Genomic DNA, 118,744 nt, shown 5'->3' with positions numbered 1-118,744 from the left:
TGGCCAGATTTTGGCAGAATCCCGTCATTTTCTACATGGATATTGGAATTGTGCACCGGACATGCAGCAAATAAAGTTAAAAGTACTTTGGAAATTCTCCTTTAAACTTACAGAAGTTGCACTCTTGCAATATTAACATATACTACAATCTTCCCATGGCCAGATTTTGGCAGAATCCCGTCATTTTCTACATGGATATTTGGAATTGTGCACCGGACATGCAGCCAATAAAGTTAAAAGTACTTTGGAAATTCTCCTTTTAAATAACCGTCATGGTCAATAGCAAAGTGCAAAGGTTACAGTCATGAACGCAAATGAGATAGGTGATATACTGGACATTCACAAGGCTGTAACAGCCTCTTATGCTATTGTGACCTTTGTCAGTCAGAGAACAAATCACAGTGCACCTTTTGCTCTTGGTCTGTGGAAAAGCATACTCCATGGTACTTGCCACGGTGGCTGGGTCTGCATTTTAGGTAAAGAAGGCCCTGGAACCAGGAACTGTCAACAGTCTGGCTGTTGTCACCAATGGGTTAATCTATCGGCAAACACATCAGTGACATTATCTGAAAACATAGATTTGTGACAATAACATTTTGCCAGGCCATTGAATTTTATTCTCCTATATTTCCATAAAATGTTGATAGTATGTTTCCAACTATTCTCATTAGAACCCCTGAGAGAGAAACTGAATTCTTCAGTTGTAGGTCTCATCCTTTGTCCAGGCACTCTAAAATCCATACTCTGTATATTAAAAAACTTCTGAATGTTTATAATAATTGTCATAATGATTATAAAGTCAAAACAAACATCTGGGATCACCTTGGAATATTTGGGTATGGACCCACTTAAAAAATAATCTGATGTTGGGAAATCTTTGATATGGATCCCACAAAAGTTGTAAAACATTCCTTGGAAAGGTTACACAAGAGACCAAGATAAAACACCATGTTTGTTTTCTGTTCAAAGTAAAAATTTATTCAACTGCATAAAAGCTGAGCCATACAGATTCAAACTTTCTTTAGAGAGTCAATAACAGGGAAAGAAAACTCTCTGGAGGCTATATAACAAATAACAAATCAAAAAAATATTTAAAAAAAAAATGAACTGGATTGGTAGAATTCAAAATGACTTGATTATATATGAAATAAGCGCTGCATCAATCCAGTACTTGGAAATTGACACATTCTCATCAAGGAAATAAGCGACCACATCTGAATTGAAAGTGGTGACATTAACCGGTCAAACATAATTTAACGGAATAATACATTTGGTGTCCAATCTTGTAGGGGACAAAATCCTATGCTTTAATAATACATATTTGCATTCAATAAAACTCTTTGGACAATTGCCAATCTCTCTCACACAAAATTAAGTAGCTGACGAATGAAAAAATAATCACAAAATTGATAAGCTGAGCCGTGGAATTAAATGAGTTTGACTCTGATTTGACAAATGGTCCATATTACAGCCATTTTCTTTTTTTTTTTGAAAAATTTATTTGGAAAGTGATTTGGCATCTTCTGAGCACTGTGTATTTTTTACACTAATCACTGAAAGATTGAAAGCTTCATATCTTCTACAAATTGCTCTCAAATACTAGAAGACGGATGTAAACAACATTGAGTAAAGTTATTTCAAGGGAAGTTTCAAATTCTCATCATGAAAACTACAGATCATCGTCTACGATTTACTTTACAGGTGAAGTCTATACTTGAATTACAAGGTCATACTCTTCACCGGAAAAAACTCAAAAATGGAGATGCATTACGACAGACTTGTGACAGAAATCTGACAGACAATGATGAAGTTGTCATTTTACAAGTTAAAAGTTCTTCCATTGACTTAAACAGCCTGTAAGTTGCACCAGACTTTACCAAAGACTGTATTTTTGACAAAATACTGTGTACTGACAATTCAAATTGTTGACATTCAACTCATTTTATGATGGAGACTACAGTTTCTACAGAAAATCAAAATATGATAGGAATTACATCCCTTTATCACAGCTTTCATTTGCTCTGTTGCCAGATGACTGAGCTGTTCCGTATTGAAACACAAAATAACAGTATCAACCTTGTTGAAAACATTGTTATTTTAACAATTACATTTTGCATGATTTTTGTTAAACTTTGCAAACAGAAGTGGCGGCCATTTTGAGTAACCAGAATGACCTTTCAACTTGGAAGTTTGCATACATTACATTTCATATCTAGAGTGCATGTTATTTTCCTAAAGTAATTGTGACGTGGTAAAATTAAGAAAATCAAATCCCAATTTGAGGAAAGAAAAAAAATTATGTTAATGTTGAAAATGGAGACAGCAGAATTTTGCTTGGAAGACAATTGACCCATTTACAGAAAACTACTTTGGAAATAATTACCTCTTGCAAATGATGAGATAAATATCAGAGAATGCAGACATACTGTTACCATACACACCAAACATTGAACTTTCCCCTCTTGGAGCAACATAAACATCTGAAACACGAATTTTGCAACAGCTTTTTAAAAACTCAATTGGCATAGTGAAAAATTCAGATGCACTTGATACATGATTAGAGGTATTAAAATATGTTATTAGTTCTCCATATGAAGTAAACAGCCAATGAAGTTACAGAATGAAGCATTCTTGGGTCAATATCAAGTTATATTACATTACTCCTTGCTATCTCAACAAGAGCTGTAACAATAAAAATTGCTGGAGACAAAAAAATTCAAAAGTGTAAGAAGTAAAGCGCCCAACTTGGACAACACTGAGTTTCTGATTCCCCATTTCTTAAAATCCATGTGACCTGTGAGAAATCATCTGATGATCATTTGCATACAAATATTGACCCCCACCCATAGAGGGCAATAACACTATCGATATTGACCGCGGTGAGCACTTCCACATCTACGGCTGAAAATGTGACTCTAAACTGTACTTAAAGCATTTATGTTTCATGAACAGCTTTATAGAACTTGACAAAGAATGTATGTTTTCTTTTCTGACCAAAGGTCAACATGGGTATTATCGGACCTTTCTGGTCTTATGCTGATGAATAAGGCAACAAATAGATTTCTATCAGTAGAGTTGCATTCATACAGTTTAAAAAGAGAATCTGACAGTTTTCTTTCTGGTACATGCTTCTTACTGGATTCTTGAAAAGGACAGAGCTGAACAAATCTAAAACAGAGATCTGCACTGCCATCAAAATTAGAAGCAGAATCTAATCACAAACTCCATAAAATATACTACCTCTCTTAAAACAACTGTCAAATATCTTGACTTTTACCTTGTCGAATCACAAAATCCACAGACTGTAAGCTGACCCTCTGATTGGTTCATAATCCTTCAATTAAATCACAAGGCCGTCAACAGGACCAAAATTTGAACTCTGATTGGCTAATTTTCACAATTTAAATCCAATAGTGACCTCTAATTGGTCTAAATAACATCCATCAATTATTTCAAAGGCGCAGCACATCTTTGAAGTTTGAGCAATCATACTTCCTACATGTCATGGACAATACATTAAAATAAAAGACTGAAAACCATTGCCTCAGAGCTACTTCACCCAATTTCATCATTTCCACAAAAGAAACAAATAACATATTAAAAGGGGCATCAAAATAATTTTTTTTGCGAAAATATTTGATAGTGAATACTGAAACAAAATATTTAAACTTTAATATGTACTCAATTATGCATTTTACATATACTAGTAAAACAGAAAGAAGCTTTAACTTCGTCCTATGTACATAAATGTGACAAAACATAACTTTCATTATTTTATATTTAAAAAAAAGGGAAAGAAATACAAAGTAGCATACAACCACTTATGTGTACAATGATTTCAGGTACATGTTAGGGGGCGCTCTTCATGGCTCCCTAAGTACATTGTCTTGAGTGTTCTTCTCTCAGCTGACCTCGTGTCGGCATGGCGACGGGAGGCAGGAGTTATTGCAATTGTAAAAACTGTCTGCATCATAGCATCGTAACGTTTCGCAGAAATCCTGTTTCTAGCTTGTCAATGACTCTGCTTTGCATACAAAAAATAGAGGATTTCAAATCCCTACAAATCCTCTCCACCCAGCATTTATAAAATAAACCAAATTATATAAAAATTCAACTTCGGTAAGTAGTCACAGAGAAATACTTGATTTTGCAAGAAATCCAAGAATAAATATATATCGCCCAACACCTACTTATCCCCTTTTTTAATATACAACTATATGTCTTCTTATTTTCATTCTAAAACCCTGTCTGTAATACATTTTAACAGGCGATGTAAATATTTCCGGTTCTGAAATTTAAAGCACTTTTCGATCAGGAATACACCATGCTGAACACTTTCAACTTGTAAAACACTCTACACATAAGACAACATTTTGCTTTCTGACATTTGTACTTTGGTGAGGTGCCATAATCTTGGAGATTTTTTTATTTACAAAAAAATATATCTCATTCTTCTGTGAAGTCCTCTTACTTGGCCCCCCATTTTATGGTGTTGTTTCCTGGGTGACAGGTTTCCATGGTAATGCTGCTACCAACAAGACCCAGAAAAGCTTGTGGCATTGTTGTGGTGCTCGCTGGAATTAAGATCTGATGATGTGTTGACGATGAACGGTTTCTGTTGATTCTTTGTGAGATCTGCAGAATTGAAAGACGATACAATGATGTCATCAAAATGCCTCTTCTGCAAATATATGTCTTGAGACATCCTACTTCATCATTCCACATAAAAGTTACAGAAAATCTTGATAAAATTATTTGATAGGCTAAAAACCTCTCAAATTTTGATGCCACTTCATGTGCATTTTTGGGTATTTTTGTTCCATCTGTAAATACAGTGTCCAGTTTTACTCCCAAAATATGTTGAACAAGTCATCGTTGATGACACAGTCCCCACTTGTTAATGGGTACTTTGATTACAGGTCCTCAGAGAGGATAGAGTCCTCTTCATTAGGTCTGTGATAAAAATACTTTTGAATAGATTCATTTGATATATGTCTGAGTTGTAGTTCAGGACATGACAAAATCGTAATAAAATGGCCGCCTGGCGACCATATTGGATCGTATCACAAAACAAATTGAAGTGCATATGTATGACATAGGTCAATGTCCTTGTACCAACTTTGATTAAAACCGGTTGAGATATGCCTGAGTTATGGCTTTGTACATGAAAAAATCATAACAAAATAGCCGCACAGTAGCCATATTGGATCGTATAACAAAACAAATTAACGTGCATATGAATGACATTGGTCAATCTTTTTGTACCAACTTTGAATAAATTCGCTTGATACATGTCTGAGTTATGGTTCTGGACATGAAAAAACGTAATAAAATGGCCACACGGCGGCCATATTGGATCGTACCTTAAAACAAATCAATGTGCATGTGTATGACATAGGTCAATGTCCTTGTACCAAGTTTGAATAAAATCGGTTGAGATATGCCTGAGTTATGGCTCTGTACATGAAAAAAATCATAACAAAATGGCCGCCATATTGGATCGTATCACCCAAAACATTGAAGTGCATATCTATGACATTGGTCAATGTCCTTGTACCATCTTTGAATACAATCAGTTGAACCATGCCTGAGTTATGGCTCTGTACATGAAAAAATTGTAATAAAATGGCCGCCTGGCAGCCATATTGGATCATATCACAAAAACAAATCGACGTGCATCTGTATGACATATGAAGTAATCCTTGTACCAAGTTTGAATGAAATCGCTGCAGGCATCTCTGAGATATCTGCGTGAACGGACGCACGGATGGACGCACGCACGGACGCACGCACGCACGCACGCACGGACATGACCAAACCTATAAGTCCCCCCGGACGGTGTCCGTGGGGACTAAAAACATAATGCTCAACTTTTCTGGATATGTAATATCGTATGTTATTGTTGATGACTGAATTCTAGTTTTTATCCAGCTCACTGATTGGATAATTCTAGTTTCTATCTAGCTCACTGATTGGATAATTCTAGTTTCTATCCAGCTCACTGATTGGATAATTCTAGTTTTTATCCAGCTCACTGATTGAATAATGCTAGTTTTTATCCAGCTCACTGATTGGATAATTCTAGTTTTTATCCAGCTCACTGATTGGATAATTCTAGTTTCTATCCAGCTCACTGATTGGATAATGCTAGTTTTATCCAGCTCACTGATTGAATAATGCTAGTTTTTATCCAGCTCACTGATTGGATAATGCTAGTTTTTATCCAGCTCACTGATTGGATAATGCTAGTTTTTATCCAGCTCACTGATTGGATAATTCTAGTTTCTATCTAGCTCACTGATTGGATAATTCTTGTTTCTATATCCCTGACTGATTGGATTATTCTTGTTTCTATCCAGCTCACTGATTGGATAATTCTAGTTTCTATCCAGCTCACTGATTGGATAATTCTAGTTTCTATCTAGCTCACTGATTGGATAATTCTTGTTTCTACATAGCTCACTGATTGGATAATTCTAGTTTCTATCCAGCTCACTGATTGGATAATTCTAGTTTCTATCCAGCTCACTGATTGGATAATTCTAGTTTCTATCCAGCTCACTGATTGGATAATTCATACCTGAAATAGCCAATAGCATTTTCCGCCTTGCACCAAATGTTGTAATGCCCAGCTCCTTCAAATCTTGGTCACTCAGAGTCAGGAAGGTTTGCAGATCAATCTGGGAAAGCAAGACATGAAATAAATATGTGAGTCTTACAGATATAGAAATGGAACCTTAAATCATGATATGTATTCAAACGATTGTCAGGTCAAATGTGTATATAAATGTATTATGCTGAGGAGTCTAGGCCCGTTAACTTGACTCCTCTTTGCCGTTTGAACAACTTTTGATTCATACTTCATACTTACTTTTTTCATGTTTTTGATCAATTTTACAAATTTACTTATATTCTCTACATCTGATTGTTGTTGATCTTGTTTACAAAACATTTTGGTGGTTTTGAGCCGATTATCTGAAAACTAAATCCTTCAATTAGATTACATTTACAAACCTCTTGTTGTTGGAATACATCTGTGTATTTTCCGAGGCCTAATTTACTGAACAAATCTGGCAAGTCAGGTTTTGTGCTGGATGATGTCGACCACAGTCCCTTGGTTGCTGAGGGTAATGAGGTCCCATCAATGTAACTACTGGCGCTTAGTTCAGCTGAAAGTAGAGAAAAGTGAAGCGAAAACTTAGTGAACACATACATCAAGCTGCAAATCCCGCATAATTCTGGCAAGGAATTATTTCTTTGTGAATAACACTTGCTGCCTGACATACAAAGATTGAAAACTGGAGTCATCATATGCAACAGAGAATTTCTAGTAACTTATGGGTTCAATTGCTCATACATCTACTCTTGGGGAATCATAAGAATATATTGTAAATTCTCAGCCAATGAGATTTGACAGACCACAACAAAGACCCCCTAGTTTTGTGGACACTTGTACTTACGTCTTCTCCTCCTTGCTGGGTATTCTCCTGGAGCTGCTGAGGTTGGCATTTTGGAGGATTTATCAGGAGGCCAGCAACTGCTGGTTGTACCATTATGGTGAGTATCGCTATTTGTCATTGAAGTGTCTTCCTCTGGTAAACACTACAATGTTTACAGAAAGGAAAAAAAATTGTTCAGTATTTGAACACCAATTTGTAAAACAATTATTTAAATTTCTTCCTAACCATGCTAGTACATTGAAAAGTCAAGGCAAACAGAATTGCATTCATTTTGTTATGGTCTACGGTACATAGATGTTCATAAAATAGAATAACTTATCTTGTTATATAAACATTTTCAGAGGATGGTAAAAAAATTTCATACTGCAGACAGAAATTTCTGGTAGCTATCCAAAAACACATTTCTTGACTGTAAATAATATCTAACAATGAATATTCTGATTTCCAATATCATTGTTCATTAAGTTTGAAATTGTCACATTAAAAGTGTTGTATGTTTGAAGGTGTGATACTTTTTTGAGTTTCTCTCTGTAGTATCTGAGATTAAATTTGCTATTTTCTCATATAAAAGACAGTTCCTATAAGAAACCTGCAATTCCTATTGGATATCTTACCGCATGATCTAACCCTGTTCCGGTACCATACGGAAGAATGTTGTTATTCCTTTTCCTGGCTTCCCTGATAACAGCTTCCGGCATGGACCTGGAAAAGCCCAGACCGCTCCACATATCTGTTGGTGTTCTCACTTCTGACCCAAGAGGTCTCTTTTGCATAGCTGTGGGAAAAGGTGTCCATGAGTCATTGTCAGGTTACAATATGCATGGTTGATAAAATGGTGAATACTTTTTCTTCTGACTTTAAGACCAAAGATGTCTCTTTTGCACAACTGAGGCAATCAGTGTTTTCTTTGATAGTTTGACGCATGCTTAGAAATTTCATAAACACACTTTCTTTGCTTCAAAAACTTGATAAAGTACAAAGAAATTAAGAATAGATGTGGTCATGGCAGCCAACATTGTCCCATTGACAACCTGTATGGATCCTCCTGCCCATTTGACTGACATGTACAGGGTCAAGGGTCATTGCCTGGAGATGCCAGGGGTCAAAGGTATTGCATGGAGTAATGACCAGTTCAAAGTGTATTGCTTTGAAGAAATGAAAATTTTTTGATGCAAAATTAAAGCAGAAAAGACAGCGATGTGAAAAGGGATAAGAATGACTGACAGTACCTTTTGTGGCCATAAGTTTCTTATGTTCATAGTCCAGAGCAAATGGAGATTGCGTCGTTAGGGACATGTAGTGATGCTGTTGTTCCATCTGTCGTTGTTCTCGCTCACGTTCACTCCTCTCTGCTCCTGGTGCTCTCTTGTCAGAGCAGTCACTGTCACCAGATTCTGATGACCTCCGGTCATTTGTACTGGAAAAGGTCAAAGTTGAGAAGTTCATTGGCATTATCTCTTGGTTGATTCTAAAATACAACACATTTTACAAAGTGTCAAATTTAAAGACCAAAAGTAGATATTAACAAAGGAAATCTTGTGGTTCCATGTTGATTCATGGCACATTTTAATGTTACAAAATTTTCGTTGGACAGTTGACCATTTTTCTAAATAAAATTAATCTGCAAAAATAACAGATGCACCATCAGCAAAGAATTTGGCCCAAATTTCGACAAAAAATTTTGCTCTGGTTTAAGTTCAGTCAAACCATTGCTGTCTCCTTGTTAAAACTGTAAATGAAATTGATGACATATCTATCCATCTCAACTTATTTTGCTTTCCTGTTTTTGAATAGTTGAAAATATACAAATGACAATAGCAAAGTGATGTCAACAGTTGCCAGCTACAACATAATACCTAAATTTTTAGCAGATTAGTATAGAGTAAATCATATGTAAATGGTTGTAAATGGAACGTGCATGGAAGTAATTACTCACTGGAATGGGATATTCCTGATTCCGGATAGCAAGGTTACAGTCTGTTTCTTGGATGATGGCGGAGTGGTGTTGACCCCTAGGACGGAGTTCATGTGATCTGTCATTGAATTAGTAGTACTGCTTCCTGTCGTCGTTTGCATGGACTGTCGGGGCAGAACAACATCCACAAAGCCACGGCCAGACTTCAATGTGCATATATCAACTGAAACAGAGTTCAGGGTAAAATAACTGATGATAACTGTATGAAACTTAGAAGTGTGATGATTTTGATACAGTAATGACCTGAGCTTAGTGCTTTCACCTTTCAAATGTTACATTTACATTGGCTTGCATCATCAAAATTTGTCAGCTTCACTGTCAGAGTGAGGCCATTGCTATGACAATCAACCAACCATTCACCATATTTGGTAACCTTAAATTTGACAAACAGCATGAATTCTGAAATGGTTAGCACTAAATGAAATGCAAGGCCAAACTTACTGTCATTATTATTCATTGGAGAAGATAGAAGGAAATTAGTTGGACTTGAAGACGGACTTCCACTTGGGCTGCTACTACTGCTATGGTTACTGCTCATACCTGAAAAAGCATACAATTATGAGATAGATGTTTATCATTTGAAAAGTAGTTGTTGAAAATCATTCATGGCCCATCCTTTCATCTGTTAGCCCCCAATTCCCCGTAAAAAGGTCCATAATCACCATTGATAACAGAGGTTTTTGGCTGAATCATGGTTGTGAAAAGGTTAAAATAAGCTAGTTGCCAAGATCATGACAACTGGTTGCTAACTGAGTATCGGTTTGTGGGAGGCCGCATTTTGTATGCTTGTGATATACTGAAGTACCACTAACAAATATGCGATACTCTTTCGAATTATCGCCAACTTGAACTCTTCTTTGAAAGGGACTAAGAAATTAAGGAATGTTGAAAAAAATGGATACCTCTTTCTTGCGAAGGCGTAGGCACACGAACGAAGGCACTCTGTGAGTTGTAGAAGGACGAATCACCTGACGACGGATTGGAATGTTTTACAAAATCTGCCAGCTGGCCCAGGTGGTTAGTGTGACTGTCGAGGGGTGTGAGACCAGGGGGTGGAGAGGGGGTTGGGTATGAGGTGGGGCCGGGTGCCAACAGTACTGTGTTTAGAGGCTGTGTTACAAATATTGGGGTAACAGGATAACCTACAACAGAGCAGAACAGAATAGTAAGTCTAGCATGATAGTGACATTACAGTGACATCGAACTTGACAATGGTCAAAGTTTGATATAATTTGATGCATGACACCATTTCTTTTATCACTTTCAGTATAGATGTAATCCATCAAGCAATTTAGACAGCCACAGTTTTAATATGGTTGTGTTCACAAAATTTGACCATCGTAAAATATGACAGTGTACTTTATAAGAATACTCTGAAGAAAGTGCACCCTCTATTAAACCGTTTGAGTAAATTTACAAATTTCTTGAAACTTCTTTGAGTCAGACCCATACTTATACAAGTATTATGTAACGCTTTTTGAGCCAATGAGATTATTCTTGAGTCTGCAATGCATCGAATGGCTGCAGAAGATGGTCACGGATGCATTTTTAGTCTCTATCTTAAAATGGGCATATTATAGCATAATTTTCAGTATGCTATCCACTGCCGTGGAATGAACCATGCCGGACATTAGGGGTTGTCTCTCACCTGTGGGTCCTGTTGGTGATGATGGGGTCCATTGGTTTGGACTGGTTGTACCTGAGTTTTGTGGACTTTGCAATGGACTTATGTGCCCATTGACAGAAAGGATATTTGGTGTCGTGCTCACGCTCAATGCACTGCCCCCAAACAAACCTACAAAACAGAGGAAACAGAAATGATTTTTCTTATTCTGATTTCTGATTTTGGGGTCATATCATCTGGACTTGCACACTGCAGAAACAAAACAGCACTCAGAGATACCAAGGTCCGGTGGTCTTTTCTGTTTCTGTGCCACGATATATGTTCAAAACTTTGCTCAACATTTTTTGTGGACTTTGCAACAGACTTATGTGTTCAAGCTAAGCGAGGAAATTTTTTTCAGGCCTTTCAGAAATCAAGCATACTAGGACACGAGGTCTATTTCAGTACCAGTGTTTTGATGGAAGCTATCAAACTCCCCTATCAGTGTATCCACATATGATCTGCAGCAATAAACGTTCACATCAAACACACAAGATTTTCTGAAATTCATTCTGTAGAAGCTAATGGCAGGCATGGATTTCTACATTTAGTAAGATACCTACAATCGCATTCAGTGCTATTCCGCAAAACTTACCAAGACTGTTTAGACTGTTGAGTCCAAGTCCGTGCGATAAAAGACTGTCACTTATACTAATGGCCGGCGCTGTTGACGTTGATGACGTTGATGTCAGAGACAAGAGGCTCTCTGGATCCATGCCTAGAAGAATTTGCCTTGCTCTGTACATATTACCAGCATTTCTCTCCACACTTTTCACAATAACGGACTGAAAAAAAGACCAAAAATGCTGGATTTATGAATATTGTTGTTCATGATGCTTCAATTCATAAAACAGCAGATATTTTCTATGATAGTTTAGTTTGCAGTGTTATTAAAGAGGCACTCTCACTTGGTAACATTTTTAAAACACATTTTTTTAATGCCAACGGTCGATATTTGACTTGGCGACTGCGCGCGGATCGCCTCGTCAAATATCGACCGTTGGCATGAAAAAAATGTGCTTTAAAATTGTTACCAAATGTGAGTGCCACTTTAAAACAGATGATGAACACTACCTTCACCATTTCATAAATCAAATTGAATATTGTATTGAAAGGGTGTGTAACAACCTACATTACTGGCACACTTTCTCTGGTACAACCTAATATTTCATTAAGGCAGTATGCGTGTCCAATGTGAAAGACTTAACCTTTTGCTTGGATATTTCAAGTTTATGGCTCCAGTCTGCGGCTTACCTTGCTGGGTTGCTTGGGTTTTGGTTTGATGCTAATGAAGACATCCAGCTGCTCCATGAGGGTTGTCGTCCTGGGTTGATCCACCTCAATATCCTCTTTCATGTCGAACATCAAGACCAGAGGTAAACAACCCTGAAATGTCATCAAGATTTGGAACGTGAATGCACAACTTGAAGACAGAACAAAAATTTCAATGGGGGCAAAAGATACTCTTTCTCAGTTTCAGGAAACACAAAATAATATTTAAAGAACATAATATGAAAATTTTAGAAAATTTGACCCAGCTAGAGTGGAGTTATATTCTTTGGAAATCTTGAAATTGGAGAAAACAGAAGCCAGGAAATTGGGTGGTTTATATACATTTGCATTAATACTTCTTTATCACGCAACTTACGACTGCTTGACAAGCCAAAAGGTGAACCCAACCAATATTTTAATCTTGGGTCAACAAATTGATTAAAATTGAATGAATATTTGCAAAACAGTGATTTTGAGCAAAATACGCTGTGTTGGGTGCAGCGCCCCCATAAAGTTAACAACAACTCTATTATGTCAATGATTACAAACATGAAAGACAAACAGAATGAATATCAAATATGGGGCAAACTGTACTGCACACTAAGATTTGTGGAGTTTTATTAGCTCGATGGCATGTACAAGCCTTTTCATGCAGTAAAATCGATCATACAGAATGTTCTTATCAATTACACTGTGTCAAAACAGTCTGCATGTGGTTACACTTTCAGTAATCTACAGGGTTCATAAAAATTTACACACTGTGAACACAATATGTAACCTTGCCAGTGGTTACACTGTATGTCCATTGTGTAATCTTGTATCAGCACCATCGATTACTTGGTGTAACAACATGTAGACTTTCATGTTCACCAGAGTCCTTCTGACTGCTGTTCATATTCACACTTTTGCACAATTTTAATGAAAAGGGTTGTATTTCCGGTAGAATCCAAATATATCACGGCTTTTTTATATGTTTACTTGTAAACAGGATTAGCAATGTGTTTGGTCACACTTTTCAACAAAATTTATTATCTTGCTCCTGACTGAACGTTTATTTAAACTTTTTTGACATTTTTATATTTCTTCCAAACTTTGCTGCTTAGTGCATTTAAAGTCTCAAAATAGATTCTTATTTAACAGAAAAGATTTAAAAAAATGGACTTACTATGAGAAAGTCTCTAGCCAGAATTACGGAATCAATGCTTCCGGAAATGAAGACGGTACTCTTTCTCGGCGACGAGTTCGGATCAGGAAAGTGGACACTGGCACCTGTTTGTTGCATCAACTGTTTAATATTCATGCCACTTCTACCAATCATGAAAAGGTGATGTTGTGGGGCGATTTCCAGCTGCATACTGACAGGTACTGTTGTCTGTCATTAGAGAAAACAATATATAGATAAGGGTTTAATATCATATTACCATTCAGATTACAACTTTACAGGGTTTTTGTTATTAAAGGCTGGTACTCCGTTCAATTTGCCAGTTCCCCAGTCATGTAACAGGGGTTCCCCTCAGAATATCATTACCATTACACGAGAGAACAACAGAATTGGTGTGAAGGTTCCAACATCATTTACCTATCTTCCCAAACCTCAGCAAAAACACTGACTTCATAATCATGTACACCAAGTAACAGTACAGTAATGAAATTTTCTGATGCTAAATATTGAAGAAGAACAATTTTCCCACTGTGAGGTTTATGCCGCAACAATTTCAACTTGACCTTCACTAATCATATTCCTAGGCAGCAAAGCACATATATTTTGTACAAACTCTGCATTTTGAATTTTATAGATGTCGATCTATTTTTCTAGTTCTTTCAGGAACCCTTGTTGAAATTTAAATTACAGTTTTTAAATTAATGGATAAAATATTTTCAAATACCAGGGAAATGTAACTTAATAGAGGGTGCTTTCTCCATCAATGAACAATATCAACCAGAGGCATTTCCTGAAATTGATCATGTCTTTTCCATATGAACCTGGACGTAAGTGAGGAATATGAAGGCTGTCCTGGTTGAGGAATCTTACCCCTACAGTCCCTGTGAGATGTTCTATAAGCCTGGCTGTGGCTTCTTTCAATGCTGGTACGTTATTCACACACCCTCGGACTATGGCAGTTGTGATGTACATGCGAGGGCGCTGTTTGAATGACACAGACACGTTGTACGTCTGCACGATTTGTTGTATCGTCGGTGAGTTGATGTCCGGGACTGGTTGCAAGGCGCCCGTGATAGGCAATTCAAACATTATGGTTAATGGTAACAGTTCCTGAAAAGTAATGAAGAATTTATGTTATTGAGAAAACAAATTTAACTTTCAGTCTTGTTGGAAGGCCAAATGCATTGATTCTTGCACACTGAATTGGTTTTACGGGTCCCATATGACTAATACAAACGGTACAAGGTAGCAATGGGTTGATGGAAATATACAATAAAACATGTAAATTTTGAAGCAATGTTTTTGAGTTGCTTCAACGTAATATCCTGGAAGAACTTCATATTTAATGAAGAAATACGTAGTGCATGTTTAGACATGACAACTGGCACTAGCACAAATAAAAAGAGTTTCTCAAGTATTGATACAGGCATTTTTAAAGTAGAAAATATGAGCCTCAGGGACATACCAGACTCTCAAATTTTTACTGGTCTATCACTTGTGCGAGCTCATTTTAAAGCTCTCAGAGTAAGGGAAGCTTTCACCATCTCAATTTTGTAAAAATCTAAACTTGTTTTTTTCCCATAGAGTTAGCAGAGGGATGGTAACCATTTTGAATTTGAAAATTCAGTAAATGTTGAGTTATATGGTTTCTAGTAAACAAATTTGCATGGTGATGTCTGATTTCCATTCTTGATTTGAAAAGAGTATAGTTAAAAGTTTCCATAAGGAAAGTTTGTAAAAACGTTTTAGTCTTTCGGTTTTGAGGGGCAGAGTACCTGAGTTTGATCTTCTGATAATATGTTCTGAATCAAGAAAAAAGTACTGTTGAGGTTTTTTAAAAAAAGAAGTTATTTTTTAAGAAAGCTCACCCTGATTTTCCTCCTTGCTTGTTCAACTCCATCTGGCTGTCCAGCTATTGAAACCTGGTACAAGACAGAACCAAATATGCTCTTACTATTGTTCATTTTATTGAAGCATATTTTTAGAAACATAAATAAATGAATGTACAGGTGATATAACCTCTCCTGCCAAACTTTACTTGAAATGTTACTTTTAATGCAATATTAGTATTGTGAGGTGCTTAATTTCCATTAACTTTTGAGGAATATAAAAAAGAAAAAAATACTGTGGAGAGAAAGTTGCACATAAAGTCTGCTATGGCATACATGGGCATGAGATTGTTTTGCGATCTGATCCAATATGGCCAAACAGTTAGTGGCTATGGTACACCATCATCTTTCAATCCTAAATGACATCAGAACAAAATGGGCTTCAAACATGCAGGAAACCATGCAAACATCAGAAAGTTTCAATGATTGCTGACCAAAGTTTCGAAAAGAATCTCTGACAGGGTGTATGCAAAAGTGTTCTCACCTGATTGCTTTTTTCTGCTTGGTTTCCTCTATTGGAATCTGGAAAATGTATATGGCATCCCGTATCTTGCATTACTTTTTTAATGTTATTGCCACCTTTGCCGATCACATGTGAGTGATCTGTGTAGGACACATCCATTTTCAGTGTTAGCCTGTTACTCTACGGAAAGGAAAAGAAAAATGAATGTAAAGTTGACCGAGAAAACCTATTTCAAATGATTAAAGGACTTTATCCAACGGCAATTAATAAAAACAAAAGTATGCTTTTCCACAAACTAATGGGGGCGCTGCTCACCTATCAGATCATATACACTAGAACATCAGCCTTGTAGAAAACAAACAAGCTTCTGTATCTTAAGAGTCTTTGTCCCTAGATCTATTGCCAAATTATTTTTACCTACAGCTAATTTAAACACCATGATTGAAGTTTCTTTTCTCAAAAGGATTTCTTTCCATCTCTTTGAATCTGCCTGCATTCATCAACTAATTCCCACTCAACATCAGCTTAGCAGTAATTTTTCGGTCAAGCGAACTGGCAGTACGGATTGTGGACAACAGGTTGTTGTTTACTTTTGGGGTACGTCATTCTCTATAAACAGTAAGTTCTTTCGATCCCTGAATGGCTGACAATCAGTCATTCTTTATTGCTTTCTGTGTGTTTTCTTCTTCCCTCTTAAAAGTCTTTCGGTGAATTTTATCAGTTTCACGGCTACATTTCAGAATAACCTATTGTCTGTAATTGTCTCAAGGACTGTTTGGATATTGGCACAAACAACAGAAATCAGAGAGTATCCCCCCTTGTTGAGGATAATCTTTTTCTGATCCTTGGTTAAATGGAGCACATTTGAAAACAGCTATGTTTTAACACTTGAAAAACTTCAAGAGGAAAACCTGCTGTAAGCAATACTAGATGCCACATTGAGTGTTTTGGAAGTCTCAAAGTGCACTGTAAGGAAATCTTGCCAATCCCACACAAGATCATGCACTGATATTTACTTGACATCAACTGTAAAACACAATAATTCTAATATCTACTTAATTTCACTGATTGAAAAAAATAGAGAATGCTTTGAAGATTCCTTTGTAAGCTGACGCACTTCATTATTTGTGGCAGTATTTTTCTTCACCAGAATGGAAGTTGTATAATATAAGATTTTCATAATTTCTTTCATTCTTTTATGCCCAAAGTCTAAAAAGTTGTGCCACACTGCAAAGAGCTACTATCGTTTTTGTGGTAGTAACTCATATGAATATTCATAAGCATACTGCATATAGTCAAAGGTTCTCCTGATAATAAATAAATTCTAGCCGTTACTGCCCCAAGGCATTAAAAAGAACAGACACAACCTTATGATTCACGTCGTGCATGCGATATGTTCAACAAACATATGAGCGTGTTCTATCATAGTCTTGGCGCAAGACCAACAGCTATCTAAAACTGAACTGCTGTCCAATTCTCAGCCTGGTTATTTAATCTCTGGATACAGATAATAAGCAAGTGTAAAACATCGAATTGAGAACGCTGCATCTTTCAACTCATCGTACCTTTGTGTCTAACACCGCCATTATTTTTTCTTTGGCTGCTGCTACATTTGGTGCTTTTCCGATAACTTTGATATGTGGATCTGAAAGATAAAATCAAATTGTACTTTATACATGAAGCTACTAACCACACGATGTTGTGATGTTAGATGACTGAACCTTTGCCTCACTCTGATGTAAAGAAAATATTATTTTTGAAAATTTCTATCCCATGATTTTAAAATTGACATTATTACAGATGAAATTATATCATAATTAATTAAAAATCTGAAATATATTAGAGTCTTACAAATATGGAAATGGCTTTAGATTCAAAGTTTTGGGAATCTTTTTTCTATTTTGACATACACTTACAATGTTGTGTAAATGCACACTTGCAAGTGTATACATTTTGTCAATGTTACACTGATAGTTTCAAGATGTTTTTAATCATCCTAGTTGACTGAACTGCACAGTAGATCTGAGACAAAAAGACACTTCATTAGTTTTCAAGGGAGCATCCGTGTTCCACTTGCTCACTGACACGGTGAGTTGTTCAATGATTGGAACGGTCAACTGGCGGATAACATTCTGAAGATGAATACTAAACAAAAGTTGTGTCACAGTTTCTCTGGTCGTTTTAAGTGGATACAATACCAACAACACCGACGCAGGGATTTTTCTTTACCAGGGATGTGTGACAGAGGTCGGTATACTTTTCAAGGTTCATGAAAATCTGACTTCCAAACGACTTGTTTTCGTTAACTAACAGCAGGACAGAATATGTTTGGGTTTTGCGATGAACTTTCCCATAAAGTAGAGAGTTTAGCTAAGCAGACAGTGTTTTAACAAATCCACACAACGTGGACAAAAGTGCAGGCATTGACACTGTTGTTGCTTTCACAGAAAAGATACATCATCATTAAACTGTGATGGAAATTGATACGCCCCTAAAAAGCTACATGTATACCTTTTCTAAAGACTGCTAATGTCAACATTTTATCGTCTGAAAATGTGTGCCACAGTCAACAAATTACCAGCTCAAAAAAACAGCATAATTTGCTTTCTAAAAAGGCACTGATAGTTCTGTTCTGAGTTGGTGCATTTGACAATTTAGAGCAAGAGACATATTAATTACAATAACTAATTTTTTCTGAAATAAAATCAAACTACAATCAGCCACAGACAAATATACTGTTACAGCTGGAAACAGTCATTGGAGGGACTATTCTCAGTTTCAATCCAACATTTAAAATGAGTATTCTCAAAAGAATGAAATTTACACCACCAAGTGTGATCAGTTGCAATTACCGGTATTTACATTTTCTAGGACTATGAGGATTCACTTGATAATATAGTTCCCAGCATTCAATGAAATATGCAGTATTGCCATGGTTACAATATCAACTGTTGACATGGTTACAACATCATCAACTACACTGGAGTCTCATAGTCTGCGATGTGTAGCTATGCAGGGCATGATATTCGAGTGTGACAGAATTAGTCCAGGTACGGACATCCGGTAGATGTATCATCCATTTTCTCAATGACAGAAATTCAGTTTCATTTGAATTTTTTTTTAACAATAAGACAAAAACTTAATATGAATATTTGTTGTAAGGTGTCCTAAGGCTATTACGGAACATTTGCTGGCATTTGTATGATTTCAAATAGATAATTAACAAAATTTTCATAAAGGACAACAATATTGCTTCCAACTAATTTCCTTGTCTCTTTATTTCACTCATCACAATTCATAAGTTGCCTAATAGTTTGCCCAAAGCAGAGCAAACAGTTACCATGGATACAAGGCGATGTTGCATATGATGATGACTGACTGGATGAGGGACACCATGGTTGCCTGTCATCGCAAGACTTGTTGATGGCGTCAAAAGGACCAATTGCGATGAATTATCTTTATATTTTACCCATTGGTTGACTCTATATAACTTATGACAGTCATCACTCTGTTCTAGAAACCCCTAACAAACATGATACAAGGAGATATTTCCCTATTTGAAGGTCTGATACAAAACACAAGTGTACCACAAAGCTTAACAAAAATCATATCTGCAGCTGTGGCGCCAAATTTTACGGCCAATTCATCGCGAAATATCAAAATCCGGGCTCGTGTTTCTGATTGCATTTATACGACGGGGTCAAAGGTTACACATCCTGCCTTCAGTGGGGCTTTAGATCACACGGATCACTTCAATGCCGGTGGCTGGGTTTCAACAGACTTCAAGAGATCTAATATTATAAATATTTGTCAGACAGATCAGGGCTCTTTAGCTACAAGGAGGGGGATCCTAGCCATGGCCACATGCTGAGATCAGGAACTGTCTGACAGTCAGTTGTATCTTTTTTTTAAAACAAATCGTTTGGTAGGTCAGAACTCACAACTGAGTGATACTGCTAGGTCAAAGGTCACAATATAATGTACTTCACAAGATCAAAAAGCAAGAGTGTACTTGTAATCTTATCTGTGGCTCTTTCCTTGCAAAATTTAAAGCAGTAGTGTTAATTTAGCCAGAAGTTCTAAAATCTTCCTGTGAGGAAAATGTTAAAATAATACCAGAAGATCTTACAAATTAATATACAAATGAGTATGGAATCCAAAAATAGAAGAACTGGTGTTCATTTTGGCTGCGTGATTTGTAAAAGTTTGTTTTTGAGAACCAATGGTTTCATATGAAAGAGGGGATGACCATCAGATCTTAGGATGTAAAGGTAATAAATTAGAGAAAATATCCAGAAAAAAGCTTGTTCAGCAATACCGTAAAATGTAAACTGAAAAAGTGTGCAACTTGAGAGAAAATCACAATCACTCTTGGTAACACTGGAAAAATATCACATTTTTAGAATCCAAATAATTTTGTATATCATCTTTCTGACTCCCCTCTTCTTTCTGGTTCATCCCTTGATGAAAAGTAAATGGATCTTCAAAGATGATACTATGATATGAAAAGGCATTCAAACTTAAAATAGAAGCAACCCCGTGATTCCATGCTTTCAATCATCAATTCTGTTCATTTACTATCTATATCTACCTGTTCTGAAAACCTTTTTCCCTCACTCTTAAAATCTAAGACTGGCAAAGACAGCGTGGTGAATTCCTACAATCTGCTGTACCCAACATTTCAGACTCATATCTACCAATTGAATGCTGGAAATATTAAACATGATACTATTATATGAAATACTTATTAATCTTCTAAATGAGTGTGTTGGGAAATAAGTCAGTTGTTCTGTAAAATGTCAGCAAGTTCAATTATAATATTTTGTTATCTTGTCTATGGATATTGTTTATAGAAACTATATCTTTTTGATAACTGAGATAATTCACACAGTAGTCAGTGGATTTGCACTGAATTGATGTGAGAGTAGCTATAACTTTTTATAGTAATTTCATCATTTTTATTCCAGAAAACAACTTCATTTTCCGTTTTTGAGGTATGTAGAAATCTATAGTATCAGCCTTGTAAACAGAACAATTTGACTACACTATGCAATGCCATTGCTGACATCTGAACTCTAGTCCACACCAAAATTCATTTGTTGATAGTAACAGTGAATACTACACATGAACAGAATGTGTCAACAAGTTGAATACCTGGCATTTTGGCATTATTTTGGGGAGTTAAAAACAACAAAAATAAATGAAAAAAAATAGTGTCAATGACACTGTCCTCCCATTTTGCAGCGATACTAACTACTAGTACACACATGACATTGCATTCTTACAGGTTGACTAAGAAATTTCCGTTGCAAGTCCAAATTAATCTTATACCCCAGCAATATGAAATGCTCCATCTCATAATGACTTTTACACGTCTGACAGAAAACAACCCTAGGATCAAGACTATCATGTTTTACAGCAATCCAACAAATACTTTGGGAGAAAATGATTTTTTACAAAAAATGGGAAAAATTGCCCCCAAAATACAAATATGAAAATTTCACCACAATTTGAACAAATCTGACAAAGGTCAACCCTAGGATCATACATACAAGTTTTCAGGCAATGGGATGAGTGCTTTCAGAAAAGATTTTTTGACAAAAAACGGGAAAATCGCCCAAAAAATACAACTTTCAAAATTTCACCACAATTTGAAGAAATGTAACTTAAGTCACTATAAAGAGCCTGCATACCAAGTTTCAACCAAATCTGGCCAGTGGTTACAAAGTTTTAGCAATTTGCAGGATTTTTCCTTTTTTCCCCTTCATTTGCATATTTTTGACTTTGACATGTTTATTTCAACAAACATCTCCACCCCTCGATGCACCTGTCCACCAAATACTAAGATGGTAGGTGCTGCGATTTAGGAGTTTTTAATGTTGACAGACATACATCCGCACATAATAACTAACATACATACATACATACATACATACATACAGACAGACCATAGACCCTCCAAAAAATGCGGATCTACAGACAGACAGACAGACAAACAGATAGACTGCATACATTTATTTTTACAGCTTTTAACCTCCAACAGCCTACCAACTTGTCAATATTAGCTTGATCAACTTGATACTACTGCTTATAATAATATAAATGAGAGTTAATTACATTGTAATTAAAGTAAACAAGACTTGCTTATCAACATTTACGTCATAAAAAACAGCATATCTGTCAGGTTATAAAGAATCTTCAGCTGGTTATCTTTATCAGTATTTCATCCTATTAACCAAGCACATTTTAACTTTCAAATTAACATTGCAAGTAAGTTGAGACTCTAAGTACTCAGAGAAAGCACACTGAAGAGACAAATGTTTGCAACTTAAGAAGTTCAAGGTCATCAAAAGCATGATAAGGAATCATGTTACACTTTCATTGCACTGTTTACACAGATTGCATAATTGCTATAAATAGTACATGAGGAATCTTACAGTCCAGCTTTACCATAAAAACCCTATCACTTTGACCACTCTTTTAATTGATCAATTTATTTTTTCCTCAAAAAATAATTTTATTTTATCCTTACCAAGTCAACCATAAATGGAAATTGGAAATTTCTCTATCTCTATTTATTTGACCAACCTATCATGACAAACTATTATGAGCAATTTCTTTTAGATAACATACAGAGCATAATATATGATGGTTCACAATATGTCAAAGTTGGGATTCAGGAAAGTTGCCTTTACATGTTTTAATCCTCCAAGATGGTCAGCATTTCACCATGAACTGTCAAAAAAGTTGAACATTCTAATAATTCTACACTAAAATTATTTTGGTTTTGTTGATATCCTCATTAATTCAATTATTTAAATCATATTAATTATTTTTTGGGGGTGAATTGATAGGGTTTATACAGTACAAGAGTTACATACAATGTTAGTCAAATTCAGTCAAAACATCAATTACCGTCTAACATTGCATCATTCCTATAAATAGCACCTCAGCGTGGAACAGCACAATCATAATCTGCTCATTCACACAGGTAGTACTTGACTTTGAATGAATGACCTACTACATTTCACCTATGTACCAAATTTGAAAGCATGACAAAAAGTACCACAAAATTTGCAAATTTCAGCTTGAGTTCACAGAGTCATCTTCAGGTCACTCCTAGGAACCTGCACACCCAATTAGAAAGTAATGGCATACACAGTTTTCAAAGAAGATTTTTTTAACCAAATATGGCAAAAATTGCCCAAAAATACAAATATGCAAATTGTGCCATAATTTTGATGAATTCTATTTTGAGTGTCACAAGGTACCAGCACACCAAATTTAAAGCGATCCAACCATTGTTTAAGAGGAAAAGATTTTTTACTAAAATGCCAAAAAAAGAAAAAAAAAATCATTAAAAATAGAAAGCATCAAATATTGACATCAAATCTATATGTTTAAATGAGTTGGGCCCAAGGTACCTAAAACCCAAATATGACAATGATTAGATGAGTAGTTCCTGAGTTATTGATTTTTGACCATTTTTGCTTTTTTTTGTACCTCATTAGCATATCTATGGGCCTAAAAAGTTCATTTTAACAACGGCACATCTACATCATATATGGCATCACTACACCAAAAATCAGCTCAATACGTGCAGCGGTTTTTGAGTTTTTGCGTTGGACGGACAGACATCCATACATACATACATACATACATACATACAGACAGACATCTCACATACAGACTTTTTTCAACCATATAACCTCCCATTGCCATATATGTATGGCAAATGGGAGGTAAAAAACCATCAAAACACAACGAGAATACACCTAGTACAGCTTTAATGTCTTCAAACTAGCATATATCTGTAGGCTTGGAGGACGTCCGGGTATTGGGTAGATAGTCAAAAACTAACTTACTTTCTCATAATATCTGGTACAGTTCTCACCACTGGATTGAGTATTTTAGCACAGGGTGAAAGACTCTTTACACTGACCAAAGCTTTGTGAAATCTTGGTTATCAATGGACTTTTTGATATAAGATAATGGATATTTCCATGTTTCTGTGAAATCCATGTTCAATTTTCGTCTCAAGAATATAACTGGTCCTGGGACCTACTGTAAAGTAACCATTGCACTGACAACATTTTTTGCAAGAAAAAACCTGCACTGGTACAGTACAAAGTTTCAAAATAAGAAAATCTGCAACACGATAAAGTCCTGCACTTTTGTGAATTTGTAAAAACTTGCCATCCAGAAATCTATCTTTTACGTGCCTGAACTGAACAATTGGGCAACAGTGAACATGTATCACGCTGTTCAGGTTTTCAAACATTTGTTTCACTTTGCATCTCCTTGTTTATTTTCAGAATAAACTAACACGGCTATTAAAAGTTTTTCGCTGAGTTAACTGTATCAACCCCCCTGGGTATTATCGACATAGATACACACACTGAATTTGCGTACATCTGGACTGCTTTGTGGCCGATAGCTGCCCTGCAGACAACTCCACATTCTTGGTGAACTGCAAATTTCTCCGGTATCACCAAGCCGGCAATAGCCTTCCCTGGCTGCATTCCATGCTTTGAAGTCAATTCAGGACAAATGAAGTTCGGAATCCGAGTTATGCTGGGAAAATATCCACAGTCTCAAACGGGAACAGACAGCTCATTCAAATCATTACCCTAATTCAAGGGCAACAGTCAAGAATTTTACATTTTTTCTTGATTTTTTTTTATTACATTTTTGCCTCTGATATGGTTTGTAGCTCTGAACTGTCAACGACATTGCCATGAATAGCATGCACAACCAGTGTTAAGATGCAGAACTAAAAAACCTAAAGAGTTTGTACATGCATCAACTGAAATGTTTGATAGAATAGAAATTGAAATGCCATTCTAGGATGGTTGTCGAGCGGCTGCAAGCACTATTCCTTGACTCTCTGTTAATTACCTGAGCAGCTGTCACAATGTATGTTGATGACAGTATAGAGATACTGGGCCATAATTTTGCATGACCGACATGTCAAAACATAGCTAATACTTCAATGGCATACGAAAGCAAACTTTTTCAAACTAAAAGCTGTATGTACCACTCAAGTTTAAGAAAGTCTGTGACAAATGAGCCATACACAGCAAGTTAAACACATCCATTTGCGTGTACGTGTTGAAAGCCAGATTGCCAAATAATGACATCTGATATTTCATTGTGGAAAATGATAAACATCTGATCTGTTTTTATGATAATATTAACTGTTCAGAAAAGCAAACGCTTATGTAGAGACTGGACAGAGTTCTGTAAATTATTTTGAATGCCATTGGTACGTTGACATAACCTGTGACTTTATGAACAAATTGCACACAAAGCATAAATCAGACGAGTGGAAAAGTTTCATGCTGTCGTGTATAAAATTGCATATTTTTGCAATCAGATATATTTGCAAGAAAAACGACCTAATGATAAAGCACAGCATTCCTGTTTGTTTTTTACCCCAATCATAAATGGTATGGTCCATATGCTTCCTGTAGTGTAAAGAACATACCACTGTACTGAACATTCTGTGGGTGTGTAGCCTGAATGTCATGTATCAGGATAAGCTGAATTGAGTTACAGTTGCTAATATCTACGTACTATTAAAGCAAAGATAAGCTGATTTTTAAATGGTTGACCTGTAAACTTGTCATTTACGGTTTAATCTGACGGGGGATCATCAGCAGACTGAGATAGACTGACAGCTACCTGTTGATTGACACCTTGGAGAGGAACTCACAAATTCTTACGACAGCAACCGCCGGACCTAATTAACTATTGTACAATCCAGGAATTCCCACATCACCAGTCTTACAAGTGCCCAGTGGTTTCTTTCTCAATGGCCATTTCACAGAGGGGGGAACTTTTTTTCAACCAGCTAAGCTCTTCACAATGGATCTGACTCCTTTGTTTCAGCCACCTCCTGTCCACTGTTTTTCCCTTCAAAAAATTAACATAGCATGAAGGGAGGGCACAAAAGACTAGCTGTTCTCATAGCTGATCAGTTTAATTTTCTGAATTAGTAATCCCTTGGAAAGTCCATGATAGCTTTCTGCCGAGGGGCATGATTTCAAGTACTGAAGGATTTCTGCACACCCCGTGAAAGAAATTGTCTTGTGTCTTTTAGCACTGGACCCTGGACTGTTATAAGATACAAATGAACTAATTTTGGGCTGGAATAATCCTCTACACTAGGTGGGGAGAAAAAAACAACCATGGAAAAAAGAATTCTGCAAAGAAGTCGATCGATAGATCTTTTCTGAGACAACAACTTATCTAAACATCAAAAATGAGAAGATTTTCACAAAACTTCACTTACAATTGTGAAACATCAATGCTGTTTACAATAGCCTTAATGAAAGTTTTCATTTTGAAATACAGAATTCTAACAAAATTTGGAGGTAGACAATTTGTTTACAAATGCAATCACAAAATTTTTGGCTTGTTTTCAAGACCTTTGATGGGTATTTTTTCTGGGGCATATTTTGGGGAGTTTTGATTGGCTCACCGAGAAAAGAGAGAAGCCATCCCTGTGTGCAATGATTGCAGGGTGTAGCTTTGATGTTTGTGGATTTGTGTTGTTTACAGAACGGATGGCGAGGATGACCCTGAGCAAACAACTGTAAAAAAGGAAAGAATTTCGAGGCATTCACCTGGAATAAACATCCAGTTTCTTTTTTTAAAGCTGACACAAAACAAGCTGTGCCTATTCCATCCAAGCTCATATTTACAGGAACGTGTTGTTTTGACAAGAAAATATGTGCTGAACTAAAAAAATCTTAACAAGGATACTAGATGTTGTAGACTAGCTTAACAGGTTGCTTTGTAGAAAGAACACAGATAATTTGCTTAAATGTGAATGTAGCTGTGTACAATGGATGATTCTGACTGTTTTATTTTGAAACCAAAATAGCAAAGCAGTGGTCAGGTATGTGTGTTGAACGCGAGTGAAAACAAACTTGCAAAGAATAAATAAGCATACCGGTACATCTTGCTCACCGCTTTTTTCCTCAGATACGCCCAAAACAAGAGGAAAAACATTTATTCTTTCAGGACTGATTGGAAGAGACGTAGAAGAGCTACATCAACTTCAAAGAGATGTGGCTAATGTCCTTCCCCATCCTTACAATGGGATCTTTTTTATTGCTGTAAAATTTACAAGGTGATCAATGCCATCGAAAGCACACTATAAACTGACTTTTCTTTTCAACTCTGCAGACTACAAGTGCAACTCTTTTTTCTCTTTATCTTTTGAGTTCTTGGCTGATAAAGACAGTCTGACAGACTGTACACAAAGGGAACTTTTTGTTGCATTCAGAAACTTGATAGATATAGAGAGTCAACACGACAGGACCACCTCTGGTTTTGATGTTAACCTTTTCGAACATTGAAAAAAAAGGACAATAATGAGTGTTTTGAGGTGTACCGGTAATATAGGCCTGCATTCTTGTCAGGTTGTACAAGGCAACTTTTCTACATTCCAACGGGGACCACTTTAGTTGGCCACTTTACACTCGGTCAGAATGACCACTCGTTTGTTTGCTTGTTGCGTCTGTTTCTCTCAGAGAAGGGCCGACAGAATATGTAAACTTTGGTGAAAGGACGCGGTGACTGGTCATTTGTGCCAATGCAGTTAACGTGAAAAGTTTAACTCGATGTTCACCCATGTTACATCAAAACTTAATGGGCCTGCAACAAAAGACTGCATCGAGTTGACATGTAACGTGAGTCAGACGTGAAACGCTTAGGCTTTCCTGTCAACAGATGACGACGATTTCTTTGAATGTACCCTTTCTTAAATTTCAAACTTTGCATTTACGAGTTTCGACCTGTCGTGATGGCTGGGTCAGACCGTAAGCCATAAACGATATGGTGACAGATTGGTTTCAGTGCTCACTGCGTGACCAGCAGTGTAAAATCAACCATTAAAATGTGTGAAATTGTGTTTCAAGGTACACCCAAAACAAAATGACTCATACTGGTTACCTACAGAATGGACTCTCACAGACTGATTAACTATGATAGCCTGGTATTCAAGCCTGTCAGATTTCTCCTTTCTCAATTGTTTCACAAACTAGAACAACTTCTAAAGGATATCACTTATCTTTTAATTTTATAACGACAGTGATTGTTCAAAATCTTTCACTGAAAATCACCAAATCCAATTTCAAAACTCTCGAATATTTTTACAACCAATTGCAATACACTTCCTACATGTTTCAAGGTTATAACTGCAAAACACAGAAGTTGACTTGATACTTAATTTGTCTGAAAATGAGGATAATTTTCAGCGATTTTACTCTCTGTTGAAGCAAAACTAACAAAAGTGATGACTTCAACTTGACATTAATGATCTAAAATAGTTTTTATGTGATCTTGTTACGACTTTGTGATTGGAGGGAAGGGGTGAGATATAAACAAACATAGGATGGGGAGCATTTGTAATGATAAATGTTGGACAATTTCTCTCCCACACATGTACGGTAATAAACAAATGACATCAAATAAATCTTGTATATATTCCTCCTACTGTATCAATAAAGAGCAAGAACTTTGACGGAGACTGTCTGCTGACTAAACCATTAATCATCGTTAATGATCGTTAAATTAATTAATCTGTCTCTAATGGCTGCAGCAGTCATCTCGGTATTTACCTGTACTTTTTGGGGCTCCCCTGTCAGAGAATGCATCCTCCCAGCCTGAGCTGCAGTTGCTAGTCTTTGGTGCCCAAATATTACTTTCTTGAAGTAGAATCATATTTTCGTTCACACAGATATCGAAACATGTGAGGAGGAACAGACTTTGAACGGCTGATTCTGTCCGTGGCTTACTTGAAATGTCGTGTTTTAAGTGACCGGCAATCGACTCGTCATGACCAAGGAAGTACTGAGGTTAATAAACCTGGCATTATTCACAAGCATACTCACACAAACACACGTAGAACAATTTCGCTTTCCCTCAATAAGGGACCTCGAGTCGGCCCGTCTTCAGAGAATAAAAAAACTTTTCAATAAGCCCTCATAAGGAGTTATTACAAGAGGTCCGTCAAATTGGAACAATGTGCTAAGTTTTGCATATTAAAGGCGAGAGTGCGACAGGAAGTGGTAATAGGCTCCGACTGGACAATGGAGTACAATATTTGAGAAACAGACTGAATAAAAATGATGTGAGTTCATGATAAGGTACAATGGAAGTAGATTGATAATGTATGCAGCCACAGTGTCTAGAAGATTGCTGAGTACCGATACTATAAAGATGCCACTGTTTTGCCTGCAAAAACCTATATTAATACCATTCACTTGCTTTGACGATAGAAACGGACCTCATAAAAGGTTTTTTATTGATTAATTTTTGTCCTTTTTGTTCGCGGATTACAGCCCGGTAGGTAGTCTGGACACAGTGGGTTCATTGTCGGGTGTAGAGTGGTGCTGGTGGTTAGGTCACTGACCTCTCTACGTCATCAAGCAGTTGACAGGGAGGTCTTTTTGTGGGTAAAAGAGTGGGAACAGCAGGTAAGTTCAATAAAAGACTAGGCACGGCTCTGATGTCAGAACAAAAAAAAACTAGGTCAAAAACAAGCAAAAACAGGACGAGGAAACGTGGAAGAAAACTTTGAGGAATTTGCGGGCATCTTGATGTACAAATATGTAATGTTAGGAAGAGAAGGAATTTAAAACCCCCACTTAGTGGTTTGGAGTGGTTGGCAGGAAACCAGTAAAACTTGCTTACTGACTCCAACAGGTGGCCATTCCAACCTAATTTACTACCTTTTCAGTTTCAAGACTACCAATTTCTCACCGAGTGCCTTGCTTGTATTTCTGGCGACCATTTGCCTACATTTCTCAGCAAAGGAAAAACAAATCTCTCTTTTGAGACCTTTACATAATAGTCATTGTGTTGTCCTTAATGGAAACATCTGATGGGCAATAAAACTCTTACAAACCTGACCATGAGTGTGTGGGCGACAACTGAATATTTCACTCCAGGAAGAATTTTGGGCAAAAAACACTGATTTACAGACATAATAACTAAGTGAAAAGGATTTACTCACAGATATCATGATTTTTGTACATCTATACATGTACCTGGTACTTAGGTAGGTTGTTCCACAATATCATCAATATCAGCCATCAGTAGATAAATTTTGCTTGCCATTTTTTGCATAATATTAACATAATAATAAGTAATTTGCATAAACAAAGATGACACCACACTAATCTTATGATTCATCCTTGGTTTAAGAAAAACTTATGAAAACTTCATGAGAAATTTTTGATAGACTCCAATTTAGAGGTTGCTAAGCTACACAATATTTGTCCATTTTGTAAGAATTCAGTGCACTTCATGTTGTTTTTAATATGTGTAGAATTGAGGAGTAAGTCTTTATTGACGACACACACCTGATCCATTTGCAAACATTAACAAACTATGTTTTGAAAAATGTCATGATCTATTATGAAAATAATTTGAAAATTCAGACTTTGGAAAACATCCTTCCAGTTTTCCAACTACAAAGTACAACATGTAAACCGACCTTCGACAACTTGAAAATTAACATTGAGAACAATGACACTGAAATCAAAATTACCCTGAGGCTTAGAAAATTAATGTGTTTAACCATATACTTTGGCAGACAAGCAGAGCAAGTTTCAAGGGAAGTAGACCAATAGACTTCCTGGCGGCCCATGGCACAGTCATACAAAAGGGGGAATCTATAATCAAGTCTTTGTGCATCATTGCTTACAGTTTTATGAATAGCACTTTTATGTCAACAAACAATATGCAAATGAGACAGCTGAGGCACATGATATACGGTCTGTATTTTTATACCGGTATGGTGTGATGTCATGTTTTTCTGTTCAATTCCCAGTTTAACCTAACAATACAGAAATCTTATTGAAAAAGTTTTGATTTGTATGTGAATAGCTAACCCCTGTCACAATTAACTTTGGCTGCAGTATCATGCTAAAGTATCATGTTTTTGTCCAGTAAGGTTCAATTTAATTTTAACTTTCTTAGCTGGTGGACAATAATTCAATGGAGTATTTCTCAGAGCCAGCTCCAGATACAGGAATGTCTATGTCTTCTATTGTTGCAGACAGCCATTCTATTTGATCTTTGAAACTAATATTTTCTTATTTCTGGTACCATTTGTGATCAAGTTGACTACTTGTCTGTTTGGGGAATGTTTGTATTAAAGTTACATTGAACAATTTTTATTCACAATAAAATTTACTGCAGCAGTGCTCACACTTTTCCCAAGCTAAGATCATGTTCCCTATCATAGCTCCTTTCCCATCATGCAATGGGAATGAGCGCCAAATGCCAACTGTTGATTGGTTCATCCTTGTCAATAAGATTTGAATGGATTAATTGAGACTCTTGCACAGGAAAAACCACAACAAACTTTCTTCATTTACTCTGATATTTACCACTAATTGCTTTGAGAAGTTGGAACACTTATGCCCAAAATTATACTCAAAAAATTACATGGGATACATCAATGTACATCCAATATAACATTCTGCCTCCAGCATGACTGCAGGTATATCTTGCTTCGTTCAACCAAATAATGCGAAAGAACCAGTCCTTGACATTATCATATCGAATCAGTCTATCGTACCTAAAGTGGTTTGTTTCAGATTTTGAGGAAAGCCATTACTGACACAAAAGCATATCACATTAAGTTGAAAGAAGTGTTTAGGGATTTCCCTGAAGGTAATCTGTTAATGATACTGTCAATTAAATGGCTTTAGAGTTATTTATTCTAATTGATGTTGTCCCTGGTGAGTTAATTTTTCCATTTACGTCTAATGTATGATATTCAGTGTACCATTAAATTGAATAGATAGAGATGAATTACTTGCACCCATACAGGGAAAGCAGTTTGCTTCTTCATTGGAGGAAACAAGTGTCTCACATACCATACAAGCAAACCAAAAGTATCTTGTGAAGTTAGAGAACTGCTATTCTATATACTTGTAGAATATTCATTGTAGTTCAAAAAGTTTAATTTTCATTATTTTTGATTTCAATACGGCCATAAACTCTGATACAGCCCTGTAACAACAATTTCATGTGTTCTTTTAATCATATTTCACATTTTCGAACTATCCACACTGAACTTTAAATGGGGAAGTAGATATGCCTGTGAATGGGTTCTCAGCTCCTTTTGAACATGTTACCGATTATGAAACATTGACTCGTGGGCTAGTCACATCTGCCTTGCAGAGGCAGCCATCATTTTATTGTGCGAGAACAGAAAAAATGGCTTCTGGTCATCCTTCATTTGTCACTCACAAAACAAGATGGCTGCTGCTTGAAGGCATTTATAATTGGCAAATTCAGCTAATGTCATTGACTTGCAACTTCAAATGGTAAAATACAATTACTTATGTACCGGTATGCATTTGGTTAACAAGTCTGTTGGTTCTTGTGGGTTTAGTCTGTTCACCCCCAATTGAATGTAAACAGGTCTACAATCCCCATTGTAAACAATTGGTCTGGGCTAAACCATTGCAGTGAAAGGGTCAAAATGCAATACAAAATCCACTGTTTTTAGTATCCAATTGATTTGCCTCAAGAGAGATGGAAACCACTCTCCTTCATTTGGAAAACTCAAAGCTTTGACTTTCAAAATATTTTCAAAACACAGCTTTGTTGATGATTCTTGTGGTCCAATTTGAAGGCCAAACAATAATACTTACAAAAAACCTGAGCTATTTGAATCAGTTATTGTTCCTAGTGGTATCTACAATATTACAAGAAGTGACAGTAGATCTGACACTGGTGGTTGTGTATTTATTCTGTCAAACTCTTTAATTATGATCCTTAAAATAATTTTGAAAAAAAATCCAGTGATTTTCCATACAAACTCAACAGCGATAACAAATAAATCTGACAATTGCATACTGGTAATTGATCCTCATTCAAAGGACTTGGCTATGATGTTGGTCCACCAGAATACAATGGTCGACACATTTACTGAAAGCATAATTTCTATTTAAGCTGGGTATTAGGACCTCTTCTCAAACTGAAGGCTTTTTAACATCGGCTAAGACCGCAACAAGACAAGACAGTGAATGCCAGGACAACAGGAATGGCCAACAATCACACAGCGCTATAATTGGATGTCCAGACATTTATCAAGCCTGCATACCATTTAAAACTTACTCACAAATTATCCTCAAAACCCAAAGCCCAACTGTGTTTAGACTTAACTGTTCCTATTGTCCCTAGCCAAGCTCTGCTGAATATAATTGGGGAACGGTAATTGCCCACAGATCCAAATTCCCCCTTTTAAGTCGCACAATCGTGTCCAGAAGGTGTTTGCCGAAGTTAATACCTATAGCTTGGAGGAACTTGTCTGAAGCGCACAAACAGTTTAGCTGTATGATGTTTTGTGGATAGAACTGTTCAGCTGCTGTTTACTGAAAGATTATGTTCACTGAACATGACAGTATATATCTCTTCCACACCGATGAAGTTTTTCAAGTGGATAACTGCCTGGAAAAGACATCGTTGAAGCTGACAACTTTCTCAAGTATCATCATTTATGTTTAACCAAGTGATAACGGATAGATAAAGGAGCTACTGCTCTTTAGCAAGTAGCGCAAGCAATTAACCACACCCTAAGAATAAATCTACTCAGGAAACCTACATACATACCTGCATCAACTCCTTACAAGCATGTCGACCCAGTTTCCGAGCAGAAATGACATGTATCTCTGGTTGGATTGCACGTTTGTAATTACCAATACATTAACAATAACATCCATGAACCATCATGCATTTCAAATACTGATACACAAGTAATTCGTCATTTTCAATTTTTTTAATTTACTTATGGGTGCACTCAGGACAGTGCACGTAGATAATAAATATTTATTCTGAAGGTACTGTATTTCATCAAAGAAATATTACATTTCAGCGATGTAAGCCCACAATGTGACAACTTTTATTTCAGAAGTGAAAACAGAAATGATGTTCTCGGACACAAACTGCAACTTTCATCACATTTTTTACTCTCCTTGCAGACGACCCACTTCCTGATTACCATGGATTGTCTGGAGTTCATTTGTTGTACAGATGTTACTCAAGCAGGTGATATTCACTGATGTATGAAATCACATGAAAGTCCCGGCTGTCATAAAAAAAGTCATGATAACAAGATTGCAACTTATATACTTCATTGACATGTCAAATACACGGCATTTTCATTATTAAACATTCCAAATCAGTTAATGAAAACTTTTTGTTGATTCAATGGAACAAAATGACAGAAAGTGAAAGAGTACCATATGAAATATTGAGCATTGATTATTGCCAGTGGAGACGTAACATTCAACAAAGAAATTCCTATGCAAGTTGCCCAACTTGTAGCTGTTAACCCTTTGAGTGCTGTAATTTTCCCCAAAAATATTTTTCTGCCATATTTTACCAATATTATGAATTTTTATGAAATTTTTTGATAATTTTGGACCAAATGGACATATTTCCTTGGCTGCAGTTGTTTATCAAAATTTTGGAAAAAATCTGAGAAAAATTGACTCAAGTATATTTTATAAAGGTGACAAAAACTGATGTTGGCACTCAACGGGTTATGGTGTAAAATTTCCAAATGTGTACCCTATGAATATGGAATGCCATTCATGGATGCATGGTTTAGTTCAAACAATAGACGTGCTGGTAGAAGTACCGGTAGTCCGTCATACAAGAGCAGGTGTACGGTACTGCCTTTCACACATTGAGACACTGCTTTTTTCTTGTAAGAAAAGAAACAAATCCCTTGGTAGCAGTTTTTGTCAAGTAATTTCAACTATTTCAGGCCAATATTGTAACCCACCTCACTGTTAACTGAGTCACCCTAACGGTTCTATGACTGATAATAACTCTGTACTTGCACACACACACACTCCGCTTCAGCTATGTACAGGTCAATGCAATAAATTCTTAACAGGTTACAAATCAGCCAAAGTTACAGAGAGACTACACAGCTCTTGTTCTGATCTTCTTTCTAAACATTGCAAATTAATACAATATCAACTGGCAATACTTAGCATGATGGCAGACACAATCTCTTCTGTTTTAATGTTTTACACGTAGCAACAGTGCAGATTTACCTAGATATGAATTTCCAACGAAATGTTTGCTAGCGATTTTGTCATTTGCCCAGGGCAACACAAATGTTCTGACAGAACATCAAGACAGATGGATGTATGGATAGGCATAACTACCATATTGCATTTAAAAGTCTGTTTCAAGTTTTAAATTGTAATGTTGCTTTCTCAAACATTGACGTCTTATTCAAGGATAATCATAGATTGAAAACTGCAAAGATAAGTCACTCGTTCATTGTGCCTGAAATATTGACTGATGATAGTTAAGGTTGCCAACTTTCACTGCTTATATACCTGTACTAAGGACAATGTTGGGTGATTAGCAGCTTTCCATTGATAAAATACGGTAAAATTTATTACAACAGGTTTGGCGTTGGTACAAATACAACAAAGCGTCACATGAAATGCACAAGCACACACGCCACGGCACGGCTGAAAAAACTCGTTGATGGGTGTAATGACTCCTTCTAGTCAATTGATAAACAACAAACGAAAACAACGCCCACAACAAAACAGAGCCAGCTACTTGATCTAAGTGTTTTGGGATGCCGTTTCCAAAAACACGGTAAATCATTGCCAGGAAATTACACTTGTGTGCCTTTCCTACTGTCTCGGAGATCTTACTGACATGGTAGATAATAACATGCTGTTGTTTCACCAAATTTAGAGGGGGGGGGGGAAGTCTAGGATTTATGCAAATTTGGGACGCATGAATTAACAACATCAAAAGATTGGTAATTTCAAGTCAATAAACAGGCTTGAAAATTTGCATTCATTTCAAAACAACTGCACAGTTAAAAAAATACCTGCTGTTTTGTAGAACCCAAGCACTGAATAACTATCTCAGATTTTGAATGATCTTTGCGGTCTTTCCAGCATAGCAGGTAGGACGAGAGAATACTAGAATTTTTTAAGATGGTTAACCAGTGGCTGTACTGTAGTACTACTAGCTGCTGAGGCCAACAACAAAATTGACTGATATGGTGGTATTTATCGTTACAATCTGTAGGAACAGAGAGAGATACAGAATTGCCTTTGGCCATGCCCTCGAGTCGGCCGACGAAACCACACAAATAAAACTGAGATAGCTACTGTAATAGAGGCCAAAGAGATGAAATAAATCACACAGAAATGTGACAAAAAACCCCAAAACAATGCGTGACTTTGTGAGTAGTCTTGTCACCCGCTGAAGAATACAACACTGTTCAAACAGCTCGGAGTGTGGACAACACATGCTTGAGCAGTTACGTTAAGTGTACGATGGCACGTAAGAAAAGTGGAGCTCCCCATTAACATGCTTACAATGTAAAACATTATTTACGCACCAGTAGCTGACTACCTTTCAACTTTCAAGTGGTGATACTCTCATATGTTGGTCATTTTTTCTCCTTTATCCTGAATGATTCAATTTATACTTAAGCCTGTGTGTGTTCTAGACATGAAAAGATGCTGGACTCACACACTGTGCAAATATCAGGGTCATTTTCAGTGTTTCATGAACTCTCCACCATGAACACTTCTTGCCGGATACTGGTCAGCAACATGTAAACTTCTGCCAACGATTTCCCCACCTACTACTGGTATTGCAAAACTGTTTGCTTGAATCATTTTGTTGAAAGAGCCCTCTCTCAACCCTTGTGACATTGCTATAAGCAAGCCTTTACCTTCTGTGATGCATAGCGTTCAGTCAATCTTTGGCATTTTTTTACAATCTGTTACTCACACCTTTTGTCTTATTTTGTTGGTTTTAATGACTTCAGCTCAGTGCAATGAAGCCAGTGCTTTCTCTTGGAGTCTTGACCAATGACATCTTGATTTGTTTTAATCTTACCAGACGGGTAGCAATCCCTGAGACATTGCCCCAAGAAAGAGGTGTACATATCCAGGGCAAGATATGTGACAATGCTTTCCTTTTTGTTAATTCTCAATGTTACACTCTAAGATGTCATTGTTGTGTAATATTTCTCTGAGCCTCATACAATATTGTTAAATGGTTGAATAAGTGAGTTTTAAGTCGACCACTATAAACAACATCTCCTTCCAAACTCTGGGCTCTGAAAATCGCAGTTGGGGTACCTAATCCGTCATGACTCTCAATTTGAAACCACCTGTTGATTTCACCAGCACTGCTAATCAGAGCATTGTCCAATTCATTCTAGAACTACCATGTTCACTTTTTGCAGTGTTGCCAACCAACAAGACATTACGGCACAGAAAAATTTCCCGGACATCTTTACCCTGATGGAATAGTTAGCCAATACTTATTCCATCACTGTTGCAACACTGTTGTCCAAAAGGTTTGACTACATCGTCAAGATTTTGGGTGTTTGTTGATCATTTTCTCATCTTTTTACAGAAATAGAAACTTTAGTTTTGCGTTCATGGGATGTAAAATACACAATCTCATGCTGAAAAATTTCACAGCTGACAATAGCATCCAAAGGAGACAGTAAATTTAAATTCCCAGCAGCTTGTCTGATTCATTGTGAAAGTAAGAAAAAAATCATAAAACATACAGCAAGCTCGCCGTTATGAAAACCCATTGGAAAAAAGAAGATAAAATTACAAATTTACCACAAAAACTGTTGGGGTAGTTTAATAGCTAAAATGATGGAAGCATACATCAAGTATGACTTGCTAATTGATTGCTTGCACTTGTTCATATAACATTGAATACAGACTCTGCACTTTATCATGCAGTCAACTGCGTGTTTACGATTAAAGTACATGACTTTTATTTCATTCTTTGATGTCAAATGAGTCATTCTGTTGTTTTGCAGAGGAAGTCTCAAATCTGTAACAAATTCAACTCAATATTCCCACAGCTCTCATCAATCGTCATGTTATTTTTACAATGCACAGTGGAGAGTATCATTTCACAAATTACATAATAAAGGATTTTAAATTCATCCCATTAATGAACTATTAAGTTCACAACCAGACCAAAAAAAAATCCCAATGTTTAATTAGGCATTGCAGAATTGATTACAAAAACAACAACAGCGGTATTTAAATAGGTGTACTTCATTATATCGATTTGCTGCATGCTCTACTTAAGTGGTTTTTGAGTGCATTCGTTCGAAAAAGTAAATCTTTTCTAGATGAGAACTACTCAGTAAAACCCGCAGTCTGTAAATGATTTACTTCGAAAATAGCACTGCGGCAAACCAGACGGGCCAAAATACACTCATCTGAGATCATAAGCGAGGGGCATTAACAGACATTAAAATTCACATTATGACTTTTTAGCATTTGACATTTTAAACAGGAAGTTATAATTTCCAACGTGAAATGTTCAAGTCACCAAGGAAATTACCTGTCCCTGGATTACACTGTATCCATGATTTTCAATCAAATATGTTATTCCATGACAAGCTGCCGTGCCCCGATTATTTCACCGTTTAAATATTTTACTTTTTCAGGAAGGAAAATTATGTTAAAAAATGCTGTAAAAGTCTTTTGACAAGAGATCTATCAGAAAATGGTCACCAGTGTTGATGAGAAATACAGTGAAATATCCTTATTGTAAAAGTTTAAATCAACGTTTCTTTTGTGAAAAAACTTCTGCAGCAAATGAAATCAAAAACTAGAAATTGAGTTCACCTAATCTGAAATCTGCTGACAATAATTTTGTTTCAAAGAACGTAAAATGGCAAAATCATTTTTGAGATCTTGCAAAAAACAATTACTTATATTTCTGTGAGAAAGATCACACCATACCATGAACATGGAAAGTCAACGTACACTTGCCCTACATTTTCATTTATGTTCAATCTTCTGTATGCATCCACTCCTCATGGCATCTGACATTTTTCTGGACAGCAAAACTGACCAATATTGTGCAATACGACTTACATTTTCAAAATTTTAAGGACTATTGGTCTCTTTCTAAGAAACAGTGTTTTGCAAAATGCTCTCACACAGTGAGACTTTTTGAGTAAAATTTTTCTCCAGGGCACATCATCAACCCAGTGAGACAACAGTTCAGTTTGAATGTATGTCATATAAACAAGAACACCATGCCTGAAGACATTTGGGTGGAGTCCTTCACGGAAGATTTCTCCCTTAGGGTGATGTCCTGCAGGTCACACTTTAACCCAGTCTTGATCTGGCCATGTTTCAGAGATAACTATCAGATACCCTCATCAGCCGGAAACTACTCTTTCTAAATTTATGTAGGTGACAGCGTGCAGGCCATCAATAGCTTGAACTCGTTACTTTTTTCACAATGCTGTCTATATAAAAGACGTATCACGCATGCCGATAAATTAAGAAATCCTTCAACTTTCTCACACAAATGGAGACCTGATGAAGCTTAGGAAAGGAAGAAAGTTGACCACAAGCATGCCACTCCCTTTTTTAAAACCTTAATACCCCTTTTTAACCCAATATTGGCATTACCCTACTTTTTTCCTGTGGCGTTGTTTGAACCTATAAACAATAACATCAAAACATGAGTGGTAGATTAAGAATCGTTGATCCACATATATACTCAAAACCCAGGTGAGATTTTGCAATAATATGCAAATAGAAACTGAGTAACAGAGATTGGCTGATTGCTACTCTCCTTACACTCTGGATGGGCCAATCAGAATTATGGTCCATATCATATGTCACTGTGCATTAGTGAGACATCCATCAGCAAGTTTTCTCAAATCTATTTTCTTACCATAATTTTGGCTTTTCATCAAATATTCAACACTGGCTTTCAAAGAAAAAATATGAGGCTTTCTCATCCTTGTCATCACTGTGGTTATTGATGACTTTTTAGACAAAAAGCTATGACGACAGTGCAGACAAAGCTTACCCTGGGAAAAGTACGCCCGGTAACTCTCAGTAGTAACTGAATAATTTTACTGCTGTACACAGACAAAATCTACACATGGTTCGGTGCATTTTCCCTGCATTTAATAATAAATAACACTTGGAGTGACAATAATGTACTGGATCTGTGAAAAGGAAATTCACATTATGACATCACGAGTTACCTTCGCTATATTGACTGCAGGATGTTGTTAGTACGCCCTCCTGACCTCCTAATCTACCATACATCAAACGGGGACAAGCTTCGGCCACTTTCTTCAGTTGTGCGTTTGGGGACCAACGCCCTGCCGTTTGTCACGGGAACAATCCCTGTATTGTGTCCACTCACCACAATGCGGACAGGAGAACTTATAAGCAATCTTCTGCTTTATTTATCTTTTTTTTCCCACTGGACAATGCTCCCTTTTCCAAAGATGCAATCGGTGTGAGTGACCGAGCACATTGTACATTGCATGCACTGTGTCAGCGTGTGCGTACACCAAATTGTGTTGACTAGCCATGAAACCAGTTCTCTTGAACGTGTAATTCTAATGTGACACTTCATTACACAATGCGTATTGTATTGCAAGTCTACTGGGATACTGGCATATGTAATGGCAATGTAGAACTCAACAGGAAGTTTCCGATTAGAGACCCAGCTGTTGTAACTCTTGATTTTTTTCACTATATTTTTTTCTGCCAGTATGTCAATTGAAAGTTCTTTTTCTGCTCCTCACAGCATCTTGAAATACCTTTACAGTTCATCAACATGGCGTCTATGCATGTAAAATGTACTGTTATTGTTTACATTTGAGTTCTAGACCAGACCAGAATTCACTTGTCAACAATAACAATGCAGTCTGTACATGTACAGGCTGAGTGGACGAGCTGAATACTGTGTGTCTCAATATGCTGTGGGGAGTACAACAACAAACTATCATTGATATTAAAAAACAAAAATAGTAACATAAATCATCAAATGTTACAGCTACTGGCTCTTAAAAAACTCTCTGAAAACTATTTACTGCTCGACATTAAATGATATGACTGTGTGTGCGTGTGATGTGTAAACAGCGAAATTAGACTATAAACCAAAGAAGATTCCCAGATCAAAGGATGGAATGAAACTACAGGTATGTAACATCAGAAAAAAAGTCAATAATGCCGTCCATTAAACTGTTTGATTTACTTATTGATAACCTGTATGTGTACATGTAAATTATTTTACATTGAAAATGCATTTTTTTCCAGAAAGGAAGACTGCATTAAAATTGATCTTTCAATGAGGTTTCCATCGTCAGCTATACGGTACACTAAGAAAATACATGAAAATGTAATAATTTGAATGAGCGTCTGAACAATGCACTTCGAGTGAAAGTAATTTTCCAAAAGACGATAAACAATATGCAGCTCTGATACAAAATGTATCTAAAGGAGAAAATTTGTGATGAAAAAAATGCCCGAGTTTTAAAACGTTTGGGTTACAATATGAGTTGGCCTGATTTCATCACCATGTAACAATATGAGTTTGCCTGATTTTTATTGCCTACAACTAACTTTGCAATGACTATAGATGGAAAAGTACTCTGAACTCATACAGACAAATCCAGTCCAATTCAAACCAATCTGATATGTGTATACCACAGCACTACAGCATTAAAACAACCAATATTCTTTTTAAAGTACAAGTGGGTTAAGACCTGTGTAAAAGTGAAAACCTATGTAATTGATTTGTGCTTTTCAACCTTTCAACATCTTTGTCATTTTGCTATCACCACGGCGACTAAGCATTAATTCTCAAAGAGTGTCACAGAGACATCACAGAGGTCGCCCCGATAACACTGTCTCTGAACTACATCCCTGGTGACCTGCTATGGGTTAGGAAACTAACATGGCTTGAATAACCTAGAATTCAATATCTGGGATGATGAAACATCTCTCCTTGTCTAAGTCTCTGAGCATCTTTTCTACTCGTCTGAGGTATCTCAAATCAATGACGGAGGGTATTAAAAAGTAGCAAATGTTTCTGAAGGATGAACCTTTGTAATCGCAAAAATAATTTTGGTAATGGTCGTTGAAAATGCATGAAAACTAAAATCCTTGTTGCTGCATGGATGCAAGCCTGAGTGACATAACAATACAATGTAATGACAAATTTAGAACAACATGCACAGATCAGAAGTATACGTTTCTTGGTCACTTGTATTTTCCTATCTTCTCAAAAACTCAAAGCATTGCAAATGAATCCAGTTATACCAGGATACACTTTCCTCTTTCTGCTCATAATTTTTTTTCAGATCATTTTCTTGTTAAGAAAATACAATTTGAAAGAATACAATCTTTCACACATGTCAATCAGATGTGACATTTGACTGTGACACAAATTTTGACCTTATGTCAACTGTACAGTAACACAATCAGTACATGCTTGACTGAAAAAAGTTTACTTACTGGTAAAAGTAGTTTTTATCCACTATTAATGCCTGAAATAAAGTACAAGTTCCAGTTTTTGATGAAGTCAGCGCAGAAAGTTTAAATACATTAACACCATAATGCACAGAAATGGTGTTCTGAAGTATATGTAATACGACCTTGTGATACACTGCGACCTATTTATTTGTATGCTATATAACTTCGAGGTAAAAACTTTTTTTTAAATTTATGTGCTGACTAATGCACTAAGATAATTAGATTAGCATAGGAAGATCAATATACACATACTTGAACAAAGGTTTTCCATGTAATTTACAACTTGCATTAATAGTTTGCGTAATGAATTTACACACGACATTGATCGATTGCACACAAAAGTCTCTAAAGCTAATCTTTTCATTACTTTGTTCAAATATGGATTCAGCATGCTATTACATCAGTAGATTTATCAAAGACTAACCTACGAGCAACACCACTGCAATATTTTCAAGGACGATATTTCAGATTAGTGTGCGTAATTTCAAACTCTGATGATGAAAAATCAACAAATAAATTTTCCAAACTGCTCAGTTCTTTAAAAGTGGAAGTTATTTCACGGTGAGGTGCTTCAGGAGATTCTATTATTCATAAATTCATATGCAAATGAATTACCTCATCTGATTTACTCTATCAAACACCAGCCTCTCTGTGAGTTCAGTAGCGGTGACACAGATTTTACACAAAAGCTTGGCGTCTTTCCATTCTCAGAGACAAAATATTCAGTGGGCACAGTTCCACGGACACTGAAAAGTGTCCCTTGTTGACAAGCGGTCAAAGAGACAAAGCAATTGTTGGCCTGTGTAAACAGGATGCAACAATACACAGTGAACGGGTAGCGGACTTTTTCATAGACCTTTTCAAAAACTTCACTGAATGACAACATCCAATCTTTTACAAATTTGATTAATCTCTCTGATATTAGAAAGAAATCATTGTAAATGAATTAAAATACTACCGGTGATAAATGATGATTGAGAACTGTACTGTTACACCTTTCTGACAAGTAATGTAACTACTCTTCTTTACTGTTACAAAAAGAAAAACGTTTTCTAATACAAAAAAAAGTAAAGAAATACCCGTTCTTCAGCTTCTATTGGAAGACTGATGACCGGCGCAAATGACCTATAAAAACTCGTTTCTTCTTGATTTCTTTCGGTACACTTCTTGTTAAAGTTTTGTTCTGTACATATACCCAAGAAGTGGGGGTCTTGGATAATCGTGAATATGTCTTGAAAGCTATGTGAAGTAAACTTTGAAAATGGGTCGACAACAAAACGGCAGAGGTAAATAGGAGGTAATAGGTCATGACCCACAAAGTACATGCACATCATCTCAAGGCTAATCTAAATATCACTATTTATGAAAATAAACCAATCACAATATGAAAACTAAAGCTGTAATAAATTGACATGCAAATACTATAAACAAGTCAGACAAGGCTTATGGTGAATTTAGTTACAAAAACCACTAAAATCATATTTTTTTCACATCTGTGTTTTGTGGTATCAAGAATAGCAACAAATACCATGGAACTGATGCCAAAGGTGATGTTAGACATACTACAGGCACGACACAAAATGCTCAAATAGTGCCCTACAAACTAATTTAATTAGAGTTTCACATGGAAAATGCTATTTGACATTAAGATCTCAGCTTTCATGTGTTTTTTCACTCCATGATATTGCAATAAATTCATGACACGCTTTACAGTGACTTGATACTGGCTCAGTAAACAGATAAGGATCGTGATCACAAAGTACACTTGTTTCCATAGTTACAATGTACTGCTCACAGAAAATGGCAATTCAAAGTAGCAGTGCACTATGGGTAATTGGCAAGGCACTATGGGTAACATATACTTATATTTCATGTTTATGTAAGAAAGATGGTAAACATTGAATGATTATTTGTAAATAATCCAAGAGAATTTAAAGATACCTTTCTCTTCAAAATAGCATACCAGTTAAGAGAAATTCACTAAGCAGGGACATCCATGTTAGTTTTGACATTCAGGAGACTATATACGGTTAGACACACTTTTTATGGATTTCAGGATTTTTCCAAATTTCAAGACCTTTGCAGTTTGGGCTCTCACATGCCCCCTCCTGCCCCAAACCAAGCATGCATCCAGTGTGTATGCTTACATCTTAAGCCATTCAAGAAATTAGCTGAATATGCCAAATGTAAATTTTGTTATACCCCCGGTAGATGTTACACATCCTCGTTGACTGTAAATTTATGTTCTTGATCAGTCAGTACAGCCAGGTTAGAAACACACACACACTTGTTTACACATTAGCACCGGTACATACAAAGTGTACACACACTGTACATGTTTGCATATATACACACATCCATTAATATTTTCAGGCGTACTACAATACTTTTACCCTATACTCTAGTGAAATCTGTGCAGCTATGAGATCTGCTGCAAAGCATTACGGCTACCACTCATTTCTGAGTGAGTGTTTGCTGAGGGAATTGAAACAGGTATAGAGTATCCAGCGTCTGCATTGAACTTTTTGGACAGCTGTGTCCATATAAACAGAAACCTAATGTACTTTCATGTGCAAGCAATCAAAAGAAACAACTGCAAAAGACTCTCTATTAATTGAAATACAAAACATATGACACCTTCGACAGACGCTGAAGATTTATCCAAACAGTGCCTCATTATAAATTAAACATATAAAATCAGGATGTAGCTGGGCTAATCTGTTATCGATTACTGCTTCATGAATGAGCAACAGACGAACAAACTTAACTCCTGACAATTTGGACCAAATTTACTGACAACATCCATTGTAAATGTATATTTTCTATCAACATACCAACTTTGTGAAAGAACTTCAACATCTTTGACCAAAAACTAATACATGTAACTTTACAAACAGAATGAGAGATGATCATTGAAAAAATATTGAACAAAATTTAAAAATATTGAACAAAATTTAAAAATATTGAACAAAATCTGTCATTAATTATAAACGTGTACAGCTTGTTTCCCTAATCCTGTCTCCAATAACAGATGTGCTATCAACAGACAGATGTGATTGGAGAGGTACCGGGGTGGATGGAGGTGGGGGAGGGGGAAGGAAGGGTTGGATGGGATATGGTGGGGTTGAGCTTACATCTGTCAACGCCGCTGATTCTTTGATATGGAACTACCCTGTGTACAACTAACAAATTTCATAACAGAACTTAAGTTTCAAGAAAAAAATGGTATACAAAGTGCACGGATCTGCTGCCAATCTAGTATGTAGCCAGGGTGTGTTGGCATCACCATCACACAACCTCACAAACCTATTATTCATGTCTTTTAATGGAGACATCCAGACGCTTATTAACTTTCCCAGGTGTGTGTTGACATAAGGCAGTTAATTTGGAGACTATGGGGACAGGAAATAGATACAATATATCAGGTCCCATGGATCGTAGTGTTCCGATAATGCACTTGTCACGCTTAGTGGAATAGCTGGTTTGCTCAGTGATGCCAGAGTGGGGTTGCCATTAGTAACAAGAGCTGATGAAGTGATATGGTATGAAATTTATTTGGATATCAAAATGTACAGGTTGTCAGTGACCCACTTAAAAGATGGACACAAACACAAACAAAAAACAAAACCAAATGTTTACCTAATGATAATGTTGATTAAAACTATCATCAATTTTTCATGCAAATGTAGAAATTTGCAAGCTGGTCAAAACAGAACACGATGATTGAGCACAGGCTTTTCTCATTGGTGCTACAGTGACCTATGCCCTTCAATGACATCCCATAATATGGTCCTCTTTAACAATGATGAAATTAATCTGAGTCGCTTAGGGTGGAATGGTGTTTTTCTTCAGAATGACTGATTGTAATATTGTAAAGTGACAAATAGTTTGCTCGAAAAATGTTTTTTTTTAATGGAACTCTGCAAAATGTCACAGACTTTGTTATACCAGTACAATATTGGATACTTGAAATTTGTGATATGCGAGTTTCTGTTTTTAGCATCAACACTGCTTAAGTCCTGAGATTTATTTCATTTTTTCTATTTGAACATTTGTTTAGGAGTGGAAAAGCTGACAGCATAGAAATGCTGCGTGGTTTGATAAATGGTTTGGCTAGGGGCAACACTTTACACATTGACTATGTTGACTTCTTGCATTAACATATATAGGTAGTTTAATTGCTAAATTGCACGTCTTCGAAAAAACATCACATGAACATCTTGCCATATATATATAAAATTGGCCTTCATACACAAATTTTTCCACGGGGCAAGGTCACATAATTAATTTGATTCTTGACTTTCACATTAATTCTAAGCCTTTGGAGAAGTTAATTCAACCGCTGTGATGAGATATTTGCATATAGAAAGATATCCATCCATTTGTCAGTGCAATAAGAAAAGAGATGATCTTGAATTGTTTGGCACAGAAGATTTTTTAAAGACATTTTTTCTAAATAGTACTTTAATATTAATGTACAGTAAAGATACTTGTGATAACAAATCATTTATTTTTTATTTGTTAGGTAGAATGCACCTCTATAACTGCCATTCAAACTCTCCAAGTTTTCAATACCACTAGGTCTTATTATCTGCTACTTGTTTGGGACTCACTTTGTGGACTGAATCAAAGCAAACTTGTCACGATCTTGGTTTATCTTTTATGTGAAAATTGACAAATTAAATGTAACTTTCCCTACATACAGTTAACACTGGGTGCAGAAGCCATTTTGAAGTTCAAATATCAGTAAATGTTGAGCAATTTTTTCTCTCTGATCCAAACTTTTGCATTGTGTTTATTTTCATTCTTGATTATGAAAATGTGTGGTTTAATGCTTCCTTGAGGAAAGTTTAGAACTTTCTATTTCGAGGCATAAATGCTAAAACATGAGAATAAAACGCTGATTTAGGGTTTACAGGTTTGAATCATAAGTTGTCTGGACTTTGAAGGAAAACACTAACGAAAGTGTCAATGCTTTAAACAGATGTTACCATCAAATGAAAATATTTCAACCTGACAAGACTCAGCCCAGCCTGGAACTGTTGGTAATGTGAGTAATAGGTGAGTACAGTACCCTGAACTTTGCATTTTCAATCCAAAACAGTAATAATACTGAGTTCTGGCACGGAAATAGGTTTTTAATCAGTTTATAACCAGCCCTCCCTGCATTAATCACCATGACATTCCGAGTCGGGTCTGAAAAGGTGCCATTCTTTACGGCAGTATTTCATATTTGACGAATCATAACGTCTAATTTGAAAATATAAACCAACAACGCAATATGGCCGACACGGGCTCACGCTGTAACTTATACTCTTTAGTGTTCTGAGAGAAATTTATGAAAGCTATACAGACAATGACATATTGCATTCTGTTGCTGCTTCGCATTTTTTACCTTGCTTAAATCACTGCAAAACTTCACCGTGGAACGACACTCATATGGTTGAACAGATTAAATATAAACTGAAGCGTTGTTTTCGATGGGCCGTAGAGTGAAAGTTTCATGATCGCGTTCACGTGTCAAACAGGAAAGTATGAAATTACAGTCATTTCAATAGTTGATTCGTTTCACCCCTATCAACATCAAACTTTGGTTTGAGCCAATCGTTGTTGATGTTGTTTTCTGTGGATACACAGGACAGCAGAACTGTTTTTTTCAATCAAAGAATCTGACGAAAAGTTAAAATGGTGGCTCTCTTACTGAACACACCTATTAACAGAAACATTGGCATGAGTCAGGTTGTGGAAACCGAGAGATGTTCAAAGGCTATGCACATGTCGATACAAAAGACAAGAAGTCGTCTCTGCATGAATTTTTAAGCTTTTCTTTATAAACCTTTTCATACCATAAGTTTAATATAGCTGGTATAGATACATTTCATGTTGCTACCGTTTAAAAAGAACTGAGAGGCCGTTACAGATGTTGATATTTGGCAACAGAGGTCACCATGGTAACCCTAAACTTTCTCGGAAACTTTCATTTTCTGGCAACATTTAAACATCAATAATTTTTTTACAGATGAAAATGCTAGTCATATCATGATTACTGCCCTCTATACATACAGTATGATACAAACAAACATCGGCTATAAATGATAAATAGGTATATTTGACCCGACTGAAATGTTTTTTAAAGATGTATTCATTTAGTACGCATCTGTTCATATTATTCCATTTCATTAAACCTATCAATGCATAAATATAAAGACAATCAAACATCTTTTGGATTTAATAAAATAGTCAACCATTGGGAGACTCAACATTTTTAAACCCAGTGTTAATGCCATTATTACAATATGACATGTGGAACTAGGGAAAGTACTCTGTTAACCTACCATTAATGTTTTTACTGATAATTTATCAAATCCATTTTCTCTTTGGTATAAACAAATTTCTCAAACCTTCATACCTACATTTCAATTTATTGTACTGCATAGCATAGCTAGTCGCATTAAAATGATATGGATGTGTTACAGTAAAACTTAGCATCTGCAGAAATGTTTCTGTTATAGAATAAAGTTATGTTGCCCTGCAAACTCAACAGAAGATATGATGAGTTGCTTATTAGGTTTACACACCTGTTGTACAAATTCAGAGATTGGTCGAATGACAGGAATATAGAGATATGGACAAATTACACACAACTTGATTTGATGTAACAAGGACTGGGAAGTTTAACACACACATGCTATTATTGTATCTGATACACCATATCACCAGAGGTTGGTCAAAAATTGAGAGATGAACTGTACATGGGTATGATCTTAGAAATATAGTATTTTTACATTTTTCATAGACATCTACAACAGTTACTTTCAAATGGGAAAAATCTAGACACATAACACTTTGAAAATAATAGAAACACAGCGGTATACTCAGATTACAGTACTGAGATTCAGAGAGCTGTGTTCTGAATAGCAGGAGTTAGTTACCGTAATCAGCAAAATCTATTTTAACTTCAATCGGAATCGGACACTGTCTAATTTACTGAAACCAGGAATCATTGAAAGAGACACTGTCTGTGTGGCTGACGACCACAGCGGTGATAATGTTCAGAGCTATAGGGTGTTAATTTGTTGCAGGGACAGATTCTTGCAGGCAGTTGACGCATGTGGCTTCCAACGTGTTTTGCGGTTTGGCCAGCAGACGCACATAAGATGAGCAAAGTTTATACTCTACTGCTAGTTTAAAATTTGCGGTATTTCCATGGAATTTTACTTTGCCTTCTCTGCTTTCCCAAACCAAAACCACAACAGCAAGAGCTTTGTATCTAGAATTCCGTCAAAGAGAATGACAGACTTTCTCTGGAAATAATGTTTACTGTCACACTGTTTATCAAACAATAATGAGTGAACGATATAAGTTCTAAGTTTTTTGCAGAATTTAACATACATGTAAAATGAGAAAATGAGGCTTACCTTTCTTGGACTTGGCTCCTATTTTCAGCTTAGAAGGCCATGTGATATGTGTCTCAGTCTCTTCCATTATCTGTGTGCGGATACCATGGCAACAGATGCACATACAGTTTCCATGGTGACAAACACAGCACATAATAAATGAAGCCGTTGCAAACAGCCATAAGGTTCCAATTTGCCAGAGTAAAAAACAGCAAGGACATTGAAAAGAATACAAAAAGAAAAAAAGTAAAGTTAGAAAATATTACTTTCAATGGTACGGTAATATTTCTATGAAGTGAGCCACAGAAAAATTTATAAAATGCCAGCATATGCTACCTGTATATTAAACAACACAGTAAATTTCACTCTGTTTCAAAAGGCTTGGTTGCTCTACTTTCTGAAATTCACGCTGTTTTTTCAAGCTTCTGAAACTACTGTAGTTATTAGTATCATATATTTCCATTCTTTTCAGCATCTTCGTTTGTGTTGTATTTGTCTATATCATACAGGTTAATATTTTCATTCCATATTCCTTTTCATTCTTTTAGATATATTTCCAAGAGTAACTTGTATGTATAGCCATCACATGCAGCATTTGCTTATTAAAAACAGTTTTACTTTTTGAAAAAAACAGACTTTCAAATTACTTTTACTTTTGGTGACCTTTAATCGATAGATGGGCCACACACCTATGTACTGCAAAAAGTTCCAACCCTGCGAAATGCTGACCATACAGATAAAATTGTAAAATGCAAATTTAAAGAATCTCTAGCATTTGGTCCATTAAGTTGCATCTTGTGTCTTTTTTACACTGAATCCAGTGAGCCTCTGCTCACGGTCATTTGTCAAGTTGACGGGAAAATCAGACAGGTACACGGATCGACCATGAAGCAGAAAGAGAAACTCATCTGTATGCAAATTTATTCATAAAAGTACAACATTTGCTTCAGGCAATAAAACACCTCAAATTCAAAATTCGCTTCTTAATTCCCTTCTATAATTATCAAGAACTCAGTCGAAAATTTCAAATTGTCCCACAATTAATGACAAAATTACTTTTCTTTTTTTATTCCAGCAAACAAAATTAATTTTTGAAGAAAAGTTGTATGAAGGAATAAATTCTAATCAACAAAGTCTTCCATTAATGATACTATTATCTGCAGGGAAAATATTGACCAGGATCATGTCCAATTTTTAAAGAAATTTCTCACAGACTTCACACCTTGAATGATAGCCGGCAGGAAGGTAAAAACCCATAAGCACTGCGTGCTCCTTGAGCATTTTCCTTTAGTAAAATGAATGTTTAATAGTGTTGTTTTTCTCCTAACTCTCGTAATCCCAAAAATGCGACAATTCCACCTGAGGGAGACACAAAACTGATGACTTTGGTCGGTAGATTTGATCATCTGTGTTCTAAATTGGATTTTTGAATTGTCCTTACATTATTTTCAAGTTCTGTTCCGCTCGTTATACTCAAAACTGCCTGCAGAAAGTAAGGTATCATTCTCCATTTTTATCCAGAACGGTTTATTCTGTTTTTGAAATCATCAAAATGAGAGTGTGTTGCAACATTGCTATGTTGGATGACTTTAGTGTGGAGAGAAAATGCAAGTCTTACACCCTAGGCTATCTGTGTGAAAATTAATACACAAAATTCAAGCCTAACACCTTGGAGAATTTATTTACCAGTTGTACCAAGTTCTTCAAATAAAAGTGAAGCAACATGAAACATAGTTTACATAATTCAGTTTTGAGTTTTACCTTCGATGAGCAAGACCTACCTTTGAAATCTAGCACAAGTCCATTAACTATATTTGCGAAATGAAAAAATTTCAGTATACTGGTATGACATGCAAAAAAGTAAGGACAAAAAGTTTAACATTAAATTGTCAAACACGATAAATACTTGTATTATATTTATAGTAATTCATAAAGACCAAATTTTCACCTGTATTTCAATGTTATGTATGGTGATCCCTGACATCAAAAGCTACAATTATTGATCAGAGACCTCACCCACATCCAACATTCAATCCTTCATAGTTTGATTTTGGTATTTCTTCTGAGTAATGAGGAAGCAGCATTTTCAAAGTTCACTCAAAGTTGACAGATGCCAGATTAGGATTCACATTTGAGACTCAACCCTTTCACCACAATGGTTTGGCCCAAATCAATTGTTGTCAATGTTGATTGTGGATCTGTTTACAGGGCACTGGGGGGTGAACAGGTTAAATGTGCACTGTGAATATTGTATTCAAATGGCAAGAAATGTTGTGAGCAGTAACTATTACACAAGACAGCCAACAACCGCCTTGAAGCGTCATTTTCAGAATAACTTTATATGGTACCGTACAAAGCGGATGACAAACAAACGATAACCAAAATTGGGCATCAAAGACTTTAATTATGCAGAGAATGGCAGTGATAGGAAAATGGTAACCGAGCAACTGGAGTCAAATGCTACTTTTATGACCATGCAAAGAATACACTCTCACGAACCCTGGATAGCATATGGAATAGAAATACGGATAAGTTGCATCACCGCGTCACCTGAAATTGCGACGGCGATTCTTTTATTTTGATAATGGACACACAGCCCCAGGCAGAATGCTCATAGGATCATCAATCATAGGGAGCCACCGCTGTGTGTTTTAACACGAAAAATGCCGTTTCCAGTTCCCCCGGGGATAATACACTTCCACAGTGCTTTTATCACTTCTACCGCTTGGATCAACAAGTCTCCAAAAAAATCCATGAATGCTTCAATCACCATTGGCGGCAGACTGCTGAAATTTGATGTATCTGCCACTTTGGAAAAAATAATCGCTAAATCTGACGACTACAATAATCCAAGCCTTCCTGGTGCCTCTTTTGTTAAGATCCGCGCTCATCTGATTTCTTCAGAAACTACTGAAAAGTTTACCTGCTGATGTAGACAACTCATAAATGCCCTGAACAACTTGATCAATCATTGCATTAATTGAAATCCTTGCATTTTAGCGTGTGCATGGTTATTGAGCGATAACAGCGGTCTACATAAATAATATAAATGAAAATAAAATATATGATATTATAATTTCAAGAGTGCATGTACAACAGTAACAAAATCTGCAAGTGTCTGGAAATCCATAAAACATCTTTGTATCTTGAATAATATTAGAAAGATAATGTGGATTGAAGCAATCGGGTATATCAATTAAAGGGACATAAGCGTAACTTGTGGCAAGTTTTTCAGTATTCTGCTTCTGTATATCAACTACCGTGTCTGACCCTAATCCATTTGTCATGCTGAAATTTCGAGGTTTTTTTTGTCAACACAGCTTGTATGTGTGTAGTGATCATTGTTTATTGTTTACAAATGAATTCTAGTCCGGACTTGAAAACAATTTTCAACAATAATAATGTAGACTATACTCATATAGGTTGTGTTGATATGCTAAATACTTGGCATTAAATTACAGTTTTGGGATTCAATGCAGAAAGTGTAGGGAAACCACAAAACAAAACTTCTGAAAAAAATAGCCAAAAGACACAGCTTATGGAATTCTAAGACAATAAATCTGGACTTGAACGTGGGTGGAAAGCTTCGGTGAAGGATGCAAATGGTCAGTTTTTTCAATTTCTGGCAAAATCCGACAATGTTTATAGTCACAAACAGCAAACTATATTCAACATCATTCTTATTGAACAATAGAGTAGATTTCTGTCACACAATTGGTACAGTTTATACATTTCTCTTTCTGGTTTACATTACATGTAATGCAGCTAAAAGAGATCACACTTCATTGAAGACAGTATACACAAACATATCACATTTGAAACCTTAGAGGAAAGTAATGCACAATTCTGACTTCATTTTGACAATGGAACTTCAATCAGTGAATATGAAGTCAAATAAATTGTATGCTGACAGACGTAGATCACAACGACAGAATGAGAAATGTCACTGTTATAATACCAAGCTGTCACTAAATCAAAAGTTTAGAAAGCTGTTGACAGTAAAGGTGGAGGAATTTTATCGCTTTAGCAGGGAGTACAAAGCTGTTTGAAACATACGATCTTTATCTGGTTGCCTGGCTACATTCAAACACCGTAAAGGTCCGTTAAGTTCTTGAAAAGAGTTCATTTGTCAACAGAAAAACTCAAGGTCTATGCAAGCAGGATACTGACGGCATCATGAAATGTTAACTGAAGGTGAAGGTCAATAGTTCTACCTTTACTGTCATAAACTTTCTAGATTGGTGTTGACAGAGATCAAAGACTTAAAAATGTTTTTAAAATATCATGTCTGTATGAAAACAGTATATGGCTCTTTCAAAACTATCACCAATGATACCTATGTAAAACTCACATTTTCCTGTTCGTTAACACTTTTATAACCCACTTTACATTAAATTTTGTAGGACACTGCATGTAATTCTTAACTTCATGAATTTCCTTTGTTAAAACTTCTCTTTCTTTATTCTCTTTTCAGACAGTTTTTGTATTTTTTTCTCGCTCGACAATGATATCAACATTGAACAGACCTGACTTTGACAAGTATGATAAGATTTATTGGCAAAGCACTGTTCCTTACTTTAAAAAGATGTTGGATGTTTTATTGTGCAGTGTACCGGTAGACATCATTGCAGTCCAAGGGGAAATCGGAACAATGTGGAGCATATTCCTAACCAGTAGTATGCAATAGCTCTGTGTTTGTGAGAGAAATTACAATTCAACAGAATTTTTCTGAACCAAGTCACTAGGTGAAGTTGCAGGATCAATAGTTGATAAATAGAAATTGTTTTAGCACAAAATTTAAACAAAAAAAATATTAAACAAATCGGTTGCCATGCCAGAACCGGGACTTGGTAATGATCAAAATCAACAACAACGAAATAACATACAAAAATCAAATTGCACATTTTCTTCAAAGTGTGATGAAGAATATCAAATAAGCTTTAAAAATCCTACAGGACTTTAACATCTATATTGCCAAAAAAAAAAACCCCAAGAAAGACTTTAAAATTTCCAATAGTTTTGTCTTTGTCAAAGCAATGGCACATTCTATTTGTTCCAACTTCCACAAATTTCACAAATTTTAACAAATAAATTATATTTATCCTCATCAAAACAAGATTTACATACCACAACATAAGTCATTTGACCCACCAAGTCTCCTCTTTGTCACAAGCATTTAATTTCCTCAACAGAGCAAAATGGATGGTAACCTGCCATAATATCAACAAACCAGCCTTTAAGCCTTGTCCTCGGCTATCAAAAAATCAAAACCCTAAATCTTCCAGCCATTCAGAAATTGTTGAGGGAGTCTGTCCTTGTAAGCTCATTTCACTTTAATGACATCATAAAAGAAGGACCTCATCATTAGATTAATAAGGTTAATATCTGGGTCAGCTGTATGCTTTCATCTACTGACTGTTAGTGTTTAATGGACTTGCAAACATCAAACAGGGGTTATTGCTATAAAAACACTCACTTTATAGACCTGAAAAACTTGCAAGGCACAAAATGTTGATCACAGAAAGAAAGGCTATCTTCTACATAGAATCATGACTCTTGAAGCCTCAGTAACTGCGAGTCTGCTTTCACTTTGTATGTCCATTCTCTGGATTCAAATTTACGGCATTTTCTCTCCTCCTCCATGCAACATGAGGAAATACACAGTATTCCAGTTTGTTACAGAGCCTGCATATCAATTAGCTGAACTGATTGTCAATGGTTACAGAGCCTGCATATCAATTAGCTGAACTGATTGTCAATGGTGACAATTAAAAGTTGTCTAGATTGCATTCAATTGTTGACAATAACAATGCATCTCACCTATACAGCATGTTGGCATATAGAAACAGTATGGCAATCCAAATAACCAGACTATTCAGTGTTTCAACGATTTTAAGAAAGACAACAAGAAAGTGTGGATAATACAAAGAATAAAGTACTGAAAAAAATTGTCAAATACAGTTACTGGGCTCTGAAACAGACTTGAAGCACATATATTTCAAAGTCGTGTTATTTGAATTCCGAGAAGTATGTGTAGCTTGTTTTAATACACAAGACTATTCCATTATCATCAAGGGGAGTCATTGTTACTTATGGTACTTCCAGTATGTCTCAAGCTGATGTGTGGAGATACAATATCAATTATATTACTGTTCTTTTAAAAACGGCATGCTGACACACAGTGTATTTGTAGAGTGCAATTTTAGACTCTGCTAGCATATCAGCAATGTAACACATTTTGGGAGACAAAAAGTCCAAATGGAGGGATGCAATGACAAATGGAACTGCTGGATTGAAGATGGTTGAGGTCCCCTTGAGAAGCCTCTACAAAACCATGTACAAGTGCAGATACCAAACGCAATCAAGTATTGTGATTAGCTGCGGTGTACAGTATGTTTTTCAAAATGGTTTCTCTGACCAGATGTTTGTACAAGTTTCAAAAAGCTACTGGAATTAATGCCACAACATGTTCTTGCATTCTAAATCCAGTTAAACAATTGCCCTTCAATTTCCCAGGAGTCACTCTACCAGTGTCAATTCCCGAGGAATGCAAACACATTTCAATGGTTGGTGTGGATCAAAATAATTTGTGGTGATAAACGTTAAACTTTTAAACATCTATAAATCATTGTCTGAATCTAATCCTGATCCTGACCTCAGATTTGGATATTTTGATCATGTGACATGATGCAAATATAATCTGACCTTTTGAAAGAATTCTTCGCCTGTTTCACCTTTGCCTTCAGCTGCAGCTGTTGAGAAAGAGAAGAAAAAGAAAAGAAAATTAATACATTTGTCTTTCCTTTCCTTTGTTTGTTCATTTAGAGGCAGAAGGAGAGGTTGCTGTTTATCAAAGAATGGTTATTACCAGTATATATGGCATTGGTACACTCTGTGCTGTCACCATAGCAACCAGCACTGAGCTTTCACAGGTGTTTGTATTATCTACTTGCCCAAGACCTGAAGTGCTCTTGTCCGGGTTTTAAGGGGCCTTCACAAAAGTTGACAACAAAATAAAAATTCTGAATCACCAGCTATAAGACCACTTCACTGTAATAAACCCATCCATCTGAAGATAACTGTCCTGAGGTGAAATACCTATAATGTCGATATCATTTTCATAAAGTCATACACAGTGGTATGTGACTTGAATAAGGACAGAGTTGATCAGCAGCCAGATTCTGAAAAGCTTGTTTTTGATTGGCTGACTGACTAAACAGTTTTGAAACTGGCATCAACCTAACCAATTAAATCAAGCCTTATTTGAAGCCTCAATGAGCAAAATTAATCAGATACCATGAAGTATTTGTGTAACTGTAGTACAGTATTAAAGGATTGAGGTGCTTGTGTTGGGGGAGGGGGGGTTTGAGAGAGAGAATGCAAATTTTTATGGTTAATGATAAATTTGCACGTCCAGCAATTTCTGCTAAGTTCATATCATTTTCGGTTTTGAAAAATTAAAACATTCTTTCTATTCAATCAACAGGACTGGTACTAGTAAAACTCAAGTTGTTTAATCCATCACACTCACACACCCATTGCTCACATCATATTTCCTTTGCAGTGTAAGGAAACTAAACGCTTTCATTATCTGTTCTACTCCAGAGCAGTAGGAATTCACAGATTGAATTATTTGACTATTCTTTCTAACAAAGCCAGCTTTTCAAAAGCATACAGAATTCTGAAAAGCAAACACTCAATAGTGAAGTTTTCTCTTTGAAACCTGCATTGCACAGTAAGACAGATTCTCTTTCAAGCATTCTCTTTATAAATGAAGCTTTTACTTTAATTTTTTTGATGAAATAACACGATAAGGATAGCAGCTTGAAAGATTCTTGGAAAACTTGTTTGGAAAGAAGTAGGCAAGACTTTTTATAATTAAAGTCTGTAGGAGTTTGGGGTAACTATCAAAATATTTGCATTTTTTGATGTGTTAAGCTTTGACTTTACAATTTGTACACTATTTCAGATATTATATATTGATCTTTTTTTCCACATCAGCATTAAAATTGCAAATTCAGCGGATTTATGCAAAACTACTGAGCAAATCCTTCAACGACCCTCTTCTGTGAGGATAACAAATGCTCGCTGCGATCACTTAGGACACCACTTATTTCAGAATGCAAGCGTTTGACGACATCGTATCCTGGATTACACGCAGCTATTTCACAGTCTTTCTATTAAGTCACTCAAACCATTCTAGGTAATTTTCTCTGTATCAGATGTCAGTTTTGATTTATCCAATACGCTCTGCTCATTTCTGCTGTGCTTATCACAAATAGGTGGGGATTTAAACTTCCACTTCTGGCCAATTTCTAAAATCCATGAGGACACTTTGTGTTGAGAAGTTGAAGGAAAAATATTGGTGGCAAAGATTCAATAAACATATCAAGTTTAAATAATTTTAAAAAGACTCAAAATGCGCAGTTGGTTTGAGATTTTGACTACTGTGTTTCACTACATAGGAATCGTGTTTACAATACATGTTGTGAACATCATAAATTTTTACGAGAAATATCAAATTGTGCCGGTTTTACGGATGGTCAAGAGGAAACTACAGGAAAGACTTTTGCCAATAATGTCACCAGCTTCTTGTTCTTTCTAATGTCTCATCATTCTAAAATTGAATGCACAGGCTTCAAGTTACCCAATTTGTTTGGTGTTTTCTTTCAAAACAAAGAGACCTTTCAGCAAAATTATAACAATCCATCAGAGCATAAATACCGGTATTGCCCAAGATTTAAATCACAAATTGCAAGAACTTGAGCACAAAATACAGCTTCTGTATATTGTTATGGTATACCCATACCTCAAACTGTCCAGATTTAAGGAATTTGATGAAGTCGTCAAGGTGCTGTGCGATTGTATTGACATGCGGGCACATTGAACAAAAAGAAAGAAATTTAAAAATAATAAGAGAAAAGCAAATGTTGATGAATGACTGTTTATTTTAATCTATTTGTCATGAAAATGCATACAGTGACCATACATGCGTCACACTATGACAGGATTATTCATGTTGTTTGAGAAAAATTATCCAATAGGCAAAATTGATTTCGTGTTAAATTTTCTGTGTATGTTTTTTAACCACTTATTCGCATACCTTTAAGGATTTTGAGAGGATGCAAAACAAAGAATTTACTTACTTTGGCCTAACTGATGGACAACACACTTTTTTAACAAATATTAAAATGTTACAACGAAAAAATGACACCAAAATCTCTCTCCATATTGAAATATTTGAAACTAAACAAGCCAGACAAACTTATTCATAAATGTAAATTTATTTTTCTTTTGAGTTGAATTCCAATCTGGATATGTTTTTGCAAAAAATGGAAATTTCAGCGATCCAAATAGATGGCCATTGCGTGTCATTGCACATACACTCTTAGACTATTGTTTGTAAAGGATAATAAATGTCTACGCATTTCCTACACGGTACTACAAAACACTGAGACATCATACAACTGAGAAAAAATTACCAAGTAGCTGGAACAGCTTATTTTATGTATGAAAGAAATTTCACCATTTATATCGCCTAGGGTTTATGAAGTTACATTTTTCAATGCCTGATGTTAATTAGTTTGTGCTTTGTATGCTGCTGATGTAATATACTGAAATTATTGAGCAAAATGTGATGAAAGTTCTGAAATTTGCATTTTAATGAAATTCCAGCATGTCTATCAACACGTAAGTGCTGAAGCAGATTGGCTACGACACATCCGACACATCCGGAACATGTGACTTAACAACAGTGTGCGAAGTTTTTTTCATGAAAGCAGCCTTTTTAGTTCCTTTGGCAGAGCTTTTTGAGGAAGAATATAAAATATTTTTGCAAGTCTCTGTGATATATAGCTGAACTGTAAGCCTTTCTCTAAAACATTCATACAAGAAAAATTGCGCAAATGAAAGAAGGTATTCTTAAATGCAATAGATTCAGGCTGCGGTCATTTCAAACAAATGATCATATTAGTCAAATCACAAGAAACGTTATCAAAAGGCAGACTTGTTCATGCATGATTTTATTTCTTCACTGAAAGATGTATACATGAGCTTGACGTGGCAACTCTCCTTGTAATTTGTCAACTTTGATATTGATACTTTGACATGTAAAGCCAGTCAGACATGTTCATAAATGCTCATCTTGAAAACCAGTTTGAAATCTATAAGCATAATGCAGAGTGCGAAGTTCATAGGGTGTTACACAGGATGGCTCTCTTCACAGCCACGTCATAGCTATGACTCCGTCAATGAGAACTGAATCGGAAATTGATTCTTGGCGCATGTTATGATTTTTCTTGTCTGAGAGCGACTCAAGGCACTGATGGTGATGGACACTGAACATTCATTGAGAAACCCTGCACTGTTTGTTTGCAATTCAACAAATACATAACACAGAACCTGTCTCTCCTCAAAAAGGGATTTCCCTAGTTGCCACTACATACATGTACTATAATCTCAAATGCTGCAACTTTTAACAGAGTTATTTTGTTCATTAAAACAAAAATCCAAGTAACTCTCTCAACAAGAATATATACAACCTGTCATATGCATGCCACCCCTCCCGTCAAAATGGTACAGATTCATATTGTCATGACAACCACGATCAACAATGCTAGAGTGCGTACCTGAATGAGGGCATTGCCATGGTAACAACTCAGCTGTTGTAATATCCTCTTATACCCATGACAACAGTGGCTGTATCAGTAATGTCAATATTCACAATTTTGAAAGAAAGAATGTTGAATTTTGATTCGCTATGCTTTTTCGAGAGAGAAATTGATTTTCCCCGAGAACATTTAAAACAATCATTCTGTTCCACCTGCCATAGTTTTGACGTGATTGGAATGATACAGTTTTATCGTCAGCCTTGTGTGATCTCATTAGATTAATGCTGTAACACAGGGGCCCCCATTTGTTTTGATGGATGGCCATACGGATTATGCTCCAGAATGTTCACATCCACCGTTTTCATGTCACTCCTCATGAACTAATGAGACTTCAGGAAACACACGCCACTTAAAACTTCAATGTTCTTTCCACTTTATTACCGCAATAAAGGCGCGAAGTCAAGGTCGGTCGTGCCAGTCAACAGGTACACACCTATCCTATCAGGAACAAAACCACATTTACGAATGTCATATGCTGAACAGTTTTGACATGAGTGCAGATTAGTGGATAGAGTGCAGTTTGCTTTAATCACTTATAACTAGGGAGTCATTAGGGTTAGGGTTAAGGATGCAGTATATAGCTAGAGGCCCCCCAGAAAAACTGTTTAATTCACATTCAAAGGTTTGCATTCACCAATCTTAATTTATACCGCAGGTTTTACAATCATCATGGTCTAGCTTCTGGATGATAAATATCATTAAGTACTGGTATAGCTCTCAGCCTGTCTGGTTATTGGTGATTTCTTAGTCCGGTGATTGTACATTTTATCTCAAAGGCAATCAAAATGGAAAAACCTTTTCCTTATGAAGTACATTTAATATTCTATGAGTTTGTAGTGTTTTCTTCTGAAGTAATTTATAAAATGGGCTAGTATTTGTGAGTTCTTAAACAAGAAACATTCGTTGAAAAGTGCAATGGCTCGGTGCAAAATTCATATGGATGGTAAATACCTTTTCGAATATTAACAAAATCAATATCACTGGCCATTGAAGTCAAACAAACTACAATTTTTCCACATTTCTTGTGCAGGAAATTCACACCTAAATTGAAGCCTTCGAGTCGTGCCTATCGATTTCCGTAAAAAAAATCAATACATAAGGAATACACACAAATTCTACATCTCAGTAAGTTTTATTTCAAATTGCCAACAAAGGTTTCGAGACACTCTCTCGATAAAAAGGAAAAGAAATACTTCAATTCTTTAGTCTTATTTTCTTTGCGTCAATAATATCAAAACAGAATTAGGTGGACATTCTATTGAATCTTGCCAACATTTGAAAGCTTTGCTATCGAACTAGCCTGGATAAACGATTCTTCAAAATTTTTTTCATTAATAATTATTTATTTTCGTTTTACATGTGGTGATTTTTTTTCATGTTGTATCATAACCGAAATAAATACTTTGACCTACTTTGAACCATGACACAAGAATCCCGAAGAGACTATATGTGTCTCTTGAATTGAGTGGGAAAAAATTTGGCCATGGAACAGTACACACACTGTATAGCTACGTTGACTCGCCAATAGATCTCTGGCTTTCATTCGAATTATGTATAATTTACAGCAGCATAAATTTGCAGCCTTGTGTGCAGTTGTAATGGGAAATTTATGAAATCCAAAAAACGAAAATAGGTCAACAAATCGGCAGTGATTGTAAATCTTAGCTTGATACATGATAAATATTCTTGCCTTGTTAGTCCTTTCTTTGGAGGGTCAGAAAAATCATGTACATGTAGTATGTATAGAATTTGAAACTACAGCCGTAAAAGATGATGTTGATGTATTTGGATAAATTTTAGTACTTTCTTTGCCATCATACATGTATGTTGACTTGCCATCTGTTTAGGCCAAAGAGAACAGTTCAACATTGTCCATGAACGTGGAAAATATTCCATAATGCCCCACACTTGGAAGTAGCGTCATGGCAACACACAAACTATATGCTTGATAGGCCATCACTCTAATGGTGGAAATTGCATCACCAATATGGTGCAGTGAGAAAAATGAGCAAAACTGGAGAGAGAGTAAAATATATGCACAGAATAAAAAGTGCTTTTTCATGATTTAAATCCTAGTATTTTATGTGATAATATACAGAGAACCATATTCTCCCAAACAAAATACAAACTCTGTACAGCATATAATTTTTAATAATATTTTTAATGCTTTCATCTATTTCAAATTTGATATTAAAATATTCCTTTCAAATGCTGTTTGTATTGTTTTATTGTCTGGACTTGAACTACAATTTTCATTAAAATGTTGTACAGCAATGGCAACAGTCTCTTTGCATGACTTATACCAAACATTAAGTGTAAACAAAGACTGCGCTTTTTATGACTTGTTTTTAATATCACTGGCTGTGACGCAATAAAAATGAGAATATCTGTTTGCCTACTTTTGTTGGAAAGCAATCAAAGAGAATAAAAGCTGCAAAGCTGGTCCTGCATTTTTCTCAAGGTATCTTGAATCTGAAATTACTCATATAATATTGGTGTGTTGAAGAAAATTTTTGCAATTTTTTGTAAATTAATGCCAAAATTTGACAAATTTGATGTGTTTTTTTCAGAACACCGCTCTCTGTTGGAATCAATCATTATTAACTTCACCAAGTAAATACTTTTTAAACGTGCCGTAAATCCTCATCTTGGAAACGTGCTGCCGAGACACACAAACAATCCGACGGGGAAATGGCCTGAACTCAATAAAATGATCAAGGTTACTTCATTCAAGTGTAAATCTGTAAAGGTTTTAAAAACCCTTTTCAATCAAATGTAAAATGCAACATTAACTTTCTAAAGGTGCGTTCTGACTGCTTGCCGCGCGGATATCCTTCCAAGCTACACACACATCCTTAAAATTCTTTGTTTTGGAAATAATGCACCATTTTGGGAGTGACTGCTGAGAGAATAGTTGCAATTTTTTCCCTCAAATCTAGAAGACACAAGCAAGGAGTGAGCCACCATCATTCTATAGAAAGGAACTGCTACGTTCATTGCTCGGTATGACTCAACACGGAGGTCACCGAGCAAGTTGAGAATGACCTCAGATGAACCCCCCTGAGTGGCCTTGCGCCATGGGGATAATTCAACACTTAACAAGCATGAAATGATTAATGATCCAACAGAAGCCGGTGGAAATATTATCCAGCCACTGACCTGTCCCTGGAGGTAGCACCAGAGATCGCCGAATCCGATTGAGGAAATCAGATACCGCCGCCAGGACATATCCAATGAAACTCAATAGTTTTCTATCTGTGTCATAACAGCCCAAAACATCTGTAGAACAACAAGCCTTCACCAGACAAGACATGTAAAAGCCGTTATCAGCAATCTCTCATTGCCAGCGTATTGCTTTTACATGTAATATTGTTTCTCTAGCAGACCGTTAATTAAATCAATTATATCCACTTCTTTGACTTTATGACACTTGGCCTCCACAGAGAGTCGTTCAGTGCACAGATCTCTTTATAGTCAATCACCTTAAACTGTAAATGTCAATGAAGTGAACTTGACAATTTGGGTATTCATTCTCTTTATCCTGATATGTTAGAGTTCATAACTGAACACCAGACTGGATTCAGTTATGCATCAGCCCAATTATCGCTACACTTGTACTTGAAACCCTCCTCCAAGTTCAATTTGATTAATAGATAAGCTATGTGTTCCCTGCCAATCAATGGTCTGACATTGGGCTTTCATTTCTGAAATATCAAAATAACACTGGAAAAGTTATGTTTTCCCATGCCTTTCCATCAACACTATAATCATATCAACCCTTTCTGTATATGAACAAAGGAGAGTTAGACTTTACATTGAGGAGTTTACAAGTATGATTTAGTTGCTTATTCATTTGTGAAGGAAGGTACTAGACACCAAATTTCTTGTTTTTATATCTATACCGGCACACACTTAGTCTTTAGAACAGCCTCCAAAGTTATAAACTGCATCAAACTCATCAACATATCATCACAAAGTCACCATTTTTCATTCATTATTCATCAAAATGGTATGCGACTGTTTGCCAGGATGCCTGATATCATGTTATTTTTAATTAGTTCGATGAAAATTGTTTGCCGCCACTATTCAAATATATACTTTGTGTCACCTTATCAGAAATGTGTCATCGCTGACCATGATGTGATATAGCTTGATTGAGAGAATCAAAAATGAAAAATGACCAAAATACCCAAAATAAATGTGAGCAATAGAAAAACCCACGTACTCCGCACTATGCTTGCTGGTAGCAAGAGAACGTATTGTGGTCCAGATTTCCTGTTCAACCCTACAAAATATATTAAATATTCTGCTTTGCCTGGTTACAGACAAATGTACCGGTTGTGGAGGTGGGCTTGTGTTTTCACTGCCTGACATGATATATATTTTTTGCCACAAGTAATAATCATTTGTAAAGGTCAATCAAATTAAGATCTCCCACCTGGAGAAAATATGATATTTTTTCAGACTGTCTGCTGATGCACTTTGATGCTGGAAATAAACTTTACATAGTTCATGCTTGCGGCTTTTTTGTCTGGTACCTGGCCTGTGCAAGATTCATTTGATCTCAGAATAATCTAAATGCAATCTACTCTCTTCATTGTCTTTTCCCCTTTGATTTACAGCAAGTCTATAAATCAACTCAAGAAATAGAATATGGAAATATCTGACTCTACTGAATTTGATCACAAATTTAATTAACCCTTTGAGTGCAAAAGTCAATTTTTGTCATCTCTATAAAATATGACACAGACAATTTTTAGGTCCAAACATTTTTCTCAGATTTTCCCCAAAATTTTGGTTAAAAACTGTAGCGTTTGAAAATTGCCATCCATTTGGTCCAAAAGTATCAAAAGAATTACAGAAAAATTTATAAAAAATGCTTAAATATTGCACTAAAATTTTGCCGGGAAAAATTACAGCACTCAAACAGATGTATCATGCTTGAATATTACAAATGCAGAAGTCTTAGATATAGCAAACAAGCGACCTAGCGGCCGATATAGCTCCGCTGTGTTTATGTACAGAATAACTATTTTTGACACATGTTGATGAAGAAGGTGGAAATCTTTGATAACTCAATGCAGTGGCCAGAAAAAAGTGGCTAAAATAAGCTGCAAAATACAAAATTGAAGATTTCATCATACTTTGAATATATCACATCCGATCATCCCTAAGAACATGTCGACCAAAGCTATCTGATGAGTAGTTTTTTGAGAATAAAATATTCTGACCAAAATGGCAACAATTGCCCCCAAAAATAAAAATTGCAGATTTCATCATAATTTCAAAATATCACACTTAGTTCATATATAGAAACCTGTATACCAAATTTCAAAGCTGTTAGACCAGTACTTTTTGAGAAACGCATTTTTTGACCAAAAATGGGAAAAATTGCCCCCAAAATTCAAAATTGCAGATGTCATCATTATTTCAATAAATCTCATTTAGTTCATCTATGGAAACCTGTATACCAAATTTCAAAGCTATCAGATAAGTAGTTTTGGAAATACACATTTTTTGACCAAAAATGGCAAAAATTGCCCAAAAAATACAAAATTACAGATTTCATCAGAAATTCAATATATATTACTAAGCTTATCTGTAGAAACCTGTTGTCCAAATTTCAAAGCTATCAGACCAGTACTTTATGAGAAAGACATTTTTTGACCAAAAATGGCAAAAATTGCCCCAAAATTACAAAATTGCAGATTTCATCATTATTTCCACAATATCATTTAGTTCATCTGTAGAAACTTCTATACCAAATTTCAAAGCTATCAGATGAGTACTTTTGGAAATACACATTTTTTGACCAAAAATGGCAAAAAATGCCCCCAAAATACAAATTATAGATTTCATCAGAAATTCAATATATATTACTTAGTTCATCTATAGAACCTGTATACCAAATTTTAAAACTATCAGACCAGTACTTTTTGAGAAATACACTTTTTGACCAAAAATGGCAAAAATTGCCTTAAAAATGCAAATCTGCACCCTTACCGAAAATTATTTCTACTGCAAATTTGCCGTAAGTTTGCTGCAAATATGCAGCAAGCATATAGCTTGCAGGAAGGAGTTGCAGAAGTTTGCAGGTAGATGTGACCCTCCTGCAAACCCTTAAGTCAGTTTGCAGCAAATTTGCGGTAAACGACTAAGTTGCTGCAAATTTGCGGCAAACCAGATTATTGCTGCAAATATGCAGCAACACATGATTGACATATTTCCCACTATTTCATTACCAGGGAGTACACACTACACACTGAGTACTGTTGCACTTTGTGACCAGTCATGTGTAAGCAACATAAAATTGATCTTTCATTTATATTTTATGTTCATTTATTTCATAACAGACAATCCACTTTTAAATTATAATAACTGGTAATGCTAGATAATGAACAGCTTCAGTTATGCTGGTGAAAGCATTGCATGGATATAGAGTGCATCTATACTGTAGTGACATGATGTAATAAAAGTACCCTTTGACAATCTCGCCTTCTGATAACATGGGTCGAGGTAAAAGGCTTTTGTCCATGTTTTCAGCGTTAGAGTTAATTGCCGAGCACAAATTTGAGGTTAGGATTACACTCCATCCCGAGTCAGTCGCTGTACGAAAATTCAAAGCGCCGCTTCACCAACGTCCAACACGTCCTGTGTATCAGCTGCGAGCAGCCGACATGTTTACACTCTCCGGTCACGGTTCATCAAGGTCAGTTCGCGCATTGATATTAATTCTTCGTGCTGAAAGAATTTTTACTCTCTTTTTAGTCTTTCTATGATAAAAATAACCATTTTCATTAAACTAATAAATTAAATGCTATATTAACGATGAAATATAACAGATTGGTGCAGATGTAGAGTCAATTCCAGCATTTAAAAACGGACCTACTTTATCAATCGCGTAATGATTTATAGATCGCACTTCCGTTATCGTCATGAGGCTTGATCGGCGCGAAGTTAGATTTTAGTACCATCGGCCAGTGTCGGCTGCGTACTTGTGAGCAGGGAGTTTTCTAGTGGACAATTTCGTGATCTTTCTATGGAATCGCCAGCCAAATGATATCACATAGTTGCAAAAACGTGTTTACAGTACCAGGGACAGGCGGAGTTCTAAATTTGTGAACGCGAGCGGCAGTAAAGATGCCGACTATATTTTCTGAGTACGGTATTTACACACAGCACGGTGAGACCTGCAACCGGACCGGGAATCGTCCAGCGTCTGCGAGCCGTTCAGAAATGTAAGTCAATGTACCGTTCGTCTGTACATCGATCGCTATAATTATGTTCTGTAATCGTTGTATTGCAATCTTTACCTAAAGATAAATTTTCGTTGAGTACTGATTCATACTGAATTCACTTTCGTTTCACAACAGTTACTTACAGTAAGTGCTGAGATTTTTGCAGATTGTCGCCGTCATGTATGTAAACAACATACGGCGAGTTGTCCGCTGTCGGACATTTTAATCATTATTAATTTAATTTCGATCATGAATATTTATGCATTTTCTGCTTCAATTTTTCAACTTGATTTTGTCTCATTTTCAAATAATTATCGATTTCTTTCATGAAATTTACAATGTTTGGTCAAACGGTAAAGACTTACACTCTTCCCTGAACGATTTATATTTTTCAGAATCCATTGCTGGTACACTAAAGGGGACAAGAAATTCAGAGAACAGAAAGCCAAATCGCAGCCTTTGACAGTAATGTAAATGTTACATGAAACTTCTCAAGTCAAAAGAAAATCTTGACATGATCATGACACTTATGTGGCATGAAATGAACATGGCATATAAAATAAATTGTACCACAATTGAATTTAACCTTTTCTCTCTGTCATCTTTTTGTTTATAATAACTTTATTTGTGCTGACCATTGTTTCTCGTGAAACTGGTATTTCAGAGTTTATTTGGATAAATAATATTTATATATTGGCGGACTGTGGACAGCACAAGATGTGTTTTATCCAACTAAACTCTGAAATACCAGTTTCACGAGAAACAATGGTCAGAGCAAATAAATAATTTGCTGTATGGAGTTTGCGGCAAATTTTCAGTAACATTCAAATTAATTTGCCGCAAGTTTGCTGCAAGGATTGTGCCGCAAATTTGCTGCAAAGAGTTTGCAGCAACGTTGCCGCAGGGAGTTTGCTGCATATTTGCAGCAAGTTCACAAGAAACCTAATTTGCATCTGAAAAATGAACCACCCGCATATTTGCGGCAAATTTTGCTGCAAATTTACTGCAAAGCTTGCGGCAAATTTGCAGTAACAGTTTGCGGGAGGCCTAAAATTTCGGTAAGGGCATATTTCTGCACAATTTGAACAAATCTGAAATAGATCATCCCTAGGGACATATGTACCAAATATAAAAGCTATCTGACCAGTAGTTTTGAAGAAGAAGATTTTTAAAGATTTTTTTACCAAAAATGACAAAATTGCCTAAAAATACAAATATGCAAATTTCACTACCATTTGAACAAATCTGATTTAAGTCCCCTAAGCAAACTGCATATCAAATTTCAAAGCAATCGGCAAGCGGTTTCAGAGAAGATTTTTTTACCAAAAACACCAAAAAATGCCCCAAAAATACAAATATGCAAATTTCACCATGATTTGAACAAACTGAAGTGAGGTCACCCCAAGTGAACTGCCTATAAAATTTCAAAGCAATTGGACTCGTGGTTTCAGAGGAGAAGGCAATTGTTGACGGACGACGACGGACACCGGACGACGACGGATAATCAACCTATTTGATAAGCTCCGCGTCGCTGACAGCGGAGCTAATCAAACTAACCCTATCCTTATAATAAACACTGAAATTTTTACACAGATAGACAATTCTATCTTCACCAAAACCCGGCAGACTTGGGAAAAATACACTGGGGCTAAATATAATTGTGAGGTCGCCGAGCCGTGGAAAAATATTTCCATTATGCACTCCAAAAGTACTGGCTGGACCTTTGTTACTCCAAGATATGCACTCTCTTCAGGAGAGTACCTCCGTTCCACTTAGTGTACCAAATAAAGGACCATATTTGCATAAGAATGATGTCATTCACATAACAATTGGCTTATTTACATAAAGCAGACTTGGTCCATTTACTGAAGTTGAGATCATAACCTCTGGAGTACAACTAGATACCCAGACATCCAACATGAACAACTTCCCATGGCCAAATATTTACTTTGGTAAAATACCTACGATTGTGTCAAAGCTACTTCAGGAGCAAATGATGGGGCTGGTATTTGTAGAGTAAGCAGTAATTTACTGATGTCTAGTCTACGTGTGGTCACTGAAAAGTAAAATCAGACAGCTCTGTAGTGCTACTGTGAATCTAATTGGTGTAGATCGACCCCCCTTGTGTGTCTCACCTTCCTTTACTTCATATTAAAGCGTCTCACTTCATAAGCAATGAACTGTCAACGTCCCTTGAGATCTGATAACAAGTGTCCCCAGATGCACAATTAACAAATTACTTTCACTTTTAGCCAAGCAGTAAATTCGCAGGATGATTTTGCCACACACTTCATAGTGCTTGAGATTACCCATAATTCAATATGAATATGCTTTGCAAAGTCAGGCATGTCTTTGTAGAAAGGTGCCTAGACTGTGAAATTTTATCAAACACTGGTATCATACAGATGTGGGATGTCGTTTACCGGGTATTCACTCACTGCCTACTTTTTGAATAAATGGGAAACTTTTGGATGCAATTTTGTGAAGGTTTCAAGCTCCTCACACAAAGAAAGACCAAAGTTGGTCATTTTCCAGCAGGCCAAAACATGAATTTTCAAAAACATACATTTGTTGAACACATGTCTGGTAATAATATAGGGCTAGATCTACCTGGTATTCCAGGTCTCAATCATCAATAAAGTTATCAGAATTCACATATCTGATGTACAAATCAAGGAGAATTGTGGGTAATTTATATCAGTACTGTATACAGCAGCCCCTTTCAGATGCAGAAATTTTCTGAAAGTGATACAGGGGAACTTACCTACTGGTATACACAGGATTTAGAAAATATTGCAGACTGGTTATATGTAACTTAAGAGCAAGTTCAGGTGATATGTCATATTTAAATTTTTGGATATCATCTCGGTCAGACTTGTAAACATGAAAATATGGGAAACTCAAGGCACTGAAGAAGAAACCAAATATATCACTTCACCCAGACAATGTGCCATGCCTTGTAACCACGCCAACAAAAAGGTCATTACAATGTATTCATCTGCAAAATTTAAAGTAAGTGTCAGAACTTGAAAACATTGAATTACTCCGCACACTCAGCTTTACCCAAACCTCTCTAAAAATACTTCTCTACACCATGGAGATAGAATGTGCCACTTTATGAGGTTTTTTTTCTTTTTTCTGTCAAAGAGACCATCTTTAAGTAGCCAGTATCTAAGCCAAGGTGACCCCTTTTAGCCAGGCAACTCAAACTCCACAAAAAGACAACAAGTAGACCATTACCTGACAAGTCACAGGAATTCTAGTTAAAATGGCGTTGAAATTTTAACATTACCTTAGGGGGTATGTTTCTATTTCTTCGACAACATCAGGCACCCTAGGACAAGCATAGTACTGCCACAAGGCATATGTGACCATTGAACTGTTCTTCACATGAACTGCTTGATTTTCGAAATACATCCACAAATGTGTAAATGTTTTTATTAGCATTGAGTGCAGTTGAAATAAAATGGTGACTTAAGTGGAGAATACGCAGTGGTCTAAAATACTTCTTTAGATTGGCAAATAAATCAAAACAGAAACACATTTCCTACAATGAATGATGAGCATTGATAGCATATCCCTTTTTTAAAGCTTCAATGGGGTAAATTTCATTATATATTCCATTATTTTTGGTCTGTTTGTAAATAAGTGTCTTGTTCTATTTCAAAGAATGCAAAGACTTAACATTGTCAAAACAGCTCTGTATATGTCTAATATATACCAGTATTGTTGACAACTGAATTCATCATCGACAATAACCTTGTATATTGTATATTGTACATATTGCCTATGTTTGAAAGGCTAACACTTTTTATTTCACCATAATTCATGAAAAAGAAGAAAGTGTACTTCTTTTCTGGAACAAAATAATGCAAAAATTATCAATAGTTAGAGCTATTATGGTTTTCAATGAAGAAGACAAATCTTTCATGTCAGTTTGAGAATAAACCAGACTTTAATCTCATTGATTTATATCTTCCTCTAACTTCATCAATAAACACTTCACTAAAACATGGAAATTACATTAAATAAAATGACAAGTTTGGCTGCTAATGGAGAGGTTTAGAACTTGAAGCAGTATGAACTAGATTCATCAACTAAAGTGGAGGCCGTATGATCAATCTCTCTCTGCTATTGTGACCAAAATGACATCAATCACTCTGCATTATCACCTTCTTCATGACCTATGACCCTGGCGCATAATTGATAAAAACTGTAACGATATCATCCCGAAAAGGACCGGCTCCCAGAAGGGTTTAATTTTCAGCACTGATAAACCCGCACACATCGTCCATCCACTTTTACTGGAATCCCTGACAAGAGAAGCTATGCCACTGTTTAGACTTGCTCTCATGACACCATGATATGACATGAAACAGAGTTTAACTGTTAAGAAAATGAAACACTCCAAAACTGTAACTTTTATCTCATCTTCAGAAACGTGCAATTGCTGATTGTTCTTAAATATCTCAAAATAAGTGATACATTCCGGAAATTGCTCGGACACTCTCTCTGAGAGTATTTCACAGTTGATCAATTTTGTTTCAAAGTTTTCTCAGACACCGTACACCCGAAAATAAAATAAACACTTCCCAAAACAATACTTGATCCCAGTCTGAACTCCATTCCGTATCTCCTTTGGAATGTTACATGGTATCCTTAACATTGCAATCCACGCAATTGGAAGTTGTTATTTTGGAAAGTCGATTTTCATTACACCCCATTAACTGATGAACGGACCTCATATTTTCAGCTCGTTACAATTTGATAACTGCACTCTGTGCTCTGCTACGACTGTCAACATTGGTTGAATCCTGCCATAAGGTCACGACCTCAGAAGAGTCAGTGTCACAGAAGACCGAAAGTTCCTTTCTTTATTCACTGTTGATTTTGAAGATTCTATCATTTTCATTCACCGTCTACTCTATCAAATCATCTTCAAAACTTTCCGCAAATTATCTCGCAAAAATTCATGCACTATTAAAATTATACAATTCCATTTCAAATAATTCATTCTGAACCGTACAACTGTGTGCCACCCATGATTCCTGCAAGCATACAATAATTCCCTGCCCCAACATTTCGTTCTTTGATTGTACACCAACGTCCAGTCCACATTGCACCACGCAAACAGGAAGTAGTTCCATACCCACAATGCACTCAAAACCGCTACCACACATCACGTCTGAAATCTATTTGCACTCTGCCCGAGCACAAACCGCCGTCTTCTCAGACTTTACAAGCAGAGACAAATGCAATCCCAGACCATTGATGGCAAGACAATAAATTATGGACAAAGGGACGAGAATCCAGTGAATAAATCTTTTCAGATTTATGTGGGAATATTACGCAAACTGGTACAGTGCAGTATGCACAGTCCTTAAAAATTATGAAACCCTAATTAGTTCAAGCTGTGTTGTCACAAAATTTTCCAAAAATTTTCTGAAAAAGTTTCTTGTTTGTACACTGAAGTGACCCACCTACATAAATATGTCAAAGGCTCTCTGCCATCAGGAAGCGACTAACAAACTATATGTCCCCACACTGTCTGTTGCCTTGTGGCAAACAGACGTGTGTTGTAAACAGTATTACAAGCTAAGGATATTTGACCTTTGATGTAGGTCAAGTTCAATTCTATTTATCAGCAAATTATTGTGTGGCATGGAGGCATGACACATTTTAAGATTCTTTACACGGTTTACTTTCGGTATGCGCACTGGTTACAGCAGTTTTCATGCTGTGAACATACCAATAATTCAAATTAACCCTGTTAAATGTTGCTCAGGAATTTAAATTGTTTAAATGTTGACGAAGAATTTGAACGGTTCAAGAAATTCACATATAGCAAATAAATGGCATTTTTCTTCAGATTTGATAACACTATTTCACATTTTCCGTACTTTACATTTCTTGCCACTCTCTTTCTGTTACTATATAGAATGGTACCCATACAACAGTTCTGTTGCTATGCACAATATATCCAAACATCTCCTGTTCATATCCCAAATTTTAAAATAACTGCCGTACTGAAACTGGTGACCGTGGTCAAAGCAGCTTCACATAAAATAAAGGGACACAGCCAAAGTTTATTTTGCAAGAGTCTTGCAGTGCTACCGTACAAAACTGGTGAACTATGAACATGCATCAAATGTTGACTTTGCTTCACATTTGCTTGACATCCATCATCAATTTCTGGGAAGAAGCAATGTGCACCAGCAAGAAAGTCATGCAGCCCCAGATAAGACCTCAAAACCTATTGCCTCTAAATGAGGAAACAATTTTCTTCAACTTGTACAATCACTGATATTGAATAAAGTTCATTTTATTTTCATGCACATACTTTTTGTGAATTGTTCCAAATTTGTTGGAGGGATTTTTGCACGTATTTCTAAATTCTACTTTTTTCTCCGACGAAAACAAATGAATCAATAGAAGGGGACATCTGTGCAGTAAATACGGGATGGATCATGCAACATATGATGCCACAAAGCTTGATGGGAAGGGGTCATGACCTGTAGTACATCATCAACCACACTTTCACATTGTATGTTAAGAATATAAAGTCCAATTCTAAAATTGCACGCTGCTAAAGTAAACCAGACAATATGCAGTTCAGAAGGTGGTTTTGACACACTATTAATATGCATCCAGTTGGGTCGTTTGAGCTTTTCAATTATCCGACAGGAAACATCAATACTGACTCTAATGGAGGAAGTTTTCACATTAGAATGCGAAGATACCGACCAACAAAACCAACACAGAGTGGCAGTAAATTCCCAACTTGCCCATTCTCCATTAACTGCTTTGATAATTTGTCTCTGCAATGCCCATATCTGCATGTAATTCGTTTCTGAGCCGAGGTCAACATCCTGGGTTAGTTTGACTGCGTCAGTAAACTTTTGACACTCTCATTCACACGCACACATACAACTCTTCATATACTTGCATGGTGATGTATTAAAACCCTTTGAGCGCCAAAGTCTATTTTTATCACCTTTATCAAATATATCACAGTCAATTTTTTTCTGATTTTTGCCAAAATTTTGGTAAAAAACTGTAGCCTATGAAATGTGACATCCATTTGATCCAAAATAGCGCTGTTCACGGTTACAGGTTTGTTACTAAATATAGCTGTACGCGCGCGACATCGGACACGCAGCTTGAAATGCGGACAAATTTTATCAATGTTGCATGCGTGGCTGTTTTTGCAGCTTGTACTCTGAGTCGTGAATATGTTTTTTAGTATTAACTGTTACACTAGCAGTCGCCCACTGAGATGTATTTACGTCGTTTTTGCATGCGTAATTTTCAAAAGCGTAATCTAAAATACGGACAAATATTTATTTTTGCATATTAATGAGAGAACAGTGACGTAAACTGTGAACGGCCCTATTATGAAAAAACTTACAGAAAATTTCACAAAATTTGATAAAATATTGCATTAAAATTGTGGTGGGAAAAATTACATCAGTCAAGTTTCTGGTTTGTGCAGAACATTGCAAAACTTCATCTCAGCCTTCAAATTTTGCACCACCACAAAGCAGCAAAATGTTTTCATTTTTTCAACCTTAATCTAAACGACTGCATTTCATTTGGTATTTCCCAGTTCAAAGTCACACATTATTTGTGCATTAGCGGTATGTCAATCCTGCAATTGCTGTGAAAATGCTCTCAAAATGTGTAAGTGCCTGCTTAGATTTTTTTTTATTTTGTTAATAAACAAAATATCCCACAGGGGAAATTGAAGCAATGTTTTTAAAACAAGCAAGGGTTTACACGAGGAATGTGATACTGATTCTGCTGATATCTTAAAGATATGGGCGAATTTTCCACCTAGAATTTCACCCTCAGCAATTGTTTCCAGAAAACTGCAAAGTGGCAGATTGTTAGCAGACGATAAACACTTCCATGGCAGGCACTGTTGAGATAGCCCAGTACTTGTGTCAAGCCAACAGGGGCATAAACGTTCTCCAATAACACAGAATCAGCATGTACGAACATAAACAGTCTGACCCGAAAGCCACCTCCAGGTAAATGTCACGGTCTGCAGAAGAAGCAAATTACTTCCAGCGTATTATGAAAATCCTTCGGCTGACACAGCAGAAACTGTAACTACACCTAACCTTTACACTTTTGATACGGCACTTACTAAAATTTTGATTAAATTTTGTCTTTTTGAGATTCCGCTTTGATTATTACATGACCTTGGCAAATTTCTGGTGCCCCTAATGATTACTGTGAACCCGAGCCTTAAAACAGCGTTTCGATGTTAAAACTATTTCAGGTACATTAATGATATTACCTACATTTATGATTTATTTGCATAAATGCAAACACCATGGCAACAAACAATCAACTAAAATAAATACACAGTTGCTGGACTCCATCAAAATTTCTCTGACACATTATGAAGTTCATTTTTTTTGCTGTTTGTTTACATTTGCAAAATTTGTGTTCAACTACAGCTTTTCTGACACTTAATATGAAAAATATGAAAATATTCACACAAACATGAAAATTTTCAATTGCCCCTCCATGTTTTTTTTAAGCTAAACGGTTAAAGACAAATCTTTTGTTACTATTAGTCTTTCACAATTCGTCTTTATCGCGGCTTTATCACTAAATTTCTTATCTCTTATGATACGGCAATAATTCTTATTTTAGCATCTGTCCGACTCAGACACTAATGTTATTGTTATTCCAGGTTGCTATTTATTTATACTGCCACTTGTCACTCCTTTGATCTGATTGTTTGAAAACAGCGCTTTAATGATTTCAGTGCCGGCCTCTCAACCATCTCCTGGTATGGCCAGGTCTCTCCACGCTAGGGTCACCCTCAAGAGTCACCTGGTCAAAAACGGATTGTGTATTGTTGACCTTTGACCTACATTACCCTGGTGATGACTTTATTATGAGGGTACATAGGCTAATGTTATTGATTTCCACCAGGTGAGCAGGCTTTGTTTTCTGACAGCACTACCATTCTAAACACATATACCAATACTAAACCTGAAGTATAATTGACAACAAAACACTATATTTTATGGCCATGCATCTTTGAAAAATTGTGCAGTGTTAATGGTGGGATTATAAAATGGTGTAATGTTTGTTGTTTTGTTGACTTGACTTGATTTTATCCACTTGATAACAAAATATAAACTTTATCTGACCTAGTTTCTGTATTGCAATTTATTTACTTTCTGTGGTTTTTATTATTACAATTTCCCACATTCAGAATTTTTCGACGGAATCATCCATGCAGAACATTTAAAAGCCTTCTCTTTTCTATCTCTTGCCCTCAACCCATTCTTCCTGTGCTGTATTTTACCTGCTATACACAAAATCCAAATTCTTCAACTCACGTGCAAAACAAATCAAGACGGCGGCCTTTATTGCACCAAAACTTGCCATGTTTTCAAGTGTATAGCTGACATGTCAGCCGATAGATATCCATAGAATAAACACACCAACCACTGTTTCACTGTTTTACACAATAGTACCTATATTTTCAAAGAACACTCAAGTTTATCTTACTATTTGATACCAAAGTTGGGCAGTTTGGTCTGGCATATGTTAAACATTCTATTCTGGACCACGAGTGAAGTTCATGTGTGAGTTCTCTTTTATCTGTTCTCAGATCTGCTAAGCTGTGGTGTATGATGATAACAAAACCAGGACACAGTGATGTAATGATTGAGGTTACTAAAAACAAACGATTAAAACTGTAATTGATTCTGTCAGCAATGAGTGTCCGTTCCTTCTCCCTTCACAGGGATTTTCTGTACGATGTTTATCCAACCAATTAACTCCTTAGCTGGGCAGGCAACTGTTTACACAAGACTGGCATGATGTATTTGTAGAGTAGAAATTTATCGCCATCGTATATGTCTGCCGGGCGTGCCACAGCTATAATGCGAATCAGCTTGCTTTGTCTGTGAAATACGACTTAAAGGTTGCCGACATATGAGTCAATTTCACAAGACTTGCTAAACTGAAGGAAAATTTTGTGACTTATTTTTCCATCCTTGATTTTGCAAAACTGTGATGGAATTCAAGTATGGGTCATATCAAAGCATAAAACTAAGCTAGCTTCTATCATTTCATCATAGTCTACGGTATAGTGTATAGTTTAAGAAAAATCTGATATAACTTCGGAAAATGAAATTCACACTTCTACCTTAACAATCTGAACAATAACAAAGAAAATTTACTTTTGAGAAGGGCACGGTGACAATTTCTTCCATTCAACTTAATGCATTGAAAAACAGCGTAAATGCACTGTGTAACACTGTAGTCTATATACGAACTACAGCCAGTCACTTTTTTATTGACTTTCTCTCATAAAGTTGGCTCTCATTAAAACAACCTGCAGCTGATATCAATACAGTTGCTCATATAACAGTTTCTATCCACAAAATGAATGTTACAAGTGAATCTAACCAGTTCATCAACCTGCCATCGTGTCCCTGCCGCACCAGTTTTATCAATTGTTTCTTTAGAGAGTTTATGATCAGCTTTCTCCAATGTTGAAAACAATACACCAAAGATACCATACTCGCAGCACTAAAATTTAAAAGCCGTGTTTGAGTCCACCCACTGTGTAAATTGGTCCAACATTAATCGCTATAAAGTCAACCAAAAAGAGCACGGAGTTTCACTACAACTGTGTCGTTGATGATCATGTATTGTCTTTAATATGTTTGTACACTTGGAAAAGAGCCAGCTTTATAATATTCCTTGTGCACACGCAACCATTTCACAATATCAATACAGACAGCGCATGTCAACAAAACAAAAAAGATAAACTTTTTAGGTTGATGTTTTTATTATCTATATTCTCATGTATATTACTTTAAAATAGAATATTTCCAAAACAAGGGTATTTTCCCAGCCATATCATTTTCTATAAATGTGTTGTTTAAATGTCAACTGATACGGATACAACTGTCCACTCAGCGAACTTTGAACTCAGAGACAGACAGACACATAAAGATATGTGGTCATGCATGAATCAATTTACACTCCAGAGCAGCATCATATATATACATAAATGCAGTATGCACAGGTTGGACATTCATACAAAATGACAAATGCACAAAATGTGTGACACAGTACACCGAGGAACTTGATCAGAAAGCTCTTCATACGTCACACTGATACCAGTAACTGCAGTTTTTTTGTCAGAAACTATTGGGTACAGTGGGTCGCAAAGTCGCACTACATGTATGTACAGTACCCTACTCAATGAAAACCATCAATTCCTACAAAACTAAGGTATCCAGGGACCATGCAAAGCCATATTGCAATTTCATATCGTCCTATGGAGTATTGTTTTCCTGGTTTCCAATGAAAGACTCCCTAAACTAAGGGATAAAGCTGCAGGTAATGCATCGCAGATTTAGCCCAGTAATGTACAGTCCGGGTCAGCTCCAAAATTGGAGACGCTATACATGCTATACCATAATATTTCCCCCCTCTCATTAGCCAATCAGCGGCAGCGCGCCATCAGTAAAAATTGTATTTCCTGGCAACCTCCACATGCGTCCTTCGTTACGTACGCCATACTGTGTCGAACTCCCGCGCCGTATTCTGTCATAATGTCGAACAGTTGTGTGGCACTCTGTCAAAAACAATTTCAAAAGAGCGTACCAGTTTTATTCTGGCTAAGACAACCAAACCCCATATATCGCTGTGATTCCTAGACTCTGGCTTGAAGTCCTGCGAAATATAAATCGTGTACCTACACAGATCGTTCAGAATACCCCATTTGTATCGGTGATGGCAGCGATACAAATTCTACCGTATGGGGAACAGTTGTGTGGCCACTCTGTCAACACATTTTCAAAATCGCGTACCATTTTTAGTCTGCGTTTGACAACTACAAAACAGGTATCGTTTTAAAGCTCTGACATTGCTCTTCTTCCTTGCAAAATGTTATACGCGTACCTACACAAATAACCTTTATAACAGTATTTCTAATAGAGATGACGAACATCCACAAAATGATTCTCGGTACTTGAGCGAAATCGATAAACTGGGGGTAGAAATGAATCGTCAATATTTCGAATATTTGTTCACTAATCGGACTCCTTGTTGGACATGACCTTCTGCAGAACACGTGGATTATGTTGACTGTCGAAATTCGTCGAAATTCACAAGACAGGGGCTTAATAAGCGGCCCAAAAACTGCCGATCACACTTGGTGGGTAATTTGTGACCCAGCGTGACCTGTACTTTATTAATGATGTAATCTGGTCGATGATTGGCTGAATGCCGGAATACATTATCATAATGAGTCTCCAATTTTGGAGCTGACCCGCAGTAATGTACAAGCACATTTCTTACGCAGTGTTGGAGTTCTGTCTCACTTGATTAACATCAATACTGGAAAACACATGATGCATACAATTTTTAATTATCATAATGCAAACTGCCCTTGTGTAAATGTCACTGTTCTGGTGAATGCCTGCAACTTTTAACATATTTTCCTGTATTAATTATCAGGACATTGAAATTTATTCTCCTGTATTAAAAATAACATTTGAATAATAATCACAGAACTGTACAGGGTTTCTATACGGAGTCATAGTAAGAAATGACATTTTCCTCTTCTTGTTCAATTTTTTTATTTGTGAAAGAATATTGTTGCCCTTTCTGCGGCATCATTTTGTGTTATGCCTGCATAAGTTTGCCTAAATTTCAAATCCTATCATCTTCCATATGTTGAATTAGGAGAAAATGAAAAAAATATTGTATGTTAACTGTCAAGGCTTGAACCCTTGTGGGGACATTGACATGCATACCCTACTCTGACATCTTCACTATCAAATATAACACTGATAAAAAGAAAATATTTGAAAAGTTGCATATTATAGGTACCAGTAAAACATCATAATTTTCACCAAAAATTTTTTTTTAGCAATATTGCATGATGCAAAGTGCATGGTTCTGACTGCAACATGCAATGTTCATAAAAATCAAATTTTGTCATTTTTTTTCACATTATTTTTCTGAACAGAGTTGTTGTTCACATAACCCTTCAACAACCAGCATTTGGTACATCCCCTATGTTTCCAACATGGTAGGTGGATCAAAATACGAGGACTTGGGGGTAAGAAGGTTAAGCACACCCTAGAATTGAAACAACTTCAAATGTGGACTCTAACATGACCATGATTCTGTGAACAACATTTGTCACTGATAAAGCTGTACTGTGTGACATGCTGAAGGTAAACTTTTACTTCGATAATTCCTGAACAAACATCATACAGGTCAGCAACAGGTGAGGAGTTACTTTATCAATACCTTAATAAACACCATTTGAAGTCTGTAACTAGTGAAATATTGACTTTCCAACCCCATCATCTCTGTATTTCTATGGCAAGTAGAGCGATCCGCCCGGTGCAAAAACAAACAGGATTGTTCCATTGTTGATAAAATGGGAGGTTGGAGTGGTAAAGGTTAGGCTGCAGTATTTGGTGAGCAGCTGCTGTCCGGCAAAGCAGTCATATGTGACAAGCATTAAAATTTCAAACCAATCATCTATCGCCTGGGTGCCGCGGTTTCTCTCAAATTCATTAAAAAACTTTTAACATCAGCAGAAACTATCAGTTAACTTCTCACACGGGTTCATATTGTCCAATATTTAAACTATTACAACTTTATGATAAAAGCCCTCTAGGAAGTTTATCAAACTCTCAAAGTTGTTTCACTATTTTTCTGGTCAGCTACTGTGAGGACTCATTTTAAAAGACTGAAGAGTATTTTAACATTTCTTCGTCTTGCTTTTTGTGAAAATTGAAAATTTAATTTTTCTAAATACACTGTCGAGTAAACATGGGGCAAAGCAGTCATTCTGAATTTCAAACATCGGTAAATTTTATGTACCAGGTATATTTGTTTCTCTACTCATAACTTCTGCTTTGTGATCCCCAATATTTATTTGCGACTATGAAAGAGAATCCTTGACAGTTTCCTTTGGAAAGTACGAGGAAAATTTAAAATTTTCACAGCTGATGCACACACCACCATTTAAAACTGACTGGCTCCAAACTTTCTGGGAAGTAAAGAATACCACCACACCCTCTATTTGAGAAAAAAATTGCTATTTGAGAAAAAAATTGTAAAAACAACAAACATAAAATGGGACTGTTTGGGCAAACCTTCCTTTGTTCAGACAACTAATAGTTTGGATAATTGATGGCAAAATAAGTATATTTTGAAGTCAATAAAACTGAGATTAGACATGGGGTTATTCAAGAATTTAGATAACTGTGCTCAGATAATTAGTGTCGACCTGTACTAGGGACAATATGAGGAATAATACGCATGATACAAACTGAATCTGATGTATGCCTGTGTATTGAACTCTAAGACATTCATCTTACTGAAACTGGTTTTTAAGGCATACCTACGGAGCACTTACACCACCCATAAAACCGCTGCCCCTTTTCAACCGATATGATTTGTACATCTGCTGGGTTGTCCGACCATTATTAGGCAATGGCTAGCACGGAAACCTCCACAAAACATCTTAATAGTTGTTGACTTTAGTCAATGAGGGCAGGACAAAAGTCATGTCAGGAGAACGTTCCGAGCCAGAGCACTCTACAAATGCCCAACTTGACCCCATGAAAGCTGTAGGTTAACTAGAGAATTGAGCAAATCAGTAGATTCCTATAGTGTGCCGGCTGACAGATGCCTTGAGTTGAAAGACCATCCATATCACTCCATCAAACCTGTTAAACCATTGCTTTGAAGTTTTGACAGACAGAAATGGTTTTCTCCATTCAACTTTTGTCTTTTTTCTCCTTGTAGGAGTTGAAGACTGGGACATGTGAGGCGGCAGACTTCCGCTGACATGGTCAATAGTGAATTAGGTCTGTAACAGTACAAGGGACAGTGTTTTTAATTCATCTTCTAGTCTGACGTCACTCAGACTTAATTTTATTCAGAATTACACATATCAGTTTATGTTGTTTCACTTTGCACTGTAAAAGCTCCCTAGCTGTTAACTTTTTATGTATTTCAAGGATTTTTTTGTTTGTGAAATACTGTTTCTTGTTCTACCCCATTACTCCACCCAAACATGTCCAGATGTCTGGTCTTCAACTTGTCAACACGACCTTAGTGTGTTTGTATACCATTCACATTTTATTGTCCAAAACTGAATTTCAGTCGGAACTAGAATTCATTTTTTCAACAATGACATTGCACTTGTACATAACGCTATTCTTTCTACCAGTAAAGTAAAATATTCGCGACGAGAACATTAGTAAAAGTTGCAGCTGCAGAATTTGAGGTGGCTGTAGTTTACATCTCGTATCTGCTTTAAGCATACTTCCAACACAGTAAGTATAGTTTCATCATAGGGTAATGCACGTGCGGCTTAGTTTGTCCATCATGACTGTATTTAGAAAAATAAAATTTCAAACATTGTACTCTCAAATAAAAAGTTCTACAAAGTTGACGGTGCAATCTATAGCAGTATGATCAGAAGTGTAGTGAAGAAAACAAAAAAATTTGCAAGTTGTTGGAAAGAGTGAATTTTGGTCAGAAATAGTGAATGGCTCACATCTGCATACGAAGTACTGAGCTTGGAATAAGACCACCAAGAATGACTGCACTATAAATTTACGACTTTCGGATTGTAATTTCATCCACAGAATACTTTATTAAAAATATTCCAACAAATTTCCATAATTTAAAAAGAAATATATACGTCTCACGACACTTAAAACTCAAGAATTATCATACCGGTGGTGGTCTACGGTTTTAGAAATAACAAAACCTAAAATTTGCTTTGGACGATTTCCTGTACCATGGTATACAAGTACAGGAAGTTCTTTCACTGCGGTAATATAACATGGCGTGTATTTGTCAACCATTGACTGTATTCATGTCAGCTTGTATAGGTGATAGAGGCAGCCATAAACAATTTATCAAGTATCTGCTATCTATTACCAGTCTGTAGAGGAAATCCAAGCTGCAAGCGTATATAAATCCTGACCATAATGCTGATTGGCTTTGCCCGATTCAAGGTACTTGAACTGGCCAATCAGTGGCCTTGTGACATTGGATTGGCAGTCTATAGGTTGTCATCAATGGTGTCAGATTGGTTCACAGAGAGTTAGTGAGTGAAGTGAGAGACAATTGGTTGTGAAGTTTCTCCTTGTTTGTGGCTGGACATCGGCTGCAGAATCTATTTTTTCTCAAAGTAAATACTGATACTCAATCAATACAACCATTCAGAGCAATTTCAAATTCCTGAACTTCATCAATTCCCCATTGTGAGACTACAACTTGAAGTTTCACAAAAACAGGATTTTCTTCATCTATATCACACCCACGGCCGTTCCCCTACAATGCAACTCCTCCATGTTCCTGAAAATTAATCCCATTTACACGAACAATTTGAAAGGCTCTGTTTCAATGGATGGTGCTGCTAATTACCCATAGACACTGGGTCACAAAAATTTCCCATTCAGTGGTTTGCCGTTGCTGCCACCCTACAGAATAAATTCTGAACCTTTTCCACTTCACTGATAACGCCTCTGTTGCTTCTTATTTGGGGATTTTGTAAAGGTGAAGTGAAAAAATTAGCTGTGGTATCATGGTTCATTTTATCTGAGGTATTATCATTGAAGGAACTCTGTGACTACTGCGTCCCACATTTTACGTGCTGTTCACCTCCGGAATGCCCTTATTGTCCCCTATACACTTGAAACTTCTTTGGAGAAAGTTAAAACTAAAACAAAACTGAAAAGGACAACTTAAGCATGTTAAAGAGCTTTTGTTTAAAGAAATTGAAATAAATTGGCACCTAAGTGTTGATTTCACAGAGTGTACGTTGAAATGCTTCACAAACGTATTACAAAAGTACATTTCCTGTAGAAATTTGCGACATAAGATTCCGTAATTTTGAAGAAATGTATAAACACAGTTGTAAAATCGGTGCAGTTTCGGCACAATGACAGACAGATCAAAATTTGAAAGTTTCGGAGAAATTTCTCACATTGAAGGAACACAGGAAAAAGTTGGAGCCCATGGGACACTGACGTTTGACTGCGGTGTACGTCAACAATGACTCATACAGTAAGCGTCACACTGCCACACGGCATTTCAAAGCAAAACACCAACCTGGGAGATGACTGCGGAGGGTTGTCCGTACGTCATGAATGTGCATTGCATAAATCCTTCAGCATGCATTCACTCGGCGTCAACTTCCTGTTAACAATAGCATAAATTATACAGCCACTGCATGCAGCATTAAGTCCCCCATTCAATGTGACATATCGGTTTTGTTTTCCTGGCCGATAAGCTCACACTCCGCTAAGAAGCTTTCACAGTTGCATGAATACATTAAAACAGTGAAAAGACGGATTATGAGTTTTGTTTGTTTTTCTTTGCCTTTTCTCTCCCTTGTGCTCGGAGGTTTTTACTTCGATGCTGGCTTTTGAATTCAAAGAGCTGAATTCAACAGGTAGTATCAACCCTTGCTTTCTGTTCAACTGTAATCTTCCATGGGTACGTTTTCTTGTTACTCTCTGGTCCCTTGTCAGGCACTCAACACAGCCTGACTAGTTTTCATACAAAATCTTTCAGAGCAGTATTCCCACACAGCATTGGCAAATACAAAAATTTTCAAGCAAAGTATCTTGGTAGGAAATACCACATTCTGCAAAACGTTCCTCAGTACGTTTTCTAGTCTGCAGAGACAAAGTTCCATGGAAGTGGACTTATGTTGGTATTTTTCTTGCATGACAAATTTAACCTGTTCACCCCCAAATTCCGTGTAAACAGGTCCATAATCCCCATTAATAACAATGGGTTTGGGACAAACCATGGCTGGGGAGGGGTTAAAGCACTCTCTTACCTGAGGAATATATAGATAATCAACCCAATGCAAAATCTATATTTATTGACATGAAATAAGAAATTCAGAGTTGTTGAAAGTGAAATGATGGCATGAATTTCAAACCCTGTGTTCTGTTTGACAAAGCAAACAACGGAGCTATAGCCTTAAAGCTGACCCCCCAGGCAACCAACTTTCCAGTAAGTCTTACAATAGCTTCTAATGAAACAGTTATTACCAAATTTGTTAAAACAAAATTCGTCTGAAACAATGAGACTTGACTGCGTGCCAGAGAAGTAAACCAATACTCCTTGAAGTTTCACACTTTAACATCCGGTCATGTCTTCATGTCAAAGAAGTTGTTTTTAAAATAGGGACAAATAACGAAGGATATTAAATTTCTCTTTACATTCCCAGCAAAGGCTGCACTTTTTACTGGTCTTGAAAATCACGACCTGAATTCCATTCAAAATGCACATCTTTCATTGAATTCCTCTTCATAAATATCTTTCACTAAAGATACCAGCCCTTGATAAAATATCAAGAAAACCTGCATACAATGTGACTTCGACAGATTAACAGTTCTGGGTCCAGAAAAGAGCCCATTTGGCACGATGCCACAGACATGAATATTGTTATCCTTTCTATCACAGAGTATCTTAGCAGATAAATATTTGGCTTGCTATCTCATTACTATTCATCTTCGTCATTCATCTTATCATAAGTCATAATAGGAAAGAAAACAAAAACTTCCTATTAAGTTTCCAATTATAGATAAATGTTTTCTTTGTAAAGTAGTATACATTAAATATGTAATAATTGTCAGAAAAATGTTTGACACTGAAAATTGATTTAAAGTAATGATTCTATTATAAGTTCTTAAGTATTCGCAAATATTTTTCATAGTGCCGATTAAAAATTAAACCCTGCAAAACACTGTGTGCTTGTCAAATATTACAGAAGGCAGGAAGCTGTTTCATAAGGGTTAGTTTATTAAGTGACATTGGCTGGAAAGGATGTGTAAAGAACAAGGAATTTGCTTTCCAAAACATTCAAATTTATACCGGTACATGTTGTAGCTGTAAATCTTTGGATTGTCTTGAAAAATTGATCTGTCTGGTTTCTCTGATCCTGTGCGTCTGGATGAAACAGAAGTTGCAAAACTACATTTTATGGATTGTTTCAACTTTGGAATTGTGAAGTCGAGGGTCTAGAAACTAATTTCATGTCTTGTTCTTGTTCTTCTTGAACAAATTCCACTAACACTGGAGCAGTCCACAGTAGCGTCAGGTGCACATTTGTGAATGAGTGAATGAATGAATGAATGAATGAATGAATGAATGAATGAATGAAAGTGTGAATGTCCCCCTAAAAATCTATAGATGCGAAAATTTACAATCATACAAAAGCATACAAACTTTTATTGTCTTTGAAAGCGGGAGAAAGAACTAAATAGCGATGAGTTAGATCAATGTGTCAACTTGCCTCAACTTGAAAAATGTAATTTCCTAAATAAATATTTTTATAATAGCTACTTTGCCCATTAACAGCACTCAACACTGTGCAAAGACCGCTTTTGGAAGGAGTTACATCAGTGTTATGTTACAATACTTATAAATACATTTTCATTGAACAAAAAGATTCTTTTCAAATGCAACTAGGATGTAACAAGTTTGACATCAAAGAGTATTTCTAAGTCACTTTTTCAGTGAAAAACTTCTAAACTCTGCCAGAAACTCTTACATTCCTTACACATTATGGAATGAGCAAAATTCCCATGCACTCATACAAAAACAAATTTAATGTAACATTTTCAAAAGAGGTGTGCAACTGAACTTTCTTTGGCAGCCCGAGCACAGTTTCACTACAACTCCCCTAACCGGAAAACAACAATCGAATCGTGTTCCTTTGAAAGCAAACAAAACAGCAGTCACAACCTCACAGTTTGGACAATGCACGTCGATGCTTTACCAGTTCAATTTGCAACACTCAGAGTTTGACGCAAGTCAGTGATACATTATACTGTGGCCAATATAGAGGCAAGGGAGAACATATAGCTCACAGCTACTGAAAGAAAACTGCAACCCTCTGGCTGTGGTTTCTTGCCGCCATTCAAACCCGGTCCTTATCCCTTCTCCACAGTTCTGGTTGGCAGAAACCCAGCCTGTGGGCATGCACTGGAATTTGTGTACCAGGCCCTTCCGGTTAACATTTTCATCCGAATGGGTGCAGGTTCCCCAGGAAGAGTATCTTCATCAACTATACATTAATTTGGCAGATGTCGGACATAGTTTACCCTTTGTAAAAACCGCAGTCCTTCGTCATGGCTTCCACACACGTGGTGGGAGTTTGAATTTTTCATTAACTATACAACCTGGCCTGCAGCAAAAATGTCCTAAAAGTGAAATTTCAAAATCCTATCGAAAAATATAATATACCATCGACAAAAAAAGGCTCCACATATTTAAACTGTCCCAGTCGATCTTTTTCAATCTGACGTTACATAGTTTAAACTCTTTTGAACTTAGGAATGCCTCCTGAAATTGTGTGCCAATATTGCTCTAGGAAATCAAGATTTTCATCACGTACTAGTCCCAGCAACTTGACAAATTAGCTGCTCTGGAAGTAACCATTTTTCATTATCAACAAATTTTTCCCAAACTAGCTCAATATTAGCTTTCATCGACTCGGAGAACACCATCAATCGATCACTGACACGCAGCAAGACTGGCTGTAGAGCCTCCACATCCTTCCCCGGAGGGTAAAGACACCAGTTTGCAATACTTGAGAATGAATGAACGTAAACTGTTCAAATTCTTGAAAACACTAGAGGGACTCCAGCTTGCAACCACAAAACTGACTGCTGCAAATGAACTATTTACTGCCAGGCTAGTGACTTTAGCCATATAAGTTTCATCAACGGCTGACAGTAATGTTGTTGATTGCCCTCAAGTGTACAAACCAAGCTCTTAAGACAACTGAACCAGTTTTCCCAATGCAGATGCTGAGAAATCAATGAGTAAGTCCCTCTGGCTTTTGAAAAATGGCTAATTATGAAAGATGACGACAAGTCGGGCAAATCGCAAAAAAAATTTGTCATAGTTTGTTTTCAAGCCTTTGCACCCTACTCCCATCCCCAATCTATTGTTCAGTGGTCCAATTTTTCTTTACGCAGCAACAGGATTGTACCAAATTTTTGCAATAAAAGGGGTTAAATCCAGTCAGCATGCAGGGTCTTGCTCTGAAAACATCATGTACCACTTGGTTTTTCAAAAGATGTGATATACACAGTCCATATTACTCAGGTTTCCCACGTACGTGATTCACATATAATCTTCACTGAGTAAACTTGGTACAACAAGGATATGGATTTTCTGGGTGTCCTAAACCTGCAAGCAACTTCTGAATCAATATTTCTCCACATCGAGACGTAGTTTCGAGGATTCCTTTACAGAAACCTGAAATAATCAATATCCAATTCAAACCTCTTCCTGTTTATGTTTTTGGAGATGCACCCATTGACAGTGCCTTTTTTTGGAAGCCCACCCTGAATATAAGTATATTTTACAAATATATCAAAAATAATTTTATGTTAGCTTGCATATGTATTTTTATTAAAAATGTTCAAAGGGACGATAATTGTAACCATTTATAAAAATTTCATTAATTTTGCTCAAGAAAACAGCATTTTTCTCCCTAATGTCTGCAAGGTACAAAGTGTTTGCCTTGTAAATGCAGTGCATTATGTGGGATGCACAAATTATTGTTGAAAAATGAAAAATAAATTCTAGTGTCGTCTGGCCCAGAATTCATTCATCAACAATGACATTGGAACTTCCAGATGTACACACTGTGTTGATAAACTGAATGCTCGGGGCATTTCTGTATCATTTACCAAGAAGAAAAAAAACACTTTATTTCACGAACAGAACTAAAAATACTGGTAATATATCAAAAGTAACAGCTAATGGTGCCTTAAATAAACTACCGGTAATTGTCTTGAACAAAGATGTTACCATCGACAACTTCTCAGAGCTTTGAGAGAGAGCACACAAGCATGCAATTTTTTTGCTTTTTTCTTCCCTTTTTTGCTTCTTTTTTGGTTGAAAAGATACAGGTCTCTCCACGGAACTGGCTGGTGGCAAGTGTCAAGAGACTACCGTACTAGGAAGCTATCTTCAGGGTCCAGGGTATTTTGTAATACCTAACAAAGCAATCAGGGTATTGCTCCAAGTACATCACAGAATTCTTTGGTTTGTGATACAATAGCCAGTAAAAAAAGAGGATTAGACCAAACATAGCAGTAACCCACTATTTTTGAACTCTTTTGTCCTCCAATCTCTTTGGGTTCAACCTGTCTTCAACTGGTTGCAAACATAAAGGATTAATTTTTCTCTTTTTTTGTTTTGACAAGCCACAGCACAAGGTCACAATACTAAATAAATCTCATGGAAGACAATTGAATCTGACAATGGCAACAGTTAAGGCAGAATCTGATTTGAAACAGTTCCAAGAGTATCTATTTCTGGTGTTTTGACTAAGATATAGTGGTTTGGTTTTAGAAGTACACAGACCACTAGCCTTGTTTGCAGATGGGATATAGCTGTATTACAATCAACATAAACTTTCTCTGCGGGGGTTGAAAATGTTGGTTTTTATGCTCAAGCTTAAGGAACAGCCAATTTAACACAGAGTTTAGCGTTGATCTGTTCTTTATAACTTGTAATGAATAAATCAGGTGCAGATTATGCATTCCAAATGAAATCATACCTATAATATGTACAAGACGAGAAAAAAGATACACTTCTGTAACGACTCAATGTCTTTGTAATTTTGCAGAAAAAATGCTCTCAAAGAGTGTTGTATGTGTCTGAAGCTTTTGGCTCTGCAAGAATTCTATCCAGTACATTTGATGCACCTACTTGAACTACACCATAAAGCTACCATCCAACTTTGGATGAAAGCTCACGTGACTTGAATCTAAAAAAAATTTTGACAAATACCAGTAACTGACGAGGTTTTAAATGTACTGCTAAGATCACAGTATTACAAGAATGACTCAGATAAACTTGATATGCTTTGTAATCATGATCAGTGATTAAAATCCAGAGAGTGGGGGTACAGACTTCAAACTGGTTCAAGGATAGTAACCCTGACAACACAGATCATCTGAATAATTCAAAATACTATCCTCAAATGCTATCTTTCCTCACACAGACTAACAGTAAATAACACCAAACTTCATGCCATCTTTCAGTCAATACCATCTTCTGATGAAAACCAGTCATGTCTGCTGATACTGCAGATATTACTCCATCATGGTACTTGCACATACAGCCTAAATATATCTCTCTAGTACATGTCAAAATGACTGCACGGACATATATCTTGTACAGACATGCGTGCATTCACACTAGCTTCAATCACAAACACTTCCTAGGAACAAGCATGACAAATGCACCTGATGCACTAGTTCCACTACCCTCCCCTTCCACAACTGAAAAACACCATCAGTTAGCCTTGCCCCTCGCAGGAAGGAACAAAAGCACTGCCTTTTTTTGAGGAAGGCTGGCCTTTTTCAGTAAATCATTCAAAACCCCGGCTATCTTCAATGAAAATAAGGAAACAAGTACATTCTCACAATTGATTGACTTTTGCTTTTATCTGTGGTTCCAGTTTCCCAGTTACTACCTGTTGCCTCCCATGGCTCAGCAACAAAGCCCTCACATAACAGACCCTGGAACTTCTTGCCTTTTTCTTCTCTCCTCCACAGTGCCCGTATCTCCTTCAATCTCAGCAATTAGCAGAAAATGAAATCCAACAGTGCAGACATAATCTCGTATTAATACTCACTGGTTGTACACAATTACATCCAAACAATAGACAACATTGCTGAATGCAATCAAACCATTCACACGCACAGATCCAAAACACAGAGCCAATTTAATTGAGTCTTGGTCGAAATAGCCCTAACAAGTACCCTTTTTGTCCAGTTGCCGACTTACATGTTCGGTAAATCACAAATGGAGTTTATGGATCCATTTAAACCCCCGACTGAAGAAACAATCAGAGATTTTTTTTTTGCGTGTCTTTTCAAAAGCGAACAGAAATAGACACTTAATGATGAAGCAATAGAACCGTCAACTCAAGGAAATCTCATGTTTTCTTAGCAGTTTCTTTTCTACTATTCTTGATCAATGGATTTCAACGCAAACGTGATGATGCTCAAAAGAACCACAACCACGCACTGGGATTGACTGAAACGCCCTGCGCTCTAGCTAAAGTAAATCAAAACTGGCCTATGCACAGCTGAAAAATGGGGAATTTTTTCTGATACCTTTTGAAAGTAAACATGTACTGGTACAGTCATTTGTTTGTGAGGATTTTTTTGTTATCATGCATGATTCAGTGTGAGAATATAGTTTTATGCAACTTCTGTTTAATCCTGGTCCATTATGGCAAGTAGATGATGACTATCAGAGCCTATGAATAATGACACACATTCTAAAACATGACTTGCTGTGTTCTTGAGATGGATCACATCATAGGCACACCTTCATCGGCATGTTTTAGTAACTAAATGTCCAAACTAAATGCTGGAATTCAACCATACAAGGGACGGGCATTTTTCTGATTACCCATATACAGTGAGTAATGAGAAGAACCACTTAAACTGCCACAAGCTTTTACGCTCTACATAATTCAGATAATTTCAACCGTTTTATCTCACCGATACCTGCCTTCTTCTATCAATTTTCACAAAATGAACCAAAAAATGTGTGACTTCATTTAAAAATATCAGTAATATTCATGCTGACTTGCCCTAATGAACAAAATTCTGTGTCAAATATTTTTTTTAAAACAATTCAGTAGCACACCAAAGTCATCTGACAAATGACAACAATTCCCTAAGCAAATACCAATAAAATATGCCTTTATATCTCTCTCATGACTGGATGTATGAATATTTACGAGAGTAAAAATTCACCAGCTTTCAAGATAGGCATATCATGGATAGTGACATTTTTAAAGAACTACTGTATCAAGATGGAGGTATCTTGCATTGCAATATTTGACACCTGCCTCAAAAACAATATGGTATCGCCTTAATGTTATTGGATATATACATGGATTCAAGAACAGAGAAATGGGGGTGTAAGGGTGCTGAGGTGACAATTCATACGGGTGATTTCTTGGAATTAAATTTGTAGCTGTTGCGTGACACCGTTAAAACCGACAGTTTCACTGGTAAATGTTGTGAACTTTCTGATATCCGTGTCGGAATTGAATACCAAAGGGCGGGAGGCAGGATCCTTACAGATAATTCAATATTCAGAGGAAAATCAGCTCAGTTAGACAGATTAATCACTGCACTACAGAATTCCATGAACACACCTACTGTCATACGAGTATGACGTTTGTGTGCAGACCACTCAAAATTCAACGCCCCCCATTAGAGTAATTCATATCCATCATGAGTTCAAGTTCAACACAGAAATACAAAATTTGTTCAGTGAATAAAGAAATACTAACCACAATGATAAATATTTGTAATTTCAGAGAACTGCAAGATGTTTGTAAACAAGGCCCCCCATTCTCTTTGGCCAGTGCATATTTAATTTGAGTGTCGTGTTGGACATCTGTTCAAGCAACATTTCAATGCGTTTTAACAAAAACAGTGCACCGAGACAAAAGCTGGTACTTGTAAAAAGTTGGGTTCTACTTGAGTTGAGCTGAGCAACAACTTTGCGATATTAAAAAGCTTTGACAGGCCTACTATCATTCTTCAATTGACAAGTATAAATGGTCTGTGATGCGTCAAGAGAAACACAAAAAATGTGAACACATAATGGATACCCTCCATTTTGCCTTTGTACTTATAGTTCGTAAATACCTTCAGATCATTTTCATGTCATCGATGTGAAGTCAATCTTTTTTCTTCAGATTTTGTGATCATTTCTCAGAAACAAAATTTGCTCACAGACTGTGTACAAATTAATACTCTGTAAATATTCTCCATGGCAACCATCACGAATAGCATCATTTTTGAACAAATTTTTCTTCACAGAAAAGTCACTTGGCATGAGCCTTGCACGTCAAAAGTGGCTCAATTTCAGTGACAGAATAAAATACTGCAACGAACGTCATCACCGTTGAAACATCGATTTGTGTGTGCAGCAAAGATGGCTGCACTTACTGACAAGGTAAATTGCAGTCTAGATCACATATCGCCGATTTTTTTTAATATACAAAACATACATTTTACCTCAAGATCCCAAACAGAAACAAGTATTCATGTCATTTCAAACCCTACTTCAGAAGAAAAACAGTTAGAAAAACAGAATAACACAGAGCAGCTGAGTGAGAACAACGGCGGCCTCCATTTGTTTATAGTCCGGCTGTGTTACTATGGCAACCAACCATTCATGCCATTACTCACACAGGAGGAAACATGGCAGCCATTTTGTGCATAACTTGAATACTTCAAGCTATCTCAACACAAAGACCAGGACAAGCTACCAAATATTTCGGTATCCAATATCTGCCGCACTACTGTAGCAGTAGCTTTCTAAGACAAACATGGGGTAGTACTTCACCGACAAACTCAAATTTTTTCAGACGTAGAAGAAAATAGACAAACTGATTGCCACAGATTAAAATTCAGCTGATGTTTCACAACACCTGTTCTGCTGTTGACAGTTTACATGGTTTGGGATAATTACAGTTTGTGCAATCTTGGATGACTTTTTTTCCCCACCTGATTCTGTCATTTCCAAAGAATGCTTTTCCTGCAAAAATTCCTTAATGCTAGCTAATGAGTTCCTTTATTGGTGTGTTTGCACGCTGGTATCAAATGCCACTCTTGATGATGGTGCACTTCTTGTCAACACAGCAAACACAGAGAAGTGATGTCATATCCACCCTAGCATACACAAACTCTTGTCTTATATTCACTCACATAATGTGACTGATTTGACAACATTTGAGAAAGGACATAAAAATTTCAAGCTTTAGTACACTAATGTGTTTGTGTCAAAATAATAAATTTATCATTAGACAAACACTTTGATAGTTTGTCACTTGATTCTCAGTGCACAGGTTTTGATTCACTATTATTCAATTAATACGTACACAAGACTTTTTATATTTCTTTTCGAGTAATTTTCTCAATTACATATACAAATTTGCTGAAAGTTCACCGATACATCTCAGGGTATGTAATCTTTGCTTACTGTTCATGATCCTAATGTAATTAAATTTGACAATATTTTTTGTGCCGATTACCAAATGTATGCATATCACACAATTTTAAGCAAAAAAGTCTGGTGTCCTTTTTCACAGTGTAATTGAATTATGTAAAAATTGTCCATCTGTTGCCATAGTAATGTGTTGCTAAGGTAACATGATTAAGAAGCTGGAGACCATGAAATGTTATGATAGTCCAGCAAAGCAATGAGAACAGTCATTCGCAGAATCATAATTATCTATGAAAATTAAACAATTACACACTATGCTCTGAATCCAAATATATTTGTATGATTAATTCCTAAAATTTGTTTAATTTTTTGGCATTTTTAAATGAAGTAGGTCACGGTGAAAGAATTTCCTTACATGTATATTAATAAGTCAATAAGGTGCTGGCTACTGGTAATTTTTTTTTGTATTTTTCTTTTCATAAATGAAGCAAACTTTAACGTCTAGAATTTTTCATTTTAACTACACTATCTGTAGGTTTTTGTATGAGATTTGACAAAAATATGTGTGACACACTGAAACTTGTGTACATGTGAGCTATCAGTAGAGGATACTCAGTGAAATTCCCGTTAACGAGATTTTCATATCTTCAAATTGTAATACAATTCAAAGTATATAGTAGTCTTCACAAAAAAGCAATAGTAAGTGGAAGCAATAAAGTCACACAAGGTTGAAAGTTCAAATCTGGTAAAAACATTGCTATATTTGATTTGTTTCATCGATGTCCTATTCGCTTTTGTGCCACATGTTGGCCACACTGGATTAAACCAACACTGCACAAAAATAACAAAAAAATATATTTTAATACAGCACATTTTATCTTAGACCTTCAAGTTCGGAATAAGCACATGTTTGTTGTGGCAGAAAAATTAGTGTGCTTTCTTGTTACAGGTAAATTTCAAGATGTCAGTTATACACCGTCTGTATTGTGTAATTCTTTAACATTTTCATCTAACCAAAAGGAAATTGGCTGCACTACAAGACAACTATGAAAATTCCAAATCCCTGCAAAGGTAAGGTGTGACTGATTGGCAAGATCAGTACATACCGGTATCTCAGATCGGTACATCTAATCTTTTAAACTGGTCCTCCCCTTTTATTTATGAGTGGAATCAACCATACAATTGACACTGGACTGAACTAAAGCATCGCAGGGGTAGCAAGTCTTCAGGTTCATGGTATTATACCAACATGACAGTCAGTAGAGTGAATCACAGAAAGGAATTCCACAAACGCCACACCTAACTGAGTTTACTGTTCCTGATCTGCCGATCAAGAAGTAACTGATACACAAGGCTTTGTTTAAAAAACCCTTTCACTTTAGCGAAAAGCTCATAGTTTTCCAATAAATCACATGAACTTTCTCAGTGTACCAGCGGAGCAACCTTGACACGCATATTTACGGAGCCAATGTGACGGGGAAAAAAGAAATAGGGCAGGATTTATTGAGCAATACGAACACGTCAGTACCGGTATATAAACACAGCTTTTTTGTTGGATCAGGACAATGTACTCAGTAGAGAAGCACACTTGTGTCCACAAAGAGTTCAGGCAACACGGAACAGCAGTTGAATGCTGAAGGCATCGGTGCCAAGTGTTAGCCATGGATGTACATTATGAGTGGTGGATTGCACAATACAAGGTTTAAATGAGAGAAATTGTAGAAAGACAAACAAGGGCATGACCTGGGCAGTAGTGTGTTACTGCGTAGGAGTGGTGAATGACAGAATACAGTACCAGTGAAAAAGAAATGGAAGCAAGAAATGGAAAAAAAGAAAGAAAGAAAGAAAGAGAGGAAACTATGGAAAGGGTCAAAGTATGACAGAAAGATGGAAGGAAAGAACTGAAATCAATGACAGATTGAACAAATGAATGAATAAATTAAACTGATGACCAAGGTCTAACCTCAGAGTATACAGTGAGGCATTAGAAAGTTTTAAATATACTCAATTGTTTCTGAATACACAAAAATGTTGATGTGACTATACAAATGAAACCTACTGAATCATGAGTTTTTGGAGAGTGGGTTCCACCCTTAATCTCCACAGCTTGGTTTATCCCATTGTTTTCAATGCTGTGGATGGATCTTTACAATGAGAAGCGGAGGTGAAGAAGGTTAATGCTGGATGAGTCAGGTGTTACACAATGCTTCAACATCAAAGGATATGATATCTTTTCAACAGGCTGTAACATTGACAGCTGAGTGCCATTGCAGGGAAGAGAAACATGGAACAGGTAGGTCACTCGACAGGAAGCAAAGTAGAATTTGAAAGCACACACTGGGTATGGCAGGCAAAGTGATGACATATTTGTGTATGTTGACATTTCATAGGAGTAAAAGTGAGAATAACCCAACCGTATGACTGGGTAGCTCTATGATTAAGCAAGGTATCAAGTTTTGGAGACAAACTACTAGTAAGGTCAGGTGGTAACTAAGATTGGGGAGAAGAGCAGGAATATTGAATGGTTAATAAAGAGGCAGATGACCTTAAACCAGTAGTTTGTTGGTGGATGTCTGTCTTTTGACATTTAACCCTTTCACCCCCAGTTCCCTGTATACAGGTCCAACTTTACCATAGAAAACAATGGATTTGGGACAAACCACGGTGGTGAAAGGGTTAAGGTAGTATGCACCTCGAAAGTGAAAGACTTAAACTTTTGCTCTAACTTTCCTCAAGGAATCTTTCAATCATTCTCTTTCAAAATCAAGAATAAAAATAGGGGGTCACCGTGTAAATTTTGGTACTAGAGAAACAAAGTACCGAACATTGACCAGTATTTGAAATTCAAAATGGCCGCCTGGTCCTTGTGTTAACTCTATGAGAAAAATAAAAGTTTCCAAATTTCGAAAAACTAAACCGGTGAAAAGTTTTCTTTCACCAAGAGCTTTAAAATGAACCCCCACATGTGGTATATCAGAACAGAATTGTAAAAGTTTGAGAGTCCGAATGTCTGTCCCCGAGGTGCGTTCTACCCTAAGCAGATAGATACATGGAAGTAGATCACTGCAATGGGAAAGGGACCATAGGTTTAATGGATGGATTAGTGCATAAACAGGCCAATGTGTTGGCTGAGTAATTTGAAAGAAAATGTGTAGAAGTTAGCATGTAACCAAGGTAACTGATAATATGTCTGAACTATATTAATATGCATCAACTGAATTAATATGCTTAAGCATGATATCAAAATCTTTCTCATTGAAACCGTTCACACGTCAACTTTAATATCATCCAATAAATAACCATCTTGACCCGAAGAAGCCCTTAATCATCTGGTTTGTTATTTTGATTTCTCTTGAAGTAGTAACATCTGTCGCTGGATTTAGCTTCATCCTTTGAATCCACTGCATTCTCACAGGTCCACAAATCAATAAATATTGGTCACTATGGTGGTGAACAGGTGACAGCCTGCTCAATCACAAACACAATTTTTTTTTTAAGTTTAAAATATCCTCTTTATCTTTAAAATGCCAGTATATCTGCCATGGGACAGGTTTGCTGTAGATCCTTCGTCCTGTTGTAAGTCAATCTTATACAAGAGACTGATACTTGTAAAGTTCCAGAGAGTGCAGATTATGGCCTTTGCTAAAGAACTTTTAACCCTTTGACTGCTGTCATTTTCCCACCAAAATTTTAGTGCAACATTTTACAAATTTTTACAAATTTTCCTGTAATTTTTTGATTGATTTTGGACCATACGGACTGAACATTTCATCGGCTACAGATTTTGATCAAAATTTTGGTAAAATTTTGAAAAATAAAACTTGTCTGGAACTGAAAAGAATTGTCCCCGTTATATTTTACAAAAGGCAACAAAATCAACTTTGGCATGCAAAAGGTTAAGCTGAGATTATGTGGTCTTCTGCAAAAAGAAAATCTTCCGGAACTGCCGAAATGAGTTCATGGATATTGTGAAATCCTGGAAGGATAAATAAATATGCCCTTATTTATGAATGGTCAGAAGCCGAGGCAATACCATCTTCTTCCTGTAGTTATGAATATTAATAGGAAAAGCTTTGGTATTTATAACCTTGTCTTCTGTGAAAAAGTTGGACCTCTATACTTGGAAATGGGACGAAAGTGATTAAAGTCAAATGCAAACTTGAGTTCAGCCATGATGCCAATGAGCTTTGAAGGAATTATTTTGTATTGATGGTTGGGAGCTTCTGTATGAAGTTCAACCAACTTCTCATTACATTTATAACTTTTCAAAATAACCCTACATCCTGATACCTTCACAGAGAAATACCAAGCCTAACACTACAATCAAACATCATGAAAAATAACCAATAAAATCTTTTTGATGGTGCCACATGGTACTGAGGGGCAATATGTTTGATTTCCTTCTGTTATACATGTAAGCCTATGAACTGGTAAACAAAATGACCCTGTTTACAAAGATTTAATCCTCTTCCAGGGAGTGTGGTAAATAACTCTGAAACCATGTCTTGAATCCATGAATATTACTCTGATAAGAGTCTCTCCTCAAACCACCCCTACTCTGAGTAAAATGGAGTAATCTGCCATCATGCAAACATCTGGCTCGAGGTGGATTTTAAAAACTTTGTGGGTGACTAGACATTAGACAAGGAACTAAGAATCATGGGTAGAATTAAATATGATACAGGGAATTATGGGTAGCATTGGAGGCTCATGATCACAACTATTCTCTCTTCACTACAAGATGAAAACATCCTCTTTCTGGCATTTTCAGACACTCATTTGAAAGAAATTATTTTCATCAGAACATTTTGAATCCATCCAAGGTTAAAACCGGTCAAAAATGTTTCTGGCTATGATGATCAAGGCACACATACAGCAACAACACTGGCATCTATGATACATAATTTTTTTTGTAATATGAGTTGCATGCAACAAAAGGTCAAAGTGCAGAGGTCAAAGATGAAAGTTAACATGATTGATTGGCTGGAGAACTTGTGCGAAACCTTATGCACGGTTATTTGAGGTTATTTTTGTGAGTGAACAGAGATGGAATGAAAGGTTAAAAAGTGCAATGTACTACAATGACGACAAATATCAAATTCCATTGTTTTATCAATGTCAAAATGTTTCAGACAACATTTGATACTTCCTTACATGATTCTTCGAGACGATATACCGGTTCGCCATACTCGACAAATTATACACCAGACATCATAACTGACAAACGTATAATCAATAGTTTTCTCCAATTACCGGTGCTTTTCACCCTCAGGTCCAGCGTCTCATATCTGCTGACTTCTGAAAACTGTCTTTGAAAGGCGAGATGCATGACTTCAATTCATTCTCCATTAACCTTCCATGCCGATTCTCTAAAATACCGACATTGTAACTTCCGGACAATGTTTTGCAAAGAGATATACTAATGTTGGTTTTGAAACAGATGAGTTAACCTCTGCTGTGTGAAGATGGACGTGAAACAGACTGACATTATCAATTTTTGAACATAAAGACACGGCAACCTGGCTGTCGATATCTGAACTCACGCTTGGAAATTGAGAGGTTTCAGTGGCCACTGCACAGCAAGGAGTCAATTTTCATAGTTATAGATAGCACTGGGTTAATATTATAGTACCCAATGTGGATAAAAGTAGCAGTCAGTCTTAATAATATCCAGGAGAGTTAAAGTTTCCTACAGGACTTTTATAATAATATGTAAAAGACATCACTGAATCTCTTTCCGTTCAGCTGATATTTAGAAACTATAAATACAACACTCCTGCTTTTCTAACACGCTTCAACCTCAATCCACAAATTTTCCATAAAACCCCTTCAACAGCAACTTAACATTTTGCTTGTAATTATCTTTATCTGCAAATGAAAATACTAATACTTCATTACGATTCTTGCTGAGTAACAACACATAATGATTCTTGCCAAGTGACACAATTTCAAAGCCATCAGAATCTCCTCCAAAGGGATACAGAATTCATTTAAAAGTGGCGTACCCAGACTCATTTTACCTGAAATAATTAGTGTTATTGTCTCTCCTTAATGATGTGTACTTAACACAAGATGCTTGGTTCAGGTCATTGTATTTCTCAACTCAATTGTGACGCTCTGAATATAACAGTACTTGGCTCCATTATCATGCATTCTGCGGATCATTTGCCATGTTCTTGCTTATATTTTTTTAAGGTTATGTAAGTTTGATTTGCTGGAAAGGAGGGGATCTGAAAATGTTACAGGTCCTCTCAGAGAAGAGTGTGACAGTGTGTTTGGCGGCCATCTTTGATACTTCATGGCAACTGCGTGCCTGTAGGTAGATTTTTCACTGAAGTTACTTTGCTGGAATATATTTTTGAAGTTGGTGTACAGTAATTGTTGGGTAATCACAATACTTTCAGTTTCACTGCCAAGGTTTCACACAAGTAAATTTTCTTCAGGGGAGTTCAAGGAACTGAACTGTAACAGGTATAGAATGTTCACCAGAAATGACATTCAGTGTTTTTGGTTTTTTTGACCAAAATTGACTGGGATGGAAAGACATCCACAATCTAACTTTAAAAGTGTTGTAGTTCAACTTTAAAATTGAAACGAACTTGGTAAAATCACATCTGTAAGAAGCACATGTATGGCAGATTTCCACCAACAAAGATAAGTGTTCAGTTTATGCCGGCATCATAAATAATGATAGCATTAAAATTGTAACTCGAGAAGGTGGAGGACGCAATGTCCACAAAGCTGCCAATAATCGTAATTAATTGTGGCCCACCAGTCATTATTTGCAATAAAGAGAGCACTTTGTCACATTGATGTCCTGGTCATCCAAATGTCATGTGTTGCAGTCTGTTGGCTTCAGTGACCTGGGGTCACTAGCTGCTTGTTGGTTTAGTGTTCCTAGACTCCAGTGAAGTGCACTGTTTATCAACACAGCAAGTGAACCATTGACCGGCAACAAGAAATATTGCTACTGGTATGACCATTGGTACAGCTCCCAGAATGCAATGCCATGATAAACTTCATAATGTTAAATGCAGCCAGCCATGCATTCAAACTGGTAACTTTCTGCCTGGCAATTTTTCTCAGAATTTTTTTTATTTGCAATAATTCTTGAAAGATTAATGGAGCCCTGGGCTGCTGAATTCATAACCTCAGGGATTTCAACTTGGATTAAAGGTCAGCAATGCTTGGAGTGCATTGTGGGATATGTCTCAGAATCCACTATGACTTTAAACAATGAACAACAAACACCAACTTCCATGTAAATATTTACGCCTTCCAACCACGTTAGATTTAATTATAGAACTGACTTTTGGCGACTGAAATTCAGACATGTCACTTTACACGATCTTTATGAGCTTTCACTGACATAATATCACAAGTTCAATTTACGCTTTCATAAATTACTTTACCAGTAGCAATAAACAGAACTTCACAAGTAGGACTTCACAAAAGGTCGGAGATCACAAAGAGTCCACCTGGACAAGGACATAATCGAATTGTCGAACCAAGCAAGCAGGAAGACAATGTTTACTTTTGAAGACATACCCCCATCACTGTAAGAAATTACTGACAAACAAACACCAATGACATGTGCTTGTCAGTACAGCTTTTGTAAACAAATCAAAGATTTCCTGAAAATCTGTCTTCTTCACACTAAATAAATGAAGTTTTTATGTCAGCAAAAATTACCATTTAACAAGTTACAATTACAGTCTTGCTGATACAACAATATCTAGTCACTAAAATGGTAATAATTGCATGTTTGTCAAGACAGTTTTTTAAGAAATTGGCAGGAGCAAGGTACAGGAACTGATGTCATCCCTTTGCCAATTGACAATAAGGAGGAAAATCAAGAAGTAGATTGACACTTTGGTACAGAATTTCATTTGTTCTTGTTCAGTCCCTCTAGAATAGGGACTATGGTCCTTGCTAGATTGGCTGTACTGCTACATACATGACAAGAAACAATCTCAAAACTGATGTACTTTTTAGCTTTTATTTGATAACATGGCATTCCGCAAACACAACACAGAATAACAAGTGATTCATTGCCTTTGACATGCGACTGGAATACAGCCAGAAAAGATTACGGTACATTAATTCTGGTTCTGGTCATATGGTTCCATAAAACCCACTACTTCATTATCAATTTGTAGAGGGTAAAAATTTGGCTTCAGCACTGATTTGCTTCTCGGATCAACAGTTTGTGCGATCATCAAGTTGAATTATAAGCACAGGAGATTCACACCAGGGAAGAAGTATGGCTTCCCATTCTTGGCTTCGTCATGTGGGGTCTGGATCACCCACTGTACCTACAACCCGCCGAACAGTATCTGTAGCAAGTCAAAAGTTCTGCTCGGCTCTCGTCAACCTAACTTTGTCTCATCACTCAGGACTATTGCGTGAAATTGATTGACATACCAGTATACGGCACAATAATATGATTGACACATCATTCATGATAATCAGGTGTCCGAGATTATCTCCCATATATTTATTGCAACTACCAATTCTACGCTTGGCTATGATTGACCTTTTTGTGTGCTCTGACAAGAATTAGTAAACTTCCTTTATCTGATTGCAAACATTTCTGTATCATTAAAACAATGACCCACTTTGTGTTTTTTATAGAAGCCCTGACTACTTCAAACCAAATGAGATACGGATGATATCTGATTGATACTCACTTCATTTAGCATGTTTATCTGGATTTGCACTTTTTTATCCCTTCACCTAAAACCACACTAACACCAACAGAGGACAATGACACACTTTTTTGATTTTCTGACAACTAATCATACTGTAATAAAACTATTTTCTTGTTTTTTCCCCCAGAGTCAATTCAACAGAAAACACTGTGCCAAGCACCCATCAAACAAAATTTTGTACCTACTCGAAATCGAAAAATTTAAACTTTTGCTCAAACTTTCATAATTGAAATTTTAAACCATTCCCTTGACAAAGCAAGAATAAAAGGCAAATGTTGGTAATGGAGAAACTAATTACTAAATATTTAATAATAATGTACCCCCTCCAGGACCATAATGGATGAAAGCACCTTTGCACACGAAGCCGAGTACATTATGGAGTGCAAAGTTTGCTTGAGTCTGTTATGGGCCAGGAGGAGGTACACTATTGCTATTATTTTATAGATTTGGCAATTTGAATGAATTTGTAGATGGTAGAAAACATCTGGGGCCATGCCACAATGCTGGATAATTGGGTACATCATCAGTAATAATCTGGGGGGATGACACATCACAAAATTCACTGGTATATTGCACTGGCCAGTGAATTTTAGAAAAACCTATGATAATTACTGATATTTGAAATTTAAAAATGGCCGCCATCCCTGTATTAACTCTATGGGGAAAAAATAAATGTTTTGTTCTCACAAAACTAAGAAGATAAAAATTTTATTCTAGGAGTTTCAAAATTAGCCTCCATACATCATAGAACAGAAAAAGAATCATAAAATTCTTGCACCTGTGGCACATTCTGCCTTATTCTACACTTATTTTCTCATTCATTCCACATTAAACTGGTTTTGCCGCTCAACATGTCATGTGATCAAGGGGTGATGGTGCTATCAGTTGATAACATTGTGTTCTGTTCAAAGTATTTGACTCGTGAGGTAGAATGACACCGTCTGAGTAACATCATCACAACTGAGGCATGGAGACACAGCCTTTCACAAAGTTCAGTGCTCGGCAGTGACAGGAACCAAGATCATTCATAACATAAACGCCATTCTTTTTTACCAAGATAAACACCATATTCTACAAAGCTGAAAGTCACTTCATTTGCTACTAGCCTGCTAAAACTGAACCAGTCACTTATTTTCCTTAAGAAAACAATACATATATTACCTTTCCTTTTGCTCTTGATGAATTGAACATTCCGACCTCTGACCCAATGATAACCTTTTGACCCAAGAGGTCACATTAAGGACACCCGTCCTGTTTAAGCAATGAACTCATTTACTTCTACCTGTGGTCTCACATCACTATTCCATTATGGAAATCAATCATGATGAACACTTTTGTTAATGTTTTGTTATGCATCTCAACCGACCGGAGACATTTCTTAAAGCTGTGACCTTTATAGATTATCAAAATATTTGCATTACAAAGGCATCTCCAGCGGTACAATAACATTTCTGAGGTAAAACAACAACAATCAAATTATAAAAAAACACTTTACTATTTCAATAATTTTCCATAAATCTAAAGTGCTACATTTCTGTGTTGTTTGTATCCCAGTTGCTGTTTTAAACTTTAATACAATTGATAAGTTAGCCGAAAGACATATGAACCAAAAATCCATTTTTTTTAATTTGAGAAAAGATATCTTAGAAATAAACATAAATCCATACATATACATGTGTATATATATATATATATATATATATATATATATATATATATATATATATATATATATATATATATATATATATATATATATATATATATATATATAGTGTTTTTTATATAAGTATCTTGACATGAATACATAATTATTTTAGAAGATACATATACATGCTTATCGTTAACTTTGTCACTGTGATCACTAAGTATGACACATCTTTTGAAATTGCATGGAAGGATCTATACCATTGACTTCTTGTTTACTTATATGGAAATGACACTGATGAGAACTGACCTGGTAATTACTGAAGAAACCTGCACTAACTCAGAAATTTTAATCAAATACACCCATCTGAAATTTTTTTTTAAATGGTTATCTTACTTCATAGTATTTGACAAAATTTCACTGCTGAATCCAATTGCCAAACTAATTTGAATTCTGAATCACTGTCGAGCAAACTCTCAGGACATATTTTACAACACTGCTGCTGAACTTTTCTTGGCAAGTGGCCAGGTGGGTAAGAGGGATCACACAGCCATCAAAGCGTTGATAGCTATCATGTGCCTGTATCAACTGTGCTCTGAAAGTACTCACACACTACTGGTATCAATTTAGCAATTACACAAAATTCTCCAGGGTGCGTTGTTTAATGTTCCAGCAAAGCATTTTCCCCTGTGCCTGCCATCAGTATCAGTATAACTTGGGGGATATTACATTGTTTATAGCATTGTTACCCCAGGTCAGACACAGATTCTAATTCATTTCAAATCATGTGGGTTATGAGTTGTCTTTTATTGACACTTTAAAGGAGTAATCTTACTTCAATTGAATACTGTTTCGAACATTTCACAGTAAATACACAAATTTCAATCTGTTCTGACTGACAAGAATTGCAGAGAAACAAGTAATAGACATCGAAACATTTGCATGATCCAGGAAACATTTATCGCTGTAAGGTCTGTTAGAGGAGATCAGAACAAAATCTATGGCAGAGACAGTGAATAGTAACATAGGTTCATATAAACTGACTGAAAGACTCAAGAAATCAGGGATAATATTGAGACAAAGAGACAGAAACACTTTTATGTATGAATAAAACAGAAGTTGACCTCATACATATGGGAAATTATTGATATATTTGTGATATATTTGGAGTTAGAAATGAAGGCATAATTTCTTAAAAGTTTTCTGTGGTGGCTAGTCCTCTAAACGGGAAAAAAGCTGTAACTTTGGACAAAATTTTCAGAATTGTTATTGTAGAAAACAAGCTCATTTTCTTGGTCTTCTTCCTACAGTATGTAAAGTAATTATTAGCTTTGCATGGGCAATGCACTGTGTGCTGCAATATATGACATCTAATATTTATAAATTATGTCTGGATTAAAATTTGGATCTGAACAATAACATTGGACAGTTTGGTTGACACACAAAGGCAGTGTTCACAAGCTGAACACAGACGCATTTTGACATGAGTTTTGGATTTGGGGAATAGATGAGAATTTAACTACAACGTAAAAACAGAAGAAAAATAATGAGATACACATCACAACTTACAGCTTATGGTGATAACAATGATATTAATGTAATTTTAGTGATGATAGTAGATTTACTAACCAGTGGCAGTGGGAGTACTAATTTGTTTGCACATGCTCAGTGTAAACATGACCAAATACTGCCACAAAAACAGCACAAAATCATGCCATCAATGGGCAAGTTTTCACTCAACATTTAAAACACCGACAAGGAATGCGGGATATGGGAAACGGTGAAAGTTGAAGACATTCAGAAAACAGAAACTGCATTCCGTAATCAAAGCAGATGAACTAACTATCCCGCGACAGTTCATTCCTACAAGACCCAGATGCTCTGAGAACACCACACTGTCAGGATGCAACCAGAGATCCACACATTATTTCACGTGCACACTTCACTTGTTTGGAAGGCACCGCATGAATTACGGCAACTTTTATGGCTTCCTTCTTTAATTTACTACAGAGCCCTGACTAAACATGCACGGTCCAAATGCCATGAAAACAAGCGCTGGTTGAATGCGAAACAAATTATTTCAGATTACGTCTTGCATTTTATAGTAACAAAGATGACAAACAGGCTGGCAAAATCTTTGGTATCTTTACACTGAGGTTCAAGAAGAACCATTGAAAAGTCTCAGACTAGTTAACACATCAAGCCATGAAAGGGCGCAGGGAAGGGACACTTGACTGACATTTCAGAGGTATCTACATCTGCTTCAGTCATAACAATATCTCTTTCTGTTGGAGAAACGTTGCAAAGACAAAGAGGTACAAATGACTTATGTCACACTGGAGTAAATTGATGTGCCAGGGTTCGTAAACGCAGCCAAACACTAACTACATCCATGTTTTACTGAAACTTTCCAGATCACCACAATGCCATGGTACTCTGACCGCAGACTGATCAACAACTGAAGTTTGCTGAGATAAGGATGGCAAACTGAACGTGAATTTTGTTCACAGCTTTGGCAGAAACCAATTCCAGTTACTTTTACAGAGGTTCTATCAACACTAAAGAAAGCATGTGTAACTTCGCTGCTGAACCAGTCATGAAGAAATAAAATTGACCCTCTGCTGCTGTAAGGATCCAAAATGTCCAGAAATATGCTTTAGATAAACTCTGATACAAAATCACTGATTATTTTAATATTTATTGCAAACAGCAAATAAATTGTATGACTGTTCACAGTTTGAGGATAAACAATTCAGTAAAGTTAAGGCAACAAACTAATATTACTGGTTATTATCAGTGCTTCATTGAAAGTACTCTGAACAGAACATGTTATACAATAACACTGCCTGCTAAGACGATAATTTGGCTTTTTTAGATTTTCATGTGGAATTCACTAGCACTACAAAATTGAGGATATCCACAAACAGCTACAAAAATGTCCACAAAGTCTAGTCTACCCATCAAATCCTACCTTCAAACCAGACAATATTTTACCCATATTTCTCCATGTACTCTTTGACCATTTTCATATCCAAACAGCCATAATTGCATGTTTTTGGAATTAAACCTTTCAATATGCCACTTTAACCCATTTAATATGCCCAGTACACAAGTGATAAAGTGCAGTAGTTCTGCAGTGTTGGTGTTGGATTGGTGACAGTTCATATGATTGACAGCAAAGCAAACAGAACATATCACGAAGTCTACACACAGCATAACTATCAAGCATATCAGTGATAAGTAAGCAAAACCAATCACCCTAATTGTCTCATCCTTTTTTCATCTATCATTAATTTCATCCCGAAACCTGATCAATTTTCATTTGTCAGACTATCCTCTATGGAAAAATGACGGAAAATTTACTTAAGACAGACCCAATGGGATGATCTATAATTTCTTGGGAGACACATTGAGCCGACAAATGGTGACGGTTCTCCAGTGCTGGGACCTGTTGGGATTACCTGGCGACTAAAATTCAAAGCGCAGTCGACAATATGGAGCCTTCGACATTTGGACATATTTCTGTGATCCATAGTAGCAAGACTTTTGCTCAAAGGGAAGCCAAAATTAAAGCCAGACAGACCTAGTTCGCCAAAAGTGTAATGCGGAGTTTGAATGAGGCTTGAGAAGAGTATAACTCTGTATCTGACAACATAAAGATTTCTAAACAAGACAGGATCAAGCTAACTTACAGGGTAAGGAATTTCATTACTGGTCTTTGCACTGTGAAGCCTTGCTTAGTGAGGTAATAGCCTTTGTGATTTGATGATGCAGCGTGCCAAAATAATTAGAGCACAGAAAATTTGGATATGACCAAACGAAAGAGTTTTAACCTCAACTGAATAAAGTTTTGCAACCTTTTACATACATCTGTACTCAACACTGATGAAAATCCTACTTTTGCATTTGTTATGGTACTGTTTGTAAGGTGTCTTGTCTAATAAAATAGGAAAAATATCTGAAACAATTTCATAGTTTATTCAAATAATAAATGTGTCAAGTTTTAACTCATTTTTCCCTGTACATTTCAAGGGGATTTTAATGCTTTGTGGAGATTTTTACCAACTGCAATACAATCTCAATTGTTTTTGTTTGTTTGTTTGTTTATTTACTTGATTGCTTGTTAGTGGTTTAGTGAAATAATATCTGAAAACAGAGGACCCTCATCCTACAGCAAACTTTGAAAAAGCTACCATACAGAAATTATCAAAGACATTTTGCTATCTCGTGAATGATTCTCCCATCTCAGCTGCAGAGACTTACCCCGGTTCTCCTAAAGGTTAAGGGTCAAAGGTCAAACCAGTGCACAAGCTGACAATGTTGCCAGTACTCCAACATCGATTTTTCCATGACCAATTGTTGGGGGGAAACAGGGCTATGACATTGTATTTGATTTCATCAGAACATCTTCAAAAGGAAAGTCACACCTGTCTGGCAGCAAGAACATTCGAAAACAAACGGCAACGATGCCTGTTGGATGATGGTGCAGAGACACTGTGAATGCTGCTTGTCAATAGTTTACTGTCTTACACACATTCACAACAAAGTTGACAAAATTTAAACCGAAAGTGCCCATAACTTTTTTGAAGTACTGCCATATCTTTGAAGTAGTTCTATACCTTTGAGCCATGGTTTGGCAGGTCAATGCTTTGGGCAATACTGGATTCATGAACAAGAAAGGTATCTTTTCTTCTCGTTCAGAATGACGGAAGATTATTACCCGAGCCAGACTGTTATGTACCACTTGGAGTGACTGTTAATGGCCAATTCACAGGTGTAGCAGAAGGTTAAAAATACTTCAAACAAACCGCTTGCTTTGACGATTATTATATGGTGCTTGTAACACTACGTTAGACAACGCTTTAAGAATGTGTCGTGCTTTAACTGAAGTGTGGAAGTGCGGTTTCATTCATTTTCTTTGGTAACCATTTCACAAAGTTTGCCAATGAGTAACTTGCTGAAAGTTTTGGCGCCAAAAGTGATGTCCAGTAGACTTTCTGAAAACAAAGGCTTCATCTTGGTAGGTGCACTAGAAGAAATTGTGATAAGTGTCGCTTGGACGCCATATATCTCGCCAGGGTTCATTTCAGTTTGCATGTATAAGCTTAGCTAGTGTGTGGATAGAGCTTGATGATTCGTTCATTATCCATATTGATACACTCTTGTTTCAAGTATCTCCAGCTAACAAGAGTTCAAATAGAAAGTTAATCCTATTTTGCAACATATATGTTATATCAACCAAGATTAAAAATCACTCTGAAGGACTTACAATGGACATATGAACTTTACTTTGAAATGACCATTAAATTCCACCTTGCTGAAATTTTTTGAGTTTTTCAAATGCCAGGTTTAGTTTTAGTTGGTCTTTCTCAAAGTAGTTTAAACTCTGTTGGAAGACTTCTTTATGATTCATTTGTAGTGTTTCAAGAAAATTCTGTGTATGCCAATGGTATCAGCCCTTCAATGAGATCGCTCACAGGTTTTCGCTCCATGGAAAAAACTTGCTTTAGCCTCTGCACAACCCTTTGGCACTCTTTCCTCTCTGTCCAACACATTGGAAACAATGGGGTCAAACCAATGGACAGAGTAAAGAGGGGGTGTCACACACAATACCTTGTAGTGAACTAGGAAGACTGACTCGACAATGATTTAAGTATGTCATACTTCTGAGTCCAAGCCATTGTCCCTATGGACTGATACGCCATTACTGTACTCAGTTCCTTTAGTCCTGTTGCCTAGTAACAAAGCCAAGCTACAAGCTATGCTATGCAGTCGTGCTTTTTATTGTACGCTGCTTTAAAGAATACTTCTGGTCGTTGCCTTTTCAGATGGTGAGGTTTTTTAACACATGTGTTAAATCTTGCTTACTTTGTCTTCATTATGGTCTGTTTTGGCTACCATTGGTTTTTACAACCTTCTTACAAGAGAAGCAGCAGTTTTATATTAGAAAGGTAGCTTCGGATAGCCTAACTACTTACACATACATAACAAGGGGCTTTAAATATAATTCAGTGAGTGATTTATTTGGGAATGGGTTTTAAAAACACAAAAATATCTCTCCAGAAGAGGAAATTCTTACAGTGAGCTGTCACCAAGTTAGCCATACCAATAGCCAGTCATTCACCCCACGCTAGATTTTGACAGCAGTGTGTCTTTTAACCCAGGCTAATCCCATCGTGAAGAAAAGCCAAATGTCTCTGGTATTCAAATTCTTACACTGTAAAACTTTACATCATCTTGTGAAAAGTTGCATGACCCTTTTGTCCTGGTGTAACATAAACAACCCTGCACCGACCATAATTAATGATAATCTCGGCTAATTATTTTCTGTCTGCAAAGTCAGTCAAGGCCACGACACTGGCCTGTTTCAAAACACACTTTCTCATTTTGTTCAGAAACTTGAGAAAGCACCATCCAATAACAGACTTTCTTTCAGAATCGTCCTAAATTCTAATAGCTGTTGAACTTGAAGGCTTGGGTTGAATTTGAAGGCGGGAAAATCACTGCTCAGTGTTATAATGCCACCTGTAGACGGTATAAAATGGTCCAAGGGGAGACAGCTGGAATCTCTCAGAACGACCGTAATCCCTAGATGAATTTCAATTAATTGAATTAAGGCTTTATCAGCACGCTTTGTAGAGCTTAAGATCATCAACTCTACCAATCTGCATATGTATCTGGACTGAACAACGAGCAATGGCAACACCTCTGAGTCTCACTAAACTAATTTGCAAATGACCGAAAATGGTCGCCCATACTGCCATAAAGTTTCTCTACATGCATTTTTGCCCCAGCAATCTTCACACATCGGTGAGACAGTTACACAGAAACCCTGTGCATTATAAACGGTGGTGATTATGCAGTCTAATTTTATTCCTCATGCAAAACAAAGGACAAAACTGCTAACAGTTAAATGCGGGTGAATCTCCAAACTTGGCAATGTACTCTACTTTCTAATGCAATCAGGCGATTTTGATGCTAAAGATGTTTGACATTAGGTCTCATTAAGTTTCCAAAACAAAACAGTTGTAGTTGAGCTGTGACCTGGTTGAGAGAGCACAGATCTGTTTTACATTTGCAAAGAAAACAAGTCAACACGGTAATAGGAAAGGTAATTTGGCGATGATGGACGAAAAGGGAAACACAAGTGTACAAGTCAATGTTGTCGAACCTCAAAAGACACGGATGGTAATTTATCTTGTTTCGTTCACGTAGCCAATTGACGCTGTACTTCCAGTCAAACCACACAATTCACTGAGCGCTCTTTCTTTCAACTGACAAAGATGGGCCCTCCGAGGAACAGGTGCCGCGACTTTGTTAACTGTTGTTAGCCATGGTCCCATTCTGAACAATTATGTGCACAAGACAATTTATATGGTGATCGGGTATCTCGACAGAGAGAATGGCCGAGATTAGCTTTTACATGGCTGCCCCTGTATACGAATTAAATGCGTAAAACAATCGGTCACTGTGGCAGTCGTGGAAACTGTCTGTCTTCTGAAATAAAACACCAACAAAAGGTGGCATTCACATACAATGTTTACAGAGTTCTACATGGGCCAGGAGCTTTCATCTTGATACAATAGACTAAAAGAGAGTTATCAGACTTCCTTTGAGAGGGGATAAATTTTGGTAAATTATGTCCAGTTTGAATGGGCAGCCCTGGGTACAATAGTTTTTCGCTTTCTAGCAATGGTTGCTGCGTTCAGCTTCGAGATGACGGTCCATTGGTGGCGTAAACCATCGACCAAACATACCATTCCACTCTGCAATTCATTACAACGCAAAATAAAGAAATACGAGAAAATACATATTGATCTCGGCGTTCTCTGACGTAAAAAGCGAGTTGACGGTACACAACTGTCCCCTTCCCGTGAAGCTGATTAACTGCTTCACATTTAACAAGAAGTGGCTGACGGCTGAGTTTGAAATTGTATTTTGAGGATATGTCAAGATCAAAGTCCTCTCGCCAAGGCCGACGCTCCAGGGAAACTTTTTAATACGTCAGGTTGAAGTGCTGAACGGCGCGGTACTGCTGTGACTTCGCTAAGGTCACATTGTGTTCCGATCGACCCAAGTTGGTACTGTATGTCATAGCGATGCCAAGTCGATAATTCGGACAGCCGTGGGAATGCGGTCCGATCGGTAACTTCAGTCAGCCCACAGGTAAATTCCGCCGAGCGTTACCAACCACGCTTTAACAAACCAACCAGGACGACACACTGTCAACTTCACTGTAGTCAGCGGGCTTCGGCGATCAGCTGTAACGCTACGTACACAGGAAAATACATTTACACACGCACACACCACTCACCTTGTAACATTCCTTCAAGTTTTTTGCGATCCACGCGAAACCTCTCTTCTATAACGTCTGGATCTCTCTCTTTGAGAAGCTGGGCCTCGTCCATGTTCCCTGACATATTTGGGTCTGTTCTATCGGGGCTAAACTCTCTATGACCGTACACCAATTCCCTCATAGTGTCCTCTACGCCTACACTGTCCGCCATTGCAATTCCCACATACTACTCTGCTAGTGTTATTGTACAGATCACCGCTATGTGCAAGATGTGATAGATACATCCGCCACCACAGGACGCCGTGTGCGCACTCACTTAACTAATTAGCATAATTTAATAATCATCAGCGAAATGTTCTGTATGTACACGTAAACGGATTATCAAGTAAACTGTTAATATTTTGCGATTATTATTGATCCTACTTACTCATTTTAATTGAATTTTCTTTCTGTAGCAAAATTTAGGGCGCACTTTTTTCCCTTGAATGACGATAACCGATATTATTTATATTGAATATATCCTATTGTATTCATGGCGACAAGTTTCGAAATATTGAATATAAAAAATCGATATAAATTTCTCGCTGAAATTGCAGTTTGAAAGCCTGTCAACCAGTGCGGATGAATATTAAAGAGCTCATCGGCGTGACGTGGTGCGCAACTCAATCTTGTAAGTCTAAACTAAAAGGTGACGTCACTCGCTGTCACCACACCTATCGCCTCTCACTTTATTCGCCAAGCGTTCCTTTGGAACTGCGGATCTACAGAACAAAAGTTGTCAGAGTTAGCTGTTAAAAGACGACCTTTTTGGCTAAACGTCGAAGTTTAACTCGTCAATCGTACCGTTGCAGTTCAACACTTCTGCATTGAAGGGTAAAAGTGTTTGATATGCAACAGGTGTATTAGACCTATCGGTTGAGGGATCCTGAGCATATGTTCATTACACATCCCTGGGGAAATATCATGAAATGAAGTTGCCTGCAGTGAAGATAGTGACACATTGAAAAGTAAAAATTTGCACATCCCTTCCTGGAATGTCATTGCTACTTTCTTCGAAACTGTTTTTTTTACGCATTTCCTCTTCAAGCGCGCATTTTTACAATATTTGAACAGGATACGTCAAAGAAAAAAGTAGATGATTCGATACCGTGATCGTATGACGTTTGATCAGAACTTCAGCACAGAACTGTCGAGCAACAGACAATGGTGTCTTATCAAATCCCGCTATCTTATTGTAGTACGAATGAGGTGACAAGCGATTTTCACACTTGCAAATTTTCGTCTTTCAAACTCCAGAGGGCGTTGACCACGATGCTGTAGGGCGGTCCCCTCCACACGATTAATCGATCGTCGACGCGAAACGCATACCTTCGTGATCGATTTCACCAGACATCCGATTGTTGTTCTTATGTCGTCGTCAAAGGATATCTGTCGTCCCAATTAAATGGACAAATATTTTGTATAGATGAAAGACAAAGGCAAAAATGCTAGTGTTTCAAAAAGGAGGCTGTAGGCCGGGGTTGCAGGTGATGGACCCAAAGGATCTGAGCTTGCGCGCCAAACTGCCTAGTCATACCACAGGGCCTCACAAGTGCCTATTTAAGTCAATATTACAGCGTTTTTCTTTCTTTTTCAATGTTACAAATAATCCAGCTGAAGAGCACAACACTTGTGTAGCTGTCTTTTGTGTAGCGTGTATTGGCATGTATAGTGCGTCCTCGTAAATGTGACCTTTAGTTCCGTGACCTCTAGGCCCGGCTCTAGCCATGCCTACTTCCTGCTCTGCCCTCGCTATGCTTACTGTACTAAATATAGTACAGTAAACACAGCGACGTCTGTACACGTGTACAGAAGGCATGGCCAGAGGAATTGGCTAGAGGTCACGGAACTAAAGGTCGTATTTACATATGATCACATTCCCCATTGAGGGCGCACTATACATGCCAATACAAGCTACACAAAAGACAGCTACACAAATGTTGTGCTCTTCAGCTTTATTTGTAACATTGAAAAAGAAAGAAAAACGCTGTAATATTGACTTAAATAGGCACTTATGAGCCCCTGTGGTCATACACATCAGAATAGTTTGTGATGTAAAAGGCGTGTAGCTTCCTGCTATAACTTTTGGTCACTTTTCAGATGCCAAAAGTGAAGAAATTGACTGAGCTGTTCGAAAAGGTTAACCTATAGCTGAACAATCAAATCTTACTTTCCGAACTCGCGCGCTGGAATTCAATGAACAGGGCATAGGCCTTCAATTAAAATGCACGATTGACGTCTCACATCACGTGCACGCACAACCGTCGAATCTGTGTCTTGTTCCATCAGAATTCAATTACAGCGAATGTGTTTTAAACTTTAACCGAATCAAAAGGAACCTAGTCTGTAGTCTGTACATATCATACATGTAAAATTTCAGTGTATCCCTAGTTGGCTACAAACTTCGAAAAACCTATGGATAAAAATGACGACCAAGCATTTTTCCCCATACATCCCCTAAAAACAGTTCCTTATATATCAACACAATCACGGTAACGTTTATATTTTTACAAAAAACATCCACAATTCAAAGAAGTAATGATCCGTTCCACTTTACTGTGTCTATACACCACATACACCATATTGCACAGTCTATATGACAACAGCATCGTATATACAATGATCGCAAACAGAGTTGAATAATTTAGTCAGGAAATGGTGACAAAGAAACAGAAACATATGAGATACACTGTAGCAATCCGTTATTACTGTCGATAACAATATGAAAACACAAACGCAAAAGCAAAATATTTCATGCTACAATTATTTATATGGGGAGGGGGGGGGCGATGAAATTTAAGAAACGTAAAAAATGTGAAAATTGACCCCTTAAAGTATTCATTTTTAAAATATGACCCCTCACTTCAAAAACTGCAAAGTGTGCCCTTGTCAAAATAATTAATCTGATTATATCTGATTATATAAATAAAAAAATGTAATGTAGCAATGATGTACCATCACGATGTGGAGCATGCACATCCTGCGTAATTATAAGCTTACACTTTATCCCCCTCAAGTACAAATGTGTCACCATAAGGTTTATCTAGTTACAACCGGTAAGCTTATGACTGAAGAGATCCAACAAAATTAAATAAAAAAAAATAATAGTGCCCTCTCGGCATGAATCTTAGACGGATTTTTTTCCACGGTCGAAACATTGATTTAAGCCAATAATGTTGCATCTCCTTTTGACTAGTTTACCATCTCACCAACGAAATTTGTAAACCCGGAAATGTACGTATCATTTTTGCTCACATCCGTTTACTTCTACCATAGACTCTGCAGAAACAAAAATGATCTGCAGGGTCTGTGGTTCTACAGTGATTACTTTTTATATTTCATTTCCACATCTCGTGTAGGCAGGTCTTTCTGTCCTACTTTTTGTCCTACCCTGAAAAGTGGGTACTTATCTCATCGTATCGGGTCCTTATTTTCTTGGAGAGCATTGCTTTCATTCATATTAGACCTATGAAATAGGCTCTAAATATTTTTTTTTAAATTGTACGGCGAAGTGTATCGAATTTCCAAAAGTTTCTATACCCTTTGCGCAACTGAAACCCTTTCACGCATGCTCAATAGGCATATTTAATTTCGCCTTAAAGGAGTTACTAATTTTAAGCATATTGACACCAACGCTCATGAAATATATGTATCAAAATCATCCATATACAAAATCTATCATATGGGTTAACGTTTTTGCGCTCTGAATGCGTCATCGTCTCTATTGCGCGCCTTGGACATCACAGCCTAATATAAAACATAAATAGCAGTGTAGCGCAGATGCAGCTATTTTACGGCAATAAGGATAAGAAAAACCTTTATGACATATTAAATTGATATTTTTAAAATGATATTCGTATATTGTAATTATTGATTTTAATAGAATTTTCCTTAGAACAGCTCTATAAAGACGAAACACACTTCTGATAAGCCTTTGTCTTCACCCTACTTCAGTTACTTAATATAGTTTCAACCACATCTATCCAAAACCCTGTCTTTTTCACTAGTAAAACTCCGAAAGACCTATGAAATAAATAGCCTAATATAAAACATAAATAGCAGTGTAGCACAGATTCAGCTATTTTACGGCAATAAGGATAAGAAAAACTTTTATGACATATTACATTGATATCTTTTTAAATGATATTATATATTGTAATAATTGATTTTAATAGAACTTTCCTTAGAAGAGGTCTTTCAAGACGAAATACGTCTGATAAAGCAGTTACTTTCAACCAAATTTATCCCAAACCCTGTCTTTTTCATCGAAACACGAGTACAACTCCGAAATTTTACGAACGAGCGTTTCCCAGCCATCCTCTGACTGCCACTGTTGGAATCTGTCATGAAATTGCTTTGATACTGTCTCCTGTTATGGAGCGTTCAGTTTTTACGGCCTGGGGGGGGCCGGCAAAATCTTGTCGCCGGTGTTCAAAAAAATATAGACCCCCCTGCATTTTTTTGTGAAAAAAAGATGACCCCCCCCCTTTGTCAGACGAAAAAAATTGATGACCCCCCCCCCCCTGAAAAATAACCAAAACCCATATGTCAAATTTACCCGCATGGTTTGGATTTGAACTCCGGTACGCGGCGCACTTTATTGGTGTAGCAGAGATGCCAGTGCACAACTTCTCAGCCACATCCATTGAAACGTCTGTTAATTAGGACGACCGTAAGGCAATTTTTAACTTCATTTCCATAGACAACTCATGTCCATGGACATTGTATAAAGTAAACTTTATTGGAGTGGTTCGCCAAAGGCAGCCCTCCGGTTAAGAGGGTCATGGGCCATTATGTAAAGTCAACTTTATTCTAGTGGGCCACCAAAGGTGACACGCCGGTAAAGAGGGTCGATCATGGCTATTGCATAAAGTAGACTTTACTGGACAGGGCTGCTGAAGGCGCGCGGCCATTACCATTATTCAGTGCGTGATCCCAGGGGTCCCTCAAAAATGTTTCTAATACAAGCCGCGGCTTCAATTGGGAATTTTACGGTAAGATTGCCGTGGGGTATTACATGAAGTCAATTTATTGTAGTGGGCCGCCGCAGGCGGCCGCTGGTAAAGAGGGTCAATCATGGCCATTGCATGAAGTAAACCTAATTGGAGTGGGCCGCCAAAGGCGTCTGTCCGTTAAGAGGGTCATGGGTAATCCATAATGTATATTTCTGGTAGTGGGCCGCCGAAGGCGGCCCGCAGGTAAAGAGGGTCGATCATGGCCATGGCATGAAGTGAACTTTATTGTTGGTATTATGTTTTTGAAAATGTGGTGACCCCCCCTTTCCTACCAGTGAAAAAGTGATGACCCCCCCCTTTGCGGATTCCAAAATTACGATGACCCCCCCCCCCCTGGATTTTGCCGCCCCCCCCCCCGGCCGTAAAAACTGAACGGTCCCTTATGTTCCACGTATAAACGTGTGATCTCTTCACTACGTGTGCAATTGC

General features: G+C 36.6%; 1 protein-coding gene and 1 long non-coding RNA gene across 3 annotated transcripts; one reads left to right on the top strand and one right to left on the bottom strand.

Annotated features, from left to right (window-relative positions):
* Positions 1-951: 951 nt before the first annotated feature.
* On the bottom strand, positions 952-113,575 carry LOC139122688 (protein bicaudal C homolog 1-like). 2 transcript variants are annotated; one of them, XM_070688303.1, is made up of 20 exons: positions 113,280-113,575; positions 56,353-56,399; positions 49,669-49,738; positions 17,450-17,529; positions 15,906-16,064; positions 15,401-15,454; positions 14,403-14,642; positions 13,536-13,742; positions 12,353-12,484; positions 11,694-11,883; positions 11,084-11,230; positions 10,338-10,577; positions 9,877-9,975; positions 9,397-9,598; positions 8,690-8,877; positions 8,075-8,235; positions 7,461-7,602; positions 7,015-7,169; positions 6,581-6,680; positions 952-4,635 (listed from the first exon to the last, which is right to left on the bottom strand). In XM_070688303.1, the coding sequence occupies exons 1-20, from the start codon at positions 113,470-113,472 to the stop codon at positions 4,529-4,531; spliced, it is 2,913 nt and encodes a 970-aa protein (XP_070544404.1). In that variant the 5' UTR covers positions 113,473-113,575; the 3' UTR covers positions 952-4,528. The 2 variants fall into 2 exon arrangements, with proteins under 2 accessions (XP_070544404.1, XP_070544405.1); XM_070688304.1 differs by lacking the exons at positions 49,669-49,738; positions 56,353-56,399; positions 113,280-113,575 and adding an exon at positions 28,514-28,724.
* On the top strand, positions 67,212-68,140 carry LOC139122687 (uncharacterized). The gene is made up of 2 exons (XR_011549516.1): positions 67,212-67,555; positions 67,951-68,140. It is a non-coding gene; the product is annotated as an uncharacterized lncRNA (long non-coding RNA).
* Positions 113,576-118,744: the final 5,169 nt, after the last annotated feature.

Source organism: Ptychodera flava, chromosome 22, assembly GCF_041260155.1.
Source record: "Ptychodera flava strain L36383 chromosome 22, AS_Pfla_20210202, whole genome shotgun sequence".
Taxonomy (NCBI): domain Eukaryota; kingdom Metazoa; phylum Hemichordata; class Enteropneusta; family Ptychoderidae; genus Ptychodera; species Ptychodera flava.
This window is presented reverse-complemented; position numbering and strand designations above follow the sequence as displayed.

What these genes read in the sequence shown, in the direction of transcription:
- LOC139122688 (XM_070688303.1), bottom strand. Translation starts at nt 113,472, where the DNA reads ATGGCGGACAGTGTAGGCGTAGAGGACACTATGAGGGAATTGGTGTAC. An exon ending in GCGAAGAATTCTTTCAAAAG is followed by an intron (nt 49,739 to 56,352) that starts GTCAGATTATAT and finishes ATCCGCACACAG; the next exon opens with ATAATGGAAGAGACTGAGAC. An exon ending in AAGCAGAAAAAAGCAATCAG is followed by an intron (nt 15,455 to 15,905) that starts GTGAGAACACTT and finishes GTCTTGTACCAG; the next exon opens with GTTTCAATAGCTGGACAGCC.